Here is a 144,179-nt window from a genome sequence, read left to right as displayed (position 1 = left end):
TGTGCTTCAATTTGGTGTCACATTGTGTGCTTTTACATGAATCAGTAGTTGAACTGATTATCTTGCTAACTGTTGTCAAGGATGAAATAGTTTTGTGTGCTAAATGTTCTCCCTCTTTCAATGCCATATGAAGATTTAAGAGATTGCTGCAATAATTAGCTATCACAGAGCTGACAATGGGTTTGTGATACATTTTCATTCATGTGAAAGGCTATTATTGATTATCACTAAACAAGTCTTGCAATTTCTATTTTCCAGATCGTAGCAATCATTCGACCAAGTGATCATGTTCTGTCAAAGACTTAGTGGGTAAAGAAATGGCCCAATGGAACACTAAGTTATATTGTATATTTTATAAAACATCAGCCCTTGGTTCCTATTCTTGATTACAGTCCAGGAAGCCCTGATAACAGAGTTCACATTCAAATATTGGATGGGTAAATAATCAGATGAGATTGGGATGGCAGGGCAGACGTTACTCGAGGTGAGAGGGCGGATGCTATCTAACACCATGACCAGATTTAGTAGGACTAGTTTTCTCTTTCATTGGTAGGATAAGCGAATTAATATTGACATCCTCTCCCAGGCAAACACTACACTCAGTCGGCTGTGTTGGCCAGACAATGTCACTTGCATTCTAAGCTCTGTGGCTGGATGAGAAAACCAGGTGGACAGAGAAGTAGATTTAAGGATGTGCTCAATGCATCCTTGAAGACATATCACATCCCCACTGATTCCCGGGATCTCGGATCCAGGATGGCTTAATGTGGAGAAGCAACATTCAGGATGGTAATGAGAATCTCAAAACCTTAAGGCCATGCACCAGAATCCCTGCGTAAGTGGTGAATAGAGTGCACCATCTCACAAATTACCCACCCACTGACTCTGTCAGCCACCTTCTGCCCCTTCTGTGGAAGAGTCTGCAGTTCCCACACTGAGCCTCCTTTGCCACCTAAATTTACACAAGTGGAAACAAGTAATCCCCAATCCTAAGGGATTGCCTGAGAAAAAGCAGGAGTCCAGGCAGCTTGAGTAACTTTTTCAGGGCTTCAGCTTCCTGGAAATGTTATCATATGAAGAATCCCCATTGACAACTTCAATGGGTTTAGTATAAGGAATGGTGATGTAAAAGTAATAATTGGTACAAAAGGTTGTGAGGGTGCTGAAACAAAGTATTAATGTGAAGGTGCTAAAACGAAATTGTTTTTCCAATTACAAGAAAATTCAATAATAAAAATAACTTGCATTTGATTTTCATGGCATTTGAAAGGTTGTGCTGATAGCTCATCTGGGCTTCTTCCAAGGAGGTTTTCATTGGCACGTTGGGAAAATGAATTGGGATATTCCCATTTCCCTTTATGAAGCTCCCACCTGCTTCAGAAAAGATTGTCTGACATCAAAAGACATATGGAGCAGGCAAAATCAAACAGAAGTGATTTCAAGGAGATTTGAACTCCAGATTTAAAACAGAAAGTTGGGAATGTTGGAAACCTTGAAAACACACTTGCTGAACTTTAAATTTAGTGGCCTAGTTGATAAATCTGGCTCTTAAGGATAATGCAGCAGAATACTGTGAATTCTAAAATGTATTAACAGCAATCTGTTTTGAGTCAGATAACCTAAAGTTTTATATTTTTACTAGACTAGAAAAGCAGTGCAATATTGATGTGGAAAGCTACGATAAGGTTTTTGGCCATATGTCACTCTCTACACTCTTGTAGTTAGAGACATCAAAATAACCTGATAGAAGAAAGTATCGTATAAAATGTGGTTAGTCCCTAGAATCAGAGAGTTATACAGCGCAGAAGCAGGCCCTTGCTGACCAAGTAATGCATGTGGCCTACAGTGGCATGCAAAAGTTTGGGCACCCCTGGGCAAAATTTCTGTTACTGTGAATAGCTAAGCGAGTAAAAGATGACCTGATTTCCAAAAGGCATAAAGTTAAAGATGACACATTTCTTTAATATTTTAAGCAAGATTACTTTTTTATTTCCATCTTTTACAGTTTCAAATTAACAAAAAAGGAAAAGGGCCCAAAGCAAAAGTTTGGGCACCCTGTATGTTCAGTACTTAGTAACACCCCCTTTGGCAAGTATCACAGCTTGTAAACACTTTCTGCAGACAGCTAAGAGTCTTTCAGTTCTTGTTTGGGGGATTTTCACCCATTCTTCCTTGCAAAAGGCTTCTAGTTCTGAGAGATTCTTGGGCCATCTTGCATACACTGCTCTTTTGAGGTCTATCCACAGATTTTCGATTATGTTTAGGTCAGGGGGTTGTGAGGTGTTACGTACCAGCAACAAAAGAAACACCCCAAGTCATGTATAAGTGTTGGAAACTATTTTATTAATAACTACTTATGATAATAAGAAAAATAAAAGTAAAAATGTTAGAATTTTAGAAGTAAAAATGTTAGATTTTAAGCATTAACCCCAAAAACTAAACTCGAAGTGTGTGTGTGGCAAATTCCCAAACTCCAAGTCCAGGAATAGTTTTCAAAGTTCAGTTCAGCAAGCCATAAGGTGAAACGTGAGCAAAGGCTTCTTCAAAACCACAGTTGACTAAAGAAAAAATGTGGAGAGAGAATAGAGACATTACAAAATCCAAATGTTCCACTATGGAACCCATACGACACCTCAGTCACTGACGATCTTCACTCCTTTGTTCCAAAGTATCTGCCACCCCGAAAAGGCATTCAAGATGTGGCTGTCCACGTAAATACCTGTTTCCTTCTACGGGTTAACAACAGAGTGGACTCCACTGGATTATTCCAAAAATCCATATGTGGATTGTAGTGACAGACACAGTTATTGTTTTCATCCATCAATACAGACACCAGCAGGCAGGGTGTCTCTCTCCATTCTCTCTCTCTTCTCTCTGACTCCGACTGAACCAAAACATCAGCATGTCCTTAAATCCTGTTGTCATAATCACGCCACACACACGCACACACACACACGCACACACACACATGCACACTACTGTGCTATGTCTTAAAGGGACAGTCACCAAATAGTAACCTAATCCGTAACAGAGGGCCATGGCAAAACCTTCAGCAAAACCTGCTTCTTGAGGTAGTCCATTGCAGATTTTGAGGTGTGTTTAGAATTGTTATCCTGTTGTAGAAGCCATCCTCTTTTCATCTTCAGCTTTCTTACAGATGGTGTGATGTTTGCTTCCAGAATTTGCTGGTATTTAATTGAATTCATTCTTCTCTCTAGCAATGAAATGTTCCCCATGCCACTGGCTGCAACATAAGCCCAAAGCATGATCAATCTACCCCTGTGTTTAACAGTTGGAGAGGTGTTCTTTCCATGAAACTCTGCACCCTTTTTTCTCCAAACATTCCTGCATCCTCACCACAAAATTCACTGTCAGAAGTTTGCAAAGGAACATCTAAACAAGCCTGATGCATTTTGGAAACAAGTCCTGTGGACTGATAAAATAGAACCTTTTGGCTGCAATGAGCAAAGGTAGCTTGTTTAAGGGTTGTTCTTCCTGACAAATCGCGTAAGTGTTTTAGCTCCGTGGATGAAGCTGAGAAGTTTCTTAACAATCAGCTTTTGTCTCCAAATGGCCAATAAACGTACTATTCTTTCATTTTTATACCTATCTGGTCTATAAGTTAATAACACTCATGGATCTGAACTTTTTAAGCCCGGAGACTTTTTACCCTTTGTTAACACTATTGTGTCTGGTTTTGGAATATGGATATTTATCATGCTTCTATTATGATTCTTTTCTTTTCTTTTATTATTTTGATTTATTATTTTTAATTGTTTATTTTTGAAATAATTAAGAATCTGATTTGGTGATTGATTGCTTTTTTCTTTTGAAATATTAGTAAGATTGTATTTTTAAAAATGCCGCCTTTCAGAATTTTTAACTTTTTTTTCTACATATTTGGAATGTGTTTGGTACTCCTATCTCAATGTTTTGACTAATGGTGGTGTCTTGCATTCCTTTTAAATTGGAGATTTGCCATCAAGAGAGGTGGGGTTAAGGGATCTTGTAGTTAGCTTTCTAGCTGTGTATTGGCCAGCTTTTGAGCATTTGTGGGTGGGGGTTGGGGCTATTCTTAGCTTAGTTTTTTTTCTGGTCTGATCTAAAACTGCAAATATGTCTGAATTGTCATAACATCTGGCTCCTCTTTGAACTTTTTTCCCTCTTCCTGTTAATGAATCTCCTGTGCAGCAAGGTTAACCCTTTACATACCATATGCTTTATTTAAGTAAAATGGATAATATAATTAACTTTGTTTCATGGAATACAAATGGTTTAAACCATCTGATTAAATGGAATAAGATTTTTAAAGTTTTCCATAGATTGGATGCTCAGATTATTTTTGCTCAGGAGGCTCATATTAGGAGGGAGGATAATCAGCACTTTTTTAGGTTTTGGAAAGGTCAACAATTTCACTCTAATTCACAAGCGAAGGTGCAAGGAGTTTCTATTTTTATAAACTCCTCGATTTTATTTGTTCATTTCAAAACAATTTCAGACCCGAACGGTAGATTTTTATTAATTACTGGTTTACTTCGTAACAAAAAAGTTGTTAAGGTTAATATTTATGCACCTAACGTTGACTATCCCGAGTTCTTTAAACATTTATTTGCATCTCTTCCTAATTTAACTGGATATACGTTGATTATGGATGGAGATTTCAGTTGTTGTTTGAACCCTTCGATGGATAGGTCTGTGTCTAATCAAGTACTTCCGAATAAATCCGCTATCTTTACTAATTCCTTTTTAGTTGATTCTGGAATTCTAGAAGTTTGGAGGTCTCTACACCCCAATGATAAAGAGTTTTCATCCTTTTCTCATGTTTATCACAATTACTCTAGAATTGATTACTTCTTTATCGACTCTCGATTAGCTCCATCTGTTATTGACTGTAAGTATGATGCAATCGCCGTTTCCGATCATTGGCCATTGAAATTATGAATCAAACTAGTGGATATAATTTCTGGTGCCAGGTAATGGCGGTTCAATTCTTCTCTGCTTCAGGATTTAAACTTTGTTAATTTTATTAAAGAGCAGATTGCCTTTTTCTTTTCAACTATCTCTGCGGAAGAAATTTCCAGTGGGATATTATGGGATACCTTTAAAGCTTATATCCGTGGTCAAATTATTTCATATTCTGCTGGATTGAAAAAATGAACTAATAGTGAAATATGTATATTGGTTGATAAGATTAAAGATATTGATAAAAAATACTCTGTTGCTCCTAACTTGGAGCTTTATAAAATGAGAATTGAACTTCAATTGCAACACAGTTTGTTATTAACTTCCCCAATTGAAAATCAACTACTCAAAACTATGAGTCAGTTTTATATACATGGTGATAAATCTGGTTAATTATTGGCCAACCAACTGAAAGCTGCTTCGGCTAAACGTCAGATTATTAAAGTTCATAAATGAGATGGTAATTTGAAGGTTGACCATGACCAAATTAATAAATCTTTTCAAGAATTTTACACTTCTTTATACCAATCAGAATTTCCTGAGGATCCCACCTTAATGTATGAATTTTTAAAGAAATTTAATATTCTGAAATTATCACTTAACAAATGTTCAACATTAGGTGCACCCATTATGGAGGAAGAAATAAAGAAAACAATCTCTTCGATGAATTCTGGTAAAGCACCTGGTCTCGGTGGATGTACAGTAGAATTTTTAAAATCTTTTTCTGATCTTCTTTCTCCTTGGTTATGTAAAATTTTTAAAGATGCCTCAGCTGTAGGTAAATTACCACAATCCTTTTATGAAGCATCTATTTCCTTAATTCCTAAAAAAGATAAAGATCCTACTGAATGTGCATCATACAGACCTATTTCCTTATTGAATGTGGACTCCAAAATCTTTTCCAAAATATTGGCTACTAGATTGGAAAATGTACTTCCACAAATTATTTCTGATGATCAGACAGGATTTATTAAAAATTGGTATTTGCATTTTAATATTAGGAGATTAATGAATATTGCATATACCCCTTCATCTAAAACTCCAGAATGTGTTATCTCGCTTGATGCCAAGAAGGCGTTTGATAGAGTTGAATAAGAATATTTATTTAACACGCTTGAGAAATTTAATTTTAGCCAATATTTTATATCCGCGATTAAATTGATATATCATACACCTTTGGTTTCTGTACTTACCAATAATCAGAGATCCCCCCTTTTCAGGCTTTTTTGAGGCACTAGACAGGGCTGCCCTTTAAGTTCTTTACTATTTGATATTGCCTTGGAACCCTTGGCAATTGCTCTTCGTGACTCTTCCAACATATCTGGCATTATTCGTGGAGATGGGGTGCATAGGGTATCATTATATGCAGATGACCTGTTACTTTATATCTCTAACCTTGAGAAATCCATTCCTGCAGTATTATCATTGCTTGCTCAGTTTAGTGGTTTTTCCGACTGTAAATTAAATCTTAATAAGAGTGAGCTTTACCCGTTAAATATGCAAGTTCCAATCTATAGGCAATCACCATTCAGATTAGTGACTGATTATTTTACTTATTTGGGGGTTAAAATTACCAAGAAATATAAGGACTTATTTAAAGTTAACTTTTTACCCTTAATTGATCATGTTAAACAATTGCTTACTAAATGGTCCCCATTGTCCCTATAATTGATTGGTCGAATCAATGCTGTTAAGATGGCTACTTTACCTAAATTTCTGTATCTATTTCAGGCGGTTCCAACCTTTATCTCTAAATCCTTTTTTGATATTATTGATTCTAAAATTTTTTCGTATATATGACAGAATAAAAACCCAAGGTTAAATAAGAAATACTTACAGAAATTAAAAAAGGGTGGCGGTATGGCTTTGCCTAACTTTAGATTTTACTATTGTGCAATTAATATTCAATATTTAATTTTCTGGACACAAGATTTAGGTGCAATTCAATGTCCATGATGGGTGTATCTCGAGCGTGAGTCAGTGCAAGGGTTTTCATTGGCTTCTATTTTAGGGGCCTCGCTCCCCTTTGCACTTACTAAACTGAATAAACAAATGATTAATCCAATAACTAAACACACAATACGAATATGGTTTCAATCTTGTAAATTTTTTGGACTGGATAAATTTATCTTATCAAATCATATTCTATTCAATTTTTTCTTTCAACCATCTAGAATTGATCTAGCTTTTCTTTTACGGAAAACGAAGGGAATAACATGCTTTTGTGATCTACTCATTGATAACTGTTTCTTGTCCTTTGAACAGTTGTCTAATAAATACAATTTGCCCAGATCACATTTTTTTTAGATATTTACAGATTAGAAACTTTTTAAATGTTACTCTATATACTTTTCCGATACCACATCAAATTGAAATTACAGAAAAAATTTTAGGTTTTAACCCTTATCAGAAGGGCTTGATAGCAATAATTTATGATCTGATTATGAAAATACGTTTAGGGATATCTGATAAAATTAAGAATGAATGGGAAAGAGAACTTCAGATACTTTTACCTATAGAGACATGGAAGAAAATTTTCCAATTAATTAATACTTCTTCAATGTGTGCTAGGCACTCTTTGATACAGTTTAAGGTGGTTCATAGGACCCATATGTCTAAGGATAAGTTAGCTTGTTTTTATAACCATATAAATCCTATCTGTGATAGATGTAATTCTGAGGTGGCTTCCCTGACACATATGTTCTGGTCCTGCCCTCTTTTGGAAAAATATTGGAAAGACATTTTTGATATTACTTCAGTGATATTGAGTATTGATTTACAACCTCATCCTATTACTGCAATTTTTGGGTTACCAATGATGGATTCTGGCCATTTATCCACCTCAGCTTGTCGTATGATTGCTTTTGTTACATTAATAGCCAGGAGATCCATTCTATTTAAATGGAAAGATCCTAAACCCCCTACTACATTCCAATGATTTTCCCATACTATAACATGTTTAAACTTAGAAAAAATTAGGAGTGGTACTATTGAGCCTTCGGTTAAATTTGAAGAAACTTGGAGCCTATTTATTCAGCATTTTCATATGATGTAAGCTGATCTTTTCTGAATCCTTTTCAATAACTTTTTATTCGAATATAGAGGAGCGGAGTTAATGACATAATAATACTTTTAACCGATGAAATACGACAGCCCAGCTTTTGTTCAGTTTTTGGTTAGTTTTTGTTTATTATTACTACTTAGTTTGTTATTGTTCTTTTTTTTTGGTTTGGTTTTTTTTTCATATAATCAAATTTCTTTTAAAATCTTTTTCATGTTTAATTATCAAGAGATTGGGAGGTTCAGCTTACACATTTTACTCTTTGTGTCTGTATACGTTAACTGTTATTATTGCAATCCCGATCTCTTTGTATCATGTGTATAATTACTACTGTTATGTTTATTAATTTGGAAATTAGTAAAAAGATTGGAAAAGAAAAGGAAATAAAAAAGTAATCTGGCTTAAAGTATTAAAGAAATGTGTCATCTTTAGCTTTATACCTTTTGGAAATCAGGTTATCTTTTACTTGCTTAGCTATTCACAGTAACAGAAATTTTGACCAGGGGTGCCCAAACTTTTGCATGCCACTGTACATCCCTCTAAAACCTTCCAATCCATAAACCTGTCCAAATGTCTTTTAAGCACTGTGGTCAGACGTACCTTTACCACTTCCTCTGGCAACTTGTTCCATATACCCACCGTCTTCTGTGTGTAAAACTTGCCTCTCTGGTCCCCTTTAAATCTTTCCCATCTCTTCCAAAACTATGCCTTTTTGTTTTAGACATCTCTGCCTGGGATAAAGGCTATGACTATCCACATTATTTATCCTCCTCATGAGTTTATAAACCTCTATAAGGTCACACTTCAGCCTCCTTCACTCCAGGGAAAACAGTCCCAGCCTATTCAGTTTCTCCTTATAATTCAAGTCCTCCAGTCCCGACAATATCCTTGTAAATCTCTTCTGCACCCTCTCTAGCTTGATCACATCCTTCCTTTAATATGGTGAACAGAACTGCACACAATATTCCAGGTGCGGTCTTACTAATGTCCTATGCAGCTGTAACATGGCATCCCAACGCTGGTACTTAATGCCCCTTCTGATGAAGGCAAGTATGCCATAAGCTTTCCTCACTGGTTCTTGTACCTGTGTTGGCACTTTCAGGGGACTACGTATTTGGACCTCTCGGTCTCTCTGTTCTGCAACACTCTCCAGGGCCCTGCCATTCACTATGTATGTCCTGCCCCGGTTTAACTTCCTGAAATGCATTACTTCACACTTGGCTAAGTTAAATTCCGTCTGCCATTCCTTTGCCCACTTTCTTTGTTGAGCAATATGCTATTGCTTAGACAACCTTCTTCACTTTCTATCATACTCCCAATGTTGATGTCATCAGAAAACTTACTAACCATGCCACCTACCTTCTCATCCAAATCATTAATATAAATGACAAAGAGTAGGAGACCCAGCACTGATCCCTGCAGCACACCACTGGTCACAGGCCTCCTATCTGAATAACGATCTTCCACTACCACCCTCTGACTTCTTCCCCCAATCCAATTTTGTATCCAAATAGCTAGCTCACCCTGGGTCCGATGTGATCTCATTTTCTGGATCAATCTACCATGTGGGATCTTGTCAAGAGCCTTGCTAGCGTCCATGTAGACAATGTCTGATGCCTTGCCCTTGTCAACCCTTTTGGTCACTTCCTCAAAAAAGTCAATTTATTTTGTGAAACACAATTTCTCACACTCAAAGCCATGCTGACTATCCCTAATCAGTCCTTGCCTTTCCAAAAGCAAATAGATCCCATCTCTCAGAATCCCCTCCAGTAACCTACCCTCTGTCAAAACAAAGTGCCTTTACATGCATCCAGTGAGCAGGATGAATACTCACAAAAACTTTGAACAAATGGTTGTGTCCATATACTTATTGAGCTGAATTTATGGAGTGGGATAATTTGAGGGCAATCATGTGCTCTTGGAAGAAAACATTTCCTTCTGTTGATATTGCTTTAATTTAAGTTCACCTTGTATAACAAGTAGTTGATGCATACATCTATGTTATGGTGAGCCTGGTTCTATTTATCTTGTCCAGGTTTTTGAGAGGTGCACATATAAATCTTTGTTATGAGTGAAGGGCAATTTAGTACCTGGTTAGCTATATCTTTGTCATACAAGAGTCAATTAACAGCTACTTTTTCATACTGTGTTAAACTTGTCTAAAAGCTTACCAATCCTTCTCTGTTGTAAATACTTTCTCAGTAAACATAATTTGATAATAAAATATAAAAGTGTGACTAAGGTAGAGATAAATGGAATTTAAAAGCAATAGATTCCTTCCCCATTGACTACTTACATAAAATAAAACTTATTAAACAGTTGTATTCAGACATTATTATGCAGTGGTTTGGAAACTCTTTAAGAGTACACAAAGTAACATCTCCAGATAGAAGACAACTAGGGCCAATAGGTTTGAAAATACTGTGTACAGAACATCTGGAAAAAACCAGTTCCTGTTGCACTTTCTTCCCTTGTTATTTATCACTGATGTTCTTTCCATTTAGTAAGTTGGTTGAGTGGCAAAATTCTGAAGAATGACAGTACATGAACTTGAACACGTATCAACACTGGATTTCAATTTATAAGAATAGAATTGAACTTGGTTTGCAGCGAAAAAATGTGCAAACAAAAAGGGCAGTCCATTTCATACTCCACCCAAATCAATGAAAAGGAAAATTGGATAGGTATAAAATGGGCTGGTGATTTGTAACTTTAATACAACAGAAATTTATATGCTATATATTGGAGGCTAATGTTTCATTGGCAAAACAACCTTGCCAGTCTTATTAAATCATCACGTCCCTTTTCACATTGTTCAACGTAGTTTTAAAAAGGGTTTCTTGTAATTTTAAACAGTTTCTCCCTGCAGATGCCAGTCAAAGTGAATGTTTTTAAGACTCTTATAGCTGCCTTACATTTTATTTCAAATTGTAGTTGTGAATTTAGTAAAAGTAATTGTTGACCTTAAGGGTGGATATTTACAAACTCAAATGTCTTCAAAGTATAAGCGAGAAATTATGCAAAATACAACTAATCAGCTAAAACATTGAAAAAATATTCTTTATCTCAAAAAAATATGAAGCTGATGAAATGGTAATACAAAAAAAATTCCACTTTGTGATCTTATGTCATGTGGGGACATTCTGTAAAGTATAATAAAAATGTCACCAACTCCAAATACTAGTACATCTTTAGACTTGCATGGAGAACTATTTCTTGATAATGCAGTTGAATCTTTCTCTGTTCTTTCAAGTTACAGTGAAGCCATAGGATGAATATTGTTTCTTTTATGCAGATTGGCAGCACAAAATGACCTTTAGGCAGTGAAAGAAATTTCATATTCTCTATCATTCATATGCAAAAAATTAACTACACTTCTTCTTATTGAGGTACTTCTGTCAGATTTAGGGACATGTACTTAATTAATATAAATATGGTACATAGATGATTAAATTCAATCACCTAAATTAAATTTATGAAGGACCTAACATGCTAATTATATCTAAGACAGGTTCAAATTTATCTTTATTTCATGTGATAAATGCTTTCACTTCAGAAGATGTGGCATGAATACACAGTCAAAAATATTCCACTTGTAAAGTATAAATCATAGCAGGGTTTAAATGGACTTGGAATGGTTTTGCAAGTGGGCAATAGATAAGAAGGTAAATGGTAAGGAAAATTAGGTGGATCGCAAAATGTGCAGGAGCTTCTTCATTACCCCAGTCAAATTCAGAGTCCAGTATCTTGGATGTAGACCCTACTTATGGCTTATTTTTGAGAAGCTGCTAGTTCTGCACATTAATTGTGCATTAAACCCAGATCTTAGGAGCATAGGTGTATCTTTAGCAATGTGATAATTGTTTAACTAATACAGTGGGCAGGAGAATATTTAGGAATACCAGAAGTCATTCAATAAATTTTCACTTGAAAAAAATCAGTTAAAATTGAAACTCATGGAATTGAAGGATATTTATTGACTGATTTTGAGATTGCTTATGTGACAGAAGAGAATGGATAAGGACAATGAATCTATACTCAGATTGGAATGAGATGACTAATGGTGACCCACAAATATCTACTCTGGAGCTTCAAATATCCACTATATTCAGTAAAGATAATGATGATAATACATAAGAAAATAGAGTTCCCTAGGTCCAAATGTACTGATGGCACAAAATAAATGGCATTATAAGCAGCATGGATGGGAGGTTAAAGTTACATAGGGATGTTGCTAGCTTAGGCAGGGTTTTAACGGGATGTACTGGAGATGTGGGGAAGGGGCAAGGGACATAGTCCTGGTTTTGCATGGGAAACCTGAAAGAAGTTGCATTTGTCAATGGCTTTTTAACCCAGTTACCTCATGACCAGATGATTTACCAGTGATTCCTAATAAACATTGACAGATGTGATGGTGGCCCTCTTTAATCCTGTACTGAAAGGGATGAAACTGAGAAATTACAGGAGGCAGGATGGGAGGAGGTGCAGTCGACGTAGCTGTGGGAATTGGTCATTTATAGAAGTTGTCAGTAGTAAATCTGTCTCCTGTCTTCCTTTTCTGGATGTCTCCATCTGCTCCTACCCTGCCTTCTGTGAGAATGCCATTGTTTTTTTTCAATTTCTCCATCTCCACTGCATCTTCTGCTCTAAAGCTTCTGAAATGTCTAACCCCCTAACAAAACAGCATCAGAAATCCCTCGGTCCTCACCTTTCAGCCCATCAGCATCCTCATCCAACATATCATTCTTTGTCATTTCTGTCACCTCCAGCATGAACCAACCACCAGTTACATTTTCCCCTCTCTCCTGCTTTCTGTTTTCCGCAGGGATAACTCTCTCTGTGACTCCCTGGTCCGCTCATCCCTTCCCATCTACCCATCTCCTGGCACTTTCCCCTGCAATTATAGGAGGTGTAACACATGTCCTTTTACCTGCTCCCACCACCATCCAGGGACCTAAACAGCCCCAAGTGAAACAGAGATTCACCTGCATCTCTTACAACCAGGCCAACTGCAATCAGGGCTGGTGATGTGGGCTTTTTGACATTAGAGAAGCCAATCATAGACTAGATAAACTTTTGTGAAGCACCTGCGCTCACAAATTTCATGACATATGTCAGTGATAATAAACCTGATTCTGATTCTGATTCTGATTCTGATTCGAGCTTACAGTTTCAGGTCATCTTAACTCTCCTTCCCACTCCCACACCGACTTGTCTGTCCTTGGCCTTCTCGATCGCAACGGTGAGGCCAAACACAAATTGGAAGAACAAGATCTCATATTCTGCTTGAATAGCTTACAACAGTATGGTATGAACACTGAATTTTCCAATTTCAGATAGCCCACGCCCCTGGCATTCTCCTCCCACACACACTCACCTGTCCACCCAGGTTTCTTCTCCTTTTGTTCATCTTCCTCATCTGCTTCACCCCCTCCCCCACCTGGTTCCATCTACTTCCCCTCATCTAGTTCCACCTATCACCAACCTCTGTCCCGCTCCTCTCTCATACTGCTGTATCTTGGCAATCTTTCCTCTTCCCTATCAGTTCTGATGCAGTGTCTTGACCCAAATGGTCGACATCCACCGATGCTGCATGACCCACTGAGTTCTTTCACCATTCTGCTTATTTGTTCCAAGATTTCTATTAAGGTGGCTCTAACGAGAAGCCAAATACTCAAATATTCATTTTAGGTTTGAACATAAATTCCCACTTCTGGTGTTCACCTCAATTACAATCATTGCTTATAAAACTGGTGCTCAGCAAGATAATGATTGTTTGTGTGTGAAATGGAACTTTTTCTAATTTCTGTGACTGTGCCATGATGGCAATCTAATTCTAAAATTGGCTCCAATAGCTGTACTGAAAATGGCATCTTCCAGACAATTTATTTGTATCAACCCTGAGAACTTTGAAGGAAGAGGTAATTCAGTGACCTGCTTTCCAGGCAAGAACATCAAAAAGGTTGGTGCAGATTCTATGAGTTAACTTTATTGTTCCCATAATAGCCAAGTAAATGGAACTTAATTATAGATTGTGGCTGAAGGACAAGGTAAATAAGAGTGATGTGTCTTATCATTTCAAAGCACATGCTTGCATTTCAATGGAAAAATGTTCTTATAATTCATGGACCTTATCATGTATCCTTTTTCTCACTTCTATAATTGGGTGAGGTATAGTTCTAAAGATAGTTGCTATGTATGTACATACCACAAAGGTGAAAAGTTGATGCATTTGTTAAGAAACTGGAAATTTCATTAATGCTTAGAAAAGTCAGTTCATTGTAATGCAAATTGTTGATTGTTTTGGATCTCATCTGACCTGTTCTGGCCTTTTACGTGCAATTTGGAATTCTATTTAACTGTCTAAAGTATTTTTGCAGTGTCATTTTTTCCTGTTCCAAAATATACAAGACCTTGCATATTCTACAAAAGGCAGTTTATCATAATCAAGATTAATTGATAATTGCACTTGTGTAGAGTTACTGGATGAAGTCACAGTATAATTTAAAACAACTTTGCCTCATATTTAATCACACAATTTTATTGAAATTATTTGAAAATATTTTTATACGATTCTTTCCTCTCAGTAAGTAGGACATGTCCAAAATAAGGTTTAACATAACAATATCACAATATGTGATTAAATATTATCTATCATTTCTAATGTGCCTTTTAATGATTTATTTTAAATCTGGGCATCCAGTAGATATTTTTATTTGACAACCATTTAAAAGTAATTTCAACCATGCTTATATAACATACTTGCATGTTTCATAAGTCCCTCTGACACTTCACTGGGATGGTAAATTTAAATTGGTAAATTGGTTTATTATTAGAACATAGAACATTACAGCACAGTACAGGCCCATCGGCCCACAATGTGGTGCCGACATTTTATCCTGCTCTAAGATTTATCTAACCCTTCCCTCCCACATAGCCCCCCATTTCTCTATCATTTATGTGGCTGTCTAAGAGTCTCTTAAATGTCCCTAATGTATCTGCCCCCACAACCTCTGCTGGCAGTGCGTTCCACGCACCCACCACTCTCTGTGTAAATCCTTACCCCTGACATCCCCTTATATCTTCCTCCAATCACCTTAAAATTATGCCCCTTTTTGCCCTGGGAAAAAGTCTCTGACTGTCCACTTGATCTATACCTCTTATCATCTTGTACACTGAGGTACAGTGAAAAACTTGTCTTGCATACCATTCATACAGATCAATTCAGAGTACATTGAGGTAGTACAAGGTAAAACAATAACAGAATGCAGAATAAAGTGTTACAGTTACAGAGAAAGTGCAGTGCAGGTTGACAAAAAGGTCATAACAAGGCCGTTTGTGAGCTGAAGAGTCCATCTTATCATTCTAGGGAACTGTTCAATAGTCTTATAACAGCGGGATAGAAGCACAAGGACAGCTGGTGGTACGTGCTTTCAGGCTTTTGTATCTTCTACCCAATGGAAGGGGGGAGAAGAGAGAGTGTCCGGGGGTGGTGGGGTCTTTGATTATGCTGGCTGCTTTACCAAGGCAGCAAGAAGTATAGGCAGAGTTCATGGAGGCAAGGCTGCTTTCTGTGATGTACTGAGCTGTAGCCACAACTCTCTGCAGTTGTTTGCTGTCACGGGCAGAGCAGTTGACAAACCAAGCCATGATGCATCCAGATAGGGTTCTTTCTATGGTGCATCTATAAAAATTGGTGATGATCAAAGGAGACATGCCAAATTTCTTCCTCAGGAAGTAGAGGCACTGGTGAGCTTTCTTGGCCGTGGCTTTTTTGTGGTTGGACTAGGACTTTTATCGATGCACCATAGAAAGCAGTCAAGTGGTGGAAGTGTCTGTGGAGGAAATCTTTGTGAACAGTGACCACAATTTCGTAATGTATCAGGTAGTCACGGAAAAAGATAAGGTTGGACCTAGAGTTAAGGTCTTACATCGGGGAAGTCTGACTTTAATGGTATAAAACAGCATCTGGTGAAATTAGATTAGGAGCAGCTGCTATATGGAAAAACAATGCCCAATAGGTTGGAGCAACAAACAATCTGCTGAAGGAACTCAGTGGGTTGAGCAGCATCTGTAGGGGGAAAGGAATTGTCAATATTTCAGTTCGAAACCCTGCACGAGGACTCACGCAGGAAATCAATTGAAAATTCAAAAAATAAGCCAATTGAAAAGGTGAATGACCCTTTGTTCCATATGTTCACACATGTTTATGCATCATTGAAACCCTTCTCCTTTTGAAAACAGTAAGTCTAAACTGAAGGCAACGTGACTCGCTTTTGTTGTGTTAAGTAATCAGTTGTGTGATTGCCAATTAATTGCTTCCAACAAAAATAGATGTGACTTCTCACTTGATCTCTGAACTATACTGAAACAGATCTATATTGTCAGTGTTCATTAGTGAACTCCACACCTTCAGTGGAAGTTGCTGGATGGACCTCACGTATACTTTTTCATCAGTGCTCAACCTGCAGGTGGCTGTTCAGCCTTTCAAATTATGCTAATTAGCAATTAGGATCTGTTGAAACCAGATTTTTAAAGGTGTGATAATACAGCTCCCATTTAGTGCCTGTTCTCACATCAAATTAAATCCCTTTACTGGTACATTGCAGGAGGGGTCACATTTTGTCTCCAATACAGTTGTAATGAACCTGGATGTGTATAACATTATTGATGGTAGTAAACCAATATAATAAGCAATGTTGGCATACCTCTTTGTAATGCATTAAATAAATGTTATTTCTCAAAATTAAAGCTGATCTTTGAGTGGAAGTCTATTGGTATATATCAATTTTCCCGTATAATAAACTTATTGGAATGAATAGAATTGATGGTAATAGAACTAATGGTGTAATCTTCAAAATTTTTAAGTGCTATGAGAGACCATCTATATTCTTCCGTCCTTGCCAATTGATCTTCACTGGCTTTGCTCATGACTAGTCTTCTGTTTTAAGCTTTCCTCTGATGTTTAGCTGCGTCTTCTTGATGTGAACTATTCTAACACCCAGTGGTGAAGTGCTCTTAATGGGTACATCCTAAGGCAAATCAGAGAAAATCTGCTCCTGCTAGGGGAGGATTTTCTCCAGGCTACCTCTTTGAAAATTCCCAGCTCCTTTGCTTGAATTGAAGCCAAATTGACCCCGTCAGAAAGAAATAACAATATTCCCTTTTATTCTAATTTTATAACAAGAGGGGTAAAACAATGTTCAATTTTGTACTCATTTACCCCAACACACCAATCATGTTTGTTCAATTTGAGTCCACTTAAGATTCTTGGAAAACTATTGTCATTTTGTAGTTAAGTGGCTTAAAAAAGAAGTTACTTAGAACTTTGCTAGAAAATAAATTCAGCAGTTGAGTAGGTATATAACTCAGGAACAATCTTCTGCTAGTGATTAAGTTCAGTTTAGTGATTGGATTTGAAATTTAGAATACTGGTTGTGCCAATATTGATTTGCTTATTTGATGCAATTGAGATAATGCACTGGGTCTCTTTTGAAGTCCATGATTTCTCAGAAAAATTGGATTAAGTTCAAAAAGGAAATATCCAGCCATTAAACAGTATTATTTTAGATGGATGGCAAAAGAAACCATGAGCAGAAGAAAATGAGAGACAGAGAGAGGGTGAGCAACAAAGAGAGACTACAAAGAAGTGAGGGATGGGGAAATGCAAGAAAATGGAGAGAAACAAGGAAAGCTTGAGAGACGGTGTCAGGGAGAGTGTGGTGAAAAGATGGTCAAGAGCGTTTTAGAATCCCAATCTTTTCTCATTCATATTAAGATACCAGAGAAGACCCAGTTATTTAAACTAACAAATAAGGTATTTTATTTATAAACTAACCTACATTTTGCAAAGCAGCATTTGGCCTTTTCTATAGAGACAGGTAGAATATCTGGCAGCTTCTCCACTGTATCCTTTTAATATGGTCTGGATATAAATATGTCCAATGGGTGTTCCTTCCACAGAATTATGTTGTTGTCTTCATCTGACACTCTGAATCTGATCTTGTCTCTGGATACCTCATTTCAACCACTCCACGGACTTCATTGTATGCTGTTTATAAAAATTATTTTCCAATCCAAATTGTGGTCGGTTCTTCCCACATGCAGGACATTTCTTTTCTAGCCACCAATGGTGCCTTTGGCAATACTGGCAATATCCACACCATCTTGCCAGCACATTGCCTATTCTACCTTCCATCCCATGCATCTCCTTCCTTCTGCTGTTCATCTGTCATTTCCAGCCAGGCTCTGTAGCTGAGAATGTCTGTACCCACTTTTCTAGAGTTACCTCTGTCTCACATGGTAGTCATTTCTGCTGGTTGAACTCTGAGGCTCTGCAAACAATCCAATCTCTAAAGAGCAAGTCCTTCAAATCTCTGAAACTGTAATGATATTTTAACGATTTTTGACTCATTAAGAAAGTATCAAAGGATTGTGGCACTGCTAAGTAGAGCTGCTACCTCACAGCACCAGAGACCTGGTTCAATCCTGTGTGGAATTTGCACATTCTCCCTGTGACCATGTTCTCCCTCCCACATCCCAAAAATGTGTGGGTCAGTAGATTAATTAGCTGCTGTAAATTGCCCCTAGTGTGTAGGTGAGCGGTAGAGTCTGGGGATAGTTACTAAGAATGTGGGGAGAATAAATAATGGGGTTAATGTAGGATTAGTATGAATGGGTGGTTGATAATTGGTATGGACTTGGTGGGCCAAAGGGCCTGTTTCTGTGTCGTACGTCTCTGACTCTATGACTCCACCCACTCCTGGTTGTGAGTACAGAACCAATAAAGGTTAACTCTTTCATTTCCAGCTGGGTTGCAACAGGCTTGTGAAGCATCAAATGCATTCTCCAGGGCACCTTTTGAAGACTTAATGGCATAGGACAATTCTCTCTTGCGATCAACGAAATACAAAAAGCATATCTGTTTACATTTCTTCTGGTTGATCTGACCTGGTCAGCTTCATATACACAGTGAACTTTTCCTTCGATTAATTCCATTCTTTAGCCAGGTAACTTGCCTGGAAATTCAACAGCATGAGAATCTTTATTTGTTCCATCAGAGACTGTCTCAATTGAATCACGCAACTCACTGTCTCTTGATGTATTATCCAGATGTTACCTCATTTGGAAAGAATCATGCCTGGCATTCAAAATTCTCAATTATACACAACATCTACATTTCATCGTTCATTACTCAGCACTTCTGATACCATGTCTCAGTATCTTCTCTCATTCATTCGCTGAAATACTGGAGGTTAGTTGACAATTTAAATTAACAAAGTTACTTTATTTAGAAAACAAATTACATTGTGAAAAGCAGCATTTCTTTCAGTGGTCTCCACGGAGCTGGACAAGTATTCTGACTGCTTCTACACTGAAGCATTGTGGCAACATTCAGTGCAGATGGTCACATGCTACAATTCTTGAAGTGATACCAACCAATATTACTTATGTTATAGAGAGGGAGACATAGACAAGCAGAGAGTGAGAGAGACAAGAAGAGAACAAGGGTAAAACGAGTAAAAGACGTGAATAAGATGTAAGAGTTACAAGTTGGTGCACGTGAAAGATGGGGAGAAATCAAGAGGTCGGGTGAGACTGAGGGAGAGGGAGGGAGTGAGTGAGGCACAGAGAAAGTGCGTTGTTTGAAGAACTTTTGTGCCATCAATTATTTGCCCAAATGGAATGTAATTATACATCTTGGAAGTATGACTACCAAGATATTAAAGTATGCAATGACAGTCCTTGATAGAATTATAGATCATTTCAGTAATTTGTATATAATTAAAATTTCTCTTTCTAGCATTTATACTTTTTCATTTTCAAATAGGAAATAGCTGAATTAAGAAACAGAACAAATTATGAAAACTGCAATTTGATTACTGGGTTGTTGAGTATAAATCTTTTGATATAGTTTTTCTAACATATAATAAAAATAAACCAATATACATAGACACATTATCCCATTCTGTGACTGAGAGGAGTTCTGGTTCAATTGTGGAAGAGATTGGTAAGTCAGCCACCTGACAATAGCAGTACAGAGTATGTGAAGAGTGCATTGAGGCAGGAAATGAATGCTGCATTCAAAATGCATTATTTCCAATAACATTGTAAAATGAATCCTGCACTGACCATATATGGCTGAACTAATTTTAAAAATAGGCATGTGTAACTTAGGAAACCTTTCCCAAACTCTGACAAAATCCATATCTTTTATTGAAAGCTCATATTTTTTACATGCAGATTTCCTCTTTACATTTTAACTTGGAATTATCGTATAGTATATGGAAAAATTCTCAATTTTGACCTTATTTCTTGGTCAAAGAATTTACGTCTCTTGTAAAACAAACAAATTACACATTCAAGCTGGAAGACTTTTCATATTAATTTAAGCCATAGCATTCAAACTGATGTGGTTCCTGATGTGAGACTGCCAAGAATCTCTGCTTATATCAGTGTTGGCCAAACCATGTCTTATATTTTATAATTAACATTTGTTTCTAGCATTTATTCTTGCTCATTTTGGAAAAAGTAAATTATACTCCAGCTATGGCCAAAAGTGCTGAGATATGTCAACCCAGACTATTTGCCACTGTCCCCATCAAGGGTTTGGGTTGTTAGGCTCTGTCTACTTTGTGTGGCATTGGTGGATGCCTGTGTGCTACCAGGAGTCAGAAGTAGGACAGTTGCTACCACAGTGAGATTGGAAGGTCCAGCTGAACAGTAATGTTCCAGGGTGGAGGCCCAGAGATGCCAAGAAACAATTTTTCCAAAAAAAATGTGGAGACTATTTCCAGATATGGAGGTCACGTTCACAGCCTGGGCCTCCAGGAGGACTCTGATCTATCATTTGAGATCCTGGAAGATCCAGTTTGATGAGGTGCATCAACACCGACCACACCTCTGCCAACTGTACATCTAGAAATGAGTGAACAACAATAGTGGAAACTTTATTTTTTCATTTCCTTCTTGTAACAACATTTTATGTGCTGGGCAAAGGATCTGACCCATAAAATCTGTGGGAATTCATAGAAACACAGAAATTAGGTGCAGGAATAGGCCATTCAGCCCTTCAGGCCTGCTCCCCCATTCAACATGATCATGGTTGATTATCCAAATTCAATACCTATATTCTTTGATATCTTTCACTATAAGTGTCATATCTAATTCTTTTTTGAATATATTTAATGGTTTAGTCTCAAATGTCTTCTGTGGTGGTGAATTCCACAGATTTACACTCTTAGTGTGAAGAAATTTCTGTCCGAAATGGTCTACCTCATATCCTTAAGTTGCGATCCCTGATACTAGACTCCCCCGCCACTGGGAACATCTTTCATGCATCCAGTCTCTCCATCCTGTCAGGATTCTATGAGGTTCAGTGAGGGTCCCTCTCATTATTTTAAATTATATCAAAAATAAGCCCAATCATTGCAGTCTTTCTTCATACTTCAGTCCCGCTATCTCTGCATTTGGTCTGGTGATCCTTTGCTGTACTCCCTCCATAGCAAAAACAGCTGTCTTCAGATGAGGAGGCCAAAACTGCACACAATACTCAAGGTGTGGTCTCAGCAAGTCCCCGTACATTTGCAGTAAAACATCCCTGCTCCTGTACTCAATTCCTCTGACAATGAAGGCAAACGTACTATTGGTCATATTACAGCATAAATGGCAGTGATGTTTCACTCCCTGATGAGTCCAACACCTTTTATGCATGCCTTGAAAGGGAGAATAACACTATACCTATGCGACTCCCCACAGCATCCAGTGACCCTGTGATCTCTGTCTTGGAGGCCAAAGTCAGGACATCTTTCAAGAGGGTGAGCCCTCCCAAAGCATTAGGTTCTGACCGTGTACCTGGCAGGGTACTGAAAATCTGTGCCAACCAACCTCTCACTGCTGCAGTCAGAGGTTCCCATCTGCTTCAAAAGGGCGTCAATCATACCGGTGCCCAAGAAGAGCAGGGTGAGCTGCCTCAATGACTATCACCTGGTAGCACTCACATCTACTGTGATGAAGTGCATCGGGAGGTTGGTTATGGCTAGAATTAACTCCTGTCTGAGCAAGGACATGGACTCGCTGCAATTTGCCTACCGCCACAACAGGTCTGCAGCGGATGCAATCTCATTGGCTCTCCACTTGGCTTTGGAGCACCTAGACAACAGCAAAACATACACCAGGCTGCTGTTTATTGATTACAGCTTGGTGTTCAACACCATCATCCCCTCAGTACTAATCAACAAGCTTCAAACCCTGGGCCTCTGTACCTCCCTCTGCAACTGGATCCATTACTTCCTTATTGAGAGACCACAATCAGTGCGGATCGATAACAACATCTCCTCCTCGCTGACAATCAACACAGGCACACCTCAAGGAAGTGTGCTTAGCCCACTGCTCTACTATGTCTACACTCATGACTGTGTGGCTAGGTACAGCTCAAACACCATCTATAAATTCACTGATGACATCACTGTTGTCGGCAGAATGGCAGATGGCAATGAGGAGGTGTACAGGAGTGAGACAGGAGTGTACAGGTTGAGTGGTGTCACAACAACAACCTTGCACTCGATGTCAGCAAGAACAAGGAACTGATTGTGGACTTCAGGAAGGGCAAGTCAGGAGAACACACATCAGTCCTCGTTGAGGGGTCAGCAGTGGAAAGGGTGAACAGCTTCAAGTTCCTGGGCGTCAACATCTGAGGATCTATCTTGGGCTCAATACGTTGATGCAATCATGAAGAAGGCATGCCAATGGCTCTACTTTATTAGGAGTTTGAAGAGATTTGGTATTCCACCAAAGACTCGTGCAAATTTCTACTTATGTATGGTGGAGATCACTCTGACTGGTTGCATCACCGCTTGGTATGAAGGCTCCAATGCACAAGATTGAAAGAGGCTCCAAAGGGTTGTAGACTCAGCCAGCTCCATCACAGGCACAACTTTGTTCTCTTGACACAACCCTCCCCACCACCAAGAACATCTTTAAGAGGCGGTGTCTCAAGAAGATGGCATTCATCATTAAGGACCCTCACCACCTAGGACATGCTCTCTTTGCGTTACTACCATCGGGGAGGAGGTACAGGACCCTGAAGACTTACACTCAACATTTTAGAAAAAGCTTCTCCCCCTCTGCCATCAGATTTTTGAATGGTCCATGAACACTACCTCATTATGTCTCTTTTGGACTATTTTATTTTTAACTTTTAGTAATTTTTATGTCTTGCACTGTACTGTGGCCTCAAAACAACAAATTTCATGACATATGTCAGTGATAATAACCCTGATTCCAATTCTGTCTTAGTTGCTGCTACACCTGCATGCTTTCCTTCATTGACTGGTGCACAACAATACCCAGGTCTCACTTCACTTCACCGTTTCCTACCCTCTTACTGTTCATATGATAGTCTGCCTTCCTGTTTTTACCACCAAAGTGGATAACTTCACATGTATCCACATTAAACAGCCTCTGCAATGCATTTTCCTATTCACTCAACCTGTCCAAATCACTCTGGATCCTCTCTGCATCCTCCTCACAGCTCACACTTCCATCCTCCTCCAGCCTATTGCTACTAGTACAGCTAGCCCAATCTATGTGTAGATTAAAGTCATCCATGTTCACAGTTGTGCACTTATTGCATGGGCCTCAAATATCCTAACATCACGGAGTTTCTGCCTTCTTGTGTTTCTTAGCTCTATCCATACAGATCCCATATCATTCGAGCTAATCTTCTTTCTCAATATTATGTTAATTTCCTCTTTAACCATCAGTTCCATCATGCCTACCCTTCATTAGTATTGAATACTTTGGCTGTTCAGTTTCCATCCTTGTGAGTTAATGGTATTGTTTTGTAAACATGCAGGGACTCAATGGGCTGATGGCCTCCTTCTATGTCATAGGGAAGTACAGAAAATTCCTTGCTTGCCTGCACTCATGTCTCTATAATCCCTATTTTACGTTTATTTTGCAATTCATTTCACATTATTGTTAATGCTTTGTACATTAAAACTCACAGCCTTTAGGTTTGATTTGATGATATTCTTAGTCCCCTAACATTATTTTGCACGGCTGCCCTATTGGTCCCTCATACTTGGTTTCTTTGCCTTCCTATTTTATTGGTGTTATATTCCAAAATCAATGGCTGATCTGGCAACTTTAAATCTATTCCCACTTCCATCTGTTTGCCTGTGGCCTCCAGCACTGTTACAATGAGGCCCAATCTAAACTTGAGAAACAACATAGTATCATCTGTCTAAGTACATTTTCAGATAATTCACTTTCTTTGTTTGCATCAGATTTGGCCAGATTGCTTTAGTTCATTGATCTTTAATACTCGTTCAGTTTTTTCCTTCCATTAGCACAGCTTCACCTGCTGGACAGTCCCCACAGTTCTGCATTTTACAGTTACTACATTCTTTTGTTTGTGTTCTTTACTTCTAACTGCCCTCATCTTGTAACGTTTACATCTGTTTGTTCATGCTCTCCCTCTCTTACTGCCTTCATTAACCCTTCAGCTGTATAACTCCATCTACAATGTACCCCTACCTCACCCTATCAGTGAAAATGGCTTTGTCCTATCTATTCTTCTGCAACCCTCTCTGCAACTTAAAACTAACTTGTTTTCTCTCTTTTCCAGTGTTGACAAGGAGACTTCAAGCTGAAACATTAACTCCATTTCTCTTTCCACAAATGCTGCCTGATCTGCTGTCTGTTTTCAGAATTTTCTGATTTTCTGCATTTGCAGTTTTATGATTTTCATTTCTACTTTATGCATTGTCTCTCTCCAATTTGGCAAATCAGCCCCATTCATATTTTAGAGCCTTGGATCATTTTTGTCTGCAATCAACCTTCATAATGTCACTAAGTGTTTTAGACCAAAACATTTTAAACATAATTCTTTGATGGAACATGGGTACTGATGGCAAGGTCTTATTCATTGTCCATCCAAAAAAATAAGATTGCCCTTATTCAAAGATTTACTAAACCATTTCAGAGGCCAGTGAATATCTGGGCCTGAAGTCACATCTTGGCCATGAGGGGTGATTTCCTTCCCTTGAGAAAATTAATGATTTTGTTGGGCTTTTAAAGGAATTCCAACAGCTTCATGAAGACTTTAAATGATTACTGCCTTCAAATTCTCAAAGGGAATTTTGCATTCTCTGAATTTTTAGTTCAGCCCTCTGTCATTCAGCTTGCTTAATGATATGAATCAATATTGTTGACTTTTCTGGATTCCCTTTTGATATCTATTACCATGAGGGATAAAGATTCCTGCAAATCTCTAGTCTTAACTGACGCTTGTAACCTTAGTTTGAAAAGGAAAATCAATTGATGTGTATAATGGATGGGTAATTCAACATTGCCTGGTTTACACGCTTTCGATGTAATTCCTTCTTCCTCACCTAAAAGTATTAGTCTTTGATGGGATATTGTTCCATGTGCATATGTAGTCTTCTGATACCTTGCCCCATTGACCTTTCTTCAGTGGTGAGGATTAGCAAGTTTACTGAAAGCAAAGTGAATTTAAGGTCAAGTAGAATTTATTGTCCACACTGACTTCATATACATTAACCGCTGAACAAGAGTCATTGGATAATGTCTGGAATGTAAACTCTAATATTCCCTCATCAAAGCCCTTGGGCACAAGAGGCTATTGTAGCTATTATAACCAGGACAATAGTTGAACTTTTGCTAAAAATTACTAACAGTTAGTGGAGCAGATACAGTTGCCTAATCTGGCATCTGATTTGTTTTGCTTTGAATATACTGTAGGTTCATGATGGTGATAGAATGAATTCTGATTGACTGAGGGAAGATTTCAGACTGATTAAGATGTTTGTTCCTCACTTTCACAGGTTTGTTTACGACTACAATAAAACAAATGGAATAAGAAAAACATAATAAGGTGTAGAAGAAACAGATATCTGACTGATTGTACTCCACCGTAAACTCCTAATTCCTCCAAAGTAGTTGTACAATACTTTACACATGTGGAAATTCACTTCAGCAGGGATATCAAAGAAGAGATCTGTCAAAATGCTACCAAGAATAAAAATCTTGTTTACATGGAGAAAGTGGCAATACCAAACTTGTTCTTCTGGGAGCACAGAATGTCAAGAGGATGTTGGTGAAGGTGTTCAAAATCTCTGTGTCTTGGCAGCATGAGTAAGGAAAGACGTGTTCAGTGTTGGAAGGTTCAGTACTCGGCATGGATTTATGATAAAGGCAAATGAACGAGAGACAACATGAAGAAAAAGACTTTACGAAGTGAGTTACCTGATAGCATGGTGGAGCTAATAACTTTCAGAAAGGAGTTAGATAATATGAATGAGAAATTTTAGCAGAATAATGGGAAGAGAGCAGAGGGATGGGATTAATTGGACAACTCTTTCAAAGAAGTAACAAACAGAATGAGTTGCGTGATCTCCTTCTATGCTATATCATTATTTTATTCAACATGTCTAATCTTCCTAAGGTGCTTCCTGAAGTCCTAATGAGGCAAAGTAGAGGCTGTCAAAAACAGATATTAAGAGGGGTGCCAAAAAGTGTGTTAACTGGACATCTACCCAAGTCCTACTCTGGTTATAGGGCTCTGTCAGCTATTGTGCAAGGGGTCTTTGAACTTGGTGATTTCTTGTTTGTGATCATTCTTATCTTTTCAGTTGAAATAAGCTCTCAGACTTTTGCAAGGCTGCCTTTCTAGCTCCATTGCTTTTAAATGAAGTAGGGATGGTTGTAAAGAATATCAATAGCTATAACAGCATCAACAGCAATGTCCAGAATCAATAAATACAGGAAGTAGGCCTGTTCAAAGATAAGGTGAGAAAGGACAATTTATTGAAGGCTTCACCTAGTCCAAAGGGTCTTCAGTCCAAGAATCACTTCCTTGCTTTCCCTGCAACCTGATGCAGAGCCTCGACCTAAAACATCCACAATTCATTTTCTCCCCTTAGCTTGCTGCTTCAACTTACTGAATTGCTCCAGCAAGTTTGTTTATTCCAGCATCTGCAGTCCCAAGTGTCTCCCACCATTCTCCTGGATATTTATGAGGACTCTAGAAACAGATACACTAATGAGGAGCCAGGCTATTACTGATTCCTATTGCCAGGCTGCCACTAGATCTTTAACCAGCTGGCTTATGGTCATATGAGTTACCACTGCCCCTTTGCCTCCTTATGTCAGGTTCTTCCTAAAATGTTATTGAGGACTTGTTCCAACATTTCATAAATCAATGTCCAGGGCTGATCAATACATCACTTGTTTTCCATGGATTCCAACTTTTCACACTAGGATTTATTAACTTAGCCAACAAAGAGGCCAGACAACAGTTTTCATTCTATTAATGTATTAATGTTCAGTTGGTCTGTGATCACTGCAGAAGGTTAACTTCTTGTTATATCTGCAGGAAGATGATTGTCTGTATCTATTGTAACAGAGCTGAGTGGCTGTTTATTAGAGACAGTTTGTGGCCCACAAATCCAGAAATTAGCCAAACGCTTTGTAGCATAGTAAAATTGTAGCAACAGCTGACATGAACACTAGATAGGAAAAGAAAAAGAGAAAGCTCAAGCTGTGTTTCCTTTGGTGAGGACAGGAGGTGGGTGTTCAATGCTGCAGTTTCTAGATGTTAGTGGCTAGTATGCTTCACCTTAAAGTAAGAGCTCTCAGTCAGTGGGGTACTGCAGTCAGAGAAGGGTGGATCAGTCAACAGAAGTCATAACCTCATAAGTTTGTTAGCAGTTTCACCCAAAGAAACTGAGTATAGATGGGGCTTAGCTCATAGAGCAGAGGGGAAGAGAGAAAGGGAAGGATATCACAGTGTCAGCTGTTACATTAAGACTATTGCAAACTCTCAACCCTAAGTAAATGTATTTCACCACAGAATAAGAAATTCTATTATTTACCAAATTACTAGTCAGTACCAGCATTAATTCTATTACTAGCATTGTAAACATATATAGCTGGAGAAGATGCTCAGACCTATTCATGTGATTCTGAGCAACTTGCACTAGCAGTTGAATCTGCCTTCATTCTGTCATAGTCAACCAATCCCACTTCTCTCTCCAGCACACATGCACTCCCCACTCCCCCCCCCCCCCCCCCCCCACAACACACACATATGCATCGATTATAAGTCATTTAACAAGATGACAGGGGACTTGGGCTGATGCTACCCCTCTGCAATCCCTCCATGCTCAAGCATCTCAGATAGAACCCCAGCACCACTCTACAGTACCAGAGGTTGCAATAAAAGTTGGAATTGACAGTAATGTCCTTGCCTAAGAATTATTTTATAAGCTAGAGCTCCTGAAACAAAGGTTCAGATGACTAGATATATCTAGCACCTAATTACAGTAGGTTTCATATAAAATCTCCTGCACTATTTTAATATGAGCCTAAGGAATGCTTTGCCCTTTATTGGCTCCAGATCTAATTCTATTTGCATGAACAGACACCACAGGAGCTTATTATATTCCATATATTAACAGGGCAAGGTATAAAATAGACATGTAAGTAACAGCCAATGGTGCTGTGCTGGATTTTGGCTGGAGTATTTGTACATTTACTGGAGTTCAAGGTATTAACTTCCCCAGACAACTTCCAGAATCAAGATGTTGTCTGGCACCAGGTTTAGCAGTTTGCAGTTAAATTTACAATATTCTTGCTATAAAATAATAAAATACATCAAGCTTAATGGGTAACCACAATTACTTGTATCTGCTTGTTTCAACAATTAAGAGCAGCTCATAATTCAATTCCCTTACTGTGTCTGAAAGTTTCTAAGCGCAAAATGTGCACAAATCAGAAGGAGCAGTTAAACAATTGGATGCAGTCTAGAGAAGGCTTTAAACTCTGGAGAAAAACAGGGGACAGCAAAATCAAGATCTGCAGAAAATATAAGTTGGATTTGCCTTAGGATTTTGACAGCTGGCCTGCGAGAGAGCTTAGGGCTTACAGGAGGACCAAAAGGAAGTCCAGAGGAAAGTCCAGGATCTGGACAACTAAGCAAAACAAAAAAAAACAGGGTCTTGGAAATATCAGTCAAAATATGGAAAGCTTAGAAAGAAGAAAGTTTTGGGTGTGGAGCAGGGGGAATTCAGAGCAAAGAGCCATGGATAATTAGCAGAGTAAAGAAGAAAAATATGAACAAAAATGCACTGTTGCTTATGCTGTTTCATAGAAACAGATTGCTGTATGGTGTGAATGATCTGTAGCACTATACTTCCTCATAACCTACTGAAAATCCAGACTTGTTCTATTCTCCTTTTTCCACCTTTAAGAAAATAAAACAACAAAAAACAAAAACAAGGTGAGCCTCAATCATGCTCTAGCATTTAGTAAGGACATGGATGATCCTGTGCCTCATCCACTTTTCTGCATGATCTCCATATTCGTGATTCCCTTAAGTGTCCAAAACTCTGTTGACCTCAATGCTTCCTCAATGACTAAGTTTCCAGCTCTGAAGAGAATTTACAATACTCGGCATAAAGATATTTCTCAAAATCTAAGTCAAAAATGTTTGACAGTTTATCCTGAGATTGTGCACTTATATTCTAGACTCTCCAGCTTAAGGAGATGGTCTCTTAGCATCTTCTTCATCAATCTGCCAGAATGATGCCTGTAGCAGTGAGATCACCTCTGATTCCACTGAACTTCAGTGAGTATAGGATTTGTATTCCAATGTATTGACCTTGTCTGAGCTAAAATAAACCCATTCATACTGTGAGTTGCAGCTGGATGGTTAATAAGGGCATTATAATTGGTCCAGCATACCTATTTATTGACTATAAATTTCTTTTATGCAAAAGCATTGGAACTAGCCTACTTCAGAGGTTAAATATTTTGGATACTGGAAATCTGAAATGTAGAGAAGAAAATGTTGGAAGTATTTAACAGATTTAGAAGCATCTCTGGAGACAGAAACAAGGTTAATGGGCAGGATCTCTATTTCCTAGTCACAAATTTGCAGCTGCACAGTTCCCAACAGCCAAGAAGCCCTCCCACCATGGCTATTCTGCAAAATAATGCAGGTCAAGAGTAGAAAGTACATCCTGAGGATTTGCCCACAGGCAATAATCAGAGAAATATAGAAACACAAAACTTACAAATAATTTAAAAGGTAATAAAACATTAAAATGAAACCACAATCAGGTTATATAATTTAATCATTAACCTTTTTCTTTATCTGTATTTTCCTTACCTACTAATTCTTTACCTGTAACAAGAGCAGAGAGAAAACTTTGAAACTTTCTTCGCACAAATAATTGCCACTTTGCAGATTTAAATGACCCACTCTTCAGACATTGTCCTCTTTGTGAAATCTGAGACACCAACCTGGGAAGTGGTCATTAAGTAAGGCAGAGTTCACACCTATGGAGACGTCCAAAGTAAAGTCGAAAATATTGGATGGTCAGTGGAGGGAAACTCATACAGTGAAGCATGAAACAAGATGCAGAAAAGATGAAAAGATGAGAAGTTGGAAAAGGAACACCCTGCATTTGGAAAAAAGTGCATGTAATGTAGATTGGAAAATTATTTAAATGTGCAAAGAAAAAGACATTGTAGTGGAGAACTTGAGCCTTGCAGGAACAGAGATAGGTTCAAATTCAAAGTATCAGTCAAACGCAATTTATCTGGTACCAAAGAGATCAATTCTATGTATGGAACGGCTGCTGGATGTAATTATGTCAAGACATTGGTATAATGCCAACCAGTGACATTTAAACTTAACTTGGGAACAATGTGTAATTCCTCCCAAAGCAAGTCTTCAGTCTCAAGTGGATGCTGCTGAAATAATTAGTCATATGCTTTTGATGTACAAAAAAAACTGCACAGAAGCCTGCTGGGAGAGGTTTCTGAAGAAAGTGAACCCAAACAATCAAGAGAAATACGATGTAGATTTAATAACTATTGACTACAAAGATGTCACACTTAAACAACTGCACTTTTAAGTATTACAGTGCAGCAGATGGGACTGGAAAAGCATATCATGACAGGATCACAAAAATTACTTCAACACAAGCAATCACTTTAGCCATGCAACTCATAGATGAACGTTTCAGGTCAATAAACCTTCATTAATTCTAATGAAAGGATCTGGAATGGTGTTGGATACTCATGAACAAGTGATCAGATGAATTAAGGAGGCAGTGACAGCAGAAAGTGTGTTGCAATACTTTAATGATAGGAAGTTGCTGACATGACAGACAAGTGCATCAGAGAAAGATTTTGGAGCAAATATCTCACAAAAGGGTCATCTAAAGGCATACGTACTCAGAGCTCTGTCAGATACAGATATACATTACATAGACATCAAAAAGGAGCTACCTACTGTGATCTGGAAACACTTCACCAATTTACATACTGTGTATGTGCACAATGATCACAAGACACTCAAGATCATTACTGTTATGCCTTTGTGCACTGAAGAGGATTCAGAAAATGCTTGTGAGGATGCAGGCATACAATATAAAAACTATATATAATAAAGTCTATCTCATGGACAGAAGGGGTGCTGTGGAAACTGAATTTGAGACAATCAATATGGCAAGACATATTCCTATCTCTCAACTTTCGATATAGGAGATCAAGGAGGCCACAAGACAAGATCATACAATTCTGCACCTGAAGTGAGTGATCCAGACAGCAGGGGGAAGAGACATAGTATAAGGATCAGCCTGTTCTAAGATCATCCTTCCACATGAGGGATGAACTGGACATTCAATATGACTTGACCTTCAAAGGTAGAAATACAATTCTTCCCAAGAGAGAAGGCAACATCCATCATTAAGGACCCCTCCCATCTGGGCCATGCTCTCTTCTCATTGCTGCCATCAGGCAAGAGGCAAGGAGCCTGAGAGCCACACCTCAAAGTCCAACAACAGCTTCTTCCCCACTTCCATCAGGTTCTTAAACTGACCTGAAAAACCCTAATACTACCTCGGACTATATTTCATTCTTCTCTTTCTCAACTTGCACTAATGTCATTATATTTATTGTTTATATTGTTGTGTAAGTTATGTATGATTCATGTTAATTTAAGTCTATGTTAATTTATGTTTGTAATGTACTGTGTTGCTGCTGTAAAAGCTAATTTTCATTGCATTTATACCCTGGGTTTGTATGCCATGACAATAAACATGAATTTGAAACGTAAACACTCCTCACATGGTGGAGCAGGATTGAATAATGTCATAGAGTTGACCATCAAGCACCCATATACACTAATGCTACACTCATCCCATTTTTATTTTCCCCATATTGCCATCAACTCCCCCAAGATTTTCCTACTCAACTACACATTAAGGGCAATGTATAGTAACCAATTAACTTACCAACATGCACGTCTTTGGGATATGTGAGGAAACCACATCACCGTGAGGAAACCCACATGGTCACAGGGAGGGCATGCAAGCTTCACAGAGGCCAGGATTGAACTCAGGTCGCTGGAGCAGTGAGGCCACAGTTTTATCAGCTGCCACTGTTCCACCAGCTATGCTACTCCTGCTCCTATTTTCTGCTTTACATTAAGTCTGTCTGGATGAGATGGAAAAATGTATCCAGGGAAGTGGACTACTTTCCAAATTTTTGGGAGATAGTGTTACGGAACTCCTGCTCATTGATGGTCATTCAGAAAGTCAAGGAAACTTGTCAGATATGGCATCTTTGAGGTGCTAATCACAAAAATTGGTCAACAGCACATGGCACCACAGCTTTGGAAGGTTCTCAAAGAACTGACAATTTGATCACTGGACATCATCACTTCACATTTCACAGAGTAATGAGAAGGTAGAGAACACAGTGTGAAGGTGGCCAAGGAACCATTAAAGACAGGTAAATCCTCACAGTCAGATCTTTGCTTGAGCATCCAAGCTTCTGCAATACTCCAGCCTAAAGTCAGAAGAGTAGCCCTTTGGAGAGTCTTCTGAGTAAACAAACAACTTCTTTCATAATAGGAAGGTGTTCAGTATAAAAGTGCAAAAATAGCATAGGAGGAAAAAGACATTCTAATACAACAGAGTTGCCAAAGACCCACCTCCTCTTGGAGGTAGAGATACTCTGAAGCTGAATTCCACATCTGACCCACACCAGAGGAGGGAATATGCCCTGGTTTCATACTGGATGGACAGGCATCACATCAGGAACAGCACAGAAAAGGCTTGCTTGAGGGAAGCAGATTTGGAGATACCAGAGGATGCATTACCGACCACCACAGTTCCACTACAGATACCAGAATTGGAAGGACAGTCCATCAACCATGTGATTGGAAGACTTCAGTCAAAAGTAAAGCACACAGATGCTGGACAAGAATTTTGGCATCTTTTTTTTCCATTTGGTTCTTTTCATTGTGAAAGATATAACAAACTTGACATGTATAATGTTGGCTGGTACCCCATTAAGAATTATATCATGTGATCAACTGCTTTCTATGTTGTTTACACTATGTTTAGTGTAGAATTTGGAGAAAGCTACAGTGAAAAATGGCACCCTGAAATTATAATCTTTTATTTAATAAAGTATCATTGTTAGCTTGAATCACTGACTATTTTCCAGTATTTTCATGAGAGAGACAGAGAGATACTGAGACAAAGAAAGTGGAAGGAAAGAAAGTAAGGTTCTGTGATAGGTTGGAATGATTTGAGTGACAACATGGATGACTGTGCAGGGTAACAGTGGGTGATAATGTACAAAGAAACAATAGATGAGATCTAAATGGCAAAGCATAATCAGCAGCAGTACCTGCTGTTTGGATAAAAAAAAACAGAAATTACTATGATCTGAAATTGTGGTACTCACGTTGAATGGCGGAAGCACTTTATGAAAACCCGAGATACCAGTCGTTGAACTTCCAATGGGCTTTGTTGGAACATTGCAGGAGACTCAGGAGAGACCAGGAAGGAACTGCTGCAAATGATTAAAATGACAGGAGACTGGAAGCTCCAAGTTACACTGAAGAGAGGTAAATTAGAATGAGTAAGAAGAGCAGAGAAATTGGTTTTGTCCATGATATGAGACCATCCCAGTGAAATACTGAGGATAGATGGAGGAGTGCAGATGAAATGAGAATTCTGGAGCTCAGTGGAGATTTAAGTGATAGTCAGCTTTTCTCCAGATCAAAATATCCTTTCGGTTTCAAATTTTCCCCAGGCCATCTTGACATATTAAGTTCCTTCAATAAAGCGCGGGGTTTAAGGGAATGAAACTGAAGGCTTTGCCCAAACCAATCATTCAGCACTAGAAAGGGTAAAGTGTAAGTGTAATAGGGGAGAGTTTGGAAGGAGGGGTGGGGCTCAGAGGAATGTGAATGAGAGAGGAATCCTAAGGGGCATTAATGTCAAAGAGCTGTTTTATCTTGTGGTCTAGATGCATATTTGTTATACAGAGAAATGAATTGTACAGGAATATAGCAGAGGTGCCCACTCACATTCATGTATAATGAAATTCTTTTCCTAATAAAATCTTTCCATGTACATTGAAAATAAAAAGGAGTGTTACTTGTTAATATCCTATTACTCCGACACTAACCCTACGTGAACAATTCCCTTAAATTTACTATTAGTAACCATGAACTTTATGTCCCACGAAATTATAGACTCAGAAATATACAGAAAGTAGATTCAAGATTCTCAACAGGTAAAAACATATAAAAACATTTTTATCTCCATGTAGACTTGTAGGGATTTAAAAAGAAAATGATTTGGTATTCACCGCAGCACATTGTGAAGTAAATCACTAACCTCATCTAAAAAAAACCTTGGTGAATGAACATCGTGATAAATTGATCTAATTTAGGCCTGTCACATTAAATGGATGACTAATGAAAGTTTTATTCACATTCCACAAGATGATTTGTACGGAGGTAATGTTGTTTAAAGGATGCTTGCTTTTGTCTGAAATATTCTCAGAGTCAAATCTGGCAGGGTCTGAATGGATGCACTACAAATTTAAATGAACAGTTGATTGCAAAGATCTATTTAAATTGTCATTTATATTAAAAGAAAACTGTCATATTTTGGCCCACAGAAACTGTAGTTAAAATAATTAAATATATTCCTTTAGATTAAAGTGTCTGTCTGGGCTGGTGCATTCTGCTGCAATAGCTGCAGAGCAGTGTATGTGATGATACTTACATACTCCACAGATCAGAGTCGATAGGCACCTGGGATCATCTAAGCATATGCAGCTGCTGGAGCGGAAGCTGTCACCACATTAAGATTAGTTAAGTACACAATTCAATTCTCAGGAATAGTGTTGAAACTTCAGCTTTGTCAAACAGAAATATAGTGGTTTTACAGACATTGGAGTAGTTGTGTAATGTGCTGCAATAAAATGGAGTACCGTGACAGTTAATTTATACCAAACATGATTCCACAAACAACAATAGGTCACCAGATACTCTCCTTTAGTGGTACTTGAAGCATCAATGCTGATGTCCCATAAGAACTTAAGAAAGGAGGAAAAATGAAAAAAAATCACTTTGCAATTCAAAACTGACACAATTTGCATGAAATAATTAATGAATTTGATAAATGAAAGAAAAGCTACAGAACATTGATCAATATTACCTTCTCCATTTCTAGTTTTCAGAATCTGAATCAGGTTTATTAGCACTGACTTATATGTCACAAAATCTGTTGTAATTGTGGCAGCAGTACAGTGCAAAGACATAAAATTACTATAAATTACAGAATAAAGAAATGAACAGTGCAAAAAAAATAGGGATAACAAAGTCGTGTTCATGGGTTCATGGACCGTTCAGAAATCTGATGGCAGAGGGGAAAGAGCTGTTCCTAAATCATTGAGTGTGGGTCTTCAGGCTCCTGTGCCTCCTTTCTGATGGTTGTAATGAGAAGAGGGAATGCCCTGGATGGTGAGGGTCCTTAGCGATGGATGCCACCTTCTAGAGGCACCACCTCTTGAACATGTCAATGATGGTGGGCAGGGCTGTGCCCGTGATGGAGCTGGCTGAGTCTACAACCCTCTGCAGCTTCTTTTGATCCTGTGCATTGGAGGCTCCATACCAGGCTGTGATGCAGCCAGATTGCTCTCCACCGTACATCTACAGAAATTTGCAAGTCTTTGGAGGAATACCAAATCTCCTCAAACTCCTTATGAAGTAGTTCTGTTGGCGTGCCTTCTTTGTGATTGCATAAATGTGTGGGCCCAGGATAGATCCTCCAAGATGTTGATGCCCAGGAACTTAAAACTATTCACCCTTTCCACTACTGACCCCTCAATGAGGACTGGTGTGTGTTCTCCCGACTTCCCCTCCCTGAAGTCCACAATCAATTCCCTGGTCTTGCCGATGTTGAGTTGTGACCCCATGCAACCAGCCAATCTATTTCGCTCCTGTACGCCTCTTCATCGCCATCTGAGATTCTACCAACGACAGTAGAATTATCAGCGAATTTATAGATGGCGTTTGATCTGTGCTTGGCCACACAGTCATGAGTGTTGACAGAGTAGAGCAGTGGGCTAAGCATGCATCCTTGAGGTGAGGAGAAGATGTTACTACTGATCCGCACTGACTATGGTCTCCTGATAAGGAAGTCGAGGATCTAGTTGCAGAGGGTGGTATAGAGGCCCAGGTTTTGAAGCTTGTTGATTAATACTGAGGGGATTATGGTGTTGAATGCCGAGCTGCAGTTGATAAACAGCAACCTGACGGATGTTTCGCTGTTGTCCAGGTGCTCCAAGCAGAGTAGAAAACCAGTGAGATTGCCTCTGCTGTAGACCTGTTGTGGCGGTAGGCAAATTGCAGTGGGTCCATGTCCTTGCTCAGGCAGGAGTTAATTCTAGCCATAACCAACCTCCGAAAGCACTTCATGACAGTAGGTGTGAGTGCTACAGGACGATAGTCATTGAGGCAGCTCACCCTGCTCTTCTTGGGGACCGGTATGATTGATGCCTTTTTGAAGCAGGTAGGAACCACAGACCGTGCAGTGAGAGGTTGAAGATGTCCTTGAACACTCCAGCCAGTTGGTTGGCACAGGTTTTCAGTACCCAGCCAGCTACACAGTCGGCTGCCTGACACCTTGTGAGGGTTTACCCTCTTGAAGAATGCTCTGACATCAGCTTCTGAGACAGAGATCAGAGGGTCACTGGATGCTGTGGGGATTCACACAGATGTCGTGTTATTCTCCCTTTCAAAGCATGCATAAAAGGCGTTGAGCTCATTGGGGAGTGAAACATCACTGCCATTTATGCTGCTAGGTTCTGCCTTATAGGAAGCAATGGCATGCAAACCCTGCCACAGCTATCATGCATCCGATTGTGTCTCTAACTTCGCCCTCCACTCTGGTATTTTGGAGAATCAATGTCCCTCTGGTTTGTGCATATTCCCAAGGCTCTACTTTACCCCTTGGCTTTGGCCTTGGCTTACATTGGGCTTTGATAAACATGGACTTTGATAAACTATGTAATTTTAAATATATTTCCATATTTATAGTACTGCCTGATGTTGAATGTATTCATGCTATCTCCAAAACAGTAGTAAATTACATCTGGATAATAGTTGTAATAATGCTTATATTTACATAACTGTACCATTAATTACAACAACCAAATTTGCATCAGCAGATTGAAATTCATCACAATTATTGAGATGGGTAAAGATGACCAATTTGTAAGGATGTGCTGATATTGGCCATTATATGTTCTTAGGCTTCTGAGGTGCAAGACCACTGTGACTTCAGTATATGCTACTTACAAGATGTACTGGAACAACTCAGCAGTGCCACTTGGTTCTTGACCACCAAGAAAACTAAATGCATGGTCATGGAAAAACCATCAAATTCCCCTTTCTAATCTGATTTGGACATACAGTACTCTTGCTGGATCAGAATCTTGAAATCTTTTATCCACCCTCATGGTGGAACATCAATAATACCATTAGTACAGAGACTGCAATTGGTCAAGGAAAATGCCCACTACTATCTTATCATTGCAAATGTAAATGGGCAGTCATACTGGCAGATAAATTAAAAGTACAAGTTTGTAATACATTGCATTTGAACAAAATTGGCAATACACTTTGTATTCATGTTAGCTCTGCAATAAATTTATAACGCCATGCAGCACTGATCAGTCACAGAATAAAGATTCCTGTCAAGCATTCTCAGTGCAGATAAAATATGGCCTAAACGTACCATAAAGATTCTTCTGCTGTTCCTCATCAAAGACTTCAATTTCTGGTTTGCCGTGGATTGAGTTGACAATATACAATTAGATAAGATCCAAGCCAATACTAAACCACTTTATTTAGATTAATTGTTGTCTTATAATCTGACTTCATATTAAGAACAGCAAAGAACTGAAAGTATAGTCCCTGTGGTCAGGTTCTGGCTGCATTAAGTTCCAGCTTACATATATTTAGCAGTCTCTTTTTATTGGCAGTGATGGGAAATAGACAATCAGCAGTTAGAGTGAAAAACATTGGTGAGGAAATGCTATTGTGTAGCATAGTTTTTTTTTAATACATGAGGCAGTGGAATTCTTTGAAAACCTTCATTAAATGCAAAGTGGGACTCGGCACTATCAAATATCATGCAAATAAAAACAGAAAATGCTGGAAACACTCAGCAGACCGGGCAACAAAATAGAAACTGAGTTAACATTTCAGATTGAAGACCCTTTTTCAGAATCATGAAAGAGAGAAAATTAAGTTAGTTTTAAATTGCAGAGAAGGTGGGGGTGGGACAGCTAAGGCAAAGGGAGTATCTGTGATAGGGTGAGGCTAGGGTTGCCATGGGGATAAGTTGTACAGGTCCTCCAGTTAAATGGATTAGTGGGGAAGATATTACAAAGGATTGCAGGGGAAACTACATTGTGAACACAGTACACTGGTGTAAGTGAATCATTTCTTCACCTGGAAAGTCTGGGTCATTGAAAGGATGGAAGGGAAGAGGTGAAAGAACAGGTGTGGCATCTCCGGAGGTTGCACCCTAATGTGCTGGGGAGTGGCTGCTGGAGATGGAAGAGCAGATCAGGGAGTCACAATGGTAATGGTCCTTCCGAATTGCTGAAAGGGGAGGGGAGAGTGTCCGGTGGTGTAACCTTACTGGAACCAGCAGGAATTGCTAAGAATGCAGATGCTGACGGGATAGCAGATAAGGACATTTGTCAGTGTGGATTTGATTCACAAACAAACTTTAAAAAGACTATAGTGATGGATGGATTAACCTTCTGTGTCACATCAGGAATATTTACACTGTAGGTTTTCAGATAGAAATGGATAAGGATAAGACCGGACCTTGGCGGAAAGTGCTAAATTGGCGGAAGGCTTAAGTACAAGGATATTAGGTGGGAACTGGGAAGAGTAGATTGGGAGCAGCTATTATTGGGTAAGTCCACATCTGACATGTGGGAGCTGTTTATAGGCCAGCTGGTCAGAATTTAGGACCACCATGTTCCTGTGAGGAAGAAAAACAAGGATGGCAAGTTTTGGGAACCTTGGATGATGAGAGATGTTGTAAATTTAGTCAAAAAGAGCAAGGAAGCATATGTAATGTTTAGGAAGCTGAAATTGGACAGAGCCTTTGAGGAATATGAAAGAAGCAGAAGAGAACTTAAACAGGCAATCAGGGGGGCTAAAATGGGCCATGAAATGTCTTTAGCAAGTAGGATTAAAGAGAATCCCAAGACATTTTATACATACATTAAAATTAAGGGGGTAATTACAGAAAGGGTCAGACCACTCAAAGACAAGAAAATTTATGCCTGGAGCTGGAGGAAATAGGCAAGCTGCTAAATGAATGCTTGCAGGGAGAAGGAGATGGAGGATAGCGAGATCAGAAAGAGGTATGCTGATATTCTGGGGCATGTTGATAGAAAGAAGAAGTAGGTGTTGGGTCTCTTGAAGAACATTAAGGTGGATAAGGTAAGATATCTTTATTAGTCACATGTACATCGAAACACACAGTGAAATACGTCTTTTGCGTAGAGTGTTCTGGGGGCAGCCCGCAAGTGTCGCCACGCTTCTGGTGCCAACATAGCATGCCCACAACTTCCTAACCGGTACGTCTTTGGAATGTGGGAGGAAACCGGAGCACCCGGAGGAAACCCCAGGGCCTGATGGGATCTATCCCAGGTTATTGAGAGAGGGAGGAGAGGAAATCTTGCCACATCTTGGACTGCCTTTTCCTTACTTTTTTCCACTAAGCATAGCAGAGAATAAGTGACAGTGTCAAATGCAACTTAAATATTGCATACTCTTGAATATATTGATAATCAATCCATTTTAACAAGTTGCATTACTTGTTGACAATTTTTTTCTCAAACGTATACATTTTTTTTAATGTTATAAGTCAACTTGAACACCTAACACAATAATTGTAAAGAGAGAAAAAATATACAGAGAAATATTGAAACATGTTGAAAATCTTTGGTAACAATTTTTTTGTCACATGGCGACAAGTCAATTTCACGCTTGTTTTGTACTTCTGAGTATTTCTCAGAAAGGTTATGCCTGGCAAAAAAAATACTTTTAGGCCCTGCTGTGAGATAGCAATGAGAAAATGCACAAGATCAATGATTCAATCAGAAATCAAATTATCTATATTATTTCTCTACTAATTCATGATATTCATTCCAAATTCTGTTTAATGTGGAGATATAAAGAACACAGATTCTTTAGAAATATGGATTAGCCTTATTAGGGCATGAAATGTATCCACCCAAATGTAGGGCTGAAGATTTGATTTAAAACTAAATAACTTAATATCATCATGCAATATATTTTCTCCACATGAAGCCATTTCACACATCGTATACTACTTTAACACATATTAGTTTCTACCTCAATGGAATATTGGTCAGCAAATGCAACATTGAAAATTACTACAAATGAAAGAATATTTAAGAGAAAATTACTCCAGGTTTTTCTGTAAAAAAAATTACAAGTATGTGTAATCAAAGTATTTATAATGCTCCTACAGTGTCTTGAGCAATTCATTCAACAACAATTTGCATTTATGTAGCACCAATAACTTGTCTTGGTCCAGCCATGTGGACCCAATGGCCAAGAAAGCACACAAGTGGCTCTACTTCCTCAGAAGGCTAAGGAAAATTGGCATGTGCCAAGTGACTCTAACCAGTTTTTACAGATGCACCATAGAAATCATCCTATCTGGATACATCACAACTTGTTATGGCAACTGACCTGCCCAAGACCACAAGAAATTGTAGGAAGTTTGGAACACAGCCCAGTCTATCATGAAAACCAGCCTCCCCTCGACTGACTCTGTCTACACTTCCCGCTGCCTCGGGAAAGCAGGCAACATGGTCAAAGTCCCCTCCCACCCTAGTCATTCTCTCTTCTCCCCCTTCCATTGGGCAGAAGATACAAAAGCTTAAGAACATGTACTACCAGCCTCAAGGGCAGCTTCTATTTCACTTTATAAGACTCTGGAATGGACCTCTTGTACGATAAAGAACTCCTGATCTCTCAATCTACCTCATCATGGCCTTTGCCCCCTATTCTGTCTACCTGCACTACACTTCCTCTATAACTCTAACACAATATTCTGCATTTTATTATTGTTTTACCTTTTGTACTGCTTTGATGTTGTACTTATATATGGAATGATCTGTCTTGATGGCATGCAAACAAAGCCTTTCACTGTAGCTTGGTACAGGTGACAATAGTAAACTAATTACCTTAAATGAAGAAAAATATCCCAGGGTGCTTTGTGACTCAGCAATCAGACAAAAATGGTGTGTAAATAAAATCTCAGTCAAAGAGGCAAGTTTTCAGCATTGTTCACCCACAGGCTCCCTCCTCTCTTCCCCATCAGGTTCTGGTTCCATCTGCCATTCACCCCTCCCCTAATGGCTCCCATTTTCACCTCCTTTGCTTATCAGATTCTAGCACTGGTAGCCCTTTGTTTTCCTGCTTATCACCTTCAGCAGCTGTCTCCAACCCTTACACAACCCTCCCCCATCTCACTCTATCAGCCTCTCGTTTTGTTTTCTTCCTCCATCTATCATCCACCTGCCACTGTTTCCCAACTCCACCCCCTGCCCTCCCCTACCTGGCACAACTTGCCTGTCATCTTTCACCCCTCCTCAGTCCATCCATCAACTCGGACTCCTGTCTCACCACTCCCCCTCTCCTCCCCAAACTGGCCAACACCCTTCTCAGTCCTGATGCGGGGTTTTGACCTGAAACATTTACAGTTCCTTACCTCCCACAGATGCTGCTTGACCACTGAGTTCTTCCAGCAGGTTGTTTGTTACTTGAGATATTGGTTGGCTGTTAACCAAGAAGTACCCAACTGAAGATGGAAAACGAAGCGCAGAGTTTTGGATGACCTCAAATTTACATTACGTGTGAGATGGGTGAGACCCACCCATGAAGATTTTATGTAAGGGTGGAAATGAAAATAAACATATTGTACAGCAAACAGTCATAATATTTTTGGTGTTGGGAGAATATTCACTTTTGGGAAAGCAGATAAATAGAAACATAGAAAAGCTACAGCACAATTCAGGCCCTTCAGCCCACAAAGCTGTGCCGACCATGTCACTACCCTAGAAATTACTAGGCTTACCCATAGCCCTCTATTTTACTCAGCTCCATTTACCTATCTAACAGTCTCTTGAAAGACCCTATCGTATCTGCCTCCACCACCGTTTCCGGCAGCCCATTCCATGCACTCACCACTCTCTGAGTAAAAAACTTACCCCTGACATCTCCTCTATATCTACTCCCCAGCACCTTAAACCTATGTCCTCTTGTGGCCACCAATTCAGCCCTGGGGAAAAGCCTTTGACTATCTACCCTATCAATACCTGTCATCATCTTATACACCTCTATCAGGTCCCCCCTCATCCTCTGTCTCTCCAAGGAGAAAAAGCCGAGTTCCCTCAACCTGCTTTCATAAGGCATGCTCTGCATTCCAGGCAGCATCCTTGTAAATCTCCTCTGCACCCTCTCTATGGCTTCCACATCTTTCCTGTAGTGAGGCGACCAGAACTGAACACAACACTCCAGGTGGGGTCTGACCGGGGACCTATATAGCTGCAACAATACCTCCCAGCTCCTAAATTCAATTCCCCGATTGATGAAGAACAATACACCATATGCCTTCTTAACCACAGAGTCAACCTGCGCAGCCGCTTTGAGTGTCCTATGGACTCGGACCCCAAGATCCCTCTGATCCTCCATACTGCCAAGAGTCCTACCATTAAGACTATATTACGCCAACATATTTGACCTACCAAAATGAACCACTTCACACTTATCTGGGTTGAATTGCATCTGCCACTTCTTAGCCCAACTCTGCATCCTATCTATATCCCTCTGTAACCTCTGACAGCCCTCCAAACTCTCCACAACACCCCCAACCTTCGTGTCATCCGCAAACTTACTAACCCACCCCTCCACTTCCTCATCCAGGTTGTTTATAAAAATCACATAGAGTAAGGGTCCCAGTACAGATCCCTGAGGTACACCACTGGTCACCGACCTCCACTCAGAATATGACCCTTCAACAACCACTCTTTGCCTACTGTGGGCCAGCCAGTTCTGGATCCACACTGCAATGTACCCTTGGATCCCATGTCTCCTCACCTTCTCCATAAGCCTCGCATGGGGTACCTTATCAAACGCCTTGCTGAAATCCATATACACTACATCTACTACTCTCCCTTCATCGATGTGCTTAGTCACATCCTCAAAAAATTCAATCAGGCTCGTAAGACAGGACCTGCCCTTGACAAAGCCATGCTGACTATTCCTAATCATATTATACCTCTCCAAATGTTCATAAATCCTGCCTCTCAGGATCTTCTCCATCAGCTTACCAACCACTGAGGTGAGACTCACCGGTCTATAATTCCCTGGGCTATCCCTACTCCCCTTCTTGAATAAAGGAACAACTTCCGCAATCCTCCAATCTTCCGGAACCTCTCCCGTCTCCATCGATGATGCAAAGATCATCGTCAGAGGCTCCGCAATCTCCTCCCTCACCTCTCACAGCAACCTGGGGTACATCTCATCTGGTCCCGGCAACTCATCTAACTTGATGCTTTCCAAAAGTTTCAGCACCACCTCTTTTCTAATATCTACAAGCTCAAGCTTTTCAGGCCGCTGCAAGTCCCCACTACAGACACCCAGATCTTTTTCCGTGGTGAATACTGACGTAAAGTATTCATTAAGTACCTCCGCCATTTCTTCCGGATCCATACACACTTTCCCACTTCTGCACTTGATAGGCCCTACCCCTTCGCATCTCATCCTCTTACTCTTCACATACTTGTAGAACGCCTTGGGGTTTTCCTTGATCCTGCCCGCCAAGGCCTTCTCATGTCCCCTTCTGGCTCTCCTAATCTCTTTCTTAAGTTCCTTCCTTTTAGCCTTGTACTCCTTCAGATCTCTAACATTACCTAGCTCTCTGTACCTTTTGTATGCTTTTCTTTTCCTTTTGACTAGATTTATTATAGCCTTCGCACACCATGGTTCCTGTATCCTATCATGACTCCCCTGTCTCATCAGAACATGTCTATGCAGAGCTCCACACAAATACCCCCTGAATATTTGCCACATGTTTTCCGTACTTTTCCCAGAGAACATCTGTTCCCAATTTAATCTTCCAGTTTCCTGCCTGAGAGCCTCATAATTCCCTTTACTCCAAGTAAACACCTTTCTAGCCTGTCTGTTCCTATACCTCTCCAGTGCTAATGTAAAGGAGATAGAATTATGATCACTATCACCAAGATGTTCACCCACTGAGAGATCTGACACCTGACCAGGTTCATTTCCAATGTCAAATCAAGCACAGCCTCTCCTCTTGTAGGTCTATCTACATACTGTGTCAAGAACCCTTCCTGAACACACCTAACAAACTCCACCCCATCTAAACCCCTCACTGTCTGGAGATGCCAATCGATGTTTGGGAAATTAAAATCCCCCATCACAACAACTCTGTTATTCTCACACCTTTCTAGGATCTGCTTCCCTATCTGCTCCTCAATAACCCTGTCACTATTGGGCGGCCTATAAAAAACACCCAGCACAGTTATCGACCCCTTCCTGTTCCTAACCTCCACCCACAGAGACTCCGTAGACAATCCCTCCACAACGTCCACCTTTTCCGCAGCCATGACACTATCTCTGATCAACAGTGCCACTCCCCCACCTCTCTTGCCTCCATCCCTGTCCTTCCTGAAACATCTAAAACCTGGCACTTGAATTAACCATTCCAGCCCCGGAGCCATCCAAGTCTCCGTAATGGCCACCACATCATAGCTCCAAGTATCGATCCAAGCTCTAAGCTTGTCCTCCTTGTCCACAACACTCCTTGCATTAAAATAGACACATCTCAAGCCTGTCTGAACACGTCCCTTCTCTATCACCTGCCTATGGTCCTTACTCCTAGCCTCCTCTATTTGAGAGCAAAACATCTCTTCTCCAGTCTCTCCAGTACGGATCCCACCCCCCAACAATTCTAGTTTAAACTCTCCCCAGTAGCCTTAGCAAACCTCCCCACCAGTATTTTGGTCGCTGTGGGATTCAAGTGCAACCCGTCCTCTTTGAACAGGTCATACCTGCCCCAAAAGAGGCCCCAGTGATCCAGAAAACTGATCCCTGCTCCTTACTCCAATCCCTCAACCACGCATTTAACCTCCTCCTCAGTCTGTTCCTATACCCACTGTCGCTTAGCACAGGCAGTAATCCGGAAATTACTACCTTTGAGGTCCTGCTTCTCAACTTCCTTCCTAACTCTCTATAGTCTCTTTTCAGGACCTCATTCCTTTCCCTACCTATGTCGTTGGTACCAACATGTACCACAACCTCTGGCTGTTCTCCCTCCCCCTTCAGGGTATCTTGGATGTGATCCGAAACATCCCAGTCCCTGGCACCTGGGAGGCAAACTACCTTCCGAGTTTCTTTCCTGCGTCCACAGAATCGCTTGTCTGCCCACCTAACTATAGAGTCCCCTATCACTAGTGCCCTCCTCACTCCTTCTCTACCCATCTGAGCCACGGGGCCGGGCTCTGTGCCAGAGACACTGCCACTGTTGCTTCCCCCAGGTAGGCTGTCTCCCCCAACAGTACTCAAGCAGGAGTACTTATTGTCAAGGGGTACAGCCACTGTAGTCTCTAGTACCTGACTCTTCCCCTTCCCCTTCCCCTCCTGACTGTGACCCAATTGCCTGATTCCGATGGTCCTGGTGTGACCACCTGCCTATAATTCCTCTCTATCACCTCCTCACTCTCCCTGACCAGACGAAGGTCATCGAGCTGCATCTCCAGTTCCCTAACACAGTCCCTCAGGAGCTGCAGCTCGACACACCGGGTGCAGATGTAGCCCTCCTGGAGGCAGGGAGACTCCGGGAACTCCCACATCTGACACTGAGTACAGGAAACTGCACTCATACTCCTACCTTTCCTCGCCCCTTTACGCCTAAGCCCCTTGAGCCAAAGCCCAGAACACTCTGCTACCTCTCACTCCGTTGCCCGCTCCGACGCTACCCGCTGGATGTGGCAGTTGCCTTTTTAAACTGCCCACGCCGCGCCTGTGCAGTCCATCCCCCACTCTACCACTTAAAACTTTTACAACCCTTATAAAAACACCTTATAAAAACACTAACCCTAATAAATTACAACCCTATTAAAAACAAAGCCTTATACTTAAAACCCTAATAAAAAAGAAAAACTTATCTGCTCCGAAGTAAAATTTGAAGCAAAAGAAGATATTTGGTTATTAGGAGAGAACAAGGTTGGGAAAATAATTTTAGATTACTGGCTGCCAGAATACAGATAATGGGCTGAATCGCCTCTTTCTGTGCTGACACATCCTTGGTTTTATTGTAAAAGAACTACAACACTGAATTAGTTCATAATGAGAAAGGAGGTGATGGCGCAGTGGTTAATAATCTAGATACCCAGGGCAAACTCCATTGAATCTGGGTTCAAACCACCATGACAGATGGTGATAAATTTGGTCACCATCTAAAGACTTATCTTGTATCTTTACCATTGTAAAGACTTAACTTATTCACTAATGTTATGTAGGGGATGAAATCTGCCTAGTCTGGCCTACACATGACTCCAGGTGACAATCATATGACGACAGTAATATGGTTGACTCTAAACTGCATTTTGAATTGGTCTGGCAAACCTTTCAGTTGTAATAAACTGCTAGAAAGACACAAGGAAATATAATTGGATGGATCACCTGGAGTCTGGGGGCTTGTGCTTTAATTGGGAGAGCTATCTGGTATTGGTATTGGTTTATTATTGTCACTTGTACCGAGGTACAGTGAAAAGCTTGTCTTAGAAACCAATCGTACAGGTCAATTCATTACATAATGCAGTTACATTTAGTCAGTTCAGAGTGCATTGATGTAGTACAGGTAAAAACAGTAACAGTACAGAGTAAAGTGTCACAGCTACAGAGAAAGTGCAGTGCAATAAGGTACGAGGTCACAACAAGGTAGATCGTGAGATCATAGTCCATCTCATTGTATAAGGGAACTGTTCAATAGTCTTATCACAATGGGGTAGAAGCTGTCCTTAAGTGTGGTGGTATGTGTCTTCTGGCTCCTGTATCTTCTACCCGATGGAAGAGGAGAGAAGGGAAAATGTCCCGGGTGGGTGGGGTCTTTGATTATGCTGGCTGCTTCACCAAGACAACGAGAGGTAAAGACAGAATCCAGGGAGGGGAGGCTGGTGTCCGTAATGCGCTGGGCTGTGTCCACAACTCTCTCCAGTTTCTTGCGGTCCTGGGCAGAGCAGTTGCCGTACCAAGCCATGATACATCGTGATATATCTCACAGACTAGTCATGTAATAGCTTGACAGAGAGATACTCGCAGGGTCTGCTGTACAGTCAATGTCCCAGACATGACCATCCCTGTCTCTGGGTATGTCCTGTCCCACTGACAGGACAGACCCAGCAGAGGTGACGGCACATTGGGATACAGACAGAAGGGAAATGCTCTAGGAGTCCTCAACATTAAGGTCCAGATCCTATGAAATCTCATGGCATCACATTAAACTTGGACAAGGACACCTTCTGCTAATACCACCGACTATTCCCTTCTGGCTGATAAAGCAATACCCCTCCATGTGGAACACCACTTGGAGGAAGCACTGAGAATGGCCAATGCACAGAATGTACTCTGGGTGGAGGAACCTCAACATCCATCACCAAGCGTGGCTCGGTAGCACGACTACTGACCGAGCTGGTCGACTGCTGAAAGACATTGCTACTTGATTGGGTCTGCAGCAGAAGGTGAAGGAACCAATGAGAGGGAAAAACCTACTTGATCTTCTCCTCACCAATCTACCTGTCACAGATGCATCTGCCCACAACAGCATTGGGAGGAGTGACCACTGGACAGTTCTTGTGGAGATGAAATCCTGTCTTCACAGTGAAACTATGCTTCATCATTGGATGTGGCACCACCACCATGCTGAACAGGGCAGATTGCGAACAGATTTAGCAACTCAGGAGTGAGCATCCATGAGGCGCTGCAGGCCATCAGTAGCAGTAGAATTGTACTCAACCACAATCTGCAACCTCATGGTCAGGCATATTCCCCACTCTACTACCACCTGTCAAACCAAGGGATCAACCCTGGATCAATGAAGAGCGCAGAAGGGCATGTCAGGAGCAGCACCAGCCATACCTCAGAATGAGGGATCGACCTGGTGAAGTTATACACCAGGACTACTTGCATGCTACACAACATAAACAGCATGCAAGAGACAAAGCTAAGTGATCCCACAGCCAGCAGATCAGATTTAACCTCTGCAGTCCTGCCACATCCAGTTGTGAATGGTAGTGGACATACTACCAGCATGTCTCCTGTCCCACCAGGGGCCCAAACACCCTTGACCATTGCTATACAACCATGAAAGATGCCAGCCGAGCCACCCCCACCACTCCCACTCTCACCCTCACCCACACTTTGGTAAGTCAGACCACCAGGCTGTGCTCCTTCTCCCTGCATACAAACAGAAGCTGAAACGGGAGGATCCAGTACAGAAAGTCGTACAGTGCTGGTCTGAAGAAATAGATGAGCTTCTACGTGACTGCTTAAGGTCAGTAGACTGGTCCATGTTCAAAGAATCAGCTGCTAGCCTAGGTGAGTATGTCACCATCATCACAGGCTTTATCAGCAAGTGTGTTGAGGACTGTGTACAAAAGAAGACAATCAGGGTGTTCCCAAACTGGAAACAATGGATGAACCAGGAGATCCACTCCTTACTGAAGTCTAGGACTGCAGCATTCAAATCAGGTGACCCTGACCTTTACAAGAAATTGAAATACGACCTCCGTAAAGCTATCAGAGATGCCAAGAGACAACATCGGTCCAAAATAGAGTTCCAGACCAGCCGTCAGTTGTGGCAGGGCTCACATGCTATTACGGACTACAGAACGAAGTCGGGAACAACACCACATCCCTTCCTGATGAGCTTAATGCATTCTGTGCAAGTTTTGAACAGAAGGGGATTGAAATGCCACCTCCCACCCCGACAGCCTCCAATGCACCTGAACCCATGGTCACCATTGAGGATGTAAGATCAGTCTTCCTGAGAGTGAACACACAGAAAGCATCTGGCCCAGATGGTGTTCCTGGCTGTGTCCTTAGATCCTGTGCAGATCAGCTGGTGGGGGTATTTGCAGACCTCTCCCTGCTTCAATCTGAGGTACCCACCTACTTTTAAGGTGACCACAATCATCCCGGTACCTAAGAAAAACAGGTAATGTGCCTTAATGACTACTGCCCGGGGCTCTGATATCCACCATCATGAAGTGCTTTGAAAGTCTGGTCATAGCACGGATTAACTCCAGCCTTCCAGACAACCTCGACCCACAGCAAATCGCCTATTGCCAATAAAGATCTATGGCGGATGCCATCTCCCTGGCCCTACACTCATCTCTGGAGCATCTAGATAGTAAAGATACCTATGTTAGACTATTGTTAATAAACAATAAACTACAGCTCTGCCCTCTATACTATAATTCTAAGCAAACTCATCATCAAACTCCAAGGCATGGGACTCAACACCTCCCACCGCAACTGGATCCCTGACTTTCTGACCAATAGACCACAATCAGTCAGGATAGGCAGCAACACCTCCGGCATGATTATTCTCAACACTGGTTGTGTGCTCAGCCCCGTACTCTACTCCCTTTACACATGACTGTGTGGCCAGATTCTGTTCTAACACCATTTACAAGTTTGCACCGTAGTGGGCCGTATCTTAAATAACAATGTGTCAGAGTACAGGAAGGAGATAGACAGCTTAGTGACATTGTGTCATGACAACAACCTTTCCCTCAATGTCAGCAAAACAAAAAAGCTGGTCATTGACTTCAGGAAGGGGGGGGGGGGGGGGGGGGGGGGATGGTGCACATGCACCTGTCTACATCAATGGTGCTGAGGGTTGAGAGCTTCAAGTTCCCAGGGGTGAACATCACCAATAGTGTCTACCTGCACTGCACTTCCTCTGTAGCTGTGACACTTCACTCTGCATTCTATATTGTTTTACCTTGTACTACCTCAATGCACTGAGTAATGAATTGATCTGTATAAACGGTATACAAGACAAGTTTTTCACTGTACCTCAGTACAAGTGACAATAATGAACCAATTCCAATTCTAATTCCAATTAAACAGCTCACTAGAGGAGGTGGCTCCATAAATATCCCCATTCTCAATGATAGGGGAGCCCAGTGCAAAAGAGAAAGCTGACGCATTTGCAAGAATCTTCAGCCAGAAGTGCTGAGTGGATGATGCACTTCACCCTCTGCCAGTCATCCCCAGCATGATGGATGACAGTCTTCAGCCAATTGGATTCACTCTACATGATGTCAAGAAACAGCTAAAGGCACTGGATGCAGCAATGTATGGGTCCTGGCAACTTCCCGGCAACATTACTGAAGACTTGTGCTCTGGAAATTGCCGTGCCCTTGGCCAAGCTGTTGCAGTGCAGCTACAACACTAACATCGACCTGACAATGGAAAATTGCCCAGGTATGCCCTGTCCACTAGAAACAGGACAAATCCGACCTGGCCAATTACTGGCCCATTAGTCTACTCTCAATCATCATCCAAGTGATGGAGAGGATAATCGACGGTGTTATCCAATGGCAACTTAGCAACTACCTGTTCACAGAGGCTCATGTTGGGTTCTGCCAAAGTCATTCAGCACCTGATCTCATTACAGCCTTGGTCCAAACATAGATAAAAGAGCTGAACTCCAGAGGTGAAGTGAGAGTAACTGCCTTTGACTTCAAGGCAGCATTTGATCGAGTATGGAATCATGAAGCCCTGGCTAAACTGGAATCAATGGGAATCATGGCGAAAACCCTTTGTTGTTTAGAATCACAACTAGCACAAAGGAAGATGGTTGTGGTGGTTGGAAGTCAATCATTCTAGGACACTAGAATGGGAACTCAGGGTAGTGTCCTAGGCCCATCTTCAGCTGCTTCATCAATGATCTTCCTTCAAATCATAAGGTCAGAAATGTATGTTGATGATTGCACAATGTTTAATTCCATTTTCAGCTCCTTAGCAAATGAAGCAGTCCATGTCTAGACCATACTCAGGCCTGGGCTTATAAGTGAGAAGTAACATTTGTACCACAAAAGCGTCAGGCAATCACCATCTCCGATAAAAGAGGGTTTAACCAGCTACTCTTGACATTAAGTAACATTACCATCACCATGTCTCCCACCATCAATATCCCAGGGGTCAGCACTGATCAGAAACACAACTGTACTAACCACATAAACATTGTGGCTACAAGAGTAGTTCAGAGATAGTATCCCATGGCAGGCGACTTACCTCCCGACATGCCAAGGCCTTTACATCATCTAGGACACTAGGTAGATGTGTGACGGAACACTCTCCACTCACCTCCACGCAACAGCACACAAAAAATTCAACAACATCCAGATCAGAACAGTCCACTTGATTGGCATGCCATTCACCACCCACAGTGGCCATAGTGTGTACAATCTACAGTGCACTGGAGTTACTTACCCATGCTATTCAAACAACACCTCCCAAACCTGAAGCATCTCCCACTTAATGAGACAAGGATAGCAGGCACAAGGGAGCACCACCACCTGCACGTTCTCCTCCAGGCCAAACACTGTACTGACTTGGAAATATTTATCCAATTCTTTATCATCGCTGGGTCGAAGTCCTGGAACTCAATGTCCAATAGCACTGTGGAAGAAGCTTCACCAGAAGAACTTCAGTGGTTCAAGAACATGGCCCATCACCACTTTCTCAGTGGCAATTAGGGATGGGCAATAAATGCTGGACTTACCGTGGACACCCTGATCCTGAAAATGAAAAGATATAAATAAGTCAGGATTGCAAAGGACAAATTAAGGATATGTGTATTATGACTACTTTGTTACCAATGGAAAATTCTAATATTCCCCCAGATTAAAGTTCTGATTTCTGAATTTCTGAAATCAGTTGACATGTTTGTTCCCAGGTTACTTACTGACTGCACAGCTGGTAGACTACATAACAATCTAGAAACCCTACCAGTTTGATTTAACAATTTTACTTTCTCTTCAGTGGTTTTGGGATCATCTGTGTTTATTAGTTCTTCATGTTTTGCTGACAATGTTCTTGATGTCCTAAGAGATTTAAATCCAGAGCTAGCTGTTTGCTTTTGAAGTTATGAGACTACCACTCAATAGTAAACATAAATGATTGGCAAAAGGGGAGAATTAACTGCTTGTGGCATAAAGTTATAATAATAAAATACTCATATGATTTAAAATCTGATTTTCCATCCACTTTACATTTCCAGCCAAACAAAATACACAGTATGGCTATTTGGATGTTTTTTTTTCCCACAGGCCCCACCATTCTCCCTGGTCACAACTGCTTTTCCAAATGTGTTGACAGCTACGTTGCATTACTCAGCCAGAGGAAACACTTTTCCAGGAAGCATTAATCAGTGGCTTTTAAAATGTGTAACGAAAGAATGATAATGGTTTGCATATGGCAAGTGATCAAGATTAAAGTAAATGAGTAACATGCTCAAAAAGGAGCTGAATATCTGAAGACTGGCACCTTGTTAGGTGATGCATGGACACTAGCTGTAATATGAACTGTCAAAATGGAAGAACTGACATGAATTGTGAAGTCCTGAAACTGGCAAGATTCATTCAACTATAGGCTCCAGCAAAGAGACGATAGGTGGAATCTTCTGCCTATTCTGGCCAGCCAATTTCGTATTTGTGTAGCAGTTTCAATTAATTATTAAGTTGGCAACATTTTTTTTAAACAAGAGATTTATTTGCATTCTACACTATGTGATTTCTGCAGATCATTCCTCCTCTGCTCAGGCCTCTGGTAACAAATGTAGCTGGATCCCAATGAAATCACTGGACCCTGGTTTACTTATTCAAAGATATGCTAAACTGCTTCCTATGGATGTCAAAGCTGATAGTAATTTTAAAAAAAGGATAATTGACCAGATCAGAATAATAACAATAGTATCTTTGTTGCTCTATTTTAATAAGGTCCAATTCTTTTTCACTGGACTGGCAGAAATCTTAAGAAAGAGGAAGTCATCCTGAGTTGATACAATCTGTATGAAGTAGTTAGGATGCAGGAAGGAACTGTGTGTCGGGATCGTCTTCATATTTATGAGCTACCTTTTCAAAACATTTCTCTGAGGTAAAACCTACCCTTTAAAATCCTTATATTTTTAAAGACCTTTGCAAATGGAGTTTAGCTCTACAATGCATTTTCACCACCAAAAGAACTGAAGAGACTTATTTAACTCTGCCAAATGTGATATCTGCATTTTCAATGTTGTATCTTTTAAACAAGAGTGTTGTTCTGAGCGAGAAACACAGAGAAACATTTTGAAAAGGTAGCTCATAAATATGAAGCTGATCCCGACACACAGTTCCTTCCTGCATCCTAACTACTTCATACAGATTGTATCAACTCTCAGGATGACTTCCTGTTTCTTAAGATTGCAAAGCTACTTTGCAGGCTGCACACAATCTTGAGGCAAAAATAACTTAAGACACATCAAAGACTTAGGGATTCCTGGTCAAATGTGCATATGTGCACATATTGATTCCTGAAAAGGCTATAGATAATACATGATCTACTAAAATTGAGCTTTTAAAATATTTTCATTTTCGTCAAAGGTTTTTTCTAATAAGTACTTGGCTGTTGAGTTATCTGAGATAACTGAAACTGTTCTTTTGATATAAATTAGGATTTCCCCAATACAAATGTACCAACAACTTTATTTGTACATTCATGTTGTTGTATTAATGGAGTTGCCAGGATCAGACATTTTACTTTTGTAACATCAGTAAAATTAACCCCTAAAGCTCCTATGCATTTTAATGACCGTCATGGACAAAGTTTAGCCTTAATATACATCTAAGTAAAAGAAGGTATAAAGAATTATTTTTTTACTATGTAAATTAGAAAAGCATACAGGTTTGAAATTACTTTAGTGATGAAAGTGAAGAAAAAAAGGCATTCTTCTATCCAATATTTTAAAGTAGGATTGATCTGTGAATGTTAAATCTACTACATGAGATGACTAGAGGATTACATGACTATGTGTTAAGCATTTGCATGCTATTATTGATTACAGTAACTCTGCAGAAATGCTTTAGGTTTAAAAAATTGTTTGGTGCAATTGTTTATGCAAGGGGATTAGAACAAAAGCCCTTCCACCATCCATATACTAGATGGTAAATTGATATTATTGGTCAACTGGAATAGCATGTATAGTTATTGACAGTGATCATGAAAGAAAGGGGTTAATCAATAAGCGTTTTTATGTTACAGTGCTATTGAATTTTATTTGTTTTGTAGATAGACATTTATGACTGCTACACTATAAAACTTATTAGGAAAACCAATCACAAAGTGGGTTCAACAACATCAGCCATTTTTCTTCCAGATCCTCCATGCGTCTGATGTGCTAACGCAGGGGGTCAGTAGCATCTTCATCTGTGAATAGGGAAGTTATGAGTTCTATTCCCACAAGAGTCTTCAGCACAAATATCCAAATGCCCTCTGAACTGCAACCCAGAGGAGATGCCATCTTTTGAATGAGCTTTTAACCAGAAGTCCTGAGTGCCTCTATCATGACCATATGAGACTTCATGGCCACTTTGAAGAAAAGCAGTGGAGTTATCCCTGGTGATCTGGTCAATGCTTATCACTCAGCACAGTCACAAGAACATATAATTAGGTCATTATTGTAGAAGCTTGCTGTGCATAAATTGGCTGTTGCATTTCTTACATTATAATGGCTAGCAATTGTTATTAAGTACCATTGACCCTAAGCATGTGGAATGAACGAGTATCTGAAAGGTAAATTCAGTCTTTTTAATGTTTTAGTTCATCATCAGCAACGTCAACAATGCATTGAAAAACTTGTGGTCATTCATATTGACAAATTGCATTACATTAAATTCATTTTGCCATTATGCTGTTGTGATGGATCACACAGTGTAATTAATTTATTTCCACTAAAGATAGAGCTTTTAGTAATAAAATTTTCATAAAACGACGTAACTGGATACCGCATCTCCTGAAAATAATAATGGAAAAGGTATTTATATTTGAATCATTTAGAGTGCCCTCGGATATTTTTGTATTGACATGGTTTTAAGATAAATCAATAACTTTAGTTTGTACGGGTCTATTTGTTCATGTACAATTTGTTTAAATTGAACTTAGTTATTAACTTTTACTGAAGTTAACTTACTTCTGTAAAGGCATGTTGTGAAGGAGGTTTGAGTGGTACGACAGATTTGTATTTAAGTAACAACTAGAAGAGGAAAGCCATTGTAGTAAGGGATCCAAAGAGGATGAATTTTCTGTAACCTCAATGAGCTTTTATTGAACATAGGCTCACAGCACAAAATTATTCTTATGGAGCACAAATTGATGATTGGTTGAAGATTATTTCAGTGATAATTGATTCAGCAAACCCAGATGCTGTAAAATTAGAAAGCCCTTCTAATTTAATTTCAGTGTTTGGGGGATGTTGACAGAACTCCACCATGGGCTAAGTTTTACCAAAATATGCTTGATTCCTGGATGCCATAAAAGGGAAATGTTTCCAATCCATGATCTTAAACTTAAAGAAAATATTGGTGTTTTAGTTGATGATCAATCCATTCTCCTTTGATGTCATGAACTAATGGAGCTGCAAAACATGCATAGATGTGGACTGGAGCTGGATCTGCTGATGCTGCAAACAGGTACCCGACTGAGACACCAACTGCTGAAAATGTGGCTAAATGCTCTGATCATGGCTAAGTCTCTGGTTTGAGGCATCCTGGCTGTCTGAGTCAATATTCTCAGCAACCACGCTTATGAAGTCAAATTATCACACATAATCACTGATTAAAAATAATGCATCAAGGCACAAATTTTCAGATAAAGTTCCATCAGCATTATGACCTTTGATGAACAAGCCAGACTGCAAATTCTGACTATGGATAACACTTGAAGTAAGTATACATGCCAGGTACATTTGTCTGCAAAATGTGTTGGGTGGTTCCAAAGGGGCTAAAATGTTGGCATTGCTATAGAAAACTTGAGTAGTTCAGGTATTATTCTCATAAGTGTAAATTTCCTATTTTTTTTCACTGTAGGGTTAAAGAAGTGTTTAATTATGTGGTTCAAATTAATTCATTTTAGCCGGCTGTGTCTACCTTTCTCAGATGATCCAAAAACAACCTCAGCTTGAAGAATGTAGGCTGTGACAGAATGTAAATCAAGTCAGATGATCAAATTATCAAGAAACTGAGCCAGAAAGAGGAAAGGAGAAAAAGGAAAATGGAAGACAGAAGTTAAAAGATGATAAATTTTGTTTAGTAAAATAACAGGTAAGAAGTTCTGCTAATGATTAACTCAGAAGCTGCAGAGTGAAAAAGTGGAAGAGGAGGTTGATAAATCAGGAGAAGTTCCACTTTTCCATAATCTTGCAATGCATTCACCAGTCACACTGTGCCACTTCTAAGTTAAATCGGTACCACAACTTCTTACCTGTTATATTACTGAACAACATTTATCTATCATCTTTTGACTTCCATCCATCATTTCACTTTTTCCTCTCTTCCTCTTTCCTGCTAGTTTCTTGAATGATTCAGTCATCTGACTTGATTTACATTCTGTGACAGCCTGCATTCTTCAAGCTGAGTTGCATTCTTGCTGATGTGAATTATTCTCCCACTTTCTGATCCCCTGCTCTTGCTCTCTCATTTCTAAATCAATTGTACTCTAAGATCAAAAGATTTCTGACTGCCCATGCCTTGTCAATCAATCATCAAGACCAGAATTTTAATTCAGTTTATATATAGATGCTACAGTGAAATGGCAATAAGGCTATTATTATTCAAATATACTGTTATTAAAGTATAAATCAGATAGCAACTACAAGTGACCATAATTCAAGGTGTTTGTCAGATTTGACCTGCTTCTCCAGAACCTTCCTAAATCGTTATCTCACACAATGACCTGGCTGTCAAATACAGAAAAGGCTTGAGATATCTGTTGTATCGAGATTGGTAGGCACCAGAAGTATCAGAATTTTTTTTTGGAAAAATAAAGAACTACAAACGCAGGAAATCTGAAATAAAAACAAATTAAGAACAACAGGTAAGGCACATCGATGGAGAGAGAAAGATTTAATGTTTCAGGTCAATGACCTTACATCAGAAAATGCTTGGTATGCCTATTCTGAAATGTTAATTTTTAAGGGGATTAAAGACCATGATTACTGCCAGAAAACTCTAGCATTGTTTTCTTTTGCAATGTAAATTACCTTTCACAAACATGTGCTCTCATCAATTTAGATTTTATTATTATTGGAAAATTTTAACAAGAAAGAATAATATTTTATCTACATTTCTTTTAACTTTTTCCCTCATCTTATTTCCCCTCTGTTTCACTTTCTATAAGTTATATGACACAAAATTAAATATCCAGAACTTATAACTTCTGATTTAGACTGTTCTTCAGCAATCATTCTTCAATCTGACTGGTTAAGTATACACATGAAGGTCCCATGTAAAGGACACTGAGAACTCTTGCAGAAAGAGGGGAAAAATCACAAGTAAAATGCTATGGAAGAAGAGGAGAAATTGTCAAATGTGTGCATAAGCCTCGACTGCCAGTTGTATTTTTGCTTGTATTTGATTGCACTAAGTTCAATGGATTTGAATGAATGAATGAAAGGAAGTACAATTGTCGAAAAATGCTCCCATATGTTTTTAAGCACAAATGACAATGAATTTCTCCCACTACATCTTTGATGATTTCATAGATCTGTTGAACAATGGTCAGTACTTCCAAATATACCAATGTTTTTATAAACTCCTAAGAAAACAGGCAAGCTCCTTTTTGTGAGACTTTCTTAGACTGCCAATGGTATGAGATGAGAGGGCCACGTGCCTTTAACTTACAATGGAACATGTTGGTTCATGAATTTTTCAACATAGTACGCACTCCGAGTTTCAATTATACTCTTCTGAATGAATAGTTAAGCTATAATTCAACCCCATCACTGAAATTGACAAAGCTTTATTTCACTTTCATGAACTATCTGAAATTCCAGTACTACAGACTGAATTGTACAAAATCTATAACACAGCAGAGGACCATCTGTTCCACTGTGTCCCTGCTGATCAGAAAGAGCTAATCCTACTTTCCATCAGTAGAACTGCAACCCTGGCAGTTACAGCTCTTTAACTGTACTTCCAAGTACTTTTTAAATGTGATGGGGGTTTCTACCTCAACCACCTTTTTAGGCAATGAGATCCAGAGCCCTACCACCTTCTTGAAGAAAACCACCTCACCTCCTTTTCAATTCTTCTACCAATTAATTTAAACCTTTGCTTTCTCATTTTTGATGTACCCAAGGAAAGCAGGTCCTTCTTATTAATGTATCCAAGCCCCTCATAATTTTAAGCTCCTCAGTTTAAAATCACCCTTCAGCTTCAGTACTCCAAGAAAAACAACTCTAGCTTATCCAAACTTTCCTCATAGCTACAATTTTTAAGTCTTGGCAATCTCCTCAAAAATCTCATACGCACCTTCCCCAGTGCAATCAGATCTTTCCTGTATTGTGGTGACCAGGAGCATATGCTATACTAAAGTGTAGTCTTACTGACATTATCCAATTCTAATGTAACCCCCTGCTCTCATATACCATGTCTTGGCCAATAAAGGAGAGTGTCCTATGGTGGGAGTTGGGAACTCATTGGCTTTTAAGCAAATGCTACCTTTAAGGATATGTTGACATACAATCTAAAGTTCATTTGTTCCTCCTCACCTTTCAGTATCCTCCAAAACTGTTAATTCCATTTGCTTGTTGCTCCTTCCCAACTGAATTAACCCACTTTTTTTTTAGTGTGAATTACATTTGCCACTTCCCTACCTAACTGACTGATCAATTAATATCCTCCTATAGTCTAAAGCTTTTAACCTTCCTGTCAACCACGTGGCTAGGTTTTCTATCATCTGCAGACTGATGGAGGATGGTGGTAATTTTCTTTGCTGCATGGCTGTGCACAAGTCAGGTAGAACACACTAGATCATTACAAGATTGATGGGCCCACGAGACTAAATCACAGTCCTGAATGCAAGACACAAACTCAATCCATTGGTGAGGCCATGCACTTGCAAAGAGCAGTGCTATTTGCAGAGAAGAGGAGCCATTACAGCTTTCCAGCAATGATAATGCTCACCTGCTTCCATGTGGTTTTGTTGTCCTGTGGTCTTCCAGCACCAAATCAAGCCCAGCTGGTCTGATTCTTCTGGAATATTTCAGTAAATATAAAATCATGAATACTACATGTGCTGAATATTCTAAGGCAAAATTTGTCACTGTGCCAGCATTTTCTTTATTCTGGGCTCCAGCTGGAGGGCAAACATGAAAATATAGAACTATCAATACTGCCAGTTAAATACGGCATCCTTTTTAAATGTAAGTCACCTTGATATTCCTAATTAATTTAATTCTGTGACAAACTTATGGTTCCTCTGCTATTTGTATGAAAAATAATGCTGCAACTTGTTAAATAAATTCTCCAGTTGTGCTTTTGTGAATTCGTAGAGCTCCAATCTCTGCAGATTGCAAACACACCAACTATTAGCATTTCTATAACTAGTATCAAAATTGATACAACAGAGAATTGAAATTCAGCAAAAGATGAAACAAATCTTTAATCATAAATTTCATTCCAAATTGTTTTTTCCCCCACCACAAATAGTTCAGCAAAGTTTCAGAGATCAGGTCCATTGTGGCATCATTATTTTAAGCAGGGGGGAATGAGGATTGTTATCAAGATTAATAGACCTTGCTGAAACCTGGCTCACTGCCAACTCCCTTAATATTGCTGATGGTTAAAGTATGTTTGTAACTCCTGAGAAGTTGGCATTTAGCTTGTTCCACACCACATTGATGATAGTTTCTCATTCTGCCACTGCACCAAATTGTCAGTCTGGTTTCCTGAATCAGACGAAAGGTTTTAAGAAATTCCAGTCCACTGTTAGAGCAATACCCTTAATGGTGTTTGTGAAGGAAAACAAGGACAAACTTGTATTTCCATACTGACCGATCATGTCAGCAGTACCCGCAAAGATGCATCCAATTCATTATAATTGCTTTTGAAGTGGAGATGTGGCTACACAGCAAGATACCATAAAGAAATATAACATGCTATTCACTTGAAAGGGAAATGGTGAGCCAGATGCCGACACAGTTCCCAACTCTTTTTAAAACCGGGCCATGTGAGTTTTAACTTTGTCCTGAACACACATATACACAGACTACACACACACCACTTCCAAACAATGCAATGCTTTCTTAGCATGGCACTGAAATGTCAATCTAAATCATGTGCTTAAGTTCCGTGTGTTACTTGCTCCCATAACTCTCTGAGACTGCCATTTAAAACATGGAATATAAGTGACAATTAGTATTAAGGGTTTTTTTTTTGTGAGACTCACTACTCAAACACTGCTTAAGTCAGTCATTTGTCTTACATTGCACTCCACCAGGCTGTAAACATAGCCTACCTGCACTAGAGCCACTATTCTATTCAGCTTCCCACTCAAAGAGTGATGTTGAACTTGTCTTCTGCGTGTTTTAAGTCTCCCAAACTCAGCATTTCACTGTGGTGCAAACTAGTACTGCCTGTCTTGCTTTTTATTTAAGGTGATTGAAATTGCCTTCTCTCTCACTCCCCACACAAATTCACCAACTCACAGTATGCCTGGGATATTTATCTTCTACAGCAGAGCCCCATGATCAATGCCATCAATAACGAAAACTCTGGAGATGCTGCAAGAAAGTTTTCAACTCACATCGTTAATTTCCCATGGTGTTGACCTACCTATTCCTTGAGACTATTCCCATCAACAATTGTAGTGTAACTGGATTTCATCCATAATCAGACATGATGCTGGCAATCTCTAGCTGTAGAAATCTTAAGGCGGCACTAATTGTTTGAAAATAAGGGCATGTATTTATTATGAACAAACTTGTAGATAATACACAGTCCCTGTGAATCATGCATGACTTGTTAGCTGAACCAAATGCTCCACTGACACTGATCTTTAGTCAAAGAATCAATTCTGCCTTGCAAGATCTTTTACCTGGGATACCTGCTTCTGCAAATGCTAACTGTCAAGGCCTCCAGATGTCAACCCAGCAGTAGCTATAATACTCATGGGATTTAGCACTGAACATACCTTCCAATTCCCTATAGAAGGTCCTTTTACTCCTTATACTGGCAAATAGCCTATTTGTAATCTGTCAGATATGATTTGAAATTAGTTTGCTGTGGATGAGCCTCCAGGTGTGTGCAATTGTGTACAAATTTCCCTTGATTAGCTTTTAACAAGACTATAAAACAGTAAATTACTATTTAATTAGCTATTCACTAACATTCATTAATCCTTTTTTCAGGGGTAGGAATCAGTGGCAAAGCATCAACAATAATAAGCTGTTAGCAGCTTCTGCTATAAATGCTATCAGTTGTAATGGCATTGTCAACACTACTAGGATTGAGATGAATCTTTGCTCCCAGATCATTAATGATGGGTGTTCCTGTAGAATTTACACAATTACTAATTGTTCTACAGATTTTATTTGTTGTACAGATTTAAAATTGTGACACATTTGCTAGTCAGTAAAATTAGAAATTATTAAATAAGTGCAAGGTGCAATTATCATTTTGTAACCTGTACATTTGTGCAAGAGTCTACTGCTAATTTCGCTAATGGGTTGGATGTGGTGTGTAAGGTATACAATTCATTGTAGGAACTTTTAGTACCTGTTACTCCTGATTGTCCCTACAGATGGTGCTGTGACAGATACATTCATTGCTTTGCATGTCAGACTGTGATCCAAAGGAGGTTTTGATAATAAAAATATATTTAGAAAGTAAAAGAAAAATAAACATTAAAACATTTAGAAATCACTAAACATTAAAATAAAACGTTAAAGCAAAACTTATGTTCCCTTCAACCATTCAGTTCTTGAACCAATCAGCAAAACCCTAATCACTACAGTTTAGGAACACTGTGACCCCTTCGATCACTTTGCACTAAAATGGACTTTTTTGTTCTAATTGTGTTCTTTCTTTAAAAATTGTTTAATTTATGTTTTTCTTGTGAATGCTGCTTATATGATGTCATGTGCCTGTGATGCTGCTGCAAGTAAGCTTTCCATTGCACCTGTGCATACATGTATTTGTGCACCTAACAATAAACTTGACTTTGACTTTGACAATTTCATGTGTTTGCAATTCCCATTGAAATTAATGTGATCTCTGAATGCATGCCAACATCTGACCTTTCGAGGAATCTGAATGACGATTCCCCAGCATAATTCTGGAAATTCCCAGCCAGATTGGAATCCAACAATGGACATAATGATAGGCAACATCTTTCTCTCAATAAGCCTCACACTAACAGTGGGTTTGTGCAAATCCAGGACCAACTTCCATCTGAATGGCAGAATATTGGTGGTTCCTTTCAGAACTGCCAGTCACAGCCAGCAAGACTTGAACTAATGATACCAAATGCAGTCCAGTGATTTGATGGAAATTGCCAGCAAAAACACTTATCGATTGTTTACCTTGCAGATGATTAGCATTCTGCTGCTGTTGAGAGTCTGTACACCAGTGGAAGTTCACTATCATTGTTGTACAGATGTTTCCAGAGTGAAGTGGCTTCTGTAATGTCAACAGATTAAAACAGGTTTGCACCAAAAATCCAGGAAACTTTTGTGTAACTTTGTGTAGTAGAGTAGCCTGAGTTTCAATCAAATTAAGTCGTGAAAGAACATTTTGAAGAAAATAGAGAACATGACTATACTAATTATTTTATATGGACTTTACAGCAATTCAGTCTAAATGGACAATATTGGTATTTATACTTCACACAATATTTTGTCATTCTTTTTCTTTTGCTTAGCTTCTCCTTAAATGCATTTGTTCATTTCAACTTCTCTATGATGTAGCAAGTTCCATTTTCTCACCAGCCTCTGGGTAAATATACTTCTCTTAATTTCCTTAATGGATTTATTAATAACTATTTTATTTATAACCTCTCCTTTTGAACTCATCTGCAAGTGGAAACATCCATTTGTTAATGAGGATCATGAGACTATTAGTGGTAAAAATGTAATTGTTTTAGGGCATCTACCCACTTAAACATGGTGTCAGGAGTTTGTTGAACTCTCCACGCTATAGAACATTGAACAGAGAACAGAGAACAGTACAGTGCAGTATAGACTCTTCATCCCATGATGTTGTGCCAGCCTATATAAATTACCCCATGATCAATCTAACCTTTCCCTCCTACACAGCCCATAACCTTTCATTGTTCTTACATCCATGTACCTATCCAAGATCCTTTTAAATGTTCCTATTGTATCAGCATCTACCACACCCTCTGCAGTGTGTTCCAGGCATCCAACACTCTATGTGTAAAAAAACCTCCCTCTGACATCTCCCGTAAACTATCCTCCACTCACCTTAAATGGATGTCCTCTGGTATTGGCCATTGCTGCCCTGGGAAAAAAGGTGCTGGCTGTCCACTCTTTCTATGCCTCTCATAATCTTTTACACCTCTATCAAGTCATCTCTCATTTTGCTCCGCTCCAAAGAGAAAAGCTCTAGCTCACTCAACCTTTCCTCATAGGACATGTTCTCTAGTCCAGGCAGCATCCTGGCAAATCTCCTCTGCGTTGTCTCTCAAGCTTCCACATCTTTCCTATAATGAGGCAACCAGAACTGAACACAATGCTCTAAGTGTGGCCAAACCAGAGTTTTGTAGAGCTGCAACGTTACCATGTGGTTCTTGAAGTCAATCCCCCAACTATTGAAGGCAACACACCATACATCTTCTTAACTGCCCTATCAACTTGTGTGGCAATTTCTGAGGGATCTAAGGACTTGGACCCCAAGATCCCTCTGTTCCTCCACACTGCTAAGAATCCTGCCATTAACCATGTACTCTGCCTTCAAGTTCAATCTTCTAAAGTGTATCACTTCACACTTTTCTGGATTGAACTCCAACTGTCACTTCTCTGCCCAACTCTGCATCCTGTCTATATCCTGTTGTAACCTACAGCAACCTTCTACACCATCCACAACACCTCCAACCTTCGTGTCATCTGCAAACTTACTAACCCACCCCTCAACTTCCTCATCCAAGTCATTTATAAAAGTTGCAAAGAGCAGGGGTCTCAGAACAGACCTCTGTGGAACACCACTGGTCACCGACCTCCAGGCAGAATGCTCTCCATCTACTACCACCCTCTGCCTTCTATGGGCAAGCCAATTCTGAATCCAAGCAGCCAAGTCTCCATGGATCCCATGCCTCATGACTTTATGGATGAGCCTACCATGGGGAACCTTATCAAGCACCTTACTAAAATCCATATACACCACATACACCACTCTACCTTCATCAATGTGTTTTGTCACCTCCACGAAAGACTCAATTAGGTTCGTGTGGCACGACCTGCTCCTCACAAAGCCACGCTGATTATGCCTAACAGGACTATACTTCTCCAAATGCTCATAAGTCTTGTCTCTAAGAATCCTCTCCAATAGTTTACCCACCACTGACGTAAGACTCACAGGTCTATAATTCCCCGGATTATCCCTATTTATCCCTGTTACCTTTCTTGAACAACAGAATAACATTTGCCACCCTCCAATTCTCCAGTATCACTCCTGTGGCCAGGGAGGATGCAAAGATCATTGTCAATGCCCCAGCAATTACTTTCCTCACTTCCCGTAGTAACCTGGGGTATATCCCGTCCGTCCCCGGGGACTTAGCTATCCTAATGTTTTTCAGAAGCTCCAACACTAACTCATTCTTAACCTTGACCTAATCTGGGTTCTATAGTTAGAGAACCCAGATACTAACATGGAGATGGATAGTTTCCATGTGTGGTCTAACCTTAATTGTAAGCAAGTTTAAAGTAATGTTTCTGTTTTTGAATTTTATTCCTCTAGATATGAATCTAAGTGATATCTGTGCACTTGTTAACAGCTTTGCTAGCCCTTTCAATGATTTTCCATCTCAACTGGTAACCGAGAGGCACATTCTGCAAAGTGTGATGTATGAATGATTTGACTCTATTATCGGTACTTTTTTTTGAAACAAATCATGACAATCTATTCATCCATAACAGTCACAAGTAATGAACTACAGAATATTCATCATAACATCTTGTTCTGAGATCCTTTTATAACAATATATATAATGATTATAAAGTTAATTTGCTTAGCAGGAACTAACTAAATAAAATGAGGTGTGTCTATTGCAATGGATTGTTACTCAATTTGGTATCACATTGTGTTATTTGAAAGCATATTCTTGGATAAATTAATATGAAAGTATCCAAAGGGAAAACACCTAAAGTCTCAATAATTTATGGATTAATATTCCTTGCCAGCAAGCATATGTAAAACCAATTTACTCAGGCATCTACAAAAATCAAGACTTATCTTCATCTATATTAAAAAAACATTGATTCTCAAGGATGGGATTCTCAACTGACTTAGAACTATGTTAAACAAAGATAACGAGTAGCATAAACAACATCAGCGTTTTACTGAATACAAATAGATTCAGCTGACCTAAGGGAAAAGCAGTGAATAGTGTCACCACTAAATTGCGCAGCATAACAAAATAAGCAAGTTTTTTTTCAAACATTGACAACATTTTAATTCACTTTCAGTCTGTGGGATATTGCCGGATGATCAAGTAGAACAGCTTGAAAAGATTTTAAAGAAAGGGAGATATTTGATGCCATGCATTCTGTTCTTGGTTTTATAAAATTTGATATTAAATTTTTTGTGGTTAAAGTGCAAATAGTAGGTGGTTTGGGAATCAGAAAAGTAGTTCATTGGAGGATGCACATTTTCCTGCATCAGTGTAATGTTTAACATTTCACAGTTGTTAATCCAGTAACACTATCATTCTTTAATAATACTTGATCTTTGTTTGACATTCAGAATACTGAATGCTGATCTCTCTTCTTAGCTTTAGGATTATATACAAACTGAAGGTGAATCACTTATTGGCTACAGTACTTCTAACATTCCAGAAATTCACCTTGCCCATCTCTTTATTTATAAATTGGAATTGAAGCATTTAATCAGTCTGGCAGAGCTGGGATTTAGTGTTCCACAAGGATCAGCACTGGGATCACTGTTATTCACATTTGCGTCAGCCAATTCTGATTCAAGAATCAGGAGTTCAATTTCACAATATGAAGTGGCATCACATTGGAGAGTGTAGTCACGGACAGGTCATTAGTGATGACTGTGACAAAGCGAAATAATATATGAATAAACTGCACGATTGAAGAGTAAATAATTAAGTTATTCCAACACAAATAAGTGAAAAATTATTTTACTGAGCCCAGGAGGATCTCTGTCTTTTTCCTTCCCTCTGTGCCTGACCAGTGAAAAAATGGTTATTTCTTTCCTTTGTTCAGACAAAATACAAATAATAGTCACAGATCATCTATAAAGAAAATCTAAGTAAACTTGAACTTCCCTGATTTAGATCACTGAACCATCAGGGGAGCAAATATTTGCATTTTATGAAGTACCAAGCAGAAAATCGATCTGGAGCTTGTTGTGGAACGAACATGGATTTTTTTTTGTCATTTAACTTAATATTTGGTTTGCTACCTGCTGTTCCTACTTTTCTGTACATATCTGGAAGGGCTGATCAAGCTGTATATCCACACATGGGTGGCCTCAGTACCAAGTACACTCCAGGCAATGTACTGCTGAGGCTCTGCTCCTAGGATGCTCTGACAACCTTTGACAGGAAGCAAAGCCTGTGAGGCCATTTTTTATGATTTTAAATGTCCATAATATTCAGAGACATATCAAAGTCATTAAAATTGGTGACAAGTAATTCCAAAATTATTGAAACTTCTAAAAATTAAAAAAGTTGGTTAAAAATACATTAGCTCATTTGCAAATGAATAAAAACCCTTCCCCAACTCCAGGGTGAGTTAGGTAGATGCTTGATAAACAAAGGATTGAAAGGTTATTGGGAGGAGTTGGGATATGATGTTGCAATTAGATCAGCTTTTTGAATATTCAAACACTACTTCCCCAATCCTCTTAAAGAAAAAAACACCTCATCTCTATCTTAAATAGGCAAACCTTTATTTTCAAACAGTGACAACTCATTCTACATTCTTCCACAAGAAAAGAATCCACCCAATCAACACGCTCCAGGATCTTATATGTTTCAATTGTCATATTTCTGTGTTCAAAGCTCTAACAGGTACATGTCTAGCCTGTCCAATCTTTCCTCATAAGACAATCTGCCCATTCTAGGAGGCAGTCCCATAAACCTTCTCTGAATTGCTTCATTTACTTTCTTCCTTAAATAAACAGAGTAATATTGTACCCAGAAATGGTGTTATCAATGCCCTTTAATTGATTCCTGACATGAGGGGGGTTTCTTACGAGGAAAGGTTGAGCAGGTTGCACCTATACTTATTGTAGGTGAGTAGAATAAAAAGTGATCTGATTGAAACCTGTATGATTATGAGAAGGATTAACAAGATAGATGAGGAGAGGATGCATATCACTTCATGAGGGAACCTAGAATTGGGGGATAAGATGTGTCTAATTTCTACTCTCAGAGTGTCATGAATCTTTGGCAGTGGCAACTTTAGAGAGCTCTGGAGGCTGTAAAATTGAATTCAATCAAGATATTTGACGTAGTGGAGCCAAGGGTCATGCAAAATCAACAGAAAAGTGAAGCTGAGGCAATGATCAGATTAGTCATGAATCTATTAAATGACAGAGCAGGATTAAGGAACCATATGGCCTACTCCTGTTTCTTTTTCTTGTGTTCTTATAGATTCTCCAGCTTAATACTGGTAAATCTCAGCAATATAGGGCTACCCCAATGGACACCATGTAGATTCCAGTGACAGAGCAGTGTGACAGGTGCAACAGCATCTGTCACTCAGTAAGTCCTGGATCTACAGCAGGAATGATTAGGTACAAATCTTCCTTCTGCTGGGGTGGGTGAATGTCAATAGTTCTCTTCAGAAAGTGAGAGCCACGGCTGGCATGTTTTGACCCAACATTGTGAATTTAAAACAAAATGCCAATTTAATTAGGCAATAAAAAGGCATAATTAATTGTTGATAATGTCACAGCTAGTTTTTTTGTCTAAACTTTAAATGCATTGGGCTAAATTGTCCTCCTTCCTCGGAGCTGTATGTATATGAAACCTAGAGGATGTGTGAGTTTCAGGAATGTAGTGTTGTGCAAAAGTGCAATGCTTAGGAAAATAACATTGGATGTGATTGATTGTTGTTGGATGAGTGGTAGATCGTACAGCACAGTGTGAAGTCCTACTGTAATGGTGAAGTTTTTGGAAGGCTGGATTTGTTGTTATGGTCACTGATTTTAATCATATGCATTTTCTGGCACCGCTTTCAGGTCCTAGACACTTCCATCTTGCACTGATGTCCTTAGCTACATTCTCCCAGTGCCACTTCACAGCCAACCTGGAGGGTCCCAAGCTTTATCTCATAAAAACTGGAATATCTGCTTCTTATTAGAATCATGGAGTCATACAGCATGGAAACAGACCATTCAGCCCTCAGAGTTCACATCAACCATCAAGCACCCATTTACACATTCTATTGAGTTCTGGTGCAGAGTTTCAATTCCTTTCCTCCCACTGTTGCTGCTTGACCCGCTGAGTTCTTCTAGCAGATTGTTTGTTGCTCCAGGTTCCAGCATCTGCAGTCTTTTGTGTCTTCTACTCTAATCCTATTTTATTCTCCCCACATTATCTTCAACTCCCCCACATTCTACCAGCCCACACACCTTTGGGATATGGGAGGAAACCAGAGCACCTGGAGGAAACCCTCGTACAACATGCAAACTCCGCATCAGAGGCCGGGGGAACCCACGTTGCTGGAGTTGTGAGGTAGTGTTTCTACTAGCTGCACCACGGTGCTACCTTCTGTTCCTGGGGGGTCTGCCATTGGCTGCATTACAATAAATTCCAGCAGCAATTGTAGTACTGCACAGTGACTTTGAGTAGCTGTTGGATTTCGTAAGCATGCCCTTCTCTAAAAGGTGCAATCTTGTTTTCAATCAGCTCCAGATGAATTTAGCTATCAACAGCAAACACCAAAGTTACACCCCGTGAAGATGCAATGTACATTAAACAGAGTTATTCATGCTGGCTGATTTTGGTTAGGCACTGCAGTCCATGGGCATCAGTGGGAAAACATTCTACTAGTTGGAGTCATACCTCACACAAAGGAAGATGTTGTGAATGTTCGAGGTTAATCATTACAACTGGACATCAATGGAACATATTGCCAGATAATATTTGGCCACTTCATGAGTGATCTTCCTTCAATCCTGACGGAAGTGGGAATGTTTGCTGATAATTTTACAATGTTCATTTCCATTTGCACCTGCTCAGAGAATGAAGCAATCCATACTTAGACAACATTCCAGTGCATTAGGAAGATTTGGAAAACTTTCAGCCATGGAATAATATGTGGTAAATAATATTTATGCTGAACAAGTGTCAAGCAATGATCATCTTCAACAGAACTACTTGCCCTTGACATTCAATGACACTACCTTCACTGAATCTTCCATCAATATTATGCGGGGTCACGAGTGATCAGAAACTCAATTGGACCAGCCAGTCCTGAGGCAAAAAAGGGAGGTCAGAGGCTGGTATCCTGCGGCCAGTGACTCACCTCCTAACACTTCAAAGTCTTTCCACCACTTACAAGCCATAAGTTAGAAGCATGATGGAATATTCTCAATGTGCTTGGATGAGTGCTGCTCCAACAACATTTAAGAAGCTCAGTACATTCAACACAAACCAGCCTGCTTGACTGGGATTTTATCCATTACCCTGAGCTTTTATTCCCTTCAACTATGGTATACCAAGGCTGCAGGGTATGCTAAATTGAAAAAAAAGCCATTTCTGACATAGGCTGCTTTCAGCAAGCACATGGGACATCCATCATCAGGCACATTTTCTTCCAAATAACACACCATTCTGATTAGAAAATACATTAACACTTCATCATTGCTGGGTCTAAATCCTAGAACTCAACCCAACAGCACCATGGGACTACCTTCACCAGACAGAGTGCAGCAGTTCAAGAAGTGGCTCAGCACTGTCTTCTCAGGGAAATCTGGGGGTGAATAATAAAGAATAATCATATTCCATAGAACAAATCTTAAAAAATCATGTTAATGACGTTCAAGCATCTCAAATTGTCAGGACCCTTCAAACATTGCAAATCCAGCATACGTTTTACAGCACGTCTAATTTCTGGGCTAATTAAACAAAACAAAATGCAACTGAGTTTTTTCTTTTATGGACAGTAATGCTATATGTCTGACTAATGCGATCAAAACAAAGCTAGGGTTATTGCTCTTTGTCATCGGCTGTTCATCCTGAATAAAACTCTGAGCTTCAGGTGATATAGGATAAATAGTGACTCTAATATACCAAAGCTGAATCGCCCATCAGTCACTCATCTTTGCTGGAAATACTTTTTTAGTCCACAAACATTTAGTCCACCTTGTCACCTCCAAAGGAGACTCAAGAGACTGCAGATAACGTAATCCGGAGCAAAAAGCAGTCCTGATGCATGATCTCGACCTGAAATTTTACCTATCCCTGTGCCTCCACAAATGCTGCCTGACCCATTGAGTTCCTCCAGCAGTTTGTTTTCTGCTATCACTTCCAATGTTAATTCTCCACCCCACTCTTACACTGACTCCCCTAATTCAGCCCCCTCTATTGTACCAATAAACTCAAAGCAAGCTCAAGGAATAACACCTCACCTTTCAATTAGACATATTTCAGCTCCCAGCCATAACCCCAAATTCAACAGTTTTAGATTATTTTTCTGCTCCCATCTTCTTAAACTATAGCTGCAGCTAATGGTTTTAATGTGATCATTTACAATTCTGCTCACTCCATCTTTCATTTCTTTGTTATCCTATTATTACCTCCTTGACCATTGCAATGTTTTCCCTGTTGTCATTGAATCACTCCTGCCCTTCACCATCTCACAGACACTTTGCTAGTGCATTTCCTCTCCTCTTCACATTTTTTTCATTTCTTTCTGCTGAACTTGTAAAATGTTTCTAACATTATCACAGGTGTAATACCTCAAGGGCACTTCAGCAATTGTAAAACACTTTGGAGCATTCTGAGATTGTGAAAGGTGTAGTTCAATGCAAATCTTTCTTTTCTTTCTCTAACATTTTATTGTTCTGATGAAAGTTAATCAACTCGTAACAGTAATGTTGTTTCTATCTATCTATCTATCTATCTATCTATCTATCTATCTATCTATCTATCTATCTATCTATCTATCTATCTATCTATCTATCTATCTATCTATCTATCTATCTATCTATCTATCTATCTATCTATCTATCTATCTATCTATCTATCTATTTCTATCCAGCAATTCTGTGTTTATTTTTGATAGAAAGCCAGTATACGGCAGTCATTTTATGATTTTATGTATTCAATGTCTAGGAATTTAGAAAGAATAATTATGAATGGTCACTCAGCAAGTAACTATAAAACCACAATAGATGAAAAACTGCCATAGACGCGAGAGGGTAAAGAAAATTTTTATGTATTACCCATCAGAATTAATGGCTAATCATTTCTCCCTCAATTCTAAAGTATTCTAGAATTTGTTCTTCAAGTAACAGATTGTGTTATTTGTTAATCTGATTTACACAGGATAATATCAGAATAGCTTTTTATAATTTTCATTCCACACCAAAGATTCACATTTCAGACATTGAAATGATCAATGAGTTCTGGGCTGCATATGTTCCTTTCGTATATTGAAGAAAGGGATCATCGCCATGGTTTTACAAGGACTATGTTGGCAATATGGAGCCTCATTAGTGGCAAAACTGTGAATTAAAATTGGCCCCATGAGGTACTCCACCATGCCAAGTTCTGCAAGCTGTGACTTTATAGGAGGCTGAGTTTCAGACAAGTGAAAACTCATTTAAACAGTATAATGACCTAATTGGGGGCTGTGTTGAATGGAAACATTACAGCATGAAAGGAGGGCATTGAGGGTGTACTGGCTCTCATTCTCAGCTCTTTCCCGATTGCCTTGCAAGTATTTTCCCCTTGAATCTATCCAATTCCATAGAATTTGATGGGAAGGATAAGACCAGTTTGTACCACACACATGATATCTGCTGCATTATAACCAGAAGTTTCCTACCCTCCTGCCAGGCTGTGCTCCTGGCACAGAGAAGGCATGGCCATCAGAAATGAAGCAGAGAGGGAGAGGAATTCATCAGAGACTGGAGATGTTTTGGGAGACTGGAGAGGTTTTGGGAGGCTCTTTCCAATCAATCACCCAGTGTGTCAATTTGTACAGTGACAGACCTCTGTAAATTGGTTCCCAAAGGCTCTAGTTTGCAGTCAGTGCTCTCACAGGAAAGCTTTCACCTACATGGATTTGGTCTGTGCTTCAGGCTGTCTGTGGGATTCTCTTTAACATATTGTGCCTTTATTTTAATAAATGTCTCATATAGGACTGTAGTGATGTCATAGGTGTACTATTGCATATCTTTCCACCAGCTGGTACAGGTTGTTTATTGTGAACACAAAGACTGACACATAGGTCTTCTGCTTCTGCATTACTCCCCATCTCATGGAAGGCCTTCTAGGATACCAAGTCTTTGACCATGTAGAAGAGAAGTCCAGGACCCCCAATTAACTCTTTCGATGTTGCTCCTTGTCTCCCATTCACATTTGCTCTTGGGTTTTGTTTGGCCCTTCTTTTTTCAAACATGTTAAGTTTTCCAGGGTGATAGGAACTTTGCTGCATCTTGGTATAAATGGAATGATAGAGGTTACTGTGATTTGCCTAGCTTCAGGTTCTGAGCTCAGGTACACATCCTGAGGTACCTTCCTCAGCTTGGTTTGAGAAAAGGAAAAATTCCATGCACAATATTTCTAAAAGTACTTTGCATCTTATGCAACCACCAAGAGAATGTTGTCTTTAACATGAGACAAAGTATGTGATTTTGAGCAGTAAGGATAAAAATAAGGGTACATTCTGTATGGTGGAAACATGCCTCTAAACTTGTTCTATATTCTCCAAATACACATGAAACAGATAAAGCCAACTTGGCAAGTTTAGAAAGGTTCTTTCAGAGAGGAAAGAAGAAATCCATTTTGATCTCATCTGTCATACAAGTTGACAAAAATCATGCCTGGTCTAGCCAAACAAGGGAAACATTTGAAGACTTGGTTAAAGTAACTGAAAAACATGAGGAGCCCTCCTTCAATCCTGCAGCTCAATTGTGCACATTTAACGGCCAGATCAGGATCCATATGAAACTATTGCAGATTTTGTGGCAGATTTGAGATGGCCTCACTGCAAGAATTGTACTGTGAGATATTGTGGGACCACATATGTTGTGAAATCTAAGAAATGCTTCCTCAAATGAGGCTACTCAGTGAGAAGAAACTGAATTTCAAGTAGCTTCTGATATTGCCCAGACAATGAAGGCAGCAGTCAAGTAAGTACAGGACTTTCCATATCACCCAGTGAGGGCTCATTGTTTACAAGTTGGAGCCAAGTTTTATGGCATGTTTGGAAAAGGGAACAGCAACCTGAAGAGGAGATGATTTCACTGCGGTGGCAAACAACATTGTACTATTAAGTGCGGTCACCAAGTGATTTTTTTGCAATAGTTGTAGTATCAAGGGAAAGCAAATAAACACTGTGGCAAACTCAAACAATGTATAGTCCAGTGAAAGCTATTGTATACATGAACTAGGTGAAGAAGGTGTGTAACCTAGGTGGAATGTATAGATCATTCAGAATAAGTCAAAAGTCAAATGAACCTTTCCATATGTCAGTATACACTGAAAAGTGTGTCAAGGAAATTGACAATGGTGTGCTGCAGTTGGGTGAGGTAATGAAGAATTTGAGTGAAATTGCTTAGATGGTCAGTCAGATGGTGTAGGAGTCACTTCCCTGCCTTTGTGTCTACACTGGGGAAAGGTGATAGGAATATCTGAAGTTGTGAAAGTGAAGCAAGGGTTCCTCTTCTAACTGTTCTTGGGCACGGATCCATTTTGATAGGTCAGATCTGGCTGCCAAAGATAAAACTAGGCTGGGGAGAGCTGATGGGCATAATGAAATTGTCTCTATCAGTTGTTCTTGGCAAGTATGCCAACGTGTTTCATGTTCAACTTGGTATTCAGAACTAAACAATTTTCATGGACTACAAACCCCTTCAGGACATTTTTGGTGAATTCAAGGGGATATTTCTGATGGCTTCAGTTAGATTGCAGAGAAGGACATTAACTTTGGCTACATATGACTACATTGTGGACTACAAGAGGGGACTGTGCAATCTGAGTTGATTACCAGTTGGTGTATTCCCACACCAGATGAGATGGTGTCATTAAGGAACACACAGATGATACTTTGGTTACAGATCCAATAGCTTGCTACCATGAGGAGACATGACCCTACCTTTTCTCATGGAAATGATTATCAAGGATGAAAAAGAAAATGTGATGATATATTGCTACCACCTTATTGAAAAAAATACAAGTTACATTTCCAGAATAGTGTGGAGATTCAGAGTTTTTGTTCCATCACAAGGAAGAGCAGTTTTTCTTAGGCAGTTACATGAAGAACACATGGATGTATCGCCTGTCAAGCAAGTTCTCTGAAGTTTTGTCTGGTGGCTGGGAAGACACTAGTAATATGAGGATGCAACAATGCAATGTTATCAGTATAAAAGTCATCACAAGAATCCACCCATCACTTCTCGCAACAAATGGCCTTGGCTGATAAAGCTTAAGGAAATATATGGATTTTATGGTTGCAATCATTGGAAAAGTGATTGTGATTGTAGCAAATAGCTGAAGGGATGATTTCAAAGTTGAGAATGATCTTGTTACACATGGTCTTCCAGAGTTACTTGCAGCAGACAATAGAAGCCACTTCACATGCTGAATTTGCAAATTCTTCAGAAAAAATATAGTCAAGCATTTGCACACAACTCCAGGTCATTAAGCTTTAAATGGTCTGGCAGAAAGGGTAGACTGAACAGTGAAAGATGGACTGCAAAAGATTAAGGGGAGTAAAATCAAGGGAAAGGTTTCTCATTTCACTACTGGAATATACCACATACAACAGGGTAGTGTGCTGTGGCTTTCCTGATTGGTAGATGGGTCAGAACATATTTCGATTTGATGAACTCAAAGCTTAATGCTACTATGACTTCCACTTAAGCAAAGGAGAAGGAATAATATGAAGGCAGACCTTGGATCAGGACAACCTATTTTAAAATAGGTTGTCCTGTATTCTTACAGGGACATCACACAGGAATCTGGTTATCCAGATTCATCATTGAATACATTGGGCTAGTTTTATTTATGGTTTGTCTGGATGGTAGCCTCGTGATGAAGCTTCATCAAGACTGCTTATAATGTTGCTGTTGAGATGTTACTGATAATACTGCAGAGCAAACTGTGCTGCATCATTTGCAACAAGCAAAAAATATCTATCAGAGGGATTGAATCTGTAAGTGGGGAAACATTAGTTATACAGCCTTGGCAACAGTGAGCTTTGTGAATGTATTTTATGCTTATTAATTTGTACATGTTTTTATCCAGATTAAGTAGGAAGAGAAGTGATAAATTGTGTGTGAAAGCACATGGGGGTTCCTTGTTGTAATCCCATTGTTATCCAAGAGAGGCATGGCATGAGGAAAAAGATCTTCTTATACTGAGTGACAAGTTACATTGCTGAATGCATAATGTTGCTTTAATTTTAATGCTTTAATACCTTAAACACTGCCATTATGATATACAGTCAAATTAATTAACCAAAATACTCCAATTAATGCACACAGAATCTATTTAAGTACAGCTGCCTGGCATGATTTTGTTTCTCTCTGTCATAGAGTTATAGAGTCATAGAGTTGTACAGCATAGAAACAGGCCCTTCAGCCCATCAGGTCCATGCTGACCTTTTGCCCATCTACACTGATCCCAGTTGCCTGCATTAGGTCAGTGTCCTTCTATGCTTTGCCTATTTATGTGCCTATTTAAATGCATCTTAAACGTAGCAATTGTATAAGATTCCACACCACCTGCTCTGGCATTGAGTTCCAGATATCATTCACTTACTGTGTAAAACATTTGCCCCTCAAATCCCTTTTAAAACTCCTTCCTCTCACCTTAAACCTATGCCCTCTTGTTTTTGATACCCCTACCCTGGGAAAAAGATTTTTCTCCCCTACATGTGCCTCCCATAATTTTATATACCTCTATCAGGTTACCCCTCAGCCTCCTTCATTCCAGGAAAAATAAACCCAACCCATCCAATCTCTCCCCATAACTCAAGTTCTCCAATTCATACAAGATTCATCCTGGTGAATCTCTTCTGCAATCTCTCTGTAACAAGCACATCCTTGACACTTATATTATATACCCCAACCTACGAAGGAATCTTCACTACCTTTTCTACTTGTGTTCCCATGTTCAGGGATGTATGGACTTAAACTCCTTCTGTTCCTTGGCACCCTACCATTTACTGACTATGTCCTACTACTGGTTGACTTCCCAAAATGCATCACCTGGCACTTCTCGGGAATAAATTCCATCTGCCAACTCTCCAATCAACTCTCAGTCTAATCTATATCCTGCTGTAGCTTCAGGCAATCTTTCTCGTTATCCACACCACCAACTTTTGTGTCATCTACAAACTTACTGATCATACCTGCTACAGTCACATCCAAGTCATTAATATATATCACATACAACAAGGGTCCCAGCACTGATCGCTGTGGTACACGACTGGTCACAGACTTACATTCAAAAAGCATCCTTCCACCACCATCGTCTGCCTCCTATCACCAAGCCAATTTTGGATCCAATTAGCCAGCTTGCCTTGGATCCCCTGTGCCTTAATCTTCTGGACCAGTCTACCATGTGGGTCCTTGTCAAATGCCTTATTAAAGTTCATATAGACAATGTCTACTGAACTGCCTACATTAATCTTCTTAGATACCTCTTCAGAAATCTGTCAGTCACAGGATAAGGCTGTTTGCACTGGCACAATTCCTTTGTTGAAGTAGCATGTGGAAAGTGAAGGAGTTTGCTGCACAAAATTGTGGCATGCTGTTGCTATCACAGACTTACTTGCACAGAGGATGAACACAGTCCTCACTCTGCAGATCTTCCAAGGTCAAGGTCTGTACTGTGTCACTGAAATAACATAGCAAAGATGTTCACATCTGTGCGAATCAAACAGAGTTGTAGTGGCTTTGGATCAGCTTAAACTAAATCAGACAAAAATATTAAATTCATGAATGTAAGTGGCAGAAATTCTGGGCCTTTAAAATGGCTTCAGCTAGAAATCACAGATTTTAGGAGCCATGTTTGAAGTCCCAATTTACTTGTGAGAACTCCCATTACAGCAGGATCTCCTAATGCAGTGGTTCTCCATGAGAACCATTGTTCCAAGAGGACTTAATCAGATGACCTCTTGCTCGAAGCTGTGGGCTGGACTTGGGAGTAGGCATCTCACTTCTCCAATGGTATCAGTGGTGGACAGCCAGTGGAAACGTTTGAGCAGTAGAAGTCATACTCTAGGGTTGGCAAAAATCTCAGATCATAAGTGACACTCAATGTTTAAGTGAAAATTGGCTATTTTGTACTCAATCTGTGTGGGTCACCTTTTTCCCATTTTTGAACATCTTTCTTATTCTTCCCACTGGCTCTTATTGCATTTGCTGTGGTAGGTTGCAGGAAGGATTCTCAACTCCCAGAATGTGCCAAGCTACAGAATGTACCTGTGACTGTCTAGTTCACTGTGATAGACAAGCAGAGTATGTGAGCAGAATAGAAATGGTGGTCGTATATTGACCGTTGTTTTCCTCAATAATGTATCTTAAATTGATGAGGAAAACTTGGCCAGCACTTGCTACAATCTCATTTGAAAGCAAGATGATGAGAGTTGCACCCTTGTCCACCCTTGTGGGGCCAACTGAGAACAAGATTGATACTGAAATGTTAATGTGATTCATAAAGAATAACTGACATGGATGCCTGGGAAGGTGCATGTTTGTCCAATACAATTAATGTTCAGAAATATGAAGCTTTTATGCACAATTGTTTGTGAACAGGTCAGGTCAGATTTGCCAACTTGCTTGTAGCCATTCTTGAAGAGTTGGTCACTTGACAGAGGATAGTGTCACCCGCAGATGTTGCATTTATAAAGGAGACACAAGAGACTGCAGATACTGGAATCTGGAGCAAAAAACAAACTGCTGGAGGAGCTCAGTGGGTCAGGCAGCATCTGTGGAGGGAAATGAACAGTTACCATTTCAGCTTGAGACCCTTCATTTGGACCAGATGAAGGGGCTCAACCTGAAATGTCGACTGTCATTCCCCTCCACAGATGCTGTTTTTTTGCAGTTATAAATGTTGGGATCTCTTGACACAACCCTCCCCACCATGAGGAAATCTTCAAGAGGTGGTGCCTCAAGAAGGCAGCATCTATCATCAAGAACCCTCACCATCCGGGACACGCCCTCTTCTCGTACTACCATCACGGAGGAGGTGCAGGAGCCTGAAGACCCAAACTCAATGATTCAGGAACAGCTTCTTCCCCTCCACCATCAGATTTCTGAACGATCCATGAACCCATGAACATTACCTCATTATTCCTTTTTATTGCACTGTTTACTTATTTTAGTAATTCGTGGATTTTATGTCTTTGCACTGTACTGCTGCCGCAGAACAGCAAATTTCACGTCATATATCAGTGATAATAAAACTGATTCTGATTCTGAGGGTGAGTATGTTCAGTCGTGGTTTAACACAGCAACAGTTGTGTGAGAAATTTGTTTTGAAGAACACCTGCGCTCTGTCCATAACTGTGACCTGCATCTCCCCGTTGCCAGTCACTTCAACTCCCCCTCCCAGACTATCACAGATATACTAGTTCTCGGCCTCCTGCACTATCAGGAGAATTCCAAGCATAAACTAGAGGAACAGCACCTCATTTTCCATCTTGGAATCTTGCAGCCTAACGGCATGAACATTGAATTCTCCCACTTTAAGTAATCCCCACACCCCTTCCCCACACTCCCCCCCCCCACCAACCATACCTCCCTTTTCCTCCCTTTCCTAGCCTCTTTTTTCTACGCCTTTTTTTCCTTTCTCTCCTTACCTTTGACCCATCCCCCAGTGGATCTGCTCTCCCCTCCTCCCCCACACCTGCCTATCACTATCACTTACCTGCATCTACCTATCACCAACTTGTGCCCACCCCGCCTCCCCTCTTTTGTCCACCTATCACTGTTCTGCTTTTCCCTCCTATATATTGGACTTCCCCTTTTCCTACCTTCAGTCCTGGAGAAGGGTCCTGACCCGAAACATTGACTGCCTGCTTTTTTCCACGGATGCTGCCTAGCCTGCTGAGTTCCTCCAGCATCATCGTGTTTTTCCTGTGAGAAATTCATATTAGAAGGAGCCAACCTGTGAAGAGGACAAGAAGTTGGGAGGAAGTTCACCACAACTACCATAACTGAAATGCATCGATGACCAATACAACTGGTAAAAGACCCAGAAGGAAAACAAGGGAATTTTTTGGAATGAACCAACTTGTTATGACCCAGAATGCACTGCATAAATGATTGGTGTAAACATCTGCAATAGTAATGTTCAGATACAATTCTTGAAATGGAAGATATTGCAGGGCCAGGAAAAAGTGATTTTAGGGAGAAAGATTAACTGTATAACTCTTTCAAAGTGCTGGTGCAGGCAGGATGGCCCTTATGGGTCTCCAGTCCACTATGATTTTGTTCTTCTTAGGCAGTCCCTTGCCACCACTGGTGACTTATTTTCACACTGGTTTTGTGCATTCTGAGGAGGCTATTGAGACCAATGTGGGAATCTCAGATTCATCCACAGATGTGGCTGTTGGGGTGATGGAGCAGGTGGGTAGGTGGTTTGTAAGGTGATCTTTTCTTTGCATCACTTGTGCAGGATCTCTGTTTTGGTATTGGTATTGGTTTATTATTGTCACTTGTACTGAGCTACAGTGAAAAACTTGTCTTGCATACCAATCATACAGGTCAATTCATTACACAGTGCAGTTACATTGAGTTAGTACAGAGTGCATTGATGTAGAACAGGTAAAAACAATAACAGTACACAGTAAAGTGTCACAGCTACAGAGAAAGTGCAGTGCAATAGGGTGCAAGGTCACAACAAGGTAAATCGTGAGGTCATAGTCCATCCTGATGGACTATGCTCCTGATGCTTGGCCTTGAGGTTCTGAATACCATCCCAAATGTTCCTTCACTACTTTGAGCAATCATGGGCCATGGATTCCCAGGAAACAATGGGAATGTTGCATTTTTTCAAGGAGGCATTCAGCGCATCCTTGAACCTTTTCCTCAGTGCACCTGGTAACCTCTTCATGACCTGCTGGCTGCCAGCTTACCCAGAAAATGCAGTGGGTGCTAGATCTACAGTAGACAACTAAACATGCCCGAAGCAGTCAGCATTTGTAAAACGGTCAGAGAACTTGATATTGTGATGCTTCTTTGATCAAAAACTAAAATGGAGACCAAGTGATTCTTTTACAGAAAAGTAACTGAATCCAAAGGTTATTGATGTTGAAAAGAAAGGATGCCAAAATTTTGTTGCCACCTCTTTGGGAGTGGGAGGATAGTGTTGGCAACATCTGTATTTTAAACATTGGGACAATTTTCTTGCTATCCTGCCCCAACTCTTGCTTAAATCACGTTGTCAACTGAATGTGAAGGGGTGGGAGTCTGAGAAAATAATTCCAATAATTGAAATGCAATATTGGCAACACTTATCACTTCTGTCCTTCCCACTCTCAAACAAAGTAGAAGGCATTACTTGGAACATAGTCATCTTCACTGGTGGACTCCCTGACAGCAGGTCAGAATCAACTCACAACCAAGCAGGAGGAAGCTTTCATCTTCTTGTAAGGGCCTGCTTTTCTCGTCGAGGCCCACACTACCTTTTCAATGATTATGACATTAAACACACAAACACATATTGTGGTGAACGATATCACAGCCTCATGCCCCATTACTACCATGCAAAAGCATATCATGCATAAAAACCAGCATGAATTTGACATTGTGTACAAATGCATGAAAATGCCATTTATGATTCCCAATTAATTTTGTGCTCCCAATGAATCATGTGACATATAATGAACATGCTCAATGATATTGAGTTACTTTTTTTTTGAAAACTTGTATTGCTCTCAGAGAAACTGAAAGTGAATAACACACTATAAAGAATACTTGTCTGAAGGTCAAAATGGGACAAAATGTGTGGTACCTCAACAATATTTAGCTCAGGGAAAGAACAGTGTAATCTTTGTGCTAAGCTGACAAAAGCTCATCAAATTATATTTAACCCCTATGGTCTGAACATGCATTAACTTGTCTTTTTTTAGAAAGCAGCCTCTGGACTTGCCTGTGGCAAGCTGTGCTACAATTGTACTGTAGGCACAAGAGATAAGGAAATCAGAATTGAGCAAGTCTCAGGTATTACTTTGCTGAGCCAGTGGCTGACAGTGAAGATCACAAGTGACACTGGGATTTATTTGAGTGATTCATGTTATTTAACTCATTCAGAATCGCAACTATATTTTGTAACCAGTAGAGTCCAAAGCCCATAAGGGTTGATTTCATAAACTTGGACACATGGAATTATGGTCGAGAAGTGATTTTGTAAAATTGACCCTAAAGTGCTCAGAGGTGCTGGCTCTGAAATACTCACAAATTGTTACCATCCATCGGAAAACATTTGTCTATTTATTTCTCAGATTTTCAAATTAATTTCCTTAGTTGGAGGAAAATATGAAGCTAATATTAAATGAAAACTCTCTATTCTAAAACAATTTATGAAGTTAAATTCAGAGGAGTAAGCTACAGCAAGATGGTTAAAACCATGGTTAAAACCTGGACGCATGGCAATTCGCCTATCGGCGAAACAGGTCCACAGCGGATGCCATCTCCCTGGCCCTACATTCAGCTCTGGAGCATCTGGACAGTAAAGACACATACGTTAGACTATTGTTTATTGACTACAGCTCTGCCTTCAATACAATACTTCCAAGCAAGCTTGTCACCAAACTCTGAGACCTAGGACTCAACACCTCCCTCTGTAACTGGATCCTTGACTTTCTAACAAACAGACTGCAATCAGTGAGGATAGGCAGCAATACATCCGGCACAATTATTCTCAACACTGGTGCCCCACAAGGCTGCATCCTCAGCTCTCTACTCTATTCCCTATACACTCATGACTGTGTGGCCAGATTCTGCTCTAACTCCATCTACAAGTTTGCAAATGATACCACCGTTGTAGGCCGTATCTCAAAGAACGATGAGTCAGAGTACAGGAAGGAGATAGAGAGCTTAGTGGAATGGTGTCATGACAACAACATTTCCCTCAATGTCAACAAAACAAAAGGGCTGGTCATTGACTTCAGAAAAGGGGGCGGTGTACATGCACCTGTCTACATCAATGATGCTGAGGTCAAGAGGTTTGAGAGCTTCAAGCTCCTGGGTGTGAACATCACCAACAACCTGTCCTGGTTAAATCACGTAGATGCCACAGCCAAGAAAGCTCACCATCACCTCTCCTTCCTCAGGAGGCTAAAGAAATTCAGCATGTCCCCTTTGACTCTCACCAACTTTTATAGATGCACCATAGAAAGTATCCCATCTGGACGTATCACAGCTTGGCTCAGCAACTGCTCTGCCCAGGACCACAAGAAGCTGCAGAGAGTTGTGGACACAGCCCAGCGCATCACAGACACCAGCCTCCCCTCCTTGGACTCTGTCTTTACCTCTCGTTGTCTTGGTGTAGCAGCCAGCATAATCAAAGACCCCACTCACCCGAGACATTCTCTCTTCTCTCCTCTTCCATCGGGTAGAAGATACAGGTGCCTGAGGGCACGTACCACCAGAATTAAGGACAGCTTTTACCCCACTGTAATAAGACTATTGAACGGTTCCCTTATACAATGAGATGGACTATGACCTCACGATCTACCTTGTTGTGACCTTGCACCTTATTGCACTGCATTTTCTCTGTAGCTGTGACACTTTACTTTGTACTGATACTGTTTTTACCTGTACTACATTAATGCACTTTGTACTAACTCAATGTAACCACACTGTGTAATGAATTGACCTGTACGATCAGTTTGTAAGACAAGATTTTCACTGTACCTCGGTACAAGTGACAATAATAAACAAATACCAATACCAATACTAAAAATCTTCAATTGACAAGGTGAGCCTGAACACTTTATAATCAAAATTAGATGATTAGTATTAGGAGACAGGTAAATCAAAATAGGTTGGCTTGGCCTCTGATTATAATTGCAGTCAAGACCCAACAACACAATTGTGGCTTAATCTGCCAATTTAAGGAAGAGAATTGCCATTTTAGGCATGTGTTAACTCTGGCAACATCTGTATTTTAAACATTGGGTTGATTTTCTTGGTATCCCACCCCAACCCTTGTGTAAATCATGTTGTCAACTGAATGTGAAGAGGTGGGAGGCTGAGAAAATAATTCCAATAATTGAAATGCAATATTGGCAACACTCACACTTCTGTCCTTCCCAGTTTTAGGCCCCTATGGAATCATGTGGGTGATCAGCATTTGGGTCCTATTGGTGATTTTAACTGTGTATCTGTTCAGCTTCTCTTGGGAATATGGGGGTGATAATTGCCTCTAAAGTCTTGTTTGAATTATGAATACATCCTCCAGTAAGGGTGTGCATTACCACTCTGCTTGGTGGGACAGACTTCAAGCAAGCAGAAGTGAACATTTGTGACACGACCAGCCATCACAAGCAGCGGAGTTGTATATTCTGTAAACGCATGGTCTAAAATGTCCTTCAACCTTTGATCCCCATTAAGCCAGGTGGAGGAGGAGGCTCCATGAATGTCCCCATCTTCTACCATAATGAACCACAGTGCACGTGCAAGAAACACTGCTGAAGTGTTTTATCATTAAGGAGCAGAGTACTTAATCTTTCTCAGCTTTTTCCTGAGGCCTTCACCATTAGAAATGTCAGTGTCCATTGAATTTGATTCACTCTGTATACCATTAAGTTGTAGATGAGTATTTTGGAGACTTCAAACATTACAATCCTGATGACATCCTCTCAGTAGAATGAGCTACTGCTCTCTTAAGGCTGTTTCAATATATCCACAACACTATCATCTGCCAAATCAGTTGTGCAGGTATGTTTTATGTAGAAAAATTTCAGTTAACTGTTGCTCTATCAATTTTCTCCCGATCTTTCGCATAATCATTGAAGGAATCACAAGTCTGTTATCAAGTGCCATCTATTAATGAATAATCTATATGTCAAATGTCAGTTTATATTTCAAGGTAAGATAAGATTTCTTTATTAGTCACACGCACATAGAAACACACAGTGAAATATATCTTTTGCATAGAGTGTTCTGGGGGCAGCCCGCAAGTGTCATCATGCTTCTGGCTCCAACATAGCATGCCCACAATTTCCTAACCTGTACATCTTTGGAATGTGGGAGGAAACAGGAGCACCCAGAGGAAACCCAAGTAGACATAGGGAGAATGTACAAACTCCTTACAGACAGTGGCCAGAATTGAACCGGAGGCGCTGGTGCTGTAATAGCGTTATGCTAACCACTACACTACCGTGCCTGTACTCACGCTACCGTGCCTGCCCTCAGAAAGTCAACACAGCCCTGATCCAGACATGGATGCAAGTGTTCGATGCCAGAGATGAGCCCCTTGGGGATCCAAAAAGGAGGTAAAATAAGATTGAGGAGAATCATCCCCCATTGCTGGAGTTACACCTATCATGGGGCAAAGTGTTGAGGGGCAATGAGCAATGAACAATCTGTTGGAGGAACAGCAGTTCGAGCAACATCTGTGGGGAGAAAGGAATTGGTGATATTTTGGGTTGAAATCCTGCATCAGGACAGATGCATTCCAGCATCTGCATTTTTTTTTGTGCCTCTGTGTTTCATCAGCGATCCTCACATGTAATCCATAGGGCTGTTGGTTGACATTCCATAATATTCTGTTCCATTCCAGCTCCTTCAATATAAACTGAGGGAAGCCCACATCATGAACTGGATGGCATTCATACTGTGGCCAAACAACTGGCAGGTAACTCCCCACACCTCAGAAAACCCAGGCACGACTACGTTCAACAAAACAAGGTGCCATTTCTTTGTCTGACATCACTATGTTCTCATCATCAATGTTCTTGGCATGAAGGTGAGTCCACCAGCTATGGACCCAACAATATCAATACCGTTTCTTCCAGGTCAGAGTCTTAGGGTCAGTACTTCACAGTGGGTGACTCACCTCTGACCTTTCATAGCCCCTCTGGCATCAACAAGACAGAAACATGATGGAAACATGTGTTATTTTTCTCAATAGTTTACACCTGCAACACCACTTTGAAAGCCGAGTGTCCATTCATCACAGAAATCGTGCTCCATTGGCACCTCTGTTACAAAGTTTAGAATTTACCACAGTAATGAGAGCTAGTTGGAAACTGGCTTCTGTATATCCTTTCTGAAGAAAGCACTAAGTAATTCACCAGGCTTATTCAGTAGCATTTTCCTGTCCAGGACCTTGACCTCCAAAGAGACCAAAAGCACTTGAGTCGTTGAACATAGAGCATGCAGCACGGATACAGGCCCTTCAGCCCAATGAGTCCATGCTGACCATGGTGCCCACCCATCTAGTCCCAATTCCTGTGTTCGGCCCATATCCCTCTAAGCCCCACCCCTGCATGTAACCTCCCTAAGTGCTTCTTAAAAGATATGATTCATACCTGCCTCAACCACTTTTCTGGCTCATTCCCAATAACTCACCACCCTTTGAGTGAAAAAGTTGCCCCTCAAGTCCCTTTTAAATCTTTCTCCTCTCACCCTAAATCCATGCCCCCTAGTTTTGTAGCCCCCTACCCTGGGAAAAGACTGTTACCATCCACCTTATCTGTGCCCCTCATGATTTTATAAACCTCTATAAGAATCACCCTCATGCTCCTTCGCTCCAAGGAATAAAGCACTATTATCAGCACTATTATCCTAAGAATATCATCATCTTCATACCACAGCATATTCACATACCACCCTAACTTATATATACATTTGAGTCCCTTCATTGATTCTGGATTCATATTCTGCTATTCCCAACATTTGTGGCAGCCCAGAAGACTTCAGTGATCCAAGGAGAATGCCCACTGCCAGGAATAATGAGGGACAGAAATAAACAGACTTGCCAAAAATCATGAAAAAACAAGAACACATTTAAAAATAAAACAAAATATCTTCCATGGCTTACATGTCTCCCTGTGTCCCTATTATCATCTGTTGGTGCAGTCTACGACTAGAACAGTTTAGGCTATGTATTCTATTATTTAGTATCGAGATATGATTTGTTTGCTTTTTTAATTACTTTTACACAATTGCAGGTTAAATTTTCTGACTTTTATCTGTGACTAGTCCAATAATTCAGGGTGACAACTTCTGAAATTATGTTCCTGTCACAGAAATGTTCATAATGGGAATTAGGAAGGAAATCTCTGTCGGGCCCAATGATCTTCCTGTTTGAATTTCTGAACATGTGTCCCACAATGGAGTTGCAACATTACCTCTCACTCCCAAGACTCACCTCACACTTTTATGGGTATAACAGTTATACAAATAGAAACCCCAACAGTCTCAAATAGTCTGAACAGTCTCAGTCACTCAACAGTCTTAGTTTAGGATTTATGCAAATTACTAACAACTAGTTGGCACTATATTGGAAATCTTAATCAGGAAGGCTACAAGGATGGGAAAATCGATGCAACTAATGCTGTTCGGAAATTGTAATTTAGACAGACCTTTGGGGCAGATCACGATTATGTTTTATTCTGGAATGGATGAGCAGCAAACTCACACAAAAATAAAAAAATGTTTCCTGATATTTGTGTGTTTACTGACAGACATTTCAGAAGTTATTTCATGTGCATTCAACCGTAAGTCCAAGGGTCCATTCATATTAATTATCGAATGATAAATACATGGATATCTTGCCAAGAAATTTTCTGTTAGAATCAGTGCAGGTATGGACAAGAAGTTAGAGCTCTATTTGTTTTCTGTATGCTTGTTGATTTATCCATGCAACAATCAAATATTTACCTGCGCTAAATGTGGTCACAGTGTACCTTGCAGCTCTTAACCCACCAAGGCCTGGTGGTCCTGTGTTAAGGGAAAGCGATGTCTTGTTCCATATAACAGGTGATGGCTGATTGACTTTGGTACTCTCTGGCCATTGTCATCAGCTACTTTCCTTCTTGCAGATCATGTGTGAAGACAGGGAACAGAGCCCGTTAGGCAGCCTTTTATGATTTTGCATGTTATGTAATCAATGTGTTTCTTGTGACTTGAGTGTCCCCAGGTGAAGCAGACAAATTCAGCCACAGAGAAACAAGGAGATAAGGCAGCAATGTGTAGGGAAATGAATTTTCTCCTTACCTTGAATCTGCAAGCTTTCGCAGAATGTGTTTTATGTGATGACTTTGGCTTTGGTATTTTGTAGTTGCTTTTTGCAATCAAGCATGGCCTTGTTTACACTTAAGTACACTGGGTGTTTCTGGTGTTCAGGGTGTTATAAATGTGGTAGAGTGTATTGGGCCTTGTGAATGTTAGTGAAGAGTATAATCATATTAAGTTTATTAGATATGGTGCTTTTAGCAGTTATGAGTGTGGTTGTGCAGGGTAGGAAGATGGGATTTTGCTGCTATTTTCATTGATCTTGACTACAAGGGTAATATATTTAACTTTGTCCTACCACAGGTGGCAAAAATAACTTTAAACTTAACAGGAACAATGGATTATTTCTGGCATTCCTCTCTCTATCAACCTTATTCAACTGTTTCTCCATCTATGACCTTGATAGCTCCAAGGACATTCTTTTCTGGTGTTGATATCATTTTTTAATATTTACACTCAATGTCTAAGATACGGGGTGCCTGCTCTCATATGTGGCTTGTTATGTTGATCTAAGTACTCTATGAAGTCTCCAATACTTTCCATCAGCAGTTACTGTCAGACCTCTCTATGAGAGATGCTGGATAGCTACAATCACAGCAGCTTCCTCTCAGCTGGAGAGTGGAACTCCTGAAATTACTTACTTCTATCATGCACAAATGCAATTAAGGCTCCTTAAACATACAAATCATTGCAGAAGATGTACACATGAATGTCTTGAGTTAACTGGGATTGGGACCAATTATCACAGCACTATTTTAGTGCATGTTTTCCAGTGCAAGTTTATTTCTACCTCAATATCTGGACTAAATTCAGAAATAACAAGAGGATAAGTACAGAATAAAGATCATTAAATATTAGAATCCAACACTTTTGCCTTCAGTTCCTGTCATACACCTTTCACCTCAGCCACCAACTCCTTCCCTCTCTCTTGTCACTGTCTGAGACTGAACCTGACCACATATGACCTCTGTGTCCTTTTTGAGTCGAGCTTCCTTCCCTGTAACCTTTCCAATATCAAGACAATATTCTGTAATAATGCCTATTTTCTATTTTCTGTCTCATCCTATCTAGAGCTGAAACCCTAATCCATGCCTTTGTTACCTCTGGACCCAATTATTTCCCTGCTTTCCTGGCCATTCACTTTCAACATCCATCATCAAAGATCCCCACCATCCAGGCCATGCCACCTTCTCACAGCTACCATCGGGCAGGAGGTACAGAAGCCTGAAGTCCCACATCACCAGGTTCAAGAACAGCTACTTCCCTTCAACCATTAGGTTCTTGAACCAACTGGCACAACCCTAATCACTACAACACTATGACCACTTTGATCACTTTGCACTAAAATGGACTTTGTGGTTTGTTCTAATTGTGTTCTTTCTTGTAAAAATTGGGTATAATTTATGTTTAATTTGTTTTTTTGTGTGTGAATGCTGCTTACATGATGCCATGTGCCTGTGATACTGCTGCAATAAGTTTTTGCATTGCACCTGTGCATACATGTACTTGTGCGTATGGCAATAAACTCAACGTTGACTTCTGGTATATATCTCAGATAATCAAGAACTCTGCTTCCTCTTTGCAACATTCCCTTCAACGACCTTCATTAGCCCCTGTTCCAGCAGTACCACAGCCTTATTTTCAAGTACCTCCTTGCCTTCTTCACTCTCTTTTAACCTCTTCCAAGCTGAAAAACTCCCTGACCAAGGGCTGAAATTCAGACAAGTGAGGAAAAATTTCAGGATCAAGTCTTCAGTTAATTTGCTTATGTGGGAGTGAGTAGAAAAGAAATGACTCCACTGCTGATCAAACCAGTTTTCCCAGAAATATCAAATTATATATCAGATTTGGAATGAATCATTCCTGTTGTATTGCATTGAAATATCAACTAATGATTGCTTTCTACATCAATATATAAGAAATCACTTCAGTTAAACTGTTAAAATTCAAGACTTACTTTCAACAATAAAGATTAAATTTTCCCTTGGCTATTACCAGAAGAAAACATCACACTTAATATTTACCAGCTTTTGTTTTTCCTGAATGAAATTTATGTTCTACGACTCTTCCAATTCTGTACTTTTGCACAACATGATCCTTTGCTCCACTGCTGGCTACTGCACTTTCAGTGCCATCAGTTCAAGACTCTGGAATTCCTTCCCTAAATAGTGTCACTGAGTCATAAAGCAGACAAGCAGGCCCCTGGTGTACAATGTCTATGCTAACCATCAAGTACCTATCTATACTGATCCCATTTACTAACACTTGGTCCAGAGCCTTCTATGCCTTGGTGATTTAAATGCTCATCTAGATAAGCCATGCATGAGTACCTGCCTTCACCACCCACTACAGTGCATTCCAGATCCCAACCACCCTTTGGGTGAAAAAATTCCTCTTAGATTCCCCTCTAAACTTATGCCCTCTACTTTATGTACCTCTGCCATACTCTACCGTGCATCCCTTCCGGATGAATTTAACACATTCTATGAGCGTTTTGAACAGAAGGGAAGTGGAATGTTACCATCCACCCTGACAGCCACCAATGCAGCTGAACCTGTGATCACAGTGGAGGACGCAAGATCAGTCTTCCGGAGAGTGAACACGAGGAAAGCACCTGGCCCAGATGGTGTCCCTGGCCTTGTGCTCAGATCTTGTGCTGATCAGCTGGCAGAAGTATTTGTGGACATATTTAACCTCTCCCTGCTTCAATCTCAGGTTCCCACCTGTTTTAAGAAGACCACTATTGTCCCGGTACCGAAGAAAAGCAAGGTAACATGCCTCAATGACTACCGACCAGTGGCTTTGACCTCCACCACCATGAAGTGCTTTGAGAGATTGGTCATGGCACACATCAACTCCAGTCTCCCAGACAATCTTGACCCACTGCAATTCGCCTATCGCCAGAACAGGTCTACAGCGGATGCCATCTCCCTGGCCCTACACTCAGCTCTGGAGCATCTGGACAGTAAAGACACCTATGTTAGACTATTGTTTACTGACTACAGCTCTGCCTTCAATACAATAATTCCAAGCAAGCTTGTCACCATACTCCGAGACCTAGGACTCAACACCTCCCTCTGTAACTGGATCCTTGACTTTCTAACAAACAGACCGCAATCAGTGAGGATAGGCAGCAATACCTCTGGCACAATTATTCTCAACACTGGTGCCCCACAAGGCTGCATCCTCAGCCTTCTACTCTACTCCCTATACACTCATGACTGTGTGGCTAGATTCTGCTCTAACTCCATCTACAAGTTTGCATATAATACCACCATTGTAGGCAGTATCTCAAACAGCGATGAGTCAGAATAGATGAAGGAGACACCTTGTTGTGACCTTGCACCTTATTGCACTGCACTTTCTCTATAGCTGTGACACTTTACTGTGTACTGTTATTGTTTTTACCTGTGCTACATCAATGCACTCTGTACTAACTCAATGTAACTGCACTGTATAATGAAATGACCTGTATGATCAGTTTGTAAGACAAGCTTTTCACTGTACCTTGGTACAAGTGACAATAATAAACCAATAACAATACCAATACCCTGACAATTTTGTATACATAGAACATAGAACATTACAGCACAGTACAGGCCCTTCAGCCCTCAATGTTGTGCCGACATTTTATCCTGCTCTAAGATCTATTTAACCCTTCCCTCCCACATAGCCGTCCATTTTTCTATCGTTCATGTGGCTATCTAAGAGTCTCTTAAATGCCCCTAATGTATCTGCCCCCACAACCTCTGCCGGCAGTGTGTCCCATGCACCCACCACTCTCTGTGTAAAAAACTTACCCATGGCTTCCCCCTTAGACCTTCCTCTAATCACCTTAAAATTATGCCCCCTCATGTTAGCTATTTTTGCCCTGGGAAAAAATCTCTGACTGTCCACTCGATCTATGCCTCTTATCATCTTGTACACCTCTATCAAGTTACCTCTCATCCTCCTTCTCTCCAAAGAGAAAAGCCCTAGCTCCCTCAATCTATCCTCATAAGACATGCTCTCCAATCCAGGTAGCATCCTGGTAAATCTCCTCTGCACCCTCTCTAAAGCTTCCACATTCTTCCTATAACGAGGCGACGAGACCTGAACACAATACTCCTAGTGTGGTCTAACCAGAGTTCTATAGAACTGCAACATTACCTCGCGGCTCTTGAACTCAATACCCCGACTAATGAAGTCCAACACACCATATGCGTTCTCAATAACCCTATCGACCTGCGCGGCAACCTTGAGGGATCAATGGACATAGACCCCAAGATCCCTCTGTCCCTCCACACTGCTAAGAGTCCTGTCATTAACCTTGTATTCTGCCTTCAAATTCCATCTCCCAAAGTGTATCACTTCACACTTATCCAGGTTGAACACCATCTGCCACTTCTCAGCCTAGCTCTGCATCCTATAAATGTCCTATTGTAATCTATAGCAACCTTATACACTATCCATAACACCACCAAACTTACTAACCCATCCTTCCACATCCTCATCCAAGTCATTTATATAAAAAATCATAAAGAGCAGGGATCCCAGAATAGATCCCTGTGGAACACCACTGGTCACCGACCTCCAGGCAGCCTACGCTCCATCTACAACCACCCTCACCCACCTTCCAGCACATCCTCTTTCCTCAAATTAACATGCCCTAGCATATCAGCCTGTTGTGTGCCATCCTCACAAATGCCAAGGTATCTTTCACTGGTGAATACTGAAGCAGAGTATTCATTAAGGACCTCCCCTACCTCTTCCAACTCCAGGCACATGTTTCCTCTTTTATCCCTGATCGGCTCTACTCTTACTCTAGCCATCCTCCTATTTGTCATATATGTGTAGAACGCCTTGGGAGTTTCCTTAATCCTACTCACCAAGGCCTTCTCATACCCCCTTCTAGCTCTCCTAAGTCCATTCTTAAGCTCCCTCCTGGCTACCTTGCAACTCTCCAGAGCCCTGTCTGATCCTTGCTTTCTAAACCTTAGGTAAACTTCTTTCTTCCTCTTGATAAGATATTCTATGTCTCTTGTCAACCACGGTTCTTTCACTCTGCCACCCTTACCTTGCCTCAATGGGACAACCCTATCCAGAACCCAATGCAAGTACTCCCTAAACAACCTCCACATTTCCGCTGTGCACTGCCCCAAGAACATCTGTTCCCAATTTACGCTCCCAACTTCCTGCCTAATTGCTTCATAATTTCCTCTCCCCCAATTAAATACTTTCCCATATCATCTGCTCCTATCCCTCTCCAAGGCAATGGTAAAGGTCAAAGAGTTATGGTCTCTGTCTCCAAAATGCTCTTCCACCGAGAGATCTGAAACCTGATCAGGCTCATTGCCTAGTACCAAGTCCAGTATGGCCTCTCCTCTCATCAGTCTATCCGCATGCTGTGTCAGGAATCCTTCCTGGACACACCTAACAAACTCTGCCCCATCTATCCCCTTTACACTAAGGAGGTGCCAATCAATATTAGGGAAGTTGAAATCACCCATGACAGCAACCCTGTTATTTTTGTACCTCTCCAAAATCTGCGTCCTGATCTGCTCCTCAGTGTCTCTGCTGCTATTGGGGGGTCTATAGAATACTCCCAATACAGCGATCGCTCCCTTCCTGTTTCTGACTTCCACCCACACTGACTCAGTGGACGATCCCTCTAGGACATCCTCCCTTTCTACAGCTGTGACACTGTCCCTGATCAGCAAAGCCACTCCCCAACCTCTTTTACCTCCATTCCTGTCCCTTTTGAAACATCTAAACCCCAGAATATCCAGCAGCAGTTCCTGCCCTCGTGACAGCCAAGTCTCTGTAATGGCCAGCATGTCATAGTTCCATGTACTTACCCACGCTCTAAGTTCATCACCCTTGTTCCTGATACCTCTTGCATTAAAATAGATACACTTCAGCCCATCCAACTGACTACAATTTTGCCCTTGCAAATGCCTATCCTTTCTCGTAGTCTTTCTACCTCCATCAGGTTCTCCCTCATACTCCACTCCAAGGAAAACAAACACAGCCTATCAAGTCTCTCCTCACTTCTGAAATGCTCCTTCACAGGCATCCATCTCCTCGACACCCTCTCCAGGGCAATCATCTCATTCCTATAGTGAGGCAACAAGAACTGCATACAGTCCTCCAGCTGTGGCTTGTTTTATAAAGTTGTGTTTATAACCTCCCTACTCTTAAATGTTATGCCTTGCCTAATGAAGGCTAGTATCCTGTATGCCTTCTTCACTACCTCATCTACCTGTGCTGCACCTTTATGGTTCTGTACACCAATCTCTCTCTGTTCCTTAATACTCCATAGGGCATGATCATTCATTTTGTATGTCCTACCCTCATTAGTCTTCTCAAAGTGCATTCTGCCTGCCACTGTTCTGCCACCTTACCAACTGATGAATATCATTTTATAGTCTGAGGACACCATCCTCATTATCAACGACATCACTGATTTTCAGCTTGTTAATTATTCCTCTTGCATTCATATCCAAATTGTTAACATAACAAAGAGTAAGGGTCCCAGCACCAATCCCACTGGTATACCACTGGTCACAGGCTCAACACCCTCTGCCTCCTTTTACCAAGCCAGTTTTGGATCCGATTTGCGAACTTGTCTTGGATCCCATGGACTCTAACCTTTTCAACCACTTTCTCTTATGGGACCTTCTCAAAGGCGTTATGGAAGTCCATGTGGACTACATAAACCACACAGCCCTCATCAATATGTTTTCGTACTTCAAAATGTTCAATCAAATATGTGAGATAGGATCTCCCTCTAACAAAGACATGTTGGCTACCTTTGATTAATGCCTGCTTCTCTAAGTGTAGGTTAATCCTCCGCTTCAGAATATTTTTCCAATAAACTCCCTACCACTGATATTAAACTCACAAGTCTAATTACCTGCTTTATTCCTGATGTCCTTCTTGAATCTCTCAGCTTCTCTCATCTCCTTCAAATTGTTCATTAAATCCTATGTCTCATGACATTCTAATATTCATATATGTAGCTTTGTGTTATATTTTGTCTCTTTAACATTCCCATGAAGCAACTTAGGATGTTTTGCTACATTAAACAGACCAAATGAAAGCAAGTTCTGAAGAAGCAGTAAAATCATCAAAACTGAGAAAAGTTATTTGTGATGTAATATCTTGGGGGATAATTTTATTCCTATTTGCCCGCCAGAAACTGAAATGGTTGAATGGTTAAGATTAAATTATTTGCCTGAAGAAAAGGCAGCAGAATCTCACTGGTTGGGATTTTAACCTGCCTTGCTATGGCAAGCACACCCACTGAATCCAATGAGTCCCTTCTGTGCCTCAATGGGAACTGAATGAAATATTAAAAGTGGCTGGAGTGGGGTAGCCATTGAAGCCTTACTGTCAGGTGAACATAGCAGAAAGAATATCTAAGGTTAGTAAAAGCACAGGCAGGTAAAATTTGTTTGCCTTCCTTGGGGGGCCAATAAGAGCAGACAAGCTCTTCCAGGATCTGCATCTGCAATTATCTTCTCTTGCTTGGTGATCTCCAAGATATTAATATTCTATAAAATCCCATTACTTCCTTCCCATTCAAGGCACTCAACATTTGTAGCAAGAAACAAATCGATAAACATTATGAACAGAAGTTTCTTTCAGAACTGATTTCCAACAGCTGAGTTTGGGAGCAATTGCTGTCTTTCTGTTCCTTTCCACGTTTGGATTTACATTGAGTGTACACTCACATTCCTTGTTTCTCCTCACAAAATGTCACTCCTCTGCGTTGAATTGTACATGCTACCTGCCTGCTCATTCATTTGTCCACCTCCTCTCAAGCATTTTAAACTTGCCTGTTAAGTGTCAATGATTTAAAAGTGTGTAAGTAGCTTGATTCTTAATGTTTCATGAAGGGCCAATGTTTTGCTACTCCTGCTATCAAGTTTATATTTCACATAACAGGAACCTTGTAAAGAACTGCTATTTTGATTTGATGCCATTGAAGCAATGGCACCAAGGGAGCGGGAAACTGGCCACACTAAAAAACCATGAGAATTCATCAGAATAGAATAGAGTCATAGAGTCCAAGAATAAAATCCCAATGCACTGAGCTGTCAAGTAATATGTATTTCTAAGAGCCCTTTAACATTCTGAATCTCCAGTCTATTATCAGTTACAGACACACATAGCCAGTAGGCATGAGGAAACACTGCTTTCAGTGACGAAAAGCTTCCAATGTAATTTCAGAGCAGCCAAGGGTGTTTTAGAAAACATAACACAATAAAGGACTTGATGATATAAAAATGGATCAATTATTTCAACAAATGCATGCCATATTATAAAATTTTCAAACACCTTTTGTACAGTTGTTTTTCTCCAGCATATGGTAACCGTGGAAGTAATAATTTCAAATTATATTTACCATTGTGACTAATGAAGCAAGCAGAGAGCTGATTTTGGAAAATTAATGGATTTCACTGCCCCATTCTCTGAAGAAATTTGCACTGGTTACATGTTTTAAATGTGCAATAGCAGAGGGTAATGTACACTTCCAAAAATTGATTCCATTCCAGAAAAGGAATACAATGTGCAGTTCCTCCTGTATCATGCACTTAAGACATGTGTCCAAGGATGAATTTCAAGACTGTCTCCAGTTGAGTATAATACAGAATTAATCGAAAAGTGATCAAGCCAGCTTTCCCAAATATTTCTGATTTAAATTGAATAATTCCTGTGGAACTCAATTGGAATGTTAACCAATGGCTGTGTTATTTAACAATATAGGAAAGCACTTTAAACCATTAAAGTTCAGGGTGTACTTTCAAAAACATATAAGTTAATACTTCCCTTGACCATTAGAAAAACTTGGCACTCTAAATGTTTCACAGATTTTAATTTTCCTGGATGAAGCTCATATTTGCTTTAGACTATATGGAACTTATCTTATGCGTTCTCATTGGCAGGAGGCAAGCCTTTGCTTAATGATTACCTTCATTTGTCCAGGCACTTTGAACTAATGAACAAGCAGCCAAGAATCCATTGCCTGCAATTCCTGTGCCATTTGGGAGTTCAGGATACTTTTATTATATGAAAAACCATGGGTTCAGAGAATGCATCCAATTGACTGAACTCAAACTTAGGATTTATGAGCTCACAGGTAGTTGGAGCCACTGAGGAAAGCACAAAAAATCTGCAAAGGGATATGGATAGTTCAGTGACAGGGCAGGGAGTGGGCAGATGGAGTATAGCATGGAAATATGTGGAGTTACTCACTTTGGATTGAAGAATAAAAAATAAAATTATTATTTAAATGGAGTAAGACTGCAGAATGTCGTGATATAAAGGGATCTAGTTGTCCAAGTACATGAAACGCAAGAAGATAGCATGTAAGTGCAGCAAGTAATTAGGAAGGTTAATGGAATATTGGCCTTTATTGCAAGGGGTATACAGTACAAAAGTAGGAAGTTTTGATTCAACTTCACAGGGTGCTAGCGAGACCATACCTGGGGTACTGTGTGCAGTTTTAGTCTCCATGTTTAAGAATGTATGTAGTTGCATTGGACACAATGCAGAGTGTTTCCTAGTGTGACTGTTAGGATGAAGGAGTTCAGGGGTTTGAGCACATTGAGCCCATACTCATTGAAGAACGAGATATGATCTTATTGAAACATAGAAGATTTAGAGGTAGATTGACAGGAACTGAAAACAATGTCCTCTTAGGGAGGTTCACTGTGTTTAAACTAATTTAGCAAGGAAATGGGCAACGGGATGTCGTATGGAAAATGAGAAAAAAGTACACAGTGGAGTAGGGTGATAGATAACACAAGAGCAATAAAAAGTAAGGATTTGGATTATATGGATTTAGATAGGACCAGACCAAAAGAGAATACAAGATAGTCATCTATGTGTGGAACCATGGGGGGCGGGCAAGGTCTTAAATGAATACGTCTCACCTGTATTTACCATAAAGAATGACACGGAAGCTGGTGAGTTCAGGGAAGAGAACAGTTTTATCCTGAAACATATCAACATTACAAAGGAGTAGATGTTTGTGGTCTTGAAGCATATGGAAGTGGATCCTGACCAAGTGTATCCTAGGACATTGTAGGGAGCAAGAAAAGAAATTGCTGGGGCCCTGGCAGAAATATTCGTATCTTCGTTAGCCACAGGTGAGGTACTGGAAAACTGGAGGATGGTGAAAGTTGTGGCTTTAATTAAAAAGGACTGCAAGGACGAGTGGAACCAGCGGACAAGTGACAGGGATCGGTGCTCAGACCCCTGTGGTTTGTCTTACATATTAGTGATATGGATAAGAACGTAGGTGGCATGATTCGTAAGTTTGCAGATGACACCAACAATGATGGTATAGTGGACAGTGAAAAAGGTTTCTAAGGTTACAATTGGAAACTGAACAACTGGGAACGTGGGAAGAGGAATGGCAGATGGAATTTAGCTCGAAGTGATGCATTTTGGGAAGTTAAAACAGGGCAGGGCATATACAGTGTATGGCAGAGACCTGGGGAGCATTGTTGACCAGAGAGGTACAAGTTCATAGATCCCTAAAGTGGGAGACACAGGTAGACAGTGTGCTTGCCTTCATTGGCCATGGCATTGAATACAAGAGCTGTGACATTATGTTACATTGGTTAGACCGCACTTGGAGTACCGTGTGCAGTTCTGATCACCACGCTATAGGAAGGATGGTATTAAGCTAGAGAAGGTGCAGGAAAGATTCACAAAGATGTTGACTGCAATGGAGGGCTTGAGTTAAAAGGAGAGACTGGATAGGCTGGGGAAACAAAGGGCTGCAGATGCTGGAATCTAGATGGAAAACGTGATGACGCTGGAGGAACTCAGGCCAGGCAGCATCCATGGAGAAAAGCAGGTGGTCAACGTTTCGGATCAGGACCCTTTTTCAGGACTGAAGATAGGAAAAGGGGAAGCCCAATATATACAAGGGAAAAGCAGAGCAATGATAGGTGGATAAAAGAGGGGAGGTGGGGTGGGCACAAGGTAGTGATAGGTAGATGCAGGCAAGAGATAGTGATAGGCAGGTGCAGGGGAGGCGGGGAGAGCAGATCCACTGGGGGGTGGGTCAAAGGTAAGGAGAGAAAGAAAAAAAAGAGGTTAGGAAAGGGAAGAAGAGAGGAAGCATAGTGGGGGGGGGGGGGTTTGCGGAAGGGAGATGGGGATTACCTAAAGAGGGAGAATTTAATATTCATGCCATTAGGCTGCAAGGTTCCAGAAAATGAGGTGCTGTTCCTCCAGTTTGCGCTTGGAATTCTCCTGGCAGTGGAGGAGGCTGAGGACTGTCATATCAGTGATAGTGTGGGAGAGGGAGTTGGAGGGATAGGCTGGGACTGTTTTCCCTGGAGCAAAGGAGGCTGAGGAGTGACCTGAGGAGTGATTGAGTAAAAAAAACTAAGATCACTTGAGATTCAGGGATTTGCTAAAAAAGCAGAAGTTGGCAGTGGGGTAAATTGCAAAACATCTAGGAGGAGAATTAGTGAAGTGAATGAGCGACAACTTTAGATGCCACAAAATATGAAGAATTTCAAGGGAAAGCATTTTGGGAGGAACACAAGAAATTGAAGCTCTTGTGTTCCTCAACCTGCTGGCATGTCAATAAACAAAGAATCTGAGAAGTTTCAGACACATTGACTGTAATTTTAATTGTGTAACATGTGCCTCAGTGCCAGTCAATCCAGTGAGCCCAAATAGTGCTCAGGCTGAATTCACATTCATAAAACAAAGGAAGCAAGCCCCCACAACCTTCATCCTGTTATTGACTATCCACCCATCCAGCCCAGCCACCAATCCCTCTTCCCTATCCCAACACTTGGTCTCTGCCCCTCCATGCACAAGACTCCATCTCTTCCTCTATGGACTGAGTGTTGATCAGATCAACCACCATCCTTTCAAATCCCTACCATTCCCCCGCCCAATTCCATCCTCAGCTCTGGCCAACAATACCATCCTCCCAGTGACCACCACTTGCCTCAGAAAGCATTTCAGCTTTGGCTATCTATCCCAGACCAGTCATTCTTTTTGTCATGTACCAAAGGCATACTTCCTTTCATGCATGAATATTATGCTTTGTTTAATAACACTCCAGTGATATGTTATGGAACAGAAGTTGTTGTCGCTGAAAGGTGAAGTGCTGGATTTGTTCCATTGGAGCAGAGAAAGCTAATTTAACACAGAGCCAAGCAAAGACAATTGATCAAGAATGAACATCCTCCCTGACTCTTCCCTTCCTTAAATGCTACATGGTATTAAAATCAAAACCATATTTTTTTACAGAAGTTTTCCTAATTAATCAAAATGTCACTCTTGCTGCTATAATGTCTGAAGACAATTCTCCTGATAACCAACTGTCAGCTACTGCTATCCAAAGATCATCATAATTAATCAAAGCTTTGAAAATAAACAATATCAACAAAATGCCAACAACTAATGTCAGCAATATCATAATGGTACAATTTAGTGTAGGCAAACACCAACACTCTCATTTTGAGTTGTCTAATGCGTGCTTCTGTGTGTGAAACCACTTTATTCATAGAACATAGAACATAAAACATAGAACAATTACAGCACAATTCAGGCCCTTCGGCCCACAAAGCTGTGCCGAACATGTCCCTACCCTAGATATGATGTCATTCAACCAAAGTTGATAATAATGCAGTCACAACACCTCTTAAAGGAGAGTCAAAAAACTGCAGATGCTGGAAATCTGAAATAAAAATATAGTTTCTTGTTTCTCTGTCGCTTCCACCTTGCCTCCTGATTCAGCAACTTATGTTGAGATAGCAAGAAACACGCATGGACATTGAGAAGTGGACCTTCAGCTCTGTCCCTTTTGTTGCAATAGATGCTTTAATACTGTTCTCAACTGGGTGAATTCCTTCAGCATTCTCTTATGACGAGGATTGACAACTTCAGAGGCAGTGAAGACATATTTGTCATTCCTCAACCATGCACCTGTTTTTTGAAATTGTCAAAATACACCTTTGAAATTCTCCTTGTGTTCCTGTTGTGTCTTTATGGACACCAAGATTTCATATATGTTTATAGCCTATGGCACCTGACAGATAGGTTAAAATATCCATTGATATTTTGGAAAATGCCCAGAGATCAAGGTATTCCAAATAAAAGTCTGTTGTATTGGAACTGTCCGATTTGAGTATTAATCATTGAGTACTCTTTTGAACCTCTGTCTGACTTGATTTGCTAGTAAGGATTTGACATGTCAGGGGTTATGAAGATCTGTGCTCCTCCTAGCTAAGCAAACAAATCATCAGTCAGAGATAAGAGATGTCTGTCTACCTTTGCTTCTATGTTAATTGTAATCTTATAATCTCTACAGATCCCAGTGTTGCAATTTGTTTTCACTCTAGGATTGCATTTATTTATTTATTTATTTATTTATTTATTTTGGTACCTACATATCACTGGCAAGGTCGGCGTTTATTGCCCATCCCTACTTGCCCTTAAGAAGGTGATGTGAGTCATCTTTCTGAACTACTGCAATCCTTCTGGTGAAGATATCCCCACAGTGCTACTGGGTAGGGAGTTCTAGAGCAGTGGTTTTCAACCTTTTTCATGCTGCAGCCCCCCCAGAACATGTCCTTGTTAGATGGCGGACCCCCAAAGCCCACAAGATCAAACAACCTATAATTCATGCATACAACACTTAAATTACTGCACATAAGCCCTATTGAAATAGTGACTATTTCATCACTGAAACACCAGCGGTGCCTTTCAGTGTTCAGTTCAATGTGAATATTGTGCTTGTTTTGCACTGCAGAGTTTGTCCAAACGTGGTGGTATGTGTGACAAACATACATATATGTCATCCTCAATATTCAGTCTTGATCTGTATTTGGTTTTCATGGCAGTGACTGCAGAAAATGCTATTTTGCACAAGTAAGCGGTTGCAAATGGTAACAGAACATTGACGGCTTTGCCAGACAGCAGTGGATACTCCTGGGAACATGCTATCCAGAACGACAACAGTGACATTCCGTTGAACTGCAAGCACAAAGTCCTGTCAGATGACAGTTCAGCCAATTCTTCTTGTTCACGTCCAGTTAAATCAGTAAGCATGCATTCAAACGGATTTCGAATCCAATCAAACATGCTCGTGTCATCGTCGCCGAAATACTCATGGAAATAATGCGACAGCTGTTGAATATGGTTCAAAACAGTGCTCGCAATGGCCTCTGTCTTAGTCTCGTTCACTGTCAGAAAGTCAGCCAGCAACGGAAACTTATCATAGACGCCTTGCTCGCATCTTCCCTTCCAGATACGGTGTTTTTTCTGGAAGGCATTGATTTTGTCATACATTTTCAGAACATTTGAGCCAGGTCCTTGCAATGATAGATTTAAGTTGTTCAAACTGTTGAAAGTATCTGCAAGATAAGCTAATCTGGCAACCCACGTCTCATCTGTCAAGAACTGTGCCAGTGATCCATTATGCTCATCTAGAAAAATGAGCAGTTCATCTCGCAATTCATATACACGCTGCACAACACGGCCTCGTGACAGCCATCTGACTTCTGTATGTAGCAACAAATGCTTATATTCAGCTTCCATTTCACGGGATATGTTTTCAAGCAAACAATGATTGAGCAGCCTGGCTTTGATAAAGTTAACAATTGTAATTCACATGGAAAACACATCTGCAAGATTTTCATCCATACCCTTTGCAGCCAAAGCCTCACGGTGAATCATGCAGTGGGTTGCTGCTACATGTGGAGCTACTTCTTTCACTCATGCGACTAGACCCGACTTCTGTCCCGTCACTGCAGCAGCACCATCCATGCATACTCCAATACACTGTGTCCATGCCAATGCCGATTGTACAAAAAAAGTATCAAGCACACGGAAAAGTTCTTCACTGGTTCTACGCCCTGGGAGTGCCTTGCAAAACAAAAGGTCTTCCAAAGCCTCTCTCCTTCCCAGCAATATCGAACATAAAGCAACAACTGCACAGCCCTGGCAACATCAGTACTTTCATCGAGCTGAATCGCAAATCTGACTTGATGAAGACGTGCTATCAGCTGGCTCTGTATATCTTCCGCCATAACGCCAATTTTTCTGCTTACTGTGTTATCAGACAGTGGAATGGCTTTCAGTTTTTGACTGGATTATTTTCCTAGTACAACTTTGCACATATCTACTGCTGCAGGAAGTATAAGCTCTTCTCCAATTGTGTGAGGCTTTATGGAACGTGCTATTCGTAATGCTACCAAATATGATGCATGAAGAGCCTTCCCATTTACAGTGGCGCAGGCTGTCATTTTGCCTTTCTGCTTGAGGTACAGCTTCTTTTGCCGCTCAAAATATTCCTTCAGCTTACTGGCAATATCTGGATGCACTGTTGTTAAATGGCGCTTCAATTTCGCTGGTTTCATTGCATCGTTGGACAGTGTTTGCAAACACACAACACAGAGGTTGGTCCACATTTGTCCCCACTGCGATGAAGCCATTTGAAATGTATTCTGGATCGTACTGCGTTGCTTTCTCTTTCAATCACCCTTATCCCCTTCGTCATCAGAATCTTCCGGTTTCTGGTCAGCTTTTCTCTTCAGAAACTTCTCCATACTCAGCAATACACACTGGATAGTTTAATTACTATTACTGATAAACAAAATTATCAAAACTAATCTAAAATTTACACGCTTGTGCACTTTTCGTTTAACAGTGACGTCACTGTGGCGTAAATGCACGGTAAGTAAGCAATATTATTAAGGCACACCAACAACGTCACTCAGTCTCGCTAACACTACACTGCACAACAGAATAGTAGTGAGTAGTGAACACTACTGACTACTCTGACTACACAAATTGAATATTAAGCGGCAGCTTACCAGAAGGGAACACCGTCTAAGTCTCTAAGATTGTCGCCTATAACAAATAGAATAGATATGGCTGATTTTCTGAATAGTGGAAAACTGGAGCAAGCAAGTAAGCTATGTCTTTGTAACAGGTTGCTTTTCCATTTTTTTCTTGGCTTGCTGGCGGACCCCCTGGCAACTCGCCGCGGACCCCCAGGGGTCTGCGGACCACAGGTTGAAAACCTCTGTTCTAGACTTTAGACCCAGTGACAATGAAGGCCCTGTAATACATTTCCAATTCAGCATTGTGTGTGACCTGGCAGGGAACTTGCAGGTGGTGGTATTCCCATGCACCTGTTGCCCTTGACCTAAGTGGGAGAAGTTGTGGATTTGGAAGGTGCAATTGAGTAGTCTAGGCAAGTAACTGCAGTACATTTTGCAGATGGTACACTACAAACACAATGGTGAAGGGATGAATGTTTAACGTGGTTGATACAGTGCCAAGCAGGTGGGCTGCTTTATCTTGGATTTTAAGCTTCTTGAGACTTCTTAGAGTGGCATTCATCCAGGCAAGTGGAGAGTATTCCATCTTACTCCTGATGTGCCTTGTAGATGGTGAGAAAGCCTTGGGTGTCAGAAAGTGAATCACCTGCTCAGGTTACCTAACTAACCTTTGTCCTACAGTTATAGCCACAATCTTTATGTGGCTGGTCCAGTTGAGTTTTTGGTTAACAGTGACCCCCAGGATATTAATAGTAGGGGTCTTGATAATGGTAATGCCATTGAATAGGAAGGTTTGTATGGTTAGATTCTCTCTTGTTGGAGATGGCCATTGGTGAGCACTTTTGTGCATGAATGTTACTTGCCTCTTATCAGCCCATGCCTGAGTATTGTGTGGGTCTCTCTGTGTGCAGGCAGGAGTTATGGTATATGCTGAGGAGTTGAGAATCTAACTGAACATTGTCCAATCATCAATGAACATCCTCCCTTATGACTTTACAATGGAAAGAAGGAATATTAATACAGCCAATCAGAAAACTCAACTGGTTTAATGTTACCTGTTTCCTTTAGTCTTCCTCCAGCTTCCTCCTTTGAACAAGCTTGGTGTAGTATTGTCCTTTTGGTGAATCTTAGCTTTCATACCCTTTGTGCTTCCAAGTTCATCCCAAAACACCCTGAGGTATTTGTCAAACACAAACAAAACTGACAATTTCTTATGTTTTTGATCCTACCAATGTAGTTTTATCTTTGAAAACTAGTCTGATTTATCAAAATAGATCCTTGCCCAGGATCTTTGGTTCACTCTAAATCAGCAGCTTTACTTCACTCTAACTACTTCTCACTCCAGTTTCACTTAACCCTGTCACCCTGATCCATTCCACAGTGCAGGTCAGAAAGATGGTGAACAATTATTTGATCTTCACTGCATTATTTGGTCAAAGTCACTTAAATTCCTGCTCACATCACCAATGCTGCAGCATTTTTGCAGCTACCATTGGGCAAGAGATACAGAAGCCTGAAGTCCCACACCACCAGGTTCAAGAACAGCTACTTCCCTTCAACCATTTGGTTCTTGAACCAACCGGCAAAACCCTAATCACTACAGTTTCGCAACACGACGACCAATTTGACCACTTGGCACTAAAATGGACTTTGTGGGTTTTTTTGTTCTAATTGTGTTCTTCCATGTAAAAAGTGTGTATAATTTATCTTTAATTTATGATTTTCTTGTGAATGCTGCTTATATGATGCTATGTACTTGTGATGCTGCTGCAAGTTTTCCATTGCCCCTGTGCATACATAAACTTGTGCACTTGACAATAAACTCGACTTTGACCAGTGACAATTTCCACTGACATACCCTTTCTTTCAATGTGTACTGATGAATATAAAGATTCAGCTGAATTGTGACTTTCTGTCTACAAGCCATCTCGGTTACCAGCTTCTTCATCTACTTTAAGTAAATGACTACTTTCATTATTCTTCCCAATAGACTTCATCCTACTTAAGATGCTTAATCTTACCATTACCTTACCTTGCTTTCAAGCAAACCATTGGCAAATATTCCTTGATACAAGAATGGCAAAAAGATTTTTGTGTCTGAATTCAATGTCACATGCTGCTACAATGATTACATCCCTACTTATGAATGTTTTTCTGAAGATGGCAAAGAGCTAGGCTCTATCTTGTGAACATTCTGAGTCTTTGTTAATTGAGGTTGCAAATCTTGTGCTTGCTTGACTGCTATCTCCACTACCTAGGCAATGTCAGAGACCTGTTTCTAATTCAGTTTCTTGTCACAGAACCGTTCCCTATGAGTTCACAAATTATGCAATCTTGCAATATTTCTTCCAAACTACTCACTATTCACTATACTGTAAGGAACTATCATCACCTTTGATCCTACAATCCATTTATTTTCAATGGTTGTGCATTTTTACAATTTTACACAAATGGAGCTTGCTGTATTTTTTGTTATGTTGGTGCCAGTTTCTTTTTCACAGCAAAGCACTGCAAAAAAGGATGTTTTTGTTGGTTGTAATTGTAAATACAAAAGTTTTCTCTTATGTCTTTCCTGGTAGCATGACTTAAAGCCCTTTAAAGAACAAATAGCTTTCATTCTATCCAAAACAGATTCTACTATCAATACAACTCATCACAAACTGTGGTGTTCATCATCCTGCACTATAAAGCCACCACCTGATAACAATGTGGATGAATTCATCATTTGAGAAGATGAACTGATAATTAAAGGTATCTATTTGGCCACCACCATGAACACGGAAAATGTCCCTATTTCATATTGAAGCACTGCACAGATGCCATTCTGTTAGAATCTCAACAGAACATACATGCTGTGTGTGTGTGTGACAGAGTCGTTCATAATCCAAGAAATCACAGCACTGTTTTGTTCATTATAAACTACCTTCATTCTCCCAAGCTAACTAAAATGCCCCTTGAGCACTTGCAATCAATGATATAAGGTGCATGTGTATTTAACTTGGAGTCAATTTCTCATTCAATAACAGATAACTTGTAATGTTTAGTTCATGAAAGTTAGAAAAGTCCATGTTTTACATAGGTTTGAGTTGTGTTGCTTAGGACTGTGCTCAAGTTGACCATATCTTCACATTCTGGGGTTGGTATTTTCAACTGCTGAATTATGAAATCTATGTGCTAATTTGTATAGAGCTGATGAACCAAATTTCTTTGCTACTTTGTCATTTTTTTCTCCTCAATGAAAGGTAATTAAAATTACAGTGCAATCCTCAAGGGAACATATTTCTCCATTCTAATGAAAACTTTAATGTGGTTTGAATATTTATCTTCAATCAAAACATTATATTACTGAAAAGATGCCATTTGAATGCAAATGCTAGTTGAATTTAATGTTGGAAGGAAGCGTTTAACCTTTATAATTTCTCAATTTCCATAGTACTCTAAGAATACTATTATAAAGAAAAGAAAGTCTTGCACTTGCACAGTGTCTTTTACAACTTTGCTCAGTTTGTCTCAATGAACATGTACCACCAATAAGTACTTCTAAGGTGCAATCACTTTAGAAATGGACAAATACTCCAATGCAGCTTTATACATTGTAAGTGTCTTATATAAGATATTCATCTAGAAGAACACAAAAAGAAATAATTTTCATTTATACAGCATCTTTGTATAGGTGCAGCAAAGATTACAGAGAATAGTGAAAGATTTTAGTGAAACAAACAAACTGATAGAATAGTTAGATATATGGAAAATGAAATGTAATGCAAATAAATTAAATAAGACAAATTTTGACAGGAGGAAAGAGAAGAGACATCATAATCTGAAGGTTAAGATTCCAAAATGGATACAGGAACAGAGACTTGATGGAGTATAAGCACAGATCCTTGAAGGTGGCCATGCAGATTCAGAAAGCAGTTACAAGAACATTGCGACTCTCACCCTTATTATTAGAGGCATAAAGTACAAAACCAAGGAAGTATTTTGAACTTCTATAAAATACTACTTCTACCACATTGTGTTAATTCTGGGAAACACATTTTCGAAAGGATATGAAGCATTTAGACAAGGGGAATCAAAGATTTACTAGGGTTGCTCCAGGACTGAGAGACTTCATTCATGTGGGTAGATTGGATTTGTTCTCCTTACAAGATTAAAAGACAATTTGATAAAAATGTTCAAAATCATGAAGTGTTCAAAAAAGTAAATAAAGTAGAACTTTTCCATTGGTAGATGTGTTAAGGATTAGAGGACACAAGTTTAAGGTGACTTTCAAATGAACCAAAGAAGACATAAGAAAAACTTGTTCAAGCAACAAATGCACTGTCTGAAGGATCGCTGTTCCAAAAAGAAATTGAATAAAATTACAGTGCTACAGGAAAAGAGTCAGGAACGCAATTAATTGGCAAACGATTCAAAGTAACATGAGAAAAAGTAACCATAGGTAAGAAGGCCTGAAGAATATCCTTCCATGCAGTAATGAGAATCTGACTGTATTCACATCAGAACATCCCAACCAAATTTCCAGTCATTTATTATTGGCAATATTGCATCACACAATCAGTTGGAGGCTGGATGGGGCAAATGAAAGAAACCCCACAGACTATCATACATTAAGGAAAGTCAGGCCACTTCATCTATTTAAAGAAAGGAGGAAATAGAAATCACAGCAACTTCTCCCAATAAAAACAGATCAATTTTTCCAGAAAGTTTCAGCGAGTGGAAGCTAGCTATAAATAGAGTTCGAAAATGAATCTCAGTCACTTACAGTAATGTAGTTATATGTTGATTCACAAGCAAATCAGCCAATCATTTGTATTCTGCCTAGATGTAGCATTGCTGGAAAATGCAGCCTGTTTGAAGTGGAGTCACTGCTGTATGTAGGAAGCTCAGAAAACAACTGTGATAATGATCAGGTAATCTGTTTTAACCATGTCATTGACGGATAAATGCCAGTTTAGATGCTTCAGAATATCAACACAGGATTATTTACATCTATCTGCATAACCAAACTGGACCTCAAGTTATTACCACATTCAAAATACAAGATATCTTTCCCTCAGTACTTGTAAAATGGTAAATTGGTTTCTTATTGTCACCTGTACTGAGGTACAGTGAAACACTTTGCTTTTGCATGCCATGCATACAGATCATTTCATTACAACAGTGCACTGAGGTAGTACTAGAGAAAACAATAACAGAATGCAGAATAAAGTGTCACAGCTACTGAGAAAGTGCAGTGCAGGCATACAATAAGGTGCAAGGCCATAACGAGGTAGATTGTGAGGTTAAGAATTCATCTTATTGTACTAGGGGACTGTTCAAAGTCTTACAACAGCTGGATAGAAGCTGTTGTTGAACCTGGTGGTACATGTTTTCATGCTTTTGTATCTTCTGCCTGATGGGATGAAGGAGAAGAGAGAATATCCAGGGTGGGTGGGGTCTTTGATTATGTTGGTTGCTTTACCGAGGCAGTGAGATGTGTAAACAGAGTCCATGGAGGGGAGGCCGGTTTCTGTGACGTGCTGAACTGTGTCCACAACTATCTGCAAATTCTTGCAGTCAGGGGGAGAGCAGTTGCCATAGCAAGCTGTGGTGTTTCCAGATAGGATGCTTTCTATGGTGCATCTATAAAAATTGGTGAGGGTCAAAGGGGACATGCCAAATTTCTTTAGCCTCCTGAGGAAGTAGAGGTGCTGGTGAGCTTTCTTGGCTGTGGCGTCCACATGGTTTGGACCAGGACAGGCTATTGGTGATGTTCACTGCAAGGAACTTGAAGCTTTCAACCTTCTCGATCTCAGTACCGTTGATGTAAGCAGAAGTGTGTGCACTGCTCCCTCTTCCTGAAGTCAATGACCAGCTCTTTTGTTTTGCTGACATTGAGGGAAAGGATGTTGTCATGACACCATGTTACTAAGCTCTCTATCTCCTTCCTGTACTCTGACATTGTAAATTGAGATTCAGCCATCTATGGTGGTGTCATCTGCAAACTTATGGATTGAGTTAGAGCAGAACCTGGCCATGTAGTCCTGAGTATATAGATGTATCTGGATGTTAGCCCAGATTTACATGCTCATACCTCTGGAGTGGACTTCAACTCACAACCCCTTGATTCAAAAATGAGAATGCTACCAAATGAGTGAAGCTTCCACAATGAAAAGCAGTTGCACATTTATTGGTGTCTCTTAAGTTGCTTTAGTTACAGTATCTAAGAACAGTTTCCATAAGCTCTCAAGGACCAGACACCATGCAGAGATCCCCTTTCACGGAATCCTTCTTATGTCAATGGAACTGAAGATTTTGTGATTTATTTATGTTGTCATTAGATTGGCAGTTCATGTGATGACATGAAGATAAAATCGCTAATCAATCCCCATACGCTGATGTTCTGCAGATCAGGGAATTAACAGAGTGCTATAGCACTATTTCTGTGACTATTCCAAGCAGGGCACTTAGAAAATTGAAGGCAAACAGATAAAGTCGACATGCTTTTGTGAAAGCGAAATCATATTTGACCAATATATTACAGTTCTTTGAAGAAGTAACATGTACCTTGGGTAAAGGGGAACTGGTGGATTTACTCTCATTAGATTTCTTTGATAAGGTGCTGCATCAAAGGTTATTGTGGAAAATAAAATTTCATGGTGTTGGAGGTAACATATTAGCATGGATGGAAGATTGGTTATCTAAGATGAAACATACAGTAGGCAGAAATGGGTTTCTTGCTGGCTGGCAAGACACAACAAGTGATCTGCTAGTTTTTTTTATGCATGTCAAAGTTATGCATGAAAGCACTGAAGGTATGTTTGCTACGTTTGATGATGACACAAAGATAAATAGGAAAGTAAGTTGGGAGGAAGACAACAAGTTTATAAAGGTAAATAGGTAGGTTAAGTGAGTGGAGAAAGATCAAGCAAATAGAGTAAAATGCAGAGAAATACGAAGTCATCAATTTTTAATGCAAAAAAGGAACGTACTATCGAAATGGTGAGAAATTGGGTGAGCCATGATCTTATTAAACGACAGAATAGGCTTGAGGGGCTGAGTGGCCTACTTCTGCTTCTAATTTGTTGTTCATAATTTATTTACAATGAGGGTGTGTGTGAAGATGTGGAATCACTCAATTTATAGGCCATTGTTCTGTGTGAACCAGCATAAATCTAGCTTGTAAGCAATTAGGGAGACATTCACATAGGTCTTATTTCATAAAACCATTCACTATCAAAGGCTACTACAAAATAGTATTTTATATGAATATGTGAAACATAGGTTATTGTTGCAGCATTAAACTTTTACCTGCCAGTCATTTTACATGCTCTTGTGGAGTTCAAAATTATGGACGATCACCATCTAAATATCAATTTTATGGAAGATTCAAGAACACAGGACCAAAGGCACTTCACTGAACTGCCGTATGATTGAAAGAATTTATTTTTTTAAGTTACAACATTTTTGAGGGTAACACTTATTTTTTTCTTTATTGGTTCAAAGTTAAGTAATGCCAGTTTGGAGAAACAAAACAAACATTGTTGTGTTAATTAATTTCCTCAATAAGCAGCAAGGTCATGAAGGTGATCTTTTTCTGTTTTTCTTGTTTTGTGAAGTTTAACATGCATCTGCAGGCATGGGAACCAGTCAGCAAGACATTTCTGTTTTAAAATCCTCATCAGATTAGATAGAGTACTTGGAGACAACTCGCAAAGACAACAGGTCATGTGGAGTATGCTGACTAATAACAGTCCAAAACAAAAGTTAAAGTCTGTACTGAAAATCTAACATCCCAGTTCTGAGAGCCCATGGCATATAACTTCCTTATTCAGTATAAATAAGAAATACTATAGAAAGTGGGAGACTCACTGACGCAGCAACCAGTTTTGTGCTGAAACCTACAACTGTGTGGTAGAAGCCTCGCAGTCTCATTCATTCTGCAACTAGCATGGGAATGGAATGTGCTAAAACTGAATATCTAAGATGGAAAGTACTCAGTTTCCCTAAATTTCACCAGATATTTTTATGAGTCAGTGAGTTTAATGAAGGCTTGCTGTTCCAAATTTACTCCATGAAATTCAGAACAGTGAAGAATGTATGGAGCCAGTTGCGATGTTGTAGATCAACTATGAGTATCCAAGTAATGACTTGAGCAAATAAATCATATTATTTAGTCCCTAAAAGGTTGTTTATTTCTTGAGCTTGTAGCAGGGCATCCAGGCTATCATGGACTACAAGCCTCCACCTCGCACTTGTGACAATGATGCCCCCTCCCAGATGTGCTGAACGACTTTTATGCTTGGTTTGATGTACTTAACAGCGAACCTGCGAGCAAGACACCTCCACCTCCCAATGACCAGGTACTTTGTCTGTCCTCAGCGAGTGTGAGGAAGATATTATCCAGGGTTGACCCTCAGAAATCAGACCTGATAACATACCTGGCCGTGTGCTCAGGGACTGCGCAGACCAGCTGGCAGATGTATTCACCGACATATTTAATGTCTCTTTGAGCTAAGTAGTTGGCCCCGTATGTTTCAAATCTACCACCATCATACCAGTGCCTAAAAAGACGCCTGTAAACTGTCTAAATGACTACCGCCCCATGGCACTGACACCAATCATCATGAAGTGCTTCAAGAGGTTAGTCTTGCAACACATCAAATCCATTCTCACTCCCTCACTAGACCCCTTTCAGTTTGCATACCGCCCCAATTGGTCAAACGAAGATGCAGTGTCCTCTGCCCTCCACCTGGCCTCGTCTCACCTACGTCAAAAGGACACATGTTAGGATGCTCTTCATAGACTTCAGCTTTGCCTTTAACACTATTATCCCACAGAACCTCATAAGGAAGCTACACCTACTGGGCCTTAGCACCTCCACCTGCAACTGGATTTTGGACCTCCTCTCTGAAAGGCCACAGTCAGTTTGTATTGGAAATACCATCTCAAATATCACCAGCCTGAGCACTGGAGCCCATAGGGCTGCGTGCTCAGTCCACTGCTGTTCACACTGCTGACCCATGACTGTTCTGCCAACTCAAGCTCCAACCATATCATCAAGTTTGCTGACGATCCAACAGTGGTGGGCCTCATCAGCAGGAACGATGAAACAGACAGAGAGGAGGGGCCGAGGCTGGTGGATTGGTGCTCAGTCAACAATCGCTCCTTGAACATGGACAAAACAAAGGAGATGATTGTGGATTTTAGAAAGGCCCAGGCTGACCACTCACCCCTGTGCATCAATGGCATCATTGTACAGAGAGTCAGCTGTTATAAATTCTTGGGAATACATATAGCAGACGACCTGTCTTGGTCAACCAACATCTCATCTCTCACCAAGAAGGCACAGCAGCATCTCCACTTTTTACGGCGGCTGAAGAGAGCAAATCTGCCCTCCCCCACCCTCACCACATTCTATAGGGGTACCATTGAGAGTGTCCTGACCAACTGCATCTCTGCCTGGTATGGTAACTGTAACATCTCTGACCGTAAGTCTTTGCAGAGAATTGCGAGTACAGCTGGAAAGATCATTGGAGTACCTCTTCCCTCCATCCTGGATATCTACAACACCCGATGCACACACAAGGTCTGCAGAATCATAGGTGACCCTTCTCATCCCTCCCACGACCTATTTGTCCCACTGCCATCTGGCAAGTGGTACCGGAGCATCTGGGCCAGAACTACTAGACTGTACAACAGTATTTTCCCTCAGGCTGTCAGGCTCCTGAATACCCTGGAGACAGTTTCAGACAAATGCCACACGGCGTATAAGAAATTTGACTGCTGCTGAACATGTTTATACAATTTGTGTAACGCACTGAGTTTTGTATTTTCTTCGTCTAACTTGGTTTTGCACTAACACTGCACTAAATTGTATTCTGTATATACCGTTTTTTGCACTATTTGTACTTGCACAAATTTTTTGTTTGCGCTTATTGTACGTCTTCTGTTTTATGTATATCCTCTGTTGTGTGAGTCTGGGGGAAACAACATTTCATTCCTCCATGTGTTTTTATAGCATATGGGTGAATGACAATAAAGTAACTTGAACTTGAATTTGAATTTGAACTTGAAATATACTGATAGGTCAATGTGCAGAGAAGAATCTGGCAGCAAACCAAACTCGTCCTTAATTTTTTGAGGGATTGTTGCTCGGTTGATTTGTCCTGTACTGCAGGAGAATTTCAAAATAATCTCTCAGCAATTCAAATAAAAAACTTGGTTTCAGTTTCCACTATTCATGGATCTAGCTCTTCTCATCTCATTTTACTTGTTAGTCTTTCCCAAGGAGTGTTGTTAAAATGTAGAAATCCTATTGAAATTCAGACACCTGTCTTCTTTGTATGTTTATCCAATTGATTCAATTCCACCAACAAATATCCTGTCACTGCTAAGATGAGAATTGGGCTTGGAGATGAGTTCTTTCATATTCTGGACCTGGGGTGGGGGAGAACTGACTTGGAGAATGTTTTAGTCCTTGACAATCAGTTATATTTCCTTTGAATGTGTTGAGCAGGTGTTCTAACCTTATCAAAAGGATAAATTTGAGGTAGGGTGTGTATCGCCCCATAAATAATGACGTGAAGGAACTTACTTTCTTTCTTCAGTCATCCTTCCTCTCCTCAGCTCTCTGGTTTCCCAAGCATTTTGAAACCTGGCTGGTCTGAGTTAAATCTGCAAAGCAACTTAAAATAGCTTCAGTGTTATGGTCAATCTACCTCTTGTGACAGGATTGTCTTGCCTTCATTGCCCCTGCTCCATTGAGCCCAGAAATGAATTGATTGGAGATAAATTGATGGTTATGGAGTTTCAAAATTTCATCAGATCTAGCCATATGATTTCCATAGCTTAAATTGCAGCCACCCACAAGTTTTCATTAGCCTCAGATAAGTTTTAAAGCCATGAATTTATCTTTACAGATCTTTGATATGGATATTCTCATTCCTTTACTCATCCATAGCTCTGTGTCACTTATCATTGAGGAAGCCTTGCAGTTTATTTTCCTTGGATTGAAGGTGAATAACATCAAGCCAGTTCTTCAGGACACTAGAAACCATTGAGGTGTAAAGAGGAAATGATGATGAGAGGACAAGAAGGCATGGACCATCAAATTCAGAATGATATAGTTTATAAATAAGGGAAGCAGGCAGGTTGGCAAGTATTGATGATGTTGTTGTGACTCACCGTCCACGCAAGCAAACCGGCTCGGCAGTCGGGGCATGCGTCATCGGAGCAGCGAGGCCCAAGATGGCACTGGGCTTTCGTCTTCCCCGAGAGACGGGGGAGAACCCGCACGCGAAAAGTTTTGATGACATACCGCGTATACGTCATTTCTGTTGTCGGAGGGCGGGAACTGCGCCGCTTAAAAGGCCCGCGCAAGGCGGGTAAATAAATCAGTCTTGTTCTACAGCTTGCAGGCTCGTGTCTTTATTCTCGCATCGCGGTAGCAGCCGCTACCTTGGTGACCCCAACGGTCCAAATGGATTTTGGACCCACACAATGACCAACAACGCAGCAGCCAACGCAGTGGCACTCAAACTGCCCACCTATTGGATGCTTCAGCCCCGCGTGTGGTTCGACCAGGCTGAAGCCCAGTTCCAACTGCGGCAGATCACCTCCGACTCCACATGGTACTGCTACGTGGTCAGCTCCCTGGACCAGGAGACAGCTGCCCAGGTCGGAGACTTCATCCAGTCTCCTCCGGAGGAAGATACCTGTCTTTCAAGGCCCTTGTCATTCGGACCTTTGGCCTCTCCCGTCGTGAGCGCGCCACCTGCCTGCTTCATCTCGATGGCCTTGGGGACAGATCTCCATCGGCCCTGATGAACAAGATGCTGGCCTTGGCTGAGGGACACAAACCCTGCCTGATGTTTGAGCAGGCCTTCCTCGAACAACTGCCTGATGACATTCACCTGCTGTTGACCGACGGCGACTTCAGCAACCCACATGAGGTAGCCGCCCGGGCAGATGTCCTGTGGAGGGCCAAGTGTGAGAGCGGTTCGTCTGTTGGCCAAATCGCCAGACCGCGTGCCCAACGCCTACCTAAACCAGTCCCAGCAGCCGAGCGACCACACCCCAGAAACACAGACGATGACACTGATGACCAGCTGTGTTTCTACCATCAGAGGTGGGACGCAGAGGCCCGTTGATGCCACCCATCCTGCAAGTTTCAGGGAAATGCCAGGGCCAGTCGCCGCTGATGGCTACGGCGGCTGGCCACCAACACAGCTTCTTATTCGTTTGGGACAAGCAGTCCGGACTTCGTTTCCTTGTCAATACTGGAGCAGAGGTCAGTGTTTTACTTCTGACTGGCCACGACACTTGCAGCAGGCAACAGGGACCCGCCCTCAAAGCCACAAACGGCACAACGATACGAACTTTCAGTACCCGTACAATCCAATTACAATTCGACAACAACCATTTTACCTGGAACTTTACCCTTGCCGCCATCGTCCAGCCACTCTTGGGAGCCGACTTCCTCCGGGCCCACAACCTGTTAGTTGACCTACGAGGGAAACGGCTAGTGCACTCCAGAACCTTCCAAACTTACTCTCTGGGAGAAGCCAGCCTAGCAGCCCTGCGCCTGGACTCCGTTTTCCTGTCTGGTAACGAGTTCACCAAGTTCCTAGCCGAGTTCCCATCGGTTCTGGCACCTCAGTTCACGAATTCGATGCCCAAACACGGGGTGCGACACCACATCACTACGACAGGGCCACCCCTTCACGCCCGAGCATGATGACTACCTCCAGGCAAGCTCCGCCTGATGAAGGAGAAGTTCCGCTGCATGGAGGAGCTGGGAATTGTTCTCAGGTCAGACAGCCCCTGGGCCTCCCCCCTGCACATGGTCCCCAAAACCACCGGCGGGTGGAGGCCCTGCGGCGACTACTGCAGGCTGAACGATGCCACCACCCCAGACCGCTACCCCATCCGTCATATCCAGGACTTCGCGGCACACCTACATGGGGCCAACATTTTCTCCAAGGTGGACCTTGTCCGGGGATACCACCAAATCCCGGTCCACCCTGATGACGTCCCCAAAACTGCGCTCATCACTCCATTCAGCCTCTTCAAATTCCTTCGCAGGCCATTTGGCCTTAGGAACGCTGCGCTTACTTTCCACGGCTGATGGACGCGGTAGGCCGTGACCTGGACTTCATGTTCATTTATTTAGATGACATTCTCATCGCCAGTCGTAACAACCAAGAACACCTTTCCCACCTCTGCCAACTGTACTCCCGCCTCAGTGATTTCAGCCTCACTATCAACCCAGCCAAGTGCAAATTCGGCCTCGACTCTATCGATTTTCTCGGCCACAGAATCACCAGCGAGGGAGCAACACCCCTAACTGCCAAGGTAGACGCTATGCACCATTTTGCCTGTCCCAACACGGTCAAAGGCCTGCAGGAGTTCGTTGGGATGGTCAACTTTTACCATCATTTCATCCTCTGCAGCAGCCCATATCATGCACCCTTTGTTCTCACTGATGTCTGCCAAGGGCATGGACATTGCCTGGAACGACGAGGCCGCGGCTGCCTTCGTTAAGGCCAAAGAAGCCCTAGCAGACGTCACGATGCTGGTACACCCCAGGACAGATGTCCCTACCGCCCTCACGGTGGACGCATCTAACACCACGGTCGGAGGGGTGCTGGAGCAACTAATAGAAGGCCATTGGCAACCCTTGGCATTTTTCAGCAGGCACCTTAGGCCACCCAAACTTAAATACAGCGCCTTTGATCAAGAACTACTAGCGCTGCACCCGGCGATCGAGCATTTCCGGTACTTTTTAGAAAGCAGTCCTTTCACTGCTTTCACTGACCACAAGCCATTGTCTTTCGCCTTCTCTAAGGTCTCAGATCCCTGGTCAGCCCAACAGCCGTGACATTTGTCCTACATTTCCGTGTTCACAACAGATATCCAACATGTCTCCGGAAAGGACAATGTCGTTGCTGACACGCTCTCCAGACCGACCATCCACAGCCTGTCCCTGGGTGTAGACTACGCGGCCCTGGCTGAAGCATAGCAAGCCGAAGACGAGCTGCCTAGCTACAGAACTGCAGTCTCAGGCCTGCAGCTCCAAGATTTCATAGTTGGCCCAGGTCAACGGACCCTCCTGTGCGACGTCGCAACAGGTCAGCCCTGCCCTATAGTTCCTGCAGCCTGGCGGAAACACGTTTTCAACTTGGTACACGGGTTGGCGCACTTATCCATCAGATCAACTATCCAACTATTCGCTAGCAAGTTCGTCTGGCACGGCCTGTGCAAACAGGTCAGTGAGTGGGCCAAGACTTGTCCTCACTGCCAGACATCAAAAATGCAATGACACACCAAGGTCCCACCACAGCAGTTCGAGCCTACCCATAGAAGGTTCGACCACACTCACATCGACCTCATTGGTCCCCTGCCTATTTCAAGAGGAGCGCGGTACCTCCTTAACATCGTGGACCGGTTCAAGAGGTGGCCAGAGGCAACGCTCCTTACAGACATCACGACCGATTCCTGTGCCCGGGCGTTGCTCACAACTTGGGTCTCGTGTTTTGGTGTTCCAGCCCACATCACTTCAGACAGAGGAGCCCAGTTTATCTCCAGCCTATGGTCTGCATTAGCGAACATGCTAGGAACTCAGCTGCACACCACCACGGCCTAACACCCTCAGTCAAATGGGTTGGTGGAATGTTTCCACTGCCACCGGAAATCAGCCCAGATGGCCCGCCTGAAAGGTCCTAACTGGGTCTACGAACTTCCTTGGGTCCTGCTCGGCATATGCACTGGCCTGGCCCCAAGGAGGATCTCCATGCTTCATCAGCTGAACTCATGTATGGTGCGCCCCTGGTCATCCCAGGGGAATTCATACCTGCCCTTAGGGGGCAAGAGGAACAACCCGCGGCAACCCTAGGAAGACTGTGCGAGAGGCTCGGCAGCTTGGCACCGATTCCCACTTTGCGACATGGTCAGTCCCCATCCTGTGTGCCCAAGGAACTACGAGACTGTAAGTTTGTTTTCGTTTGCAGGGGCACACCAAGGGGACCGTTGCAACGACCATACGAGGGGCTGTTCCGGGTCATCAGAAATAATGGGTCCACCTTTATTTTGGACACGGGGCAAGGAAGAAGTCTTCACGACGGACTGCCTCAAACCAGCCCATTTAGACCTACAACAACCGGTTAAGGTCCCAACACCACGAAGCAGAGGCCAACCACCCAAGCAACAGCTAGCACAGCCCGTGAACTTTGGGGACCGTATTGCCGGTTCTGGGGGGGGAGTGTTGTGTGGCGACTCACCGTCCACACAAGCAAACTGGCTCGGCGGTCGGGGCACGTGTCGTCGGAGCGGCTAGTCCCAAAATGGCGCTGGGTTTACGTCTTCCCCGAGCGACGGGGGAGAACCCGCGCGCATGAAAAGTTTTGATGACGTAGTGCAGACATCATTTCCGTTTTTGGAGGGTGGGAACCACGCCGCTTAAAAGGCCCATGCAAGACGGGTAAATAAATCAGTCTTGTTCTACAGCTTGCAGACTTGTGTCTTTATTCTCGCATCGTGGTAGCAGCCGCTACAATGTAACCTAAGATTTACATTGAGGTAGTACTAGAATAAAGAATGCCAGCTTTCTAATCCCTGATTATTATCCAGCGATCATGCCAGGTTTTGTATTTCAATGAAGACATCAATCAAGAACAGATGGCGCTTGAGAAACTGAGGTAGTAAGACTTCACAGCAATGCCTCTGGGATGACTTTGCAAGTCTTGCATTAATTTTGATCTCTTTTAAAAATCAAAACTCACATTTTAATTACTTACTGAAAATATAGTATAAACAGAATTTATGAGGAAGAGCCATAGTACATTATCTCTGATATCCTGATCAAAGCTTCTTCATGACTTCTGCAGTTACAAGTTATCAGGTGGTTAATTTGTGGATGTAATCTCTTATTCCTTCTCATGTATTATTTAAGATTTACTCCACAATAGCACCTCAGGATGAACTAATCATTCCCAGTGGGAATTAAAGAAAAATCACAATTAGCAAGTGGAATTTTTCCATGCTAATGTATGTGACATAAGCAGCATTGTGGAAGATTCTCAAGTGATGAAATCATTCATGTTTTGACAATTTTGCACATACAGGTAACCAGCAAAATACCAAAATTCTTCCACACTGGGGAATGTCCTGGTGATGCAGAGTTGGCCAATGCATATTTTATGTGTTGGCACAATGCTGCAAAAATCTTTTGCATAGTAGGGCACAACAGAGCAGGTCTTGACTGACCATATGCACCCAAAGGACTTTCCTTTGCTCATGCCATTAATGGAAAATAAGAGAAGGGACACTGGGAGAATATAGGTTACAGGGTGGGATGGGGAGGGGAAGATTGGACCTTGTGTGGGATTGGGCTCTGGTAGGGTAGGGAAATGTATGTGTATGAGGGGGTGGGGGGGTCCGTGGCTGGGAGTCAGTATCACAGTCGGGTGTTCTAGTCTTCTAGGCTGAGAGTTAGTGGGATGCAACCTATCTAGAGTACAATGTTTTGGGGTGACCGTGGGAGAGTGCCTGGGAGACTGCAGCAAGAGGTGAGTACATAACTTTAAGGGGATCCACCTGGAGGTGATTTGAAGCAACAGACTCCAGGGCTCAGACTTGATGAGGCAGAGCTGTGCACTCATGTTGAAGGATATCTTTCTATACGATATTCCAACAGTGACATCATTGCCATTGGTAAGCAACCAAGCTCAGCAGAAGTCTATGTATATTTCTGCACAAGTGAGACAAATGCCTGAGGACCTGGAGAAAATTTTTAAAGGCCTTCACAAAATATATAGCAATGTATGGTGTGGGTTATCAAGGTTTAATCTTCCAATATACAGTACGTAAACATTGCACCAGGCAACCAAGCTTCTGGACAGCAGGATCTAGGAGGCTCAGGCTAGAATGGGTGTGTTCCCACTCTCATGCTGTATGGAGGAGCAGGTATCCACCTACAGGCAATGAGTTGGACCCTGCCGGAATTTCCAAAGTCATCATTATGTCAAGGAATTTCATTCTATCATTGGGTGTGGGGCTAACAGATGTCAGCTGGAACTGTAAGGAAAGAAAAAGGGTAGCAACAACCCCAACTCCAGAACTGACAGGCATCAGAAAGAAAAAATTGCAAGAAGAAGCAATGTATGGAACTTCTGATGCATTGCCGACTGGTGACAGAGTATCTATTTGTTGCTACTGCTCTTTATGCTCTTTCAGATTATTAGATTCAATCAAAGGGAATGTGACCATTTTTTCTGGAAGCTACAATTTGATGTGAACAAACATGAAGAGATGTGAAATAAAGTTTGTACTGTAACAATTAAATATTCCATTGGTTATTGTTGTTAAATGCTGCTCTAGGTATGATACCCAAGTCATTACTCTGTTGTTGCAATGTAAATATCAGGCAATGTGTCATTACCCTGGAAAATGCACAAGTTCTAGGAGTTCATGATCCAATTTATTTGCAATGGTGGCTGAAGACTAAAACCTGTTCTGGGGTCATTTCAAAGCAATGACAGGCTTGACATTAGGAAGCCCTTCTAGTTCTTGGTGAGGAGTTGAAACAAAATACACAAACACTATCATAGATGGGGAGCAGAAAGCTTTGCATGACGGTAGTTGTATTCCTGCTGCTCCTCCTCCTCTGATAAACATGGCAACTTATGGATTCCATTGGTGGCAGGAAGGGACTGGATGGCTGACGGATTGATTTCTGTATGAACTGTGCTATTCTGTAATAAACCACAAAAAGGTCATCTCTATCAGTGCTGTAATTAGCCTTCCTCTGTGTCAAATGTAGAATGTTGTTTCTTGGTAGCTTGTGAAAGAATACAGAAATCCACTATATAATTTGTTGCTATTGCTGTCTTGCTGATTACCATCATTAAAGTTTGGCACAAAAGAAAACTCCTAAAATATAGTATTTCATCTTTATCTATCAGCTTTCATTATCTCAAAAGGCTTGCAATCCTTGTTCATTTTTCCCTGAAGGGGAAGTGTTGTGGAGTAGGAATCAGGCATTTGTTCCACAATCCTGTTAATCTTCCTGCACACTGATAGAATGAAATTCCTTGAAGTTGATGAAGGGCCATGGGGATATATGCAGGTGCCTGCTCAGCCTCATGGCTCCCCCCTTCACTATGCAGAAGGTCAAAAAGTAAATGACCTACTTCATAACTTTCCTGATTTTTCCGATATAGTCATAGAGTTATACAGCACAGAAACAAGGCCTTCGGCCCAACTGGTCCACGCTGACCAAGATACCCCATCCAAGCTAGTCCCATTTGTTAATGTTTGGCCCATAACCTTCTGAACCTTTCCAATATACATACCTGTCCAACTGTCTTTTAAAAGTTGTTATTGTACCTGCCTCAACCACTTCCTCTAGCAGATACCACCCTTTGTGTAAAAAAAGTTGGCCCTCATGTTCCTATTAAATCTCTTCCCTCTCACCTTAAACCTGTGCCCTCTAGTTCTTGATTCCCCAAGCCTGAGTGCATTCACCTTATCTTTGATCCTCAGGTAGTTTTTACCTCAACAAGGTAGCTTTTAAAGCAGATGAGTTGACCAGAGTTGGAGTAGTAGTAACCTCAACCGCCATTGTTGTGTTACCCTGTGGCAGAAGGTAGCTCTGGATCAGATTTAACCACTGATTCATAAGTGATGCAACAATAGTTCTTGTTGGAACTTCCCTAGCAGAGGTGACTAGCTGTATACTCACCCTCTTCTCCCTCCAAAACACAGCAGTCTGGAGGTAATTCAATGGAAAACCTATATTGAGACTATATTATTAGGGAAAATGAGCAACCGTGATTGCAAAATCTAAGTTTACGTACTCACTCCCTATAATCTACGCATGTTGAAGTAGTTGGAATGTCTCCTGAGTTATGAAGCAGCAGGGCATTTCACTCTGGATGTTACCTGTGGGTCTTTGGTGGGAGACACAGGGACACATGAATAATTGAATGAATTTGGATTTACATAGTGCGCTTTTACAACATCCCAAAGTACTCTACATACAATGAAGGACTTTTGAAGAATAGTTGCACCTACAATACAGTAAACATGACAACTGATTTTCATACAGCATATTCCCACAAGTAGCCATGACATAATAACCGAATAATCTGTTTTAATGAAGTTGAAGGGAATAAGTATTGGCTCAGAAAAGCAATGTTCCATGAACTCCTTTAAAAATGTATCACATGGTTGAAGTTTATCTTTTTGCTCAAAATAAAAGGTTTTTTTTTCCAATACAAAATTGTTCTGAAAACAAAATCAAACATAAATATTTCGCTGTTAATTCTCTGACTGTAGAATCATTGTTGAAATAATAAAGGAAACTGGCTTCTAGAGAATACTTAAATCTGGCAATGTGATAAAATTCAATTAACATCAGTAAAAATGCAATTATTTATCTGGGCTTTTCAATGATCATTTCATCTAAGCAGTGGCTTGTAGTTTTGGGCTTGGTAAATTCACATTCATTCTTATTTATATTAGTTCAGTGTATGCCCTTTTAAAATTGGCCATTTACTTCTAGTCCTGTGATGGAGGTCCAATTAACACCACATGATATTTTTGCATAACCTTGAGCTTAGACTAGGAGAATGAAATGGAAGCACCAGGACTACGGCTTTGTATCTTGATGTTGTATAAAATCGTGGGCCAGACTGTGCTCAATATGACCTGACTGTTCTACTCACGGATGCACTTTTCCAATGGCCATACTTACCCTGGCAGCTCTGTTAGGGATTGTTAGACATAGGACATCCTTTGGGAATTAGATGGATTGCGGGCGTTAATACAAACGCAAGCCAGTCTTCAAAATAATGTGTTCAAATGTAAACTACGAACAGTAATAAATTTTGAAAGCAGAAGGACAGCTTTCTAAACAACCAGTACTGTCTACAGAGCACAGGCTACTGGCCCACAGCAGGAGGCTGCTCAAGAGATATGGTGTGTAAACTGCCATGACCATGAGACACAAGAGACTGCAGATGCTGGAATCTGGAGCTACAAAGAACTGTTGGAGGCAGCATCTGTGGACATTTCGGGTTGAGACCCTGCATCAGTCTTAACCTGAAACGTTGACTGTACTTTACCTCCGCAGATACTGCCTGACCTGCTGACATTCTCTGATGCATCAGCCAAACCTAAGACAATAGGGCTATGTTGATTTGCCTACATCAAACCAGCCATTAGACATCTTCAGCTAAGTTATTTTGCATCATTTTGACAGAGATCAAAGAAGGTCCCAGACCAGACTTATTTTGTCACTTAACACATCAAACATGCTCATAGGCATACTTGCTATATCAATAATTGGGATATTTGTGTACCCTGAAAGTCTGCCCCCCACAATACTAATTTTGGGTGCCTGGGATTTCTGTCCTCAGAAGCTTTTAGACCATCTATGTGAAATATTTTGTTCCAGTGAAGATCTTTGAATATTCAGAGGTGTCTTGTCAGTTACAATGTGATCCCATTGTGAAAATGTAGTTCAATAGAACCATTTGTCAAACTCAATATATTGAAGTAAATGATGACATTATAGCTATTAAAATTATATTGAATCACCTGCTGTTATCTTTTGTTCTTAAGACTATAAAAACTCAATGTGCTTCGAGTTTCAAGTGTCTCCAAGAGGAAGTGATTCTCCAGAATGCCTGCTTGTGTTGAATAAAAACCTTTTACATCCACAGCTTCAGTCTCCATGTGGCTCATTCACAATCACAACAAGCTCCAGAATATCAATCAACCACAAGGCCTAGCTATTGCAAATGTTAACTAGGTCTCAGGTGGTGGATCCTGGGGCCTCACCCTCAGAACACCCTGAAGGCCTTTTTACAGCTTACTGTCAGAAAAGGCCTTTTAACTGTTTTTAAATATTTCTGATCATCAGAGTCATTTAAAAATAGTTCACTTAGATTTATATAATTATTTAAAAAAATTAAAATGGTAAATTTACTTAAAACCAATATGAATTATTAGAATTTAATTAAAAACATAAAGATAGAGTAAAATATAAAAACGCAAGCCCCTTACAGACATCTTCAGTCCAGCTCAGTGACTCCATTTGAATAGCGTGCTCGCCATGCCTGGTATAAAGCAGCTCAGCACCAGTGTCCTTCACCTGCATCAGACCTCAGACATTGCTGATTAGCATATCTGAGAGAGTAGACAGAAGTCAGAGATGAGCTGGCATGTGCAGCAAGAGTGACGAGAAGTCTCCTCTGGAACTGCCAGCCACATTTGAATGCATTTCAGCCCTGAGTTCAATTGAAATAAATATCAAGAGAAGTGGTGGAGCAGGCTACTGACTCACTCTCGTCTCTTTATCAAACAATATTAAGGTCTACCCCAGTCAATCGTTATAAAAGGAATGAAATTGGGAACTGCTTCAGACTGAGAACATTGGGAAACCTGAATTGTCTCCCTAAAGGATTGTATTTTCTGGGACAACTTTTCAAACTCAGGTTGATAGCCTTTTGTTTGGTTGTGGTATCACTCCCTGGCGAATCAAAGCCTCTTGACAGATTATTCCAGGCGAAGCCTACTGGGTTCTCAGTATAAAATCCCCTCACTGCAGCCAAAGCAAAAAATGCTGGAAGAACTCAGAAGGTCTGAAGTATCCATGGAGTGAAAAACAGGGTCAGAATTTCAGGCCAATGACCCTTCATCAGAGCTAGAAAGATGAGAAAACAAGTGTGTTTTAAATTATATGTGTGGGAGGGGGAAGGTTGGGGAGAGGTGAGAGAGCAGAGGGAATGCCTGTGACAGGGCACAGGCCAAAATTGTCAAGTAACCATTGGTTTAAGTTTGGCTGTTTTAAAACAGAAGGGTAAAGAAACAAAGGAATAAAATATCCAGTAACACCTATGGAGAGAATAAAAGGAGTCTGGTTATCTGAAATCTTTGAATTTAGTATTGAGTCCTGAGTACTGAAGCTTGCCCAGGCTGGAGATGAAATGCTGTTCCTTGAGCTTACATTGGGTGTTGTTGAAGCAGTGTTGGGGATCAAAGACAGAGGTCACAATGGGAATGGGGTGGAGAATTAAAGTGACAGGCAATTAGAAGCTTAGGGTCATCCTTGCAGACTGAATGGAGGTGTCCTGCAATGAGGTCACCCCATCTGCATTTGGTTTATCTGATGTAGAGGAGACCTTATCACGGGAACCACAGATGTTGTTAGATATTTCAGCTTCAATTTGTGCCATAGTTTCTTTTCTCTTCTGTCTCTAATTACTAGAATTTAAAGTAATGGTTACCTTGACAACTCTGGTCTGTACCCTACCTCAGACGTGCCCTCATTTCTCTCCCCCTCTCCTCCTCTCTTCAACATAAAAGATTTTTTTTCACTTTGCCCATTTTAATGAAGAAACTTCATAGATTCATAGATTCTGTCTGCCCTGGTGAGTCATTCCATCATTTTCTGTTTTTTGTTTCTGATCCTACCTGATTCCTTCTTCTCCAGCCCTGTGCTTCTTCTACCTATCACCACTCAGCTTCTTACTTCTCCCCCACCCCCACCCTCCTACCTTCCCCCTCCCACCTGGACTCACCTATCACCTGGACTCACCTATCACCTGCCTGCATGTACTCCTCCTCCTCACCCAACCTTCTTATTCCAGCTTTTGCCCTCCTTCTTTTCAGTCCTGAGGAAGGGTCTCAACCCGAAATGTCGACTGTTCATTTCCCTCCATAGACGCTGCTTGACCTGCTGAGTTTCTCCAGCATTTTGTGTGTGTTGCTGCAGTTTTTTTTTATTCCTGTTCCCTCACTACGTGCAACATTAAGCTGTTATGTAACACCCATGCATTTATCCCTAATCCCTTAATGCACTTTTGCACAGTTCCCAAAATACAACATATGGATTTGCTTTGTATAAATATTGCCTGGAAGGATGGTTTTCAGAGCACCAAAGTCACTGTGTTTTGCATTTAGTAGTCACTACCGGAGCATCAGCAGACAGACCTGAAGAATTCTGAGATCCCATAAGGAAAAATTTGTTTTAGGCAAATTTACAACGATGATCTTCCAAGAAGTAAATGTAATAATTATTCCAAGAAATAAGCTTAATATTGCTTATGACAAACACCACAACTGCATTTAGTCCTGGTTCAAAGTAATACCCCTTTTAATATTAACAGTAGGAATTCAATAGAACAGGTTATTCTCTGATTATTTTTTCAAGTCAGTTCCTGCACGTAAGGAGTAACTTGCTGCACAGATAATTCAAACAGCCAAAAAATCAATTACATTGGTATAGCATTTTTAACATAGTGTACCCTCAGGCAGGTAATCAAAAGTGTGTTAAAAATTATTGGGTGTTTATCTCAAAGGAGGACAGCTAGAAAACCAGAGAGGTTTATAGAGGGACTTCCAGGGCTTGGGGAGTTGGTAGCTATGGGCAGTACTGAAAACTGTGGAGCAATGAAGTTTGGTGGGTGATCAATAGAGTCATAGAATAATACAGCACGGATACAGGCCCTTCTGCCCAACAAGTCCACGATGACCACGGTGCCCACCCGCTAGTTCCAATTTCCTGCATTCGGCCCATGTCCCTCTAAGCCCCGCCCCTCCATGTACCTATAGAGTAATAGGCTAGAAGTACAACCACAATTATTGGAAAGTTATAAGGCTGAAGGAGATTATAGTGATTGTGAGGGAAAAGGCTACAGAATTATTTGAAGTAGTGTAGTTAGAATTGTAAGAGTGAGGCCCTGTTGAATCAGGAGACATTGTAGGTCAGCATGGGATGATGGGGAAAGAGGGCTTGTTGCAAGTTAGGACAGAACATTGGATAACATAAGGGCATCAGTAGTAGGAGCAGGAGTGGTCCATGATGTCCTCGAACCTGCTCTGCCGTTCATCTATGGGAACAGCATTTTTCTGCACTATCCCCATATCCTTTATTCATTTAATGTGCAAAAATCTATTAGTCTCTGTTATGAATGAACACAGATCTCTTGGGTAGAGAATTTCAAGAATTCACCCTCGTTGAATGTATAAATTTCTCCTCACCTCAGTCCAATACGTTCCAGCCCTTATTCTGAGACTGTGACTGCTGGTCCTAAGCCAGGGGAACCAGCCTCCCTGTATCAAGCCTGTGAATTGTGTAATTGTGTAAGAATTGTGTCATTTTCAGCGAGATTTCCTCTTATTCTTCTGAAATCTGGAGAATACTGTCTCAGTCCACTTAATCTCTCTGCATATGGCAAACCTATGCATATGGAAAACTATAATTCCAAGCAAACTCGTCACCAAACACCGAGACTTGGGACTCAATGCCTCCCCCTACAACAGTATCCTTGACCTTCTGACCAACAGACCACAATCAGTGAGGATAGGCAGCAACACCTCCAGCATGATTATTCTCAACACTGGTGCCCCACAAGGCTGCGTCCTCAGCCCTCTATACTACTTCCTATACACTCATGACTGTGTGGCCAGATTCTGCTCTAAATCCATCTACAAGTTTGCAGATGATACCACCGTAGTGGGCCGTATCACAAATACAATGAGTCGGGGTGCAGGAAGGAGATACTGAGTTTAGTGGCATGGTGTCATGACAACAACCTTTCCCTCAATGTCAACAAAACAAAAGAGCTGGTCATTGACTTCAGGAAAGGGGGCTGAGTTCGAAAGGGTTGAGAGCTTCCCGTTCCTGGGAGTGAACATCACCAGTAGCCTGTCCTGGTCAAATCACCTAGATGCCATGGCCAAGAAAGCTCATCAGCACCTCTACTTCCTCAGGAGGCTAAAGAAATTCAGCATGTCCCCTTTGACTCTCACCAACTTTTATCGATGCACCATAGAAAGCATCCTATCTGGATGCATTATGGCTTGGTATGGCAACTGCTCTGCCCAGGATCGCAAGAAACTGCAGAGAGCTGTGGACACAGCCCAGCATGTCACAGAAACCAGCCTCCTCTCCTTGGAATCTGTCTTTAACTCTGGCTGCCTTGGTGAAGCAGCCAGCATAATCAAAGACCCCACCCGCCTGGGTCATTCTCTCTTTTCTCCTCTTCCATCAGGTAGAAGATACAGGAGCCTGAGGGCACGTACCACCAGGCTCAAGGACAGCTTCTATCCCACTGTGATAAGACTATTGAACAGTTCCCTTATACGATGAGATGGACTCTGACCTCACGATCTATCTTGTTGTGACCTTGCACATTATTGCGCTGCACTTTCTCTGTAGCTGTGACACTTCACTCAGTATTCTGTTATTGTTTTTACCTGTGCTATCTCAATGCACTCTGTACTAACTCAATGTAACTGCACCATGAAATGAATTGACCTGTATGATCAGTATGCAAGACAAATTTTTCACTGTACCTCGGTACAAGTGATAATAATAAACCAATACCAATACCTTCCATCCCTGGAATTAGTGCAGTGAATCTTCGCTGTGCCTCCATCTATGGCAAGTATATTCTTGTTCAATAAGTAGACCCTTGCGTACAATATTCCTGGTGTAGTCTTCTAGTTTCATATCATCAGCAAACTTGGGGATATGACATTTGGTTCCCTCATCAAAGTCATTGATATAAATCATGAATAGCTGGGGTGCCAAGCACCAGTCCCTGCAGAAACCCAGTAGGCACAGCCTACCAACCAGACAAAAATGTTTTCATTCCCACTCTGTTTTCTATCCAATAGCTGATTTTCAATCCATGTCAGTAAATTGTCGCAACACTATATGCTCCATCCCTGTTGACCAACTTCATATCTAGGAGCATATCAAAAAATCAAATTACACCACATCCATTTGTTCCCCCTTTTCTATTTCACTAGTCACATCCTCAGAGAATTCTTAGAGATTAATCAAACGTATTTTTCCTTTCATAAATCCATCCTTACTCTGCTCAATCCTATTATTCTTTTCAAGAAGGCAAGTTCCATTTTGTCCTTCCAGAGGGAAATGGAGGAAAAGAATTTGCAAGGCTACAGAGAAAGGACAGGTGTATGGAAGTAGTGAGTTGCTCTAATAGAGAGATGGCATAGATGTCATGGGCCTCTTGCTATGCTTCAACCATTCTATAATTCTAAGGTGTAGACTCCTATAGACAATAGACTCCAGCACCTTCCAAACCTTAGGCTAACTGGTTAGCAGTTTCCCGTTTTCTTTCTCCTTCCCTTCTTAAATATCGGGTCATGTGTATTGTGTAGCTTCCCATCCACAGGAACAATTTCAGAGTTGATAGAATTATGGGAGATGACGCCAGGGTGTCATCATTCATTAAATTCACCTCATTGGGTCCTTGGGATTTACTAGCTTTTAAGTTCACCAGCTTCTTTCACACTACTTCTACAAATCTTTATTTTCTGCATTAGAACGAGGAAAGCCCACCAGGAATGCATTGGAATAGCCATCTAAGTATAATTGACATGGATGGGGGTTGCATCAGTGGATAATGTGAGTAGAAACTGCAGCATAGGTGGAAACAGGAAGTCACAATGATAGCAGGAATATATGACATAAAGCCATCACAGTATCAAAGATGACACTAAATTTGAAAGAGCCTTATTCATTTTTAGACCTTTGATAGGAAGAGGTTGGTATCGGAAAATAGGGAACAGAGCTTATGAATACAAAGGCTTTGATCTTCCAAATAGTTTGTTGAAGGAAATTTTTGCTCATTGAGGATTGGATCGGGCAGTGCCTTGAATGTAAGTGTGAAAATGGGTGCTGTCTTTTTCAAACAAAGTTTTTGAGGGGCAGCATGCAGATTAGAAATAGATGGGGCGCAAGGATGGATCTTAGGATCTTTTCAGCAAATATTAAATCTGAGGATATGCCAGTAAAGAAACTGAGCCTCTGCCATTTTCACGAGTGGAAGTTGATTTGGGCAGGTTCCTTCATAGACATGTGCTTCAGCCCAGGAATCTTTCCCCTCAAAACACTGAAACTTCAACAGCAGAAGGAAAGTTGGAATGAGTGAACATGTTTTGGTAAACGTGTAGTAGTTAGCTGAAAATTAATTTGCATTGATTGATGTTTCCAGTGCTTTATCCCATCCCCTGAAAACTACATTGTGATCCCTGGCAGAATCACACAGGTTCTGTATCCAATTTCTGCCACCACAATGGATGGACTGTCAGCGCAAAATGCAGCCTCATCTCTTTAAGGATGCTATTAGGTCAGAAACTGATCAGAAATGAACCAGTGAAGGTCGTTGCCTCTACAACAGAATGTTAGTATTTTCAAAGATGATGGCAAACAGACTGAATCCATCTGAACAGCAAACATTATTTCAAAAGAACTCTGCAGCAAAACATTCATCAAAGAATGGAAAGGCAACAGGGAGCAATGTTTATTCTTTGTAGGTTCAATCTGTTTGTCACTATCTTTGCAAATCTGCTATTGAGGCTTGTTTTGCTGGAGGGAAGGACCCCTATTGTTTCACCATATTGTAGTGTGCATTGATGCATTTTACCCATGACAGCTGAATTGATTGATGATTTGACATCTTATATTCTATGTGTTTTTATGCATCTGATAAATTTAGGCCATTTGGTGCAGAAACAAAATGGACTGATTTTAACTTGGAATGAGAATTGGGGAGCATGAAAGCAGTCTGTGAACCATGCAGCCACACACAGTCTTGAGGGAGAGAAGAGTTTAACTCTCAGGCCTGAGTTATTCATGTGGAATCTGCCTCCTTCCAGAGGTTGACAGTGTGATGTCACCAAAGATTGACATCAGTCATAATTTGTATGAAAGGAAGATGGCAGTAATGGGGAAGCAACATGTAAGAATCGAGCATAATGCATGATATCAGTGTGGTCCATAGTGATTTCTTTGGATATTTTAATTTGTTTATACAAGTGAAAATCCTTGCAGGTACACCCAAAGAAGGGGAATGGAATCAGGCAGAGAAGGAAACACTGTGGCTGAGCCAAATGCAACAAAATGGAGAGAGCCAAATAAAGGTAGTAAGTGCACGTTCAAGATACTCCTCCAGCATACACATCAGCCTGACATGGACAAATATTGCCATTCTTTTATTGTCACTGGATGGGCTAAAAATGGAACTCACTGCATGTTGGCATTTTGGAACATTTCCCCAACAAGGATGTTGTGGTTCATGTGCACAACCTGCTCAGAGTAACCAGACGTGAGTCCTAAAGAAGGGTCCTAACCCGAAACGTTGACCGCCTGCTTTTCTCCACGGATGCTGCCTAGCCTGCTGAGTTCCTCCAGCATCATCGTGTTTTTCATTTGTGGGGAATAATTTTCACTCTTGCCACTGATGTCCAAAACCACTTTTGAAAAAAATGCAATGAAGTAACTTAAATTTAAAGTATTGATGATTATTTCAGTTGTGCAAACTGGCTCAAATAAATGTGGATTACATGTACAGTGAAGGGAACTGAGTGCATAGGGAGAAGCTTCAAAAAGGGATGAGGGAAAATATATAATTTTCATTTTCTAGCCAATGTTGAGAGAGAATTGAAAAAGCAAATAGAGTGTTCAAATATACATTCAAACCTCTGGAGAGATACTAAAGTTTTATTACATATTGATCAGATTGCACTTGGAGCGTAATGTTCAATTCTACTCACCACCTCATAAAGATACATATGCACATGATAGGATGCAATGAGGAGTGGCCTGGCTTTTCCATGGTATACATTTGGAGGTACTGAATTTCTGCAGTTCAGAATGAAGTGTATTTTAGAGAATTTCTTGAGGTTTATAAATAATAAATAGCTTAAACAAGGTATACCTAAACATATATCTTCCTTTAAAATAAGTTAAAGCAATAAATTCAAGGACAAAATATTGAATTAGTGAAACCTGAATTTGAAACAAAAGTTATTAAGATGTGTCTTTCACTCAAAAGATGATTAATACCTGAAAAAAGTCCAATAGTGGATTAGAGAAAACCTATAAGGAATATTCAGAAAAGGAACAGGATGTCAAAGTGCAGGAAATAGAAGCTTAAGCATTAAATTGGTTTTGAAATCTTCATGTTCTAGTATCCCATAAAGAACTGCTGACCAAATATATTGTTCCTCCTATTCAGTATTCCTGCTGGAAAGTAATTCTTCTTCAATGGTTTCTGATTTGAACATTTGCTCCAATCCAGCAAAAATAGTTGTAAATGAAATAAACAATTCAAAAATGATAAAAGTAAAGAAAGATTTTAAAGTGGCAAGAATGAATAAAATCACTTCAACATATAAAAATTAAAAAAAAAATTATCCTAACCTTTCTTCCTCAGGATCAACTGTGAGGAATCTCAGGACATTCCTGCTCTATTTCCTGTCTCTCTGCAGAGTCTGGCAGCAGAGCTTCAATGGGATGTTGCCTCCAGAGTGGCCAGTAAGTAAGTCCAGGACTTATGGGAGTTCTGACCTTGCTGGCAGGTAAGTAAATGTCTGCAGGCCTGTACAACCTTCCCCTCAAACAATCCTACCCCTTCTTATACCCAATTACCCCACCTACAACCACATGGCTCCACCCCATAGCTCCACACATATTTCATCCACTGACCACCACACCCTCCCCAATCAAGCCTGTAAAAGGAGGACAATTATTTTGTTATTGAATCCGTTAGTTTCCTTCTGGCAAATTCTGAAAGGAATCTGGAGCCATCCAGATGGGAGAGAAGCTCTCCTGATCCCAGCACCACATCTTTCTGGAGCAGAGTGCTCCTCATAGGAAGAGGATCTACATAGTCCAAGTAGAATCCTGAATCAAGGTGCTTGAAATTTTCTAGGGAATCCTGTTAAAAATGTTTTATTCTCATTAATCCAGTCCTCTTATGTTGATCCTCTGTATGCACCATTATCAGCTGTGTGATGTGTGTGCTGTTTCATTTCTGCAAGGATGGCTTGGTCAAAACTTATAAGTGCACCTGTTTTATCATTGCAGTGCATGAGGAGAAGCCTCCTGTTTCTCCTTATCTCCCAAAACACCAGCAAGCAGTTCTAGGAATGGAAGTAGAAGAGGTGGAAGAGGATGTGGTGTACAAGGAGATTATGGAGTAGGGACGATGATGATGATGAAGACATCCCAAAGCACCTGACACCCCATAGCACCAGTTCGAAGACCAGCAGCCCGAGTCATAAATTTCCTAGGTCAGAGGCAGGGGAGATACACCAACCAATAGTGAGCTACAGTTGAGGTGCAGGGAACTTGGTATGGGAACTCACCAGAATGAAGAGCTGTACTGTTCTGAAGAAATCTGTTGAGGGCCACAATCCAGAGATTTTCATGGAGTATTGTTAGGATTGCCTGACTGAATGCAAAAGGTGACAAGGAGTGTGGAGGGTTTCCCTCACAGAAGATTGTGTAGAGCCAGGACAGCATTATTTCCACTATGGAAGTGAAATTCACTTCTCTACAAGGGATCGACTGACAATCTCCTCACACATAGTCATTAGGTCAGGTTGTAGCTGCCATGAAAACACAGATGGAGCTCACTTGATATCTTCCTGTCTCCGTGGAGTCTCATGCTGATTTAAGTAGATATATGATCCTTGCCACCCAGGGGAACTTGATTCTTTTCATAAAGAGGGAGGTGCCACTTGTAGCAGATTGCTCTTCTCATTGAATAGAGAGAATCTTGTTGCATTCTGGTAAGACTTGAAATGGAACTTTGAAGCAGACTCCTAAGAGAGGCTGAAGTGTGTGAGCAACATAGTTGAGTTAGATGCTGCATCTATACAGTGCTGTAAATCCTCTCTGCAACAGTATATCCATCTCCTGTTCAAAGCTGAATGAGTAGAATCAGAATCAGAATCAGGTCTATTGTCACTCTTATATGATGTGAAATTTGTTGTTTTGCGGCAGCTGTACAGTGCAAAGACATAAAATTACTATAAATTACAAAGTAAATAAATAATGCAAAACAAGAAGGAACAATAAGGTAGTGTTCATGAACTGTTCAAAAATCTGATGATGGAGGGGAAGAAGCTGCTCCTAAATCATTGAGTGTGGGTCTTCAGACTCCTGTACCTCTTCCCTGATGGTAGGAAAGAGAAGAGGGCATGTCCCGGATGGTGAGGGTCTTTAATGATGGATGCCACCTTCTTGAGGCATGGCCTCTTGAAGATATCCTCGATGCTGGAGAGAGTTGTGCCCGTGATGGAGCTGGCTGAGTCTACAACCCTCTGCAGTCATGAATGTAGAGAAAGTAGAGCAGTGGGCTAAGCACACATCCTTGAGGTGTGCCTGTGTTGATTGTCCATGAGGAGGTGATGTTATTACCGATCCGTACTGACAGCGGTCTCCTGATGAGGAAGTCAAAGATCCAGTTGCAGAGGGAGATTAGACTGTGACAGCAACCAGTGAGTGGGTTGCAGTGAATGTGTTAATGCTGCTCAGGAAACTCAATCATTGTGTTTCCAAGACTGTCTAATAAGTTCAATGACATCAACTGAATGTCATAACTCAAGGCGAGTTCAACAAACATTCCTTCTTACTGATTGAGAGGGAACTTCATTGGCTAGGAACATTAACAGTTTAGTGTAACTCCTCAACTGCTGCATGTCATTCTGTTGATTATGTTACGATGTCCAGTACTCTCAAATGCGAGACATCAGATAGTGATTGACAACCATCATTATAGATTGGAAGTCCAAAGTGTTAAGACATTTAACCTGTAGTAACACTGACAATGTAGCTTGCCTCTGAAATGTATGTGTATGTCAGAGGTCTTTAAGCAAAGTGCAATCCTATCAAATGAATGAAAAGTTGATGTAAGACATTTGAGTGATGGGACAGGGATTCATGTAGATGTACCTGCATAGCAACATACAAGGGGAGGTGATGCCTCACCCAGAAGCATTTATACATTTTCTCCTGTATTGCACTGGAAAAGAGACATGGAGTGTTAAGAGGATTACTTCTTGTAAAGGAGAAATTAAGATCATACTGTGTCCTAAGAAAGACTAAGAATTCTCCACACTTATTGGGCAAATAACACAAAGGCACTCTTGAACTGATGTAGACAATGAAAACATTCAATGGCAGACCAATGTCATTCTCCACTCTTGTCTAGCTTGTGGCATGGCTTTTATTGTAGTGCTGCTCAGCTGGAGTGGTGGGAAATGTCAGAAACCAAATAAGTAGACCTCAGCCTTTATCCCCCCATGGTTCATTCCTCAAGCCTCTGCCTTGGACTCCTAGAGTCATATGGGATGGAAACAGGCCCTTCGGCCCAACTAGTCTATCTGATCCAGTCCCACTTCCCTGTATTTGGCCCAAATGCCTCTTGGCCTTTTCTATCCACATTGTCCACTGAATATTCCTGGTAGAGCAGATCAAGGGAATAAAGGAATCATGTGAGCTTCCAGTAAACATGGTACTGACACTGAGGAAATCTTTCTGCTGATCAGAAATCTCGGAGTACCCCTTATAGGCATACAAGTGCAGTTGATGGGAGCGTGGAGCTGGGCAAAACCCACAATGCTTGCAGATTCTCATCCAAACAAAGCTACTTCAGCTTCTCTGCAATCAAAGCATACAAAATCACAGCTTGGGTGACCTCTCCAATGCAGCATGGTAGAGACTAGCTTAGAATGATCCTGAGGCTGGGAAGTTGAGAGTGAGTGTGTGATCTTGGCATTAATGGGGACAGCAATCCCAAACCATGTGTGTGGCTGGAGGTGATCTTAAAAGCATTATGTATCTGAGTGGTAAATGCCTGTGAAAAGCTGAGCTTGTGGAGAGGTCACGATAGAGTGTTGCGATACTGAAAACTCTCAAAGGGTAGAGTCTTTGCACATATGCATTTCTGTCCCTCTTCCCCAGATTCCCTGACCCTCCCTTAATCATCTGCAACAATTAGGTTGTGGTCAAAACAAAATCTGCCCATTGTGTAACAATGAGGCACTCAATAAATTTCCTCCTTGGAAAATAAATTAGCTGGGAGACACTAGATACCAGTTTGAGTAATTTGAATACTTTGAAAGGTGTAAGAGCAGTTTCCAGCATAGGACCTGCCTTGTGAAGTCTCCTGTTATCAGCAGAGTGGTCCTTTAAATGGCATCTGAAAGAGAAACACACAATGTGTCTGGTCCAATTTCACAATCAGAATAATTTTACTTGGAAATAGTTTCCATGCAGTTCGTGAAAGGTTGATGTTAGCTTGCATGCAATCCAGTTTCTGGTCATTAATTGTAGATGTTCTCTATTTGTGGCCTCTTCTATTATATTTCAGTCCTCAAACTTCTACCATTCACATGGGCAGGTTCGTATTCTTTTTAACTTGCTTTGAAATAATATAATGATTTTAGGAATGTGAAAATAAACACCACTTTTGATTACTGAACTAATTCTGGTTATTTGCTCGATTCCTTAAAGGGTAAAAGATCACATCAGAACTATAATGCGACTACATTTAAATTCTGGTTATTCAGGTTTCTTTTGTGCTCCATGAGAAAGTTAACATCATTTTCATAAGTTTCAGAGAACTTGATCCATAACCAAGACATGGACAGCTCTCCCTGAGGCCACTGAGGCCCTTAACTATTCTGTAGGCATTGATGAATGCTACGCACCGGTGTATCTGAAACATCTCTATGGCAGGTGGAATGTCAGCACTGTAGCCCTCTGTGTAGCCTTTATTCTAATTAGACTGTACTACTGGATAACAGGATGAGAGCCCTTCAGACAAAGCTCATCACTCTTTTCAGGAACTCAAATACATCTGCAATGAGAGCCCAATTTTCATTGGAAATATCATTAAAACCAGCCTCTTGAAGTGCTCAGTCAGAGCTTCTGCCACTGGGGCCACTGGGGGCAGATTTGAGGTAGTGCCCAGACCATGTATCCAGGCTTGTGAACCTATGTAACACGACTTCAGAATGAATGGCCTGGCTTTGCCTTGAGCTGGGCAGCAAGAAGTGCGGGAGAACATTAACTAAGACTCTTTCAACATGTCTTGCCACGAGATTGTGTAGCTGTGTTGAAAAAAGTTAAAGCCCCCTCTGTGCTTTCTTTGCCTCTGTATTTCCTAAAACCCTGTTGTATTTGTAACATCTAAAATATTAATTCTGTTTCTTTCTCTAAAGATGCTGCCTGGCCTGTTCATATTAGTGATATTTTGCCCTTTTTAGACATAGACAGCTGCTTTCCCACAAGATTCACTAACATTTATTTATGAAAATATTGATATTTGTTTATTTATTTATTTATATTCAATTTTCTAGGAACTAATAAAAGGATCTTTAACTTCAATATCCTTAGTGAGACCTTCTACAAACCCTAGCCTCTACAGTATTCTAACCTTTCATTCCTTATGAGCACTAAGAACTGTCAATTTCTTTGAGTGAATGGAATGTTCTACATTCCAAATGCAGATTTTAAATTAAAGAGTGCATGTTTCACAATGTGGTAAAACTCCAATACTTTGTTAACCGATTATTTGGAAATCTCAGTGGTTCAGCCTCTAGCTCAGCTAGATGCAGTGCCAGAGGGGTAACTCAGTGGTCTCACTATTACAGAAAAAATTCAATAAATGAATGTTCAGCTGCTATATCTGTATCACAAGATCTGCATATCTTGCAAAGCACCATGCCCCACCACTTATCTATCAATAATCTCTATCAATCAGAGCTTAAAACCTTGTCAGCAAATGCCTACCGCATTACCACAGTACTTCAAATCTCATATTCACATCTCACAGCTTGCACACACTGACAACCATTCAACATCAACTATCATATCTCTTAAACTTATTGCATGAGCCAATTATACTCCTCTACCATTCTTACCTAGTCTGATATATTTGTGATTCCAAAACTATAACTGTATGGTTGACCTAACAGCTGCATGAGGGGGCTTGCCAAGTTTCTCAAATAAAAGCAGGAAATGCTGGAAATACTCAGTAAGTCATGCAGCCTTCATGGAGAGAGAAAGAGAGGTAACGTTTCAGGTCAAAGACCATTGATCGGAGCTTAGAAATGTTAGAAATCAAACACTGAATCTTGTTTGATTTCTATCTTTTCCTTATTCTGTGGTTCTATGGTAAATATAATGAAAAGATTATTGATCTAAAACATGAACTCCATTTCATTCTCTGCTACCTGATCAGCTGAGTATTTCCAGTATTTTCTGCCTTAACTTCAAATTTCCAGCATCTGTTCTTTGTCCAAGCTTCCCAGTCTGAGGTCAATTAGAGATGGGCTTTAAAAACATCTTATATTCCATTGGTCAGCTTACAACCCAATGGTACTGACACAGAATTTTCCAATTTCTGGTAACTCACACCCCCGGTGTTTTCTTCCCACACTCACACTCATCTGTCCACAAAGTTTTCTTCTCCCTTTGTTCACTTTTCCCATCTTCTTCCTAAAGCTAGCTCCACCTGTCATCTACCAGTATCTATTCACCCCCACAGACTGTAATATACTGGCAAACTTTCCTCTTCCGCTCTCAGTCCTGATGTGGGGTCTTGACCCAAAATGTCAACTTACACCTTTTACCTCCACATTCTGATTGACCTGTGCGTTCTTCCGGTGTTCTGTTTTTTGTTCCATATTCCAGCATCTGCAGTCTCTTTTGTCTTCTGACTTTAAATACTGGCCTTGCCAGCATGGCGACAACTCATGACTAAATAACTAAGAAAAATCTAACGTGCTTCCTTCTGTCTTGAAAGCCAAAGTGGCATAAAACAGGCATCAGCTAGAACAAACTGGCAGGAGATAAGAGGGCCTGCAAGGAGCTTTCCCTATGGAAGTGAAAGAGAGTGCCATCATTGAAGTGATTAACACAAATGGTGCAGCCAACAACAGAGCTGAGGACATTGATGATTACAGTGTGCTCAAATTTAATCATCCAGTTCACACTCCATCTCTTGGACATCCCACAATCTCTTCTGATTCACACACTGCAGCTGAAGTACTAATTGTATGACCTGTCTGGTCCTCTCTGACCAGGATGCGAAAGATGAAGTCTTCTCTCCTGGAACAGAGAGTGACTGTAACTTCCTTAATACATTGGGGGCAGGAACGGTAGTGTAGTGGTTAGCGCAATACTATTACAGTGCCAGCGACCCGGGTTCAATTCCCACCACTGTCTGTAAGGAGTTTGTACATTCTCCCTGTGTCTGTGTGGGTTTCCTCTGGGTGCTCCGGTTTCCTCCCATATTCCAAAGATGTATGGGTTAGGAAGTTGTGGGCATGCTATGTTGGTGCCGGAAGCATGGCGACACTTGTGGGCTGACCCCAGAACACTCTACACAAAAGATGCATTTCACTGTGTGTTTCGATCTACTTGTGACTAATAAAAAAAAACTTATCTGGAATGTGTGATAATTTGTACACACCCCCTTAATAGCCTAGAAAGAGGCAGTGGTGTAAAAAATGATGATCAAAGTGGCCTTTATAGTCACTGGCCATGGAGATGTTCTGCTAAGAGCTCTGCTTTGATGGAGCTTCTCAAGCACTGCTCCTCACTGAGGTGTACACAGGAGAATTACTCCCTGTACAACCTTGCTGATGGTCTTTGTCCTTCTTCTTCCTTTGTTCTGCCCTTAAATCCCTCTCTTCATTCTCCCTATGACACCTACTGTTGTGTTCCAAGTGAAATGGTACCAAAAGCCTCCTGTCTGGCAGCAATAGCACTCACTGGGAGCTTTAACAGAAGGCACACAATCTTCCTTTCTGTAGCAATGCTGCTTCAAAAACTGCCAAGAGGTTTTGAAAAACACTGAATAACAATTTCACTCTAACTAACATGCCGTAAATAAATCAGCAAGAAATATGTAAGTACTTAATGACCCCTTCGTACAGAGTGACTGATGGAATCCTTCAAGATGCTAAATGCTGGGCCTTCATCCGAATTTTGTGCATAAAATTTACTGCAGCTTTGAATTCCATTTTGGCAGAGCTGGTGTCAAAACAGCCTTGCCTACTGACTGATACCTCCTCTGCATATTTCTGCTTGCAGGATAGCTTTCTATATATTATTGCTATTTCCAATGTGGTGACCAGAGCTACTCATGCTACAAGTGAATGTGGAAATATTGGAAACCAAATTGGTACAATGGCGGCACTTACAGTGGGTGCTAAGCCCTCACATTTTGTGGCTGTTATACCTCTATGTTATTCTAGTTCTAGTGAAAGATCAATGGCCTGAAATGTTAACTCTGTTTCTTTCTCCACAGATACTACCTGACTTATTGATTATTTCTTGCATTTTCTGTTTTTATTTGAGATTTCCAATATCTGTAATATTTTACTTTCTTTATTTTAATTAAGTTGGCCCATCTTTTGTTTCCTTTAAAGACTGAAATTTTTTTGTTAAGGGACTTGGTATACTGCGTAATATAACATTGAGGGAATAGAAAAACATAATGACCATTAACTTTGTAACCCATGAGCTGCAACGAGGATTCTCTGTCATAGATCCCTTTCATTTGAAAACTGTGACATGGAACAAAGAATGACCTGCCCAAATCCTTGACAGAATTCTGTAAATTCTGTATATTGGGAGAATTTCAACCCACAGTTGGCTGGAAAACAGCTATTGAAATTAGTTCTACCAAATCAGCAAATTTATTTGAAGCTACTCCCACCTGCAAAATGGATTTTTTGAGGTATGCAGTCCATTGAGATAAATGACTGATTGTTAAAGTATAAATAGAATAAAATATAAAAGCTAGAATGAATCATATCAGTCAAAGATTGTATAAAAGAGATAGATTTTAAGCCAAGCATTTAGACTACTTTTATTCAAAATTTTACTTTCAGTATTTCGATAGATTGTGGTTAATATTACAAAATAAATCTGCTATTGTTATTTATGTAGCTGCATTATATGGAATAGGAAAACCACCTCAGGTACATTACTGGCTAGAAGTTAATATTTACCTCTTGAGTGGCAGATTATCAAATCCTTTTTGTAAAACCATTTGTTCCTTTTCATCTATCCAGCCTATTAAGGCCCCTACATACCCCAAAAGGTTTGTCAAACAGAATTTCCTTTTCAGAATCCATTTTGATTCTTCCCAACCATATTTTGATTTTCTAAGTGCCCTATTACTAGGTCCACAGGAATAGATTCTAGCATTTTTTCTCACACCATGTCAAGCAAACTGGTGCACAATTCCCTTTCCCTCTTCCCCTACTTTCCCGAATCAATTAAATTTGATGGGTATTACATGCCATTCTAGAAACAGCTTGTAATTATACAGGCAAAGCACTACTTCATCATCAACTGTCTGTACGCAGTGAGCTGTGAATTGGACATGAGCAAGAAACCATAAAAAGAAGTCTCAGCTCAGCTGGCCAATCTATTTGATGCCTGCACCATTCAATAGCCAACTAACATCTGGTATTTTGTATAACTAAATCTGCTTGTTTAAAACAGAGCCTCAGGCTTACAATTGATTTTTCTAATCTCTAAACAAAATTCTGAGTCAGTTGTGACTATAGCAGGGCATTTAATGCCATCTGCCATTAATTGGATTTGCCCATGCCCCCTTCAGTTTTGTCCATTATGTTGCAGAATATGTGAGATGATAAAAAGTGCAGTGAGTACAACTGGGCATCTGGACCTGAGTGAGGAGGGCAACCAACTGTGAATCTCCTTAAGCAACCAGAAAAATTGAAAAATAGGTAATGGAAAGACCGATAAGAATATATTATTAGTGAGGATGATTTCAATGTTAATATTAATGTTATGATAAATAGTGAGGGAAACTAATATTGGATGAATGCAGAAAGATAAGTTGGAGACATAAATGAAAAGCAAAAAAAATTGTCATTTTTAAGACGTCCAACAATTAATGAATTAATGCTTGAGGGAATGAAACTCCATACATGTCTCAATTGATTTTTAATGTTGGAGTTAGGCAGTGATCAACAGTTAACCAATTGCTGAATGTGTATTTAGGCTTGAAATGACTCCTCTTAACCTGTGTTACATCAGTGGCGCAAATGTAACCACCTCCCTGTATTTGCTGTATTTCAGTGGTGAACCAGGCAGGTCACTTAACCAACATCCATTCCTTGCCTGAAATTGCTCTATTACTTGTGCATCATTGGCCTCACCACTCCTTTGACAGAAAATATGGACAAGTATTTTCTCTAACTCCTAACAAAACAAAGTCTGCACTGAGCTACACTGAGATAACACATCCTTAGCACACTAGAGGACTGGGTGTCCAACAATTGGTGCTAACTTTATGTGTGGGGGGTGGGGGAGGCATGTGAGATTTCCTACCACTAATCACTATCTATTTATCCTCCCTTTCAAAATCCAGTACTTAGATGTATCACCAGTAAGGAATGAGCTCCACTTTGTTTTTCTTTCCCTAGTAGCCAAGTTATTGTTTGCCAAGTAGACTTAGACTTGAAGAGGAGACATTCAGCTGAAATACCAGATTACTGTCAACAACTGTGCAAATCCCAGGCCAACAGAAGTCACCCGTCTAAGAAAAAGAGAGGAAAATGCTAAACCTAACTACTTTACCTAGTGAGACACTACAGGGCATTCTTGCATCCATGGAATTTGAGGGAACAGTATTCAATACATCTTTCTCCCAAAGACCCATTTCTACTGTAGCTGTAGGTCACTGCTGGACTTACTCCCTTTCCCAAATTGCACACTCACTTACAGTATCTATGGGTTAAAATTAGATCTGCAACACATCATCAAAATATGGTGTAATCCCTTCAGGAATTGTTTTTGAGTTACTATGGCAAAGGAGTAAGTTAAAAATCACTAGCAACATTTTAATTACTTTAGAAAGCATTCAAAAACTTGTTGCAGATTATCCCTGAAGTCCTTAGTTATTAAGTAGTTGCTTCTGTAGCAATTTTGATGGCGATTGCATTGCCTTCTTAGAGAAAAACTTAGTTTGCTTCTCAGCATTCAAGATGTGTTTGCCATTTTTAGGCATTTCTTGAGTTACACACAATATGAGAAAAACTGTGCTGATAAGCTTCTCATGCTACAAATAAGTTTTCATTATTGTGCTGAGGATGAGTAGTTAGGTTTGTTGTTCTGCCTGATTCACACATATGCTTGCCATGAGTAATTATGGATAAGCTTTCATATTTATTTCAGCTTGGTCCTCAGATTCCTTGAAATCAACTTTAAAATCATTGTTGATCCTTGCACAATCTTAATGATTTTATGATCATAAAGTGCTAGCATAGATAATATAGGTTTAAACTTTTAAAGGAAAAGATGT

This window comes from Pristis pectinata, chromosome 8 (genome assembly GCF_009764475.1).
Source record: "Pristis pectinata isolate sPriPec2 chromosome 8, sPriPec2.1.pri, whole genome shotgun sequence".
Classification (NCBI taxonomy): domain Eukaryota; kingdom Metazoa; phylum Chordata; class Chondrichthyes; order Rhinopristiformes; family Pristidae; genus Pristis; species Pristis pectinata.
Note: the sequence above shows the minus strand (reverse complement) of the source record.